The sequence below is a fragment of the Thamnophis elegans genome, chromosome 4 (genome assembly GCF_009769535.1).
Source record: "Thamnophis elegans isolate rThaEle1 chromosome 4, rThaEle1.pri, whole genome shotgun sequence".
Lineage (NCBI taxonomy): Eukaryota > Metazoa > Chordata > Lepidosauria > Squamata > Colubridae > Thamnophis > Thamnophis elegans.
Genome location: NC_045544.1, coordinates 139,319,324 through 139,460,774, shown reverse-complemented (window position 1 = coordinate 139,460,774; position 141,451 = coordinate 139,319,324). Strand labels below are relative to the sequence as shown.

The following is a 141,451-nucleotide window of genomic DNA, read 5'->3' as shown; positions in this document are numbered from 1 at the left end:
CTGCAGTGCTGCATTTAACCACTGCACCACCTCGGCTCTTAATGCTGAAACGGGGTACAGGGAAGGGAGAGAAAGTCTTAAAATTGCATCAGATCTTCCATTTTTGTGATTGGTCTCAAGATGGAGATGTCACTCTCAAAATGATGGGCTCTAGGTCACCAAAAGCCTTGAGTAATCTAAAAAAAAAAAATCCCTTGGAAAGTTGCAAAAAAAAACTTTAGGGAATCCCTGGAAGGTTGGCATTCAAACACATCAGCCATCTACAGACACACAGAGATAAACCACATTTGCACACCATTTCAAAAGAGACAATCAAAGGCCATGAAGGAAACAAACAAAAGTCTGAAACAGATCCTTTCTAGCAACCCAGATAAGCGGGGATTAACCCCAGACAAATCATGAAGCAGAGAACAACAATCAAAGAAGTACCACGGAGAAGACCACTGGCTGCGTAAGCTACTACAGATTTTCTAGTCTTTTTGCTTCCTTCTTAGCTTTTTATTGTCTCTTTAGGATGACTGATAGTCTATTAGTATATTGACAAACTCCACCCCAGGATACCCTACTACAGATAGTCCTCGACTTACAACAGTTCGTTTAGTGACAATTCAAAGTTACAACAGCCCTGAAAAAAAGTGACATGACCATTTTTCACACTTACGACCATTGCAGCATCCTGACCGTCACTTGATTTACATTCAGATGATTGCCAACTGATTCATACTTATGACGGTCGCAGCGCCCCGGGGTCAGGTGATCCCCTTTTGCCACCTTCTGACAAGCAAGCTCAATGGGGAATCCAGATTCGCTTAACAACCACGTTCCCAGCTTCACAACTGCAGTGATTCACTTCACAAGTGTGGCCGGAAAGGTCGTAAAATGGGGCAAAACTCACTTAACCAATTTCTCACTGTGCAACATCAATCCTGGGTGGTCGCAAGTCATGGTCGTAAGTCAAGGATTAGCTGAAATACACTCATACATACATATATATATTCATAGATTTTCACGGGTACAGGTATGCAGGCTTTGGTGTATTCGGGTCTTTTCCCATGTAAGATTGAAGGTATCTTGGCGACGTTTCGACGAGGTCCCACTCGCCATCTTCAGGTGGTGTCTTCGGCTTCGTGCCTGTACGAGCAAAGCGTGATCGGAGCTGCCATCCCTCTATAAATACTAGTGGTGGTGTGTGGAGTGCTAGCGCTGTTGCTGCAAGCAGATTGGCTGTGTTGTAACATCTTGATTATGTTACAACACAGCCAACCAATCTGCTTCCAGCAACAGAGCCAACACTCCACACACACACACCAGTATTTATAGAGGGATGGCAGCTCCGATCACGCTTTGCTCGTTCAGGCACGAAGCCGAAGACACCACCTGAAGATGACGAGTGGGACCTTGTCGAAACATCGCCAAGATACTCTCAATCTTACATGGGAAAAGACCCGAATACACCATACACCAAAACCTGCATGTATGTATGTACGTATGTATGTATATATATGTATGTGTATATATATGTATGTATGTATGTATGTGTATATATATATGTATGTGTATATGTGTATATGTGTGTATATATATATGTGTGTGTGTGATACAACAATATATATATATGTATATATATATGTGTGTGTGTGTATATATATATTTATTTATTTAGTGTCACAACCGCTGGTATGCCCCAATTATGGGAGGAAGCTAACTGCTTCCATTATCTGTCAATCGGCTCATCACAAGAGTCCATCACGACTCTTGTGACGAGCCGATTGACAGATAATGGAAGCAGTTAGCTTCCTCCCATAATTGGGGCATACCAGGGGTTGTGACACTAAATATATACCTTCTTCCCTGGCTTCAGATGATAAGGAGGAGAGCCTGTGGCTTAATGGCTAAGACGTCTGCCTAAGATGTAATATAGCCCAGGAATCCCAGTAAGGGTATGGCTACCTGATGAGAGCTAAATAGCTTGAAATAGATCTATACTAGTCTCCCTTTATTTATTTATTAGCACAAATACCACATATATATATATATATGTATGTATGTATGTATGTATGTATGATATCCCACCCTCAGCATAAATATAACAAATGTAACAAAAAAGGCAACAGTAAAAAATATTGGGTTTCTGTCTGGATGGACTCTTGTGACGAGCCTAATGACAGAGAGTGGAAGTGTGACCTTCTTCCCATACTTGGGCATACCAGGGGTTGTGACTTTAAGTATATACCTCCCACCCTGGCTGGCTGATAAGGAGTCGTTCTCTGTAGCTCAAATGGTTAACTCCCTGCCTGGGAGGCAACAGAGCACAGGTTCGATTCCCAAACTTGGGTATGGCTAGCTGATGAGAGCTAAATAGCTTGAAATAGATCTATACTAGTCTCCCTTTATTTATTTATCAGCATAAATATAACAAATGTAACAAAAAAGGCAACAGTAAAAAATATTGGGTTTCTGTCTGGATGGACTCTTGTGACGAGCCTAATGACAGAGAGTGGAAGTGTGACCTTCTTCCCATACTTGGGCATACCAGGGGTTGTGACTTTAAGTATATACCTCCCACCCTGGCTGGCTGATAAGGAGTCGTTCTCTGTAGCTCAAATGGTTAACTCCCTGCCTGGGAGGCAACAGAGCACAGGTTCGATTCCCAAACTTGGGTATGGCTAGCTGATGAGAGCTAAATAGCTTGAAATAGATCTATACTAGTCTCCCTTTATTTATTTATCAGCATAAATATAACATATATATATATATATATATATATATATATATATATATATATATATATATATATATATATATATATATATATATATATATATGATAGACAGACAGACAGACAGACAGACAGACAGACATAGATAGATAGATAGACAGACAGACAGACAGACACACACACACTGTACACAGGCAGCAAACTTCCCACTCAACAGCCCTGATGATGTTACCTAGTTGGGTAATGAGACGTCTGCCAGAAAAATAACCAGGCTTACAAAGATTCCGCCTTTGCTAATTTTCCCGACTTTCCTTTTCTACGTGTAGGTCGAATCCCAAGAAAACTTTACCGGCAAGCACCATTGACGGGAATCAGGAGGCTGAGAACCAGAGTGAAGATTCTTCATCCCAGTTGGATCAGCTTTAGATGGTTGAGACCTAAAAGCTGTTTTGACTCTGGAACGACGTCATCCGTTGTTAAGAGAAACCACGGACCCCAGGAAGCTGCAGGAAGGGATTCGCTTAAGCTCTTAACAGCCTTCGTTTTTGGCATCCTGAGCCAAGGATATCTACACATGGCAGGATTTTTAACTTTTTGAAATCAAAACCAAACGCCAGGAAATTCTGCGTTAAGGACCGCAGCTGCGTGGCGGATATAAATCCTCTTTTATGTGGCTTCTGGATAACCTGACACCGCCATCCGTAGCCTATCAAATGTACGTCAAAAGCCAATTGAAGAGAGGACAGTTGTCCACGCTGAACTACTATCATTGTTCATCACGCAGTCGGCCAGATGTTCGGAATGGATTCGGCATTTTTGTCCACCCAACGAGTCCTTCCCAAGAATTGCGCGGTGACCCAGAGGTGGAGCTCTCGCCTCACAATCAGGAGGCTGCAGGTTCGATCCTAGGTGTAGCGGCTGATATTTCTCTCTCTCAGGGCACAATGGGGATATATCTGCCGAATAAAACTCCGCATTGGCTACAGGAAGGGCATCTGGCCAGTAAACACAGTTGCCCCGACTCCACCCTGCAAGAGATTAAGAAGTCATTAAATGACACCCCCCCCCAAAAAAAAACCCCAATCAAGTCCTTCCCAAGACCCCAGAAAAGGCAGATGTGGATATTTGATGGTGTTAAAAGTTCTCGTCACAGGATGTCGGCTATTTTGAGTAAATCCGCCTTTTGCAATTGACTGATGGCGAATTTGTCAATGCCAACAGCCTTCAAGCGGTGCTCCGGATGTTTTGGGATTTTCCCCAAGGCATCTATTACTATAGATACTACCTTTGCTTTCTTTTGCCACGGTCATTATTACAGGCAGTCCTCGACTTACAGCAGCTCATTGAGTGACCGTTCAGAGTTACGACGGCGCTGACAAAAACCGACTTAGGACCATTTTTCACACGTAGCGAGCTTTGTAGCAGCCCCGTGTGACCAAAATCAAAACTTGACTCATACTGATGACCCTTCCTGTGTCCCAAAGTCATGTGATCCCCCTTTGCGACCACCTGACCAGCAAAGTCAATGGGGAAGTCTGATTCACTTAACAACTGTGTTGTTAACTTATTAACTACAGTGATTCACTTAACAAATGTGGCAAGAAAGGTTGTAAAATGGGGGCAAAACTCACTTAAAAAATGTCTCGCCTAACAGCAGAAATCTCGGGGCTGAATTGTGGTCGTAAATCGAGGACTACCTATAATTACCAAATTTATTTGCCGTCCGTCTCGCACTTCAAAGCGGCTCTGAGAATAATCATATCCTGAGCATTGGCGTTTGAAAATATACGATAATTAAGACTTTTAATCATCCGCTTCCCATTCTGCTTTCCGTTTTGAATCTCTTCCTGCAAATTGCTGAGCCTGTGGGATTATTCAGGAATTCGAAATAAATTCTTGCAATGTGCGTAAACAATTCTCCAGCCTGTGGGATTATGCCGGAATGCTAAATAAATTCCTGCAACATGCATAAACATTTCCTCAGCATCCAACCAACTCATGAGACATAACTTCAACGTGAAAACGGGTTGGCCATTGGCATGTCCTCTACCTCCACTTCAGGGGGGGGGGGGGAAGAGACTGGATTTTATTTTTTTTCTGCCTATGGTATGAATTTAGAGAATTATAGAGCCGAGGTGGTGCAGTGGGTAGAGTGCAGTACTGCAGGCCACTTCAGCTGACTGCTAGTTCAGCGGTTCAAATCTCACCGGCTCAGGGTTGACTCAGCCTTCCATCCTTCCGAGGTGGGTAAAATGAGGACCCAGATTGTGGGGGCGATACGCTGACTCTATAAACCGCTTAGAGAGGGCTGAAAGCCCTAGGAAGCGGTATATAAGTCTAATTGCTATTGCTATTGCTATTGCTAATTTACACACAAACCCAAGTCTTATTTTATGACCGGTGCATAGAAATGGCCAGTCGCAGGAGTTAAATCAGAATATTATCTACGGAACCACAAGCCATATTCCTAATGGCTGCTTCACCGGGAATTTCTGTATGCTTAAAAAATAAATGGGTTGAACTGAAAAAGAAGTTTTGAAAAATGAATGTGATTTTGATGAAGAGAAGAAATAGACCATAGAGGTTTTTTTATATATATATAAAAAACAACAACCATAAAGTAAGAGATAATGTTGCATTTGTTATTTATAATTGCCGCAAAGAAAATTGGAAGCTATTCCTAATTTTTTTCAGGTCTTTTTTCCTCGTTTCCTTCCCTGCTTTTCCTTTATACGGTCACAGGGTTGTCGTGAGGAAAGTGGGAGGAAGCAGCATTAAGTATGTTCACCACACTGAGTTACTTAGAAAAATAATAAAGGACGAAAATTATATACATACCAGTATATGTATGTGTTGGCAGTTTGAATCCCTAGCGCCGCATAACGGAGTGAGCTCCCGTTACTTGTCCCAGCTTGAAAATTATATACATACCAGTATATGTATGTGTTGGCAGTTTGAATCCCTAGCGCCGCATAACGGAGTGAGCTCCCGTTACTTGTCCCAGCTTGAAAATTATATACATACCAGTATATGTATGTGTTGGCAGTTTGAATCCCTAGCGCCGCATAACGGAGTGAGCTCCCGTTCCTTGTCCCAGCTTCTGCCAACCTAGCAGTTTATAAGCAGGTAAAAAATGCAAGTAGAAAAATAGGAGCCACATTTGGTGGGAAGGCAACAGCGTTCCGTGCGCCTTCGGTGTTGAGTCATGCCGGCCACATGACCACGGAGGCGTCTTCGGACAGCACTGGCTCTTCGGCTTTGAAACAGAGATGAACACCTCCCCTTAGAGTCAGGAACGATTAGCACCTATGTGCGAGGGGAAGCTTTACCTTTAAATATATATATTTAAAGATTAAAGAGTAACAAGAACACATAGATGTGTATATGTTCTTGTTAGTTTTCAATTTTTAAAAGAGTGAGAATTATTTTAACATATCTATATAAATAAAAATGCAATGGTTGTTTGTTCAAAATCGCTAATCTCTGAAAGTTCTTCACCAATTGCTTTGAAATTTTGACACAACGTTGCATTCGAATATGCGAATGTTTTTATATACGTATATGATATAGATGTCACACCTGTGACAGGTAAAAACACGATTTTTTGAAAACCAGCGCCATCTGGTGGACATAAAAGCAACACCCGCTATACTAAATATTTCATGATTCTATTTCAATGTTTCCGATTGCATTGTTATATTGAATTTTCATAGATTTCGATTTATTTTCATTTTGATTTAATTATTTCATGTGACATTGCGTTGGAATTGAGCTGTGTCGTTTACCATAGCATTCATTTAGTAAGTATAGTATATTCGGAACAGTTCGGCCTCTCTCTAGCTTCGTCCCGACGGTCCCTTTATATGTGTGGCTGGGCTGCGGCCGCACCCTTTCCCCTTTCTGCCCCTCCTCTGACGAGCTTTGGCCATTTCCGCCAAGGGGAGCCGAAGCACTTCGGCCTCCCCCTCCCCTCTCTCCCCTCCCCTCCCGCCGGGCCTTTGCTGTCTGTGGCGGAGTGCTCCAGAGGAGGTGGAGGCGGAGTGTCTCCTCAGCCCGGCCGGTCGCATGCGCTCTCCACCCCCCCTCACAGCAAGCTAGCTATGGCCTTGCCAAGACGGCTCTGACGGGTCGTCGTCAACCTGAAGTGCAACGGGGCTGGGGCGGCCCCTGGACGTCTCGCTCTCCTGCGCCACCAACTTGGGGGAGCCCAAGCGCAGCTCCTCCGAGATGCTCAACAACTTCCGACAGCCCCGGCGCCGTCTCCCCCAATCAGCCTCGCCCAGCGCAGCAGCCCTGAGTCCTGATCAATGGCAGCTCCCACCCGCCACCCCACTATGCCCACGGGGGACACACCCAGCCTCCCTCCCACACTGGGGTTCCCCCTCCCATGTCCGGAAGGGCCCCATCCAGCCCATCGTTCCAGAAGCTGCCCAACACGGGGAGCTTGGAGGACGCCAGGCTGGGGCCTGGGGGAGCGTCCTCTGTGGTGGCTCTTGCAGGGGCCACTGTGGTTCACTTCCACGCGGGAGCTGCCTCTGCCGTGGGAGCTGTGGCCAGTGCAGCGAGTGGCAGGGCCCACTAGGTGGGCAAGATCCTCACGAACCTTGCCACTGCTGGCAACAGGATGACCCTGCCTGGAGGGAACCACCCTGGAAATGTTTCTTTCTTCGCTTGCTTTTAGTAAATGTGCCCGGTCCAAAATCTTTCCAGCAATTGAAAACTGTTTCTCACATGGACAATTGTACGTTGCGTGTTCTAGAGTCGGCAAACCAGACAATCTATATATCTACACAGACAATGGAACAACAAAAAAATATTGTATACCCACAAGCATTGTGAAATTAAACATATTAGAAACTTGCACTTTCTCTTTTCTTTTTTTTAAACTATTTAACCAGACTGGGCCACAGCAACGCATGGCCGGGTACAGCTAGTGTTTATAATATATTTAATTATATTAAACAAATCTTAATATATTAAAAATGAGTTTGGTTGACGAGAAGTTAATTTTACAACTTGCATTAGCAAGCTAGCTTTAAACCGTAAGCTGTTACAGGTGTACTTCTTGTACTTCTGCCAGTCCAGCCCGAAATCCCTGTTGCTAAGCGAGGCAGTTAAGGGAGCGGTGTAAAATTTTCGAGAGTTAAGCAAATCACTGCAGTTGTTAAGTGAACCATGTGGTCGTTAAGTGAATCTGGCTCCCCCCATTGACTTCATTTGTTAGAAGCAGGCTGGGAAGATTGCAAAAGAGGATCACGTCATCCCAGAACAATGTGACCGCCATAAATACGAACCAGTTGCCAAGTGACCGAATTTTAGTCACCTGTGGAGATGTTGGCACAGTTGTTAAGTGTGAGAACCGGTTGTAAGCAGAGGACCACCTATAATCCAGCAACTGCGTGCTTCCATCCCAAACGACAGACCTGCCACTCCTGTCAGTGCAAGTCCTCGACTTACAACCGTTAAGCAGCCTGCCCAATAGTTGTACGTTGTGATGGTTGTAAAGGGGGACATCACCTAATTTTATGATTTTTTTGGTGTTAAGCAGATAGCATCGTCGTTAAGTGAACCCATCGTGTATATATGGGTCGTTTTTGCCCAAAACTAGAAATAAACAGCAAGAATTTGGTCACCACAATGTAGAAAAGATGCGGAGACTCTGGAAAGAGTGCAGAGAAGAGCAAGGAAGAGGATTAGGGGACTGGAGGCTAAAACATATGAAGAACGGTTGCAGGAACTGGGTATGTTTAATTTAATAAAAAGAAGGACCAGGGGAGACATGATAGCATCTTCCAATATCTCAGGGGTTGCCACAAAGAAGAGGGAGTCAAGCTATTCTCCAAGGCACCTGAGGGCAGGACAAGAAGCAATGGGTGGAATGTAATCAAGGAGAGAAGCAACTTAGAACTTAGAGAAATTTCCTGACAGAACAATTAACCAGTGGAACAGTGAAGGAAGGAAGGAAGGAAGGAAGGAAGGAAGGAAGGAAGGAAGGAAAGCCAATGGGTGGAAACTAATCAAGGAGAGAAGCAACTTAGAATTAAGGAGAAATTTCCTGACAGTGAGAACAATGAATCAGTGGAACAGAAGTTGCCTCCAGAAGTTGTGAATGCCCCAACACGGGTGGTTTTAAAGATGTTGGATAGCCCTTTGTCTGAAGTGGCGTAGGGTTTCCTGCCTAGGCAGGGGGTTGGACTAGAAGACCTCCAAGGTCCCTTCCAACTCTGCTATTGTATTGTACTGTATCAAGAATGTCGTAAATCTTGGTCATATAAGCACAGGATACTGAAAACCGCCATAAATACGGGCCGGTTACTAAACAGCTAAAATGTAGCCTTTTCAAAATGGGGAGTGTGTGTGTCAGTTTACGTTTCACTGTGGAGGTGCATGAATACCGGTAGTCCTTGAGTTACAACAGTTCATTTAGTGATCGTTCAAAGTCACAGCGGCAGTGAAAAAAAAGAGACTTAGGACCATTTTCCACACTTACGACCCACCTCGGAAGGACAGAAGGCTGAGTCAACCTGGAGCCTGGTGGGATTTGAACTGCCAAATTGCATGCAGCCGGCAGTCGGCAGAAATAGCCTGCAGTACTGCACTCCAACCACTGCGCCACCATGGCTTAAATAAATTGTGTATCAGGGGAATAAGCCAGGTTTATAACAGAGGTGGGTTGCTCCTGGATCGGCCCGGATCGAGTGAGCAGGTCATAGCAGCGGCGGGAGACTCTGCCCGCCCACCCGGGCGCTTCTGCGCATCTCCGCGCCCGAACCAGTAGTAAAAAAAATGGCAACCCACCACTGGTTTCCAAGATTCTAGTTGTCATTAACAATGTCAAATCAAAGCAATAAAGGAGGGATGTCCAATGGCTAAAATATCTGCATATCTTAAGCATCATTCAAACGAGATATATAAACGAGACTGGGAAAAATGGATTGATTATATACAAAATAAATACGGGGCTAAGAAGTTCCAGATAGCTTATGATTAAGATATGTTAAGACAGGGAGGGGGGGAGCCTGGGCTGTCCGTCAGCCCCCAGATGGAGAGTCAAGAGCCCCCAGGTCTGGAGGTGGCTGATGAGGAAGAGGAGGAACAGTTGGGTCCAGTGCCTGATGCACAGAAGGCAGAGAGGAGAGGAGAGCAGTGGAAATCTATGGGCCGGTCCTCGGGACAGAAGAGCCACCGCTGCTAGCGAAGCTCCACCTGGAACAGCTTGTTTCCAGAAGTTGTGAATGCCCCAACACTGAAAGTCTTTAAGAAGATGTTACACCTACTAACTGCAGCAAGATTGTTGGTGGCGCAACACTGGAAGAAGGAAGACTTGCCTACAATTCAAGAATGGACATTGAAAGTCACAAATTTAGCCGAGATGGCTAAAATATCTGCATATCTTAAGGACTTACTCAAACGAGAGATATAAACGAGACTGGAAAAAATGGATTGATTATATACAAAATAAATACGGGGCTAAGAAGTTCCAGATAGCTTATGATTAAGATCAGGAATGATATAAATTGTTTAAAGTTAGCTTAGCAAGGAGGGGCTAAGTTCAATGTAAAGATGTTATCAATTTTCTACTCTTTTTTCCAATATATTTTAGACTGTTTTTGTTAAAGATTTATACCGTGTATGGGTTCTGGGAAGTTGGGGGTGGGAAGGCTGGGGGGGGGGTTGGGGGAGGGAGGGATATATATTAGGTTTGACGAGAGGTGTTAGATTTTAATGTAATTTGATCCCACATGTATACTGTCTTCTCTTATTTTTTTCTTTAAAACTAGGATATGTTAAGTATATTGATATGGAAGCGGAAATACACCAAGGAGAGGAAGAGTGGGAAACAGAAGGGAGAAGAAAGATGGGAAGAGAGGGATAGGAGAGAGGAAGAGTGGGAAACAGAGGAGAGAAGATGGGAAGAGAGGGATAGGAGAGAGGAAGAGTGGGAAACAGAGGAGAGAAGAAAGATGGGAAGAGAGGGATAGGAGAGAGGAAGAGTGGGAAACAGAGAAGAGAGATGAGAAGAGAGGGATAGGAGAGAGGGTAAGGGGGGAAGGTGAGGAGGATAAGGAGGAGTGGAATGAAGAGAGAGGAGAAGGAGAAAGGAAGGGGAAGTAGAGTAGGAAAGGATGATGGAGGGAAGAAAGGAGGTAGGAGAGAGGCAGAAGAAAGAGGTGTATGGAGAGCAGAAGAGCTATAATGGGTTTTTATCTTTTTGGGCGTTGATGACAAGAGGAACTGATGTAATTACTATTTAATACTATAGGATACTGGCTATGTATAGCATACATGTGATGGTATGTTATGAACATGGAAAATAAAAAAGTTAATAAAAAATAAATAAATAAAAAATCTCGGCCACTTTTAAGACCGGTGGACTTTAACACCCAGATGGCTGGCTGGGGAATTCTGGGAGTTGAAGTCCACCGGTCTTAAAAGTGGCCAAGGTTGGACACCTCTTAATATAAGGCCAAAATTTGCAGTTTCTTTGTCAGGACACAGAAGCAACAAACGCAAAGGGGAGATTGTTAAACAAAAAAAAAAAAAATGCATTTGCGGGGAACGCGCGTTTCCCCCTGAATTTTTATTTCACTGAAGTACCAGTGAGGAAGCATTGAGGTGTTCAGAAAAGGAGGATCTTTTGATTCTTTTCAAGATCATACTCTCTCCCATGTCTCTTTGCAAAACTGTGTACGCACGAAAAAAAAAGTTACTTTGCTCTGTGTTTATGAAAGCTGGATTACGTGGCCTTTCAAGAATGTAAAGAAGAAAAGGAAGTGGGCGAAAAGTTTGCAGCCGTTTTTGTGTCCCTTCAACGTTTCTTTAAAGAAGGAACCAGAACTGGCAAAAAAAAAAAAAAAATCCATTTTAACGGCTTGTTTCTCATCCCTGCCAGACAGGATCCTGCGTTAAACCTAGATTAAGAATACAACATCTCGGTCTGTTGTTTACTGGAGAAATAAGCCTATTTCATGCCTCTGGAGCCGCATGTGGCTCTTTCATCCCTCTGCTGCGGCTCCGTCGCCGGTCAGCTTCACAATTGATAGGGCTTTCGGTTACGACAGGTAGAGGAAAAAGGATGCTGTGCTAGGAGGAGACTCTATGGTGGTGGGGAATTGGACTTCCGATCAGGAGGGGGAAAAGGACGCTGCGCTAGGAGACTCTATGGTGGGGGGAAACACACTTCTGGTTGGCTTCGGAATTAAATCTCTGTGGCTCTTTGAGTGTTTAAGGTTGCCAGCCCCTGCATTAGACAAATAAGAACATTTTAACCAAGTTTGAGTTCTTGTATTAAGAGTGAAGATGTAGGATGATTGCAAAGCAATAAGAAACAGAACTTATAGACAGAAGAGAAGAGTTGGAGTGTTGGGTCCTTGATAGTCTCCAAGCTTGGTGGTTTTCTTGCAGACATTTCATCAGTGTATCTGATGGTGGGATGTGCTGCCTATTTATATATAGTAGCTTGCCCTGAGGTTGGATTTGTCAAGAGACAAATAGACTTATCAGCTATCAATAGACACGTAGAGATAAATCACATTTACACACCATTTAATTAAAAGCTAAGCTGGAAACAGAAACGACCAAAATATATTCTCTCTCGCCATCCGACACCCAGTTAAAAAGGGATTAACACCAAACAAGCAGAGAACAAAATCCTAATCAAGGTGTCAAACACGCACACACACAGAGAGTACTGGCAGGGCGTGTTACTATATATTAATGGGGAGCAATTCCCACACTTGCTACCACTGATGACGTTACCTAGTTGGGTAATGAAATGTCTGCAAGAAACTACCAAGCTCAGAGAGCACCTCACACTCCTCCTCCCTGCACACACACCGCTCCCTTCTAGCACTGATGATGTTACCTAGTTGGATAATGAAACGTCTGCAAGAAAACCACCAAGCTCAGAGAGCACGAAGGACCTCACGGAAGTGACATCATCCTTCTGGCCTCATTGCGGCCTTATGTCTTCTTGATTTAACCCAGCACCTTGTACCTAACAGCATTTGAGAAGATCAAAAATAAAGTTAGCAAAGCAACTGTCCACTCCCAACCCCTATTTAACATTCCAAAATGATGGTTTGATATTTATAGTTTTCTGGGACTTATCAAGACCCAGCGACTGGAAAGGCAATTCGATTGTCGTTTAAGAATTGAGATACTCAAGAGCTGTAACTTTAGAACTACTGCGGCACAAAAGTTAAAAGGATGGGGAGTCATACATTATCTGATTATTTCATTCTTGAATCCACCAAAGCTGTAATCCGCTACCTCATGGCTCTCCGAATTTGGCAACTTGAAGACGTGTGGACTTCAACTCCCAAAATTCTTCAGCTTTGCCTGGCTGAGGAATTCTGGGAGTTGTATATAGAGTTAACAGAGTTGGAAGGGACCTTGGAGGTCTTCTAATCCAACCCCCTGCCTAGGCAGGAAACCCTACACCACTTCAGACAAATGGCTATCCAACATCTTCTTAAAAACCTCCAGTGTTGGGAGTATTCACAACTTCTGTTCCACTGATTAATTGTTCTCTGTCAGGAAATTCCTCCTTAGTTCTAAGTTGCTTCTCTCCTTGATTAGTTTCCACCCATTGCTTCTTGTCCTGCCCTCAGGTGCCTTGGAGAATAGCTTGACTCCCTCTTCTTTGGGGCAACCCCTGAGATATTGGAAGACTGCTATCATCTCTCCCCTAGTCCTTCTTTTCATTAAACTAGACATACCCAGTTCCCGCAACCGTTCTTCATATGTTTTAGCCTCCAGTTGAAGTCCACACGTCTTCAAGTTTGGAGACCCCTGTAGTACCTTGAGTAGGTATGAGAAAACTGGGTCTCTACTGAATTTGAGGTGACACATAACATCCAGCATCCCCCATCTTTGGCCACGCTGGCTGGGTTGTGATCATGGAGGCGGCTATAAATCTCACCCCCTATTTCAAAATAAAACTCCTACTGAACTTGTTGCAAATGTTTACTTGGAAGTGAAAGCAGCTTCAGGCCAAACGTCCCTCAACCCACCCACCTCCCCCTTTACAACCTGCCTGTAGTTAAGGCTGTGAAAACCGTGTTTTTCTTCTGAAGTCTTTCAATCAAGGTGCATACAAAAACCGATCAAGCATGGAATATCGATATAGATTTCTCTCTCTCTCTCTCTCTCTCCAAAATAGTAGATCTGGTTACACACAGCGAGGAAAAGTCTCGGAAGGGAAGGTGGGGCTAAAGAGGGTTAGGACAGAATTCTAGCAGCCTTGCGGGCAGAGGGATAAACCGAGAAGAACGGGACGCCCTCTGGAGTGGAGGATGGGTTATTTACACGTCATTTTTAAAGGCCAAGGAAAGAGGGAGGGGGGTGTTTCACATTCTGTTTCGTTAGCAGGGTTCTAGAGGCTTTCTGATGTATTTTAGGGAGCGCATGAAGAGTGCAAGTAATGGGCCAGGATCCCCACTTCTAGGGCATCCGAAAGGAAGTAGCGAGCTGTCTCCCCTCACAACCGTCCTGGCTATATACCGTCGTCTTCTTCTTCTTCCTCCTCCTCCTAGTAAACGTGCACCATGCCATAGAGGAAAGTCCAGAAGAGAATATATGTGAATAAACCCCCGATCAGTCCCCCGGTGAAGAGAGGCCTTCGGGATTTAAAATATTTGTTCCATCGCCGTCCGGCTTTTAGCACCAGAAGCACTGAGAGTAAGACGGAGGCCAGGAAGTAGAAGATGAAGCCGTAGAGGCCGTTGAGGCCAAGGATGCCGGCGGTGGCTCCCGAGAGCGCGGAGACGGACGTCCTGCAATAATCCAGGATGGCTGCGTTTCCCCGGACGGCGGCTTCGCTGATGAATTGGGGGCCTTCGCGCTTGGCCACCACGGCGGCCATGGCTTCGGCAGGGAGTGGTGGGGCAGCTCTCCTACCGGATGGTGCTTTCTGCGAGGAAAAATGGAAACCATTGATATATGCAGATCTGTTTCTTGGAAGCTCAAAGACTGTCCTTCCACAGAGCCAGGTGACAAATGAGAAACAGATTTTATTGACTAATCTTTATTAAAGAGCTCAAGGTGGAAAACGTATCCCACACATCGTTTTCCTATTTTCTCCACAACCACCACCCTGTGAGATATCGTATTTTTCAGAGTATAAGACGCACCTTTCCTTCCCTTAAAAGAGGGTGAAAATTTTGGTGCGTCTTATACGCTGAATGTAGCCACCCAGCTGGCTTTCATGCCTAAGGCAAGACTAGAACTCACCATCTCCTGGTGATCAGCCCCAAGTCATCCAGCCGGCTTTCATGCCTAAGGTGAGACTAGAATTCATCATCTCCCACTTTTTTAGCTTGGTGTTTTTAAGCACTGGACCAAAGTAGCTCTCAAATTAATATTAAACACAGCCCTGCGATGATTAGCAAGCCACTTAAAGCAAGAACTTACCCGTAAAAATAGCATGTGCATTTGTTTTTGAAGTAAAAAAAATGACTACGTTTGAAAGTAGAAGACACAATTATAAATAAAACAGGGGGAAGAAGCAAGAAACACTGGAGCTGCTTCAAGCTCAGCGAAGGACAAATTATATTATTTATTCAATTTTTATCCCCACCCATCTCAGCCAAGTGACTCTGGGAGGCTTACGATTCTAAAACTACAAAACAGTTAAAACGATGAAAACCATCCAAAGAATACAACCAATAGCCAAATATTTAATAAAAAGATTTAAACCTTGATTTAAGGATTCTACTCCTTGCAGACAGCTGGTCATTTGCATCCTTTTAGAGGGTCGTTGAGGCCACTTGGAGGTTTCTCTGTGTCCTCAGGGTCACCTGAGTGGTGCAAGAGGTTCCTGTAGTCTGCAATTTTTTTTCTCTGGAAATCCATTCCTACCTCTAAAAAAATGGCAAATGACCAGCTGTCTGCAAGGAGCATCAATCCTTCCATTCCCCACCATCCAGTCAGAGCTGAAGAAGCGTCTTGGATGAAAAACGAAACATATTTAAAGATGCAGCTACCGCTGCAATTTGAAAGGATTGGTTCAATCAGTGTCCTACTATTATGGTTCCTGTTTGTTTTAATTTAGGAGAGGCTTCGGTACCACCGAACTACTACAGTAGAGAACAGGTGATGCAATCAATTCCTTTAAGTCACACATGTGGTGCAATAAATAGGTAGTCCTTGGCTTACAGCCATTCATTTAGTTCAAAGTTGCAACACCATTGAAAAAAGTGGCTTATGACTTATGGCTTTTCACACTTACAACTGTTGCAGCATCCCTGTGGATCCTGTGATCAAAATTCAGATGCTTGGCAATTAGCATATATTTATGACAGTATCCTGGAGTCTTGCGATCCCGTTTTGGGACCTTGTGACAAACAAAGCCAGATGAAGCCAGTTGTTAAGTGAAACAACTATGTTACTAACTTAACTGCACTGATTTACTTAACAGCGGTAGCAAGAATAGTATAGAATAACAGAGTTGGAAGGGACGACTTTAGAGGTCTTCTAGTCCAACCTTGGCCTTCTTGGCCAAGCAAGAAACCAAAGAAAGGTTAAAAATTTTACTCAACTGTCTTGTTTAGCAATAGAAATTTTCGGCTCAAATTTTGGTTGAGGACTACCTGTAATGGGGCTTAAAATCCAGTGGATAGGTGAACTTCTGTTTCGCTGTAATTTTTTGAGGTGGTCGCCTTCGTTTTTTGACTTCGCTTCTAAGTGGCCATTACTTTCAGTAACAAATAAAATGAAGAGATCAATCAATACAGGCAACCCTAGACTTTCAACCATTGTGGTTTGCTTATAAGAGCCTAATCTTTCATTTTTTTGAGGCCTTTGAACTCTGGTGCTGGAGAAGGACTCCTGCATTGAGACCCTTGGACTGCAAGACAATCCGACGGGTCAGTCCTAGAGGAGATCTACCCTGACTGCTCTTGAGAAGGCCAGATCCTGAAGAGGGAACTCAAAGGCTTTGGCCACCTAAGGAGAAGGAAGGAGGACTCCCTGGAGAAGAGCCTCATGCTGGGAACGATGGAAGGCAAAAGAAGAAGGGGATGGCAGAGAAGGAGGTGGCTGGATGGAGTCATGGAAGCAGCAGGCGTGAGCTTCAATGGACTCCAGAGGATGGGAGAGGACAGGAAGGCCTGGAGGAACATTGTCCATGGGGTTGCGATGGGTCGGACACGACTTCGCAACTAACAACAACAATCTTTCCTTATGGTCCAGACACTTTCTCTAGTTTTCTGTGGTCATACAACACATAAACTGCTAGGGGATGCTGACAAATTTATTCATGTATTTATCTGACAGATCACAACAGTGCTGCTAACAGGCAGAAGTTCAACAGGATTGCTTCATGCCAACTCAATGCAAACTCTGAGGTTTTCCTTATACGGGTAGTCCACGACTTACAGTTCACTTAGTGACCGTTCAAAGTTACAAGGGCACTGAAAAAAGTGACTTATGACCATATGCTGCACCCCCATAGTCACGTGATTTACATTCAGCCGCTTGGCAACTGACTCGTACTTATGACGGTTGCAGAGTCCTGGGGTCCGGTGATCTCCTTTTGTGACCTTCTGCCAAAAAGAAAAGCCAACGGGGGAAGTCACTTAACAACCATGTGACTCACCAACTGCAGTGATTCACTTAACAACCGTGACAACGGTCGTAAAGTGGAGCAAAACTCACTTAAACAACCGTCTCACTTAGCAACAGAAATTCTGGGCTCCATTGTGGTCGTAGGTTGAGGACCACCCGTCCAGTAGCAGAAAATGCAATTAAATGTCTTATTTAAAGGCACAGGCCCAAGCCAGACCCCCTCTAAGGGCCCCGTAGTGACGTCACACGGGTGAGAAAGTTCTCAGGAACGACCTCAAAACCGACCTTCTTCATGGAGGTTTTAAAAACCAGGCAAGTTTCTACGTCTCTTTTTTTCCCTACCTCCTTAAACCCCCAAATCCCTCTTACCTCGCCGTGTATTTCCTCAGCTCTCGCCCAACCACTTTCACCTCCTCCGACCTCACCGCGAAAAGGCCGCCGCCGCCATCTTGGAACGAAGAGGCTTCTGGGAGCGCCGGCGTCCCACGCTGTGACGTCACGTGGCCTTTCCTCCTCCTCCTCCTCTTTCCCCGCGCGTCTTCCATAGAGCCCGGCGGACGCCATAGAGATGAAGAGGCCTAGAGAGCCTCCTCCTCCTCCTCCTCCGCACGGCCGGATTTCCTCCCCTGGCGAAACGTGGACGACATCCCGAAAGGAAGGCCCCGCCCACTCCGTCAACCCCTCCCCTTCTCCGAGGAAGACGAGGAGGAATCAGGAGAAGGGGGCGTGGCCTGACAGGGCGGTGGGCGTGGTCGCGAGGAGTGGGGGGCGGAGCCTCGGCGCCCGCTCTCTCCGCTTTTGTTCCGCCGGAGGCGAAGCGACCGAAGCGGCTTTAGCGACTCCCCGGGAGCCTCCTTTCATCCGGAGCCATGTCCTACATCCCGGGCCAGCCCGTCACGGCCGTGGTGGTAAGCCCTCCTTCCTCGCCGCCCGAAACGCCCCCCCCCTCGGACTACAAAGCCCATCCTCCGCGGGGCCCCCCCCCACGGGCAGGGGATGATGGGCACGGGAGTCCCCAAAGGTTTGGGACGGGTGGGGAGGAGAGGAGGGGGGGAATCTCTCTGTCCCAATCCTCCCCTCCTTCCCGGGTAGTCCGTTCCCACGACCCCGCAGACACGTGTCAGGGCGCTTTCCTGGCGCGCGGGCGTGGTCGACGCTGGGCAAGTTTTAAGACGGCGCGGCAGGTTTTGTTCTCCGGTGGCCTCCGGTCTCCCCCGCCTTTGGTGGGGTTGGAAGTCCAGTTGGAAGTCTGGAAAGGGCTGAGAAAGTCCCTTCTCTCTTTCTTTCTTTCTTTCTTTCTTTCTTTCTTTCTTTCTTTCTTTCTTTCTTTCTTTCTTTCCTCCCGTTCCCCTTCCTTTTTCCTTTTCCCTTTTCCCCTCCTCTTCCTTCCGTTCTTCCTTTCTCCCGCTCTTCCTTTTCTTCTTCCTTCTCCTTTTACTCCCTCCTTTTCTCCTTCCTTTTCTCTTCTCATTCTTCCCTCCCTTCCATTCTCCTTCCTTTCTGCTGTTCTTCCTTGCTCCCTTCCTCTCTCCCTCCCCCTCCCTTTCTCTTTCCTTCCCCTTTTACTCCCTCCTTTTCGTCTTCCTTTCCTCCTGTTCTCCTCCCTCCCTTCTCATTCCTTTCTCCTCCCTCCATTCCATTCTCCTGTTCTTCCTTCCTCCCTTTCTCAATCCTCCCTCCTTTTCTCATTCATTCCTCCTCCTCCCTCTCTCCCTTCCATTCTCCCGTTCTTCCTCCCTTTCTCCCTCCCTCCCTTTCTCATTCCTCCCTTCTTTTCCCATTCTTTTCTCTTCCCTTCCATTCTCCCTCCTTTCTCCTGTTATTCCTCCCTCCCTTCCTCCTCCCCTCCCTTCCTTTCTCATTCCTCACTCCTTTTCTCCTTCCTTTCTCCCCCCTCCCTCTCTCCTTTGCTCATTCCTTTCTCCTCCCTCCATTCCATTCTCCTGTTCTTCCTTCCTCCCTTTCTCATTCCTCCCTCCTTTTCTCATTCATTCCTCCCCCTCTCCCTTCCATTCTCCTGTTCTTCCTCCCTTTCTCCCTCCCTCTCTAATTCCTCCCTTCTTTTCCCATTCCTTTCTCTTCCCTTTCTTTCTCCTGTTCTTCCTCCCTCCCTTCCTCCCCCCCTTCCTTTCTCATTCCTCACTCCTTTTCTCCTTCCTTTCTCCCCCTCCCTCTCTCCTTGGCTCATTCCTTCCTTGCTTTCTCCTCCCTCCCTCTTTCCCTTCCATTATCCTCCCTTTCTCCTGTTGTCTTTCCTCCCTTTTTCATTCCTCCCTCCCTCCCTTTTGGCTTTCTCCTCCCTCCCTCCCTGGTTCCTCCCTCCCTTTCTTGCCTCCTCTTTCCCCCCACAGCCACCCTATCAGCTGGGGTTGGGCTGTGATAAAGCAACTGACCCAAAGTCACCCATCCGGCTTCCCTGCCTAAGGGCAGGGCTAGAACTCCCGTCGCCTGGTTTCTTCACCCGAAGCCCTCTCAATCCCTCCCTTCCATCCTCTCTTCTCTTCTCCCCACTGAATCCCCTCCAGCCTCTCGGGCCAAAGGTCCTTTTTTTTCCTTCAAGAGACAAATGGACTTTCTGTTTTTTTTCTTTCTTTGAAGACATTTCAGTTCCACCACAAAACCGCGTTCGACTAAAGCGCGCTCGACGAAACCGCGTACCTGACGACATCACAGCGCGACGAAAAAAGCACGCTGTGAGCGCTAAAGCTAAAATTAACCCCGAAACCTAACCCTAAACCTAACCCTTAACCTAACGCTAAACCTAATCCAAATCCTTAACCTAACTCTAACCCTAACCCTTAACCTAACCCTAACTCTAACCCTAACCCTTAACCTAACCCTAACTCTAACCCTAAACCTAACCCTTAACCTAACCCTAACTCTAACCCTAACCCTTAACCTAACCCTAACTCTAAACCTAACCCTAACCCTTAACCTAACCCTAACTCTAACCCTAACCCTTAACCTAACCCTAACTCTAACCCTAAACCTAACCCTTAACCTAACCCTAACTCTAAACCTAACCCTAACCCTTAACCTAACCCTAACCCTAACTCTAGCCCTAAACCTAACCCTTAACCTAACCCTAACTCTAAACCTAACCCTAACCCTTAACCTAACCCTAACTCTAACCCTTAACCTAACCCTAACTCTAACCCTAACCCTTAACCTAACCCTAACTCTAACCCTAAACCTAACCCTTAACCTAACCCTAACTCTAAACCTAACCCTAACCCTTAACCTAACCCTAACTCTAACCCTAAACCTAACCCTTAACCTAACCCTAACTCTAAACCTAACCCTTAACCTAACCCTAACTCTAACCCTAACCCTTAACCTAACCCTAACTCTAACCCTAACCCTTAACCTAACCCTAACTCTAACCCTAAACCTAACCCTTAACCTAACCCTAACTCTAAACCTAACCCTAACTCTAACCCTAAACCTAACCCTTAACCCAACCCTAACTCTAAACCTAACCCTTAACCTAACCCTAACCCTAACTCTAACCCTAAACCTAACCCTTAACCTAACCCTAACTCTAAACCTAACCCTAACCCTTAACCTAACCCTAACTCTAACTCTAACCCTAACCCTTAACCTAACCTTAACTCTAACCCTAACCCTTAACCTAACCCTAACCCTAACCCTTAACCTAACCCTAACTCTAAACCTAACCCTAACCCTTAACCTAACCCTAACTCTAACCCTAAACCTAACCCTTAACCTAACCCTAACTCTAACCCTAACCCTTAACCTAACCCTAACTCTAACCCTAACCCTTAACCTAACCCTAACTCTAACCCTAAACCTAACCCTTAACCTAACCCTAACTCTAAACCTAACCCTAACCCTTAACCTAACCCTAACTCTAACCCTAAACCTAACCCTTAACCTAACCCTAACTCTAACCCTAAATCTAACCCTTACCTTAACTTGAATCGGCTTGCTTTCAAATGCGCTTTTTAAAGCGCCCTTTTTTCTCCGCGGTCGCTGTTGTTCGCGCTGCTGATGACGTCAGCGACGCGCTTTAATCGGGCGCGCTTTAGTGGACCGCGGTTTTGTCGTGCCACGGACATTTCGCTTCTCATCCAAGAAGCTTCTTCAGCTTTGCTGACTGGATGGTGGAGGGGAATGGAAGCATTTATTATAAATGGCCAGCTGTCTGCAAGGAGTATAAATCCTTCCATTCCCCGCCATCCACTCAGAGCTGAAGAAGCTTCTTGGATGAGAAGCGAAACGTCTTCGAAGAAAAACCAGGAGGTCCAGTTGCCTCCAGAATAAGCCCCTCCGGGACAACCATGACCTGGATGATGATGGAGAACCTCTATGGAGCTTCAGCCTCTTCTCTGAAGACCCCGCCTCATCTTAGCCGCTCCCCTGCCTTGAGGTGCTTTGCACTGGCGTCTTACACGTCTTAAATTCCCAGTACGATGGGGTTAAAGGTAACTGGGAATCAGAAATGTCAGAAATGGTGTGGGGTTTCCTGCTTGGGCAGGGGGTTGGGCTAGATGACCTCCAAAGTCCCTTCCACTCTGTTATTCTGCTAGCGGTCTTTGCTACCTGCCCTTCCCCCCACTGGAGGCTTTCAAGAAGAGACTGGACTGCCATCTTGTCGGAAATGGTGTAGTAGGGTCTCCAGCTTGGGTGGTGGGGTTGGGCTAGATCACCTTCAAAGTCCCTTCCACTCTGTTATTCTGCTGTCCTTCCTTCCCTCCCTCCCACTGGAGGTTTTCAAGAAGAGACTGGACTGCCATCTGTCGGAAATGGTGTAGTAGGGTCTCCTGCTTGGGTGGTGGGGTTAGACTAGATGACCTTCAAAGTCCCTTCCACTCTGTTATTCTGCTGTCCTTCCTTCCCTCCCTCCCACTGGAGGTTTTCAAGAAGAGACTGGACTGCCATCTGTCGGAAATGGTGTAGTAGGGTCTCCTGCTTGGGTGGTGGGGTTAGACTAGATGACCTTCAAAGTCCCTTCCACTCTGTTATTCTGCTGTCCTTCCTTCCCTCCCTCCCACTGGAGGTTTTCAAGAAGAGACTGGACTGCCATCTTGTCGGGAATGGTGTAGTAGGGTTTCCTGCTTGGGTGGTGGGGTTGGGCTAGATGACCCTCAAAGTCCCTTCCACTCTGTTATTCTGCTATCCTTCCTTCCCTCCCTCCCACTGGAGGTTTTCAAGAAGAGACTGGACTGCCATCTGTCAGAAATGGTGTAGTAGGGTCTCCAGCTTGGGTGGTGGGGTTGGGCTAGATGACCCTCAAAGTCCCTTCCACTCTGTTATTCTGCTATCCTTCCTTCCCTCCCTCCCACTGGAGGTTTTCAAGAAGAGACTGGACTGCCATCTTGTCGGAAATGGTGTTGGGGGATCTCCAGCTTGGGTGGTGAGGTTGGGCTAGATGACCTCCACGATCCCTTCCCACTCTGTTAATCTAATCTAATCCTCCAGAGGCGTCTGACCAGCTATTCTTAAAAACCTCCCGACTCCTGCAATCTCGCCGTTCCCAAGTTGCAATCGCTTGGAAAGAAACCCCTTCTTGCGAAACCTCCGGGGAGATTCTCCCTCCTCCAGATCAAATGCGCTTTTCGAAAGACAAATGCACTTTTTTTTCCTTTGAAAATGTTTCGCTTTTCAACTCCCGAAGCTTCTTCGGTTCTTTTTGAAAAGCCCCTTTCTGGGAACCTTCTCCAAAAGCGAAGGCTAGAAGGAAAAGAGGGGGGGGGGTCATATACAGCTAATCCTCGATTCACGACGGTTTAATGATCGGTCAACAGCACTGAAAAATGGGAGTTTGGACTGGTTTTTCCACCGTGGCGACTGTCTTCTGTTCGGGCGGGGGGCTGGACTAGATGACCTGGAAGGTCCCTTCCAAACTCTGTTAATCTGTTAATCCTTATGGTTGCGTGATCAACATTCAGAGGCTTGGCAACTGGTTCCTATTTACGACGGTCGCGGTGGCCCCCGGGCCGGTTCACACGATCCCCTTTTGTGACTTTCCGACAAGCAAAGTTGATGGGGAATCTGGATTCACTTAATGTCCGTGTTGCTAATGTTATGACCAGCCAGCAGTCCTAGCTGCAGAGTCGGACAGTGAGGAGGTTGGGGAGGAACCTGGACCAGTCCTGGAGTCTGGGGGAGGCTCGGACGAGGGCTCCGTGTGGGAGGCAGAGAGGGGGCCAGGGCCGTCCGACAGTTATCAGCTGCCTTCGGAGTCAGACATCAGTGGGGCAGAAGAACAGCTGGAGCCTGTTCCCAGTGTGCGCATGTGCAGAGTGGCCAGAGGAAGGGAACAGCTAAAGAACTGGGGTCGACTTGGGAGTAAGGACACAGGTGGACGATGAATGGCCCCTCCCAGAGGAAATAAAGGAGGGGAGAAAGGGGAGTGGAGTTTGCAGGACAATCAGTTCGCTTAATTGGTTTGTGACTCTCCGAGACTCCTTGCCAAGTTCTGCAGATTTCGGCCTGGCAGCTCTCCAAGCCAGATAAGGTCTGTGACTGTAAATCCTCCCTGGAAAGACTTTGCTGGATGTGAAGGAGCAGAATTCACAGTCAATTCATAAAAAGGATTTTTGTCAGGACCAGGAATTTGCTTCAGGCTCTCGGGAAACCTCGGTCAGAACAGCTAACGTATCGACTGCAGTGATTCCCTTAAGAACGGTGGCAAGCAAGGTCGTAAAATGGGGCAAAACTCACTTAGCAACTCTCTTAGCAATGGAAATTTTGTCCTGATAAGTAAAGTATTTCTTCCTTAGGGGTGTTTTTTTTTTTTTTTGAGGTGGGGGGGGTTAGGACGTACTTCCTCTCCCTGAAATCTACCCTGTTTCCCCAAAAATAAGACCTCCCCGGATAATAAGCCCAATCGGGCTTTTGAGCTCATCCTCTAAAATAAGCCCTCCCCGAAAATATTGCAACACCGCAGCAGCCATGAGGGGACCACGTTCACCGCCTCCTGCACCTCAAATATAATAAGGCGCCCCCGAAAATAAGGCCAGGCACTTATTTCAGGGGTCAAAAGAAAATAAGACCCTGCCTTATTTTCGGGGAAACATGTTATCCATCCATCCACCTATCTATATTTTACCTACCTTATCTATCTATCTATCTATCTATCTATCTATCTATCTTTTACTTACCTACCTACCTAATCATCCATCCATCCATCCATCTATCTATCATTTGCTTACCTACCTACCTAATCATCTTATCATCTATCTATCTATCTATCTATCTATCTATCATTTATTTATCTAACTACCTAACCATCCATCCATCCATCCATCCACCTATCTATATTTTACCTACCTTATCTATCTATCTATCTATCTATCATTTACTTACCTACCTACCTAATCATCCATCCATCCATCCATCCATCCATCTATCATTTACTTACCTACCTATCTAATCATCCACCTATCTATCTATCTATCTATCTATCTATCTATCTATCTATCTATCATTTATTTATCTAACTACCTAACCATCCATCCATCCATCTACCTATCTATCATTTACCTACCTACCTACCTAATCATCCATCTGTCTGTCTGTCTGTCTATCTATCTATCTATCTATCTATCTATCTATCTATCTATCTATCTATCTATCATTTATTTATCTAACTACCTAACCATCCACCCACCCACCCACCCATCTATCTAGCTATCTAGCTATCTATCTTTACTTACCTAACTACCTAATCATCCATCTATCTATCATTTATTTATCTACCTAACCATCCATCCATCCATCTACCTTTTACCTACCTACCTGGCCTCCATGAAAATATTGCAACACAGCAGCAGCCATGAGGGGACCACGCTCACCACCTCCTGCACCTCAAAAATAATAAGGCCTCCCCGAAAATAAGGCCAAGCGCTTATTTTGGGGGTCAAAAGAAAATAAGACCCTGCCTTATTTTGGGGAAAACACGGTACTAGTACTACTCCATATCCCCCATTGGTTTCACTTGAGTTTCTTTTAAAATCCTGTATTTTAACCTGGAGTTTGCCTGCCCCGCAATCCAAATCTTAGCTTCCTTCTCGTCATCGAGAATTAGATCACTTTGAACCCGATTCCTCTTTCAAATCTCCTCCGGGGACGTCTGGTTTTGCTTTGCGCAATAGCTGGGAGGCGTGGAACGTGTCACAATCATGGGATGGAGGGACTTTTATCACGTATGAGTTATGCGTAGCCCAGACAAAGTTCATTGAGGTTTGTTTTTCTGCAGACAGCATCCTATTAACAAATGTTTTCTTCCAAGAAGGGAGTGAATCATGCTTTTGGGGGCTTAGCTCACCGGTCTAATGTTGCCACTCGCGCCAAAACCTTGCCCGGGCACGAGCATTGATTTCTTACCACCGGGATTAAAACTTTCGAAAATGATTTGCTAGTTGTAACGGAGAGGATTGGCATTTAAAAGGGGTGGGGGGAAATCCAGCTTGTAAAAACCAGCTCGGCTGGCAAATTCCGGGAAGAGGTCTTAGGGGCTGTGCCCAAATTGGTTATTTTGGGGTGGTTTTTATTAATTTATTTATTAAGAACAATTAAGGACAGAATCAGCCCAAAGTGGTTATCTTGATATATGGGTGGTTTTATTTATTTACTAGTTGATAATCCGGGTGTTGCCTGAGTATTTATTTATCCTAATTCTGTATCAAACAGGAAAAAACCCCACTGTTGTTGAAAATATCCGGAGCAAATGTAATTTTTAATGTTGGATTTCACTTCTTATCTGAGCGAGCCCCTTTGTGGAGTACTGTGAAGCCATTACCATGGCGACTCCACTGTGCTGTACAGTAGAAGCCATTTTAAGGCACTATGGTAAAGCCATTTTAAGGCACAACAGGCTGTATCTTAACAGAACACATACTCCAAAGAGCATTAGGGGCATAGATAGATAGATAGATAGATAGATAGATAGATAGATAGATAGATAGATAGATAGATAGATAGATAGATAGATAGATAGATAGATACTGAGAGATACTGAGAGATACTGAGAGATACTGAGAGATACTGAGAGATAGATATAGATACAGACACAGAGAACTAGAGATAGATGGATGGATGGATGGATGGATGAATAGATGAATAGATAGATGATACACAGAGAGCAATAGATAGATAGAGAGATAGAGAGATAGATAGATGATAGATACTGAGAGATAGATATAGATACAGACACAGAGAACTAGAGATAAATAGATAGATAGATAGATAGATAGATAGATAGATAGATAGATAGATAGATAGATAGATAGATAGATCAGGTGGATGGATGGATGGATGAATAGATAGATGATACACAAGCAATAGATATATAAGATAGATAGATAGATAGATAGATAGATAGATAGATAGATAGATAGATAGATATAGATTGATTGATAGATTGATTTATTGAATAAGAGTTGTTAAGGAGAGGCTCAACTCAAATTCATTAGTTTGGTAAATGGGTGGTTTTATTAATTTATTAAAAACTATTAGAGTCAGACTAAATTGGTTATTTTGCTAGAGGGAATGTTGAAGTCTTAACAGACCAGAATAGAATTCAATTCAGTTCTTTATTGGCTAAGTGTGATTGGACACACAAGGAATTTGTCTTTGTGCATAAGCTCTCAGTGTGCATAAAAAGTCAAGACACATTCGTCATAAGACTTAAGAATCATAAGGTACAACACTTAATGATAGTCACAGGGTACAAATTTAACGTTTAATAAATACACACAGAGTACAAAGAGAGGAAAAAAACCCCTTTGCCAGCTGCTCGAAACTGTAAAAATCAGCACCCATTAAAAAAAAAAGTCAGAAAAACTCCCGTTCCCTGCAGGGAATTGAAACTTCTAAAATGATCCGGTTAAACATTTCCTCGGCGATTACATTTATAATCTCTTTTTCAGTTGAGTTTGCCAGCGCCCTCTCTCTTACAAATTTGAGGAGGAAATAAATACAACTTTGCACCTGCAGATTTTCGAGATGTATGGGTACTTTTACTCCTAAGAGTGTTGTGGCTCGTCAGTGGAGCTGGTGGCAGACAGTGAGGAGGGTTGGGGAGGAAGATGGGCCAGTCCTGGAGTCTGGGGGAGGCTCTGATGAGGGCTCTGTGTCAGAGGCAGAGAGGGGGCCAGGGCCGACCGACAGTTATCAGCTGCCTTCGGAGTCAGACATCAGTGAGGCAGAAGAACAGCTGGAGCCTGTTCCCAGTGTGTACATGCACAGAAGTGCCAGAGGAAGGGAACAGCTAAAGAACAGGGGCCGACGTGGGAGTAAGGCCACAGATGGACCATGAATGGCGTAAAATATCCAGGTCTGGTTTAGATCAAGTGCCCCCCCCCCCCCCCCCGGCAAGCATTCTTGGCCAAGTAGAGGTTTAAATCTCACCATTTGTGGTCCAAGGCCAAGAATTTCAATGTGACATTGTCCCTTATCTCCTCACTGAAGAAGGAGAAGCAGAGAGAAGGTTGGATCCTGGCCACAAAATAGGACTATTGCAGAAGAGTATTAAAGATATGAGAGCAATGTTTTTCAAACTTGGCAACTTTTAAGATGGGAGGACTTCAATTCCCAGAATTGAAGTGTGCTGGCTGGGGAATTCTGGGAGTGGAAGTGCATCCCTCTTAAAGGATGCTGGCTGGGGGATTCTGGGAGTGGAAGCCCACCCCTCTTAAAGCAGGCTGGCTGGGGAATTCTGGTAAGTGAAGCCCACCCCTCTTAAAGCATGCTGGCTGGGGGATTCTGGGAGTGGAAGTCCATCCCTCTTAAAGCATGCTGGCTGGGGGATTCTGGGAGTGGAAGTCCATCCCTCTTAAAGCAGGCTGGCTGGGGGATTCTGGGAGTGGAAATTACCAATCTTAAAGCATGCTGACTGGGGAATTCTGGGAGTGGAAGTCCACCCCTCTTAAAGCAGGCTGGCTGGGGAATTCTGGGAGTGGAAATTACCAATCTTAAAGCATGCTGACTGTGGAATTCTGGGAGTGGAAATTACCAATCTTAAAGCATGCTGGCTGGGGAATTCTGGGAGTGGAAGCCCACCCCTCTTAAAGCAGGCTGGCTGGGGAATTCTGGGAGTGGAAGCCCACCCCACGTAAAGCATGCTGGCTGGGGAATTCTGGGAAGTGAAGCCCACCCCTCTTAAAGCATGCTGGCTGGGGGATTCTGGGAGTGGAAGCCCACCCCTCTTAAAGCATGCTGGCTGGGGGATTCTGGGAGTGGAAGCCCACCCCTCTTAAAGCATGCTGGCTGGGGGATTCTGGGAGTGGAAGTCCATCCCTCTTAAAGCATGCTGGCTGGGGGATTCTGGGAGTGGAAGTCCATCCCTCTTAAAGCAGGCTGGCTGGGGGATTCTGGGAGTGGAAATTACCAATCTTAAAGCATGCTGACTGGGGAATTCTGGGAGTGGAAGTCCACCCCTCTTAAAGCAGGCTGGCTGGGGAATTCTGGGAGTGGAAATTACCAATCTTAAAGCATGCTGACTGTGGAATTCTGGGAGTGGAAATTACCAATCTTAAAGCATGCTGGCTGGGGAATTCTGGGAGTGGAAGCCCACCCCTCTTAAAGCAGGCTGGCTGGGGAATTCTGGGAGTGGAAGCCCACCCCACGTAAAGCATGCTGGCTGGGGAATTCTGGGAAGTGAAGCCCACCCCTCTTAAAGCATGCTGGCTGGGGGATTCTGGGAGTGGAAGCCCACCCCTCTTAAAGCATGCTGGCTGGGGGATTCTGGGAGTGGAAGCCCACCCCTCTTAAAGCATGCTGGCTGGGGGATTCTGGGAGTGGAAGCCCACCCCTCTTAAAGCATGCTGGCTGGGGGATTCTGGGAGTGGAAGTCCATCCCTCTTAAAGCATTCTGGCTGGGGGATTCTGGGAGTGGAAGTCTACCCCTCTTAAAGGATGCTGACTGGGGGATTCTGGGAGTGGAAGTCCATCCCTCTTAAAGCATTCTGGCTGGGGGATTCTGGGAGTGGAAGTCTACCCCTCTTAAAGGATGCTGACTGGGGGATTATGGGAGTGGAAGTCCATCCCTCTTAAAGCATTCTGGCTGGGGGATTCTGGGAGTGGAAGTCTACCCACCTTAAAGTTGTCAAGTTTGAAAAACTGCAATATAGTCAAAGGGCAAAAGCTGGGTCTCACCCTCTAAACTTGTTTGTTAAATTTAACCTTTTGCAGCCTCCAACTTCTTGATAAGGTCGCTAAAGATAGAAAGGACTTGACTTATCTTACAGGGTGAGCCACTAAAGTTCTAAAGAGATCATCACTGCCCAGACTTTTTAAAAGAGAGTATTTCTCCCACAACCCTGGAGAAAAAGTTCCTCGTGCATCTAAGCACACTTGGCCAAATAAAACTGTTTTGCCCGGTTCTGTTCTATTCTACAGGTAGTCCTCAACTTTACGACCGCAACTGAGCCCAAAGTTTATGTTGCTAAGTGAAACATTTGTTAAGTGAGAGTTTTGCCCTGTTTTATGACCTTTCCTGCCCTAGCTGTTAAGGGAATCACTTTAGTTGTTAATAACATGATTGTTAAGTGAATCTGGCTTCCCCATTGACTTTGCTTGTCAGAAGGTCGCAGAAGAAAATCGTGTGTCCGTGGGACACAGCAACTTATAAATATCAACCAGTTGCCAAGCGTTTGAATTTGGATCACGCGGCTAAGGGAACATTGCAACCGTCATGAGTATGACAAACGGTCATAAGTCACTTTTTTCAGGGATGCCGTAACTTTGAACAGTCATTAAATGAACTGTAAGTGAAGGATTTACCTTCTATCCTATCCTATTCGAAATCTATTCCATTTAATTCCATTCCTGTTCCTGTTCTATCCTATCCTATCCTATCCTCTCCAGTATTCTATTCTATTCTGTGCTAATTTTAATTCTTTATAATTCTTATTTTATTCTAATTCTGTTCGATTCCAATTCTATTCTATTTTATTCTTATTCTTATTCTATTCTTATTCATATTCTATTCTCTATTCTAATGCTAATGCCAATTTGAATTCTGTTTAATTCTTATTTTATTCTAATTCTGTTTGATTCCAATTCTATTGTATTTTATTCTTATTCTTATTCTATTCTTATTCATATTCTATTCTCTATTCTAATGCTAATGCCAATTTGAATTCTGTTTCTTATTTTATTCTAATTCTGTTTGATTCCATTTCTATTTATTTTATTATTATTATTCTTATTCTATTCTTATTCATATTCTATTCTCTAATCTATTCTAATGCTAATGCCAATTTGAATTCTGTTTAATTCTTATTTTATTCTACTTGTTTGATTCCAATTCTATTCTTTCATTCTTATTATTCTTATTCTATTCTTATTCATATTCTATTCTCTATTCTATTCTAATGCTAATGCAAATTTGAATTCTGTTTAATTCTTATTTTATTCTAATTCTGTTCGATTCCAATTCTATTCTATTTTATTCTTATTATTCTTATTCTATTCTTATTCAAATTCTATTCTCTAATCTATTCTAATGCTAATGCCAATTTGAATTCTGTTTAATTCTTATTTTATTCTACTTGTTCAATTCCAATGCTATTCTTTCATTCTTATTATTCTTATTCTATTCTTATTCATATTCTATTCTCTATTCTATTCTAATGCTAATGCCAATTTGAATTCTGTTTAATTCTTATTTTATTCTAATTCTGTTCGATTCCAATTCTATTCTATTCTTATTCTATTCTTATTCATATTCTATTCTCTATTCTATTCTAATGCTAATGCCAATTTGAATTCTGTTTAATTCTTATTTTATTCTAATTCTGTTCGATTCCAATTCTATTCTATTTTATTCTTATTATTCTTATTCTATTCTTATTCATATTCTATTCTCTATTCTAATGCCAATTTGAATTCTGTTTAATTCTTATTTTATTCTAATTCTGTTCGTTTCTATTCTATTTTATTTTTATTCTGTTCGATTCTAATTCTTTTCTGTTCTACTCTAATTCTATTCTACTCTTTAGTCTATTCTTCTCTTATTTCTATTCTATTAATTCTAATTTCTGTTCTATTATTTCTGTTCTACTCTAGTTATTTCTATTCTATTCTCCAGTCTAATCTAGTCTACATTCTACCCCATATTCTAGTCAATTCTATCACGAATCTTAAGTCTTGTACTTCAAGACGAGCAATTTTGCAGGGTTCTGGACACCCCGAAACTTCAGAACTTCCCCCACAGCCTTGGAGTTCCAAGAGAAACCCCTTCCAGCTTTTTTCATTCTCCGGAAAAAAAAAGAAAAAAGAAAGCACACGTACTTCAAAACGAGAGGAAAACTGGCATGGTGGAAGGCGTGCGTTGCCAGGCCCCTTCTGGCTGCCATCTGTCGGCAAAATCCCGCAGGATTCCTGGTTGGTTCTTGTTTTCAGAGGCTTCCAATTTTGCCAGCCGGCGGTCTCCGCTGGCAGGACCCCCGGTCCTCTTTCTTGCTTTTGTCTGCTTTTTATCGTTCTTTTTAATGAGATCATCATCTGTTTTGAGCCTCTGGGGAGGAAACACAACAATGGGTCCTTGTTTCTTCTTAATGGACGCTGGTGCCTTCGCGGGAGGGGGGCGGAGGGAGAAAACCATCTTCTGAAAAGAGAAGAGGGGGAAAATAAAGCAAAAAACCCTGCATTGTTAGAATTCCACACAGTGTCCCAGTGTTGTGTGCCTGTTGGCTGCCGGTCCCCCCACCACCCAAATCAGAGGAGGAGGACGAGGCGTGGGAGTCAGGGACAGCATCGAGGCAACCCGGGAGGTCCGAGCGGGAGGAGGGAATGGAGCTGGCAGAGAGAGAGACAGACAGACAGACAGACGGGGGGGGAGCCTGGGCTGTCCGTCAGCCCCCAGATGGAGAGTCAACAGCCCCCAGGTCTGGAGGTGGCTGATGAGGAAGAGGAGGAACAGTTGGCTCCAGTGCCTGACAGAAGGCAGAGAGGAGAGGAGAGCAGTGGAAATCTATGGGCCGGTCCTCGGGACAGAAGAGCCACCGCTGCTAGCGAAGCTCCACCTGGAACAGCTTGTTTCCAGAAGTTGTGAATGCCCCAATGCTGGAAGTCTTTAAGAAGATGTTACACCTAATAACTGCAGCAAGATTGTTGGTGGCGCAACACTGGAAGAAGGAAGACTTGCCTATAATTCAAGAATGGACATTGAAAGTCATAAATTTAGCCGAGATGGCTAAAATATCTGCATATCTTAAGGACTTACTCAAACGAGAGATATAAACGAGACTGGAAAAAAATGGATTGATTATATACAAAATAAATACGGGGCTAAGAAATTCCAGATAGCTTATGATTAAGATCAGGAATGATTTAAACTGTTAAAAGTTAGCTTTGCAAGGAGGAGCTAAGTTCAATGTAAAGATGTTATCAATTTTTTTTATTCTTTTTTTCCAACATATTTTAGACTTTTTGTTAAAAATCTATACCGTGTATGGGTCCTGGGAAGTCGGGGGAGGGAAGGCTGGGGGGGTTGGGGGGGAGGGTGGGAGGGAGGGATATATATCAGGTTTGACGAGACGTGTTAGATTTTAATATAATTTGACTCCACATGTATACTGTCTTCTCTTATATTTTCATTACTATTATTATTATTATTATTATTTCTTTAAAACTAGGATATGTTAAGTATATTGATATAAAGCGGAAATACACCAATGAGAGGAGGAGTGGGAAACAGAAGGGAGAAGAAAGGTGGGAAGAGAGGGATAGGAGAGAGGGTAAGGTGGGAAGATGAGGAGGATAGGGAGGAGTGGAATGAAGAGAGAGGAGAAGGAGAAAGGAAGGGGAAGTAGAGTAGGAAAGGATGATAGAGGGAAGATAGGAAGTTGGAGAGAGGCAGAAGAAAGAGGTGAATGGAGAGCAGAAGAGCTATAATGGGTTTTTATTTTTCTGGGCATTGTTGACAAGAGGATCTGATGTAATTATTATTTAATACTATATGATACTGGTTATATATAGTATACACGTGATTGTATGTTATGAAAATGGAAATAAAAAAATATTTCAAAAGAAAAAAAGAAGATGCTGGATAGCCATTTGTCTGAAGTGGTGTAGGGTTTCCTGCCTAGGCAGGGGGTTGGACTAGAAGACCTCCAAGGTCCCTTCCAACTCTGCTATTGTATTGTATCGAATTGTATTGTATTGTAAGAGCCGTCCACCTTCGGACCAGGTCCCAAGCATCTCCCAATCTGAAGCTAAACCGGCATTCAAAGCCGCGTTAAAATTATAAAAAACCCAGCTTATTATAAACATAAAAACCTTGGCACCAAGTCAACCTTCTGATGTGTAGCATCTAATCATGTTCTCGCAGCGCTCGGAGGAAGAGCTGAGACTTCAAAGCTTCACCAAAAAGCTAGAAGGGTTGAAGCAAAATCTTTTTTGTTTTAGATTATCAGAGTTGGAAGGGACCTTGTAGGTCATCTAGTCCAACACCCCCCCCCAAGCAGGAGACCCCACACCATTTCTGGCAGATGGCAGTCCAGTCTCTTCTTGAAAGCTTCCAAGGACGAAGCTCCCACAACTTCCGAAGGCAACTTCTGTGTCCATGGGTTGATTGTTTCTCACTGTCAGGAAATTCCTCCTTATTTCTAGGTTGAATCTCTCCTTGGTCAGTTTCCATCCATTATTCCTTGTCCGGCCTTCGGGTACCTTGGAGAATAACTTGGACCCCCTTCCTCCTCTATGGCAGCCCCTCAAATATTGGAAGACTGCTATCCTGTCTCCCCTGGTCCTTCTCTTCCCTAGACCAGCCATGCCCAGTTCCTACAACCGTTCGTTGTGTGTTTGAGCCTCCAGGCCTTTGATCATCTTTTTTTGCTCCTCTTTGCACTTTTCCCAAAGTCTCTTTATTCAGATTAACAGAGTTGGAAGGGACCTTGTAGGTCATCTAGTCCAACCCCCACCAAAGCAGGAGACCTTACACCATTTCTGACCGATGGCCGTCCAGTCTCTTCTTGAAAGCCTCCAGTGATGAAGCTCCCACAACTTCCGAAGGCAACTTCTGTGTCCATGGGTTGATGGTTCTCACTGTCAGAAGATTTTTCCTTATTTCTAGGAGTTGAATCTCTCTTTGGTCAGTTTCCATCCATTCTTCCTTGTCTGGCCTTCGGGTTCTTTGGAAAATAGGTGGAAGATGCTCTCCTGTCTCCCCTGGTCCTTCTCTTCCCTAGATTAGCCAGGCCCAGTTCCTGCAACCGTTCATCGTATGTTCATATGTCCAGTCCCCTCATCATCCTGGTTGCTCTTCTCTGCAATCTTTCTAGAGTCTCCACATCTTTTTTTACATTGTGGTGACCAAAACTGCAAGCAGAATTCCAAGTATGATCTTACCACTCTACTCTCTCAACTGCCTTTTTTCTCTTTCCTCCTCCAATAGATTCTCTCCGATTTGGAAGGTTACAAATTAATAAATTCCGGTTGCTCCTCTCCTTGTTCAGTTTCCATCCATTATTCCTTGACTGGCCTTCGGGTGTTTTGGAGAATAGCTTGACCCCTCACTCCTCTCTGTGGCAGCCCCTCAAATATTGGAAGATGCTCTCCTGTCTCCACTGGTCCTTCTCTTCCCTAGACTAGCCAGGCCCAGTTCCTGCAACCGTTCATCGTATGTTTTAGCCTCCAGTCCCCTCATCATCCTGGTTGCTCTTCTCTGCACTCTTTCCAGAGTCTTCAACAACTTTTTTATAGTCCGGTGACCAAAACTGGATGCAGTACTCTAGGTGTAGTCTTACTAAGGCTTACAAAATCGTGGTTGCTGGCCAGACTGACAAGGTTTCACCGGGTGGTTTGACACACACACACCCCACAGCCAGATTCAAATTCCCCAGCTGCCTGAGGAATTCTGGGAGTTGAAGTCCACAAGTCGTAAAGTTGCGCATTGTTGCAAACTCCCTCCCCCCCCCCCATCTAAGGCCATACTGCTTTGAGTTTTGAGCTGTGATGGAGCCTGACGTGAGTGATCCAATTGGATTCTTCTTCTTTTTTCCGTAGCAAAGGGTTGAAATCCACAAACTGCGCCAAGGCGAGAACCTCATCCTGGGCTTCAGCATCGGAGGGGGCATCGACCAGGACCCGGCTCAGAATCCCTTCTCGGAGGACAAGACAGACAAGGTTAGCATTGAATCCTCTTTTACTGACGTATTTCTTCGATAGGTTGTCTATCCCAAGTTCCAAAGTGTTGTTATCAATATTTTAGCTCAAGAGTTGAAATATGGGAGCCTTGGTGCTCTCTCTGAGCTTGGTGGTTTTCTTGCGGACATTACCCCACCACGTAACGTCATCAGTGCTGAAGTATTGAATTTTTTTTCTCATAGTTCCCTGTGATTATCCCTAATAAGAGCCGAGGTGGCGCAGTGGTTAGGGTGCTGTACTGCAGCCACTTTAGCTGACTGTTAGCTGCCGTTCAGTGGTTCAAATCTCACCGGCTCAAAGGTTGACTCAGCCTTCCATCCTTCCGAGGTGGGTAAAATGAGGACCCGGATTGTTGTTGGGGGCGATATGCTGACTCTGTAAACCGCTTAGAGAGGGCTGAAAGCCCTATGAAGCGGTATATAAGTCTAATTGCTATTGCTATAAAAATAATTCTGCTTTTAGCTCTGTTGATTAGTTAGTTATCTCTTCCAGCAAGTTTTTTTTTATTCTCCTCCAATATTTTTTTGCTGCTGGTTTGTTCTCATTTTATATGCAATTCTTAGAAGCCAATCACCAGGGGATGGTGAGTTCTAGTCCCACGTTAGGCATGAAAGCCAGTTGGGGTGACAGTGGGCCAATCACCAGGAAACAGTGAATTCTAGTCCTGCCCTAGGCATAAAGGCTGGCTGGGGGACTTTAGGCCAGTCAGCAGGTGATGGTGAGTTCTAGTCCCACCTTAGGCATGAAAGCCAGCTGGGTGACTGAAGGCCAATCACCAGGAAACAGTGAACTCTAGTCCTGCCCTAGGCATGAAAGCCAGCTGGGTGACTTGGGTCAATCACTAGGAGACAGTGAATTCTAGTTTCACCCTAGGCATGAAAGCTGGCTGGGTGACTGGGCCAATCACCAGGTGATGGTGAGTTCTAGTCCCGCTTTAGGCATGAAAGCCAGCTGGGTGACTATGGGCCAATCACCAGGTGATGGTGAGTTCTAGTTTCCCGCTTTAGGCATGAAAGCTGGCTGGGTGACTGGGCCAATCACCAGGTGATGGTGAGTTCTAGTCCCGCTTTAGGCATGAAAGCCAGCTGGGTGACTATGGGCCAATCACCAGGTGATGGTGAGTTCTAGTCCCACCTTAGGCATGAAATCCAGCTGGGTGACTATGGGCCAATCACCAGGTGATAGTGAGTTCTAGTTTCCCACTTTAGGCATGAAAGCTGGCTGGGGGACTGGGCCAATCACCAGGTGATGGTGAGTTCTAGTTCCACCTTAGGCATGAAAGCCAGCTGGGTGACTATGGGCCAATCACCAGGTGATGGTGAGTTCTAGTCCCGCTTTAGGCATGAAAGCCGGCTGGGTGACTGGGCCAATCACCAGGTGATGGTGAGTTCTAGTCCCACCTTAGGCATGAAAGCCAGCTGGGTGACTATGGGCCAATCACCTGGTGATGGTGAGTTCTAGTTTCCCGCTTTAGGCATGAAAGCTGGCTGGGGGACTGGGCCAATCACCAGGTGATGATGAGTTCTAGTCCCACCTTAGGCATGAAATCCAGCTGGGTGACTATGGGCCAATCACCAGGAGACGGTGAGTTCTAGTCCCACCTTGTGCACGAAAGCTGACTAGGTGACTTAGGGCCAGTAATACTCTCCCAGCCCCCCAACCCGCCTCACAAGGTTGGTTGTGGTGGGGGAAATAGGAGGAGGAAGGCGCCATCTCGAGCTACTTATTATAAATAATAACAACCAGGTAAAAAATAAAATGAATAAAGCAGAACCTCCTGCAACGTAGTCCTATTTACATGGCTAACAATGGCCGGAGAGAAAGGTCAGCGGGGGGTGGGGGTGGGGTTCATGAGAGCTCATCCAGGCAGTGACAGCCCTCCACCCCCCCTAACCTCTTGTTTTTTCCCCCCCTCTCCAGGGCATTTATGTCACTCGCGTGACCGAAGGTGGACCGGCAGAAATGGCTGGACTTCAAGTCGGAGATAAAATCATGCAGGTAAAGTCCTGGTTTAAGCAACAGCTGGACACTTGGCCTCCGTTCTTGGTGTCTTTGAAGCCAAATGGATGGGAGATTTATTATTATTATTCCAGAGCCCCAAAGGTGCTTTGTTTTTCCAGGAGGCCACTGGACTTTCTTGTTTTCTCTTTTGAAGACGTTTTGCTTCTCATCCCAGAAGCTTCTTCGGCTCTGACTGGATGGTGGGGAAGGGAAGGATTTCTCCTCCTTGCAGACAGCTGGTCGTTTGCATCCTTTTAGAGGGCCGTTGAGGCCACTTGGAGGTTTGTCTGCATCCTCAGGGTCACCTGAGTGGTGCAAATAATTCCTGCAGTCTGCAATTCCCCCCCCCCTCTGGAAATCTATTCTTCGTCCTATTCCCAAATTCCTACTCCTTCCTACTCCATGGTTCTTCGTCCCAAATTGTATGGCTAAAAGTCTATGGAGATTCTCCATCATCCAGCCCATGATTGTCCTAACGGGGCTTTTTTCCTAGAGGCAACTGGTTCTTCTTTGAAGGCGTTTTGCTTCTCATCCAAGAAACTTCTTCAGCTCTGACTGGATGGTGGGGAAGGGAAGGATTGATACTCCTTGCAGACAGCTGGCCATTTGCATCTTTTTAGAGGGTCCTCGAGGCCACTTGGAAGTTTCTCTGTGTCTTCAGGATCACCTGAGTGGTGCAAATGGTTCCTGTAGTCTGCAATTTTTTCCCCTCTGGAAATCCATTCCTACTCCCACAACCATCCCAAGGGTCTTCATCCCAAATCGTGTTGCTAAAAGTCTACATAGATTCTCCATCATCCAGGTCCTGGTTATCCCAAGGTGCTTTTTCCAGGACTTTCTTGTTTTTTCTTTTGAAGATGTTTCGCTTCACATCCAAGAAGCTTCTTCAGCTCTGACTGAATAACAGGGAATGGAAGGGATTTCTACTCCTTGCAGACAGCTGGTCATTTGCATCCTTTTAGAGGGTCGTTGAGGCCACTTGGAGGTTTCTCTGTGTCTTCAGGGTCACCTGAGTGGTGCAAATAGTTCCTGTAGTCTGCAATTTTTTCCCCTCTGGAAATCCATTCCTACTCCCACAACCATCCCAAGGGTCTTCATCCCAAATTGCGTAGCTAAAAGTCTGTAGAGATTCTCCGTTATCCAAGCCACAGTTGTCCCAAAGGGGCTTTTTTTTCTGACCAGATGGTGGGGAATGGAAGGATTTCTACTCCTTGCAGACAGCTGGTCATTTGCATCCTTTTAGAGGGTCCTTGAGGCCACTTGGAGGTTGGTCTGAGTCCTCGGGGTCGTTGTAGTGCAAATAGGTATGGAAGGACCCATTTATCTGAGGACAAAGAGAAGCTTCCAAGTGGCCTCAAGGACCCTCTAAAAGGATGCAAATGACCAGCTGTCTACAAGGAATATAAATCCTTCCATTCCCCACCATCCAGTCAGAGCTGAAGAAGCTTCTTGGATGACAAGCGAAATGCCTTCAAAGATAAACCAGTTGCTTCTAGAAAAAAGCACCTTTAGGACAACCATGACCTGGATGGTGGAGAATCTTTCGTGGCACGACAAAACCGCGCTCGACTAAAGCGCGCCCGATGAAACCGCATCGCTGATGTCATCAACAGGGCGACAACAGCGAGCGCGGAGAAAGAAGGGCGCTTTAAATAGCGCTTTTAAAGCAAGCCAATTCAAGTTAAGGTAAGGGTTAGGTTTAGGGTTAGGTTAAGGGTTAGGGTTAGGTTTAGGGTTAGGTTAAGGGTTAGGGTTAGGTTTAGGGTTAGGTTAAGGGTTAGGGTTAGGTTTAGGGTTAGGTTAAGGGTTAGGTTTAGGATTAGGTTTAGGATTAGTTAGGGGGTTAGGTTTAGGTTTAGGGGTTAATTTTAGGTTTAGCATTCACAGCGTGCTTTTTTCTCCGCATTGTTGTCGCGCTGTGATGACGTCAGCTATGCAGTTTCGTCGAGCGCCCTTTAGTCGAACGCGGTTTTGTGGTGGAACCGAATCTTTTAGCCATACAATTTGGGATGAAGACCCATGGAGTAGGAGGGAGCAGGAATTTGGGAATAGGACGGAGAATGGATTTCCGGAGAAAAGAAATTGCAGACTACAGGAACCTTTTGCACCACTCAGGTGACCTTGGAGGACACAGAGAAACCTCCAAGTGGCCTCAACGGCCCTTTAAAACGATGCAAATGACCAGCTGTCTGCAAGGAATAGAAATCCCTTCCATTCCCCACCATCCAGTCAGAGCTGAAGAAGCTTCTTGCATGAGAAGCAAAACATCTGGACTTTCTGGTTTTTTAAGAAGTTTCGCTTGTCATCAGTTCTGGCCAGGTGGTGAGGAGTGGAAGGATTTCTACTCCTTGCAGACAGCTGGTCATTTGCATCCTTTTAGAGGGTCGTTGAGGCCACTTGGAGGTTTCTCTGTGTCCTCCAGGGTCACCTGAGTGGTGCAAATGGGGGTGGAACTGCTGAAAGGACTCTGTCGTGCAGCTCTCCACAACCATTTGTAGAACTCGGGTGACCCTGAGGACGAAGAGGAACCTCCAAGTGGCCTCAACAACTCTCTAAAAAGCATGCAGCTGCCTGCAAGGAGTATCAATCCTTCCCTTCCCCACCATCCAGTCAGAGCCGAAGAAGCTTCTAGGATGAGAAGTGTTGGAAGAAATGTCCTTCTGGGTTCGGCTCCAAGTGGGGAAAAAAGACACTGGAGACATGGAGGCTGCTTGGAAAGATGGTTTTAATGGTGGACAGGACCACATGGCTTGAGTCCTGAACAGAAAAGGGGATCACATGCTTCAATGTTGGTGGAGAAAAAGAGAAGGGAAAAAAGGAAGGAAGAGATGCCAAGTCCATGGTTTTATGCCCTCTCTCGCCTTTGATCTTGTATTCTGATTGGTTGTCAGACTCCCATGGGCCCATGCAGGGGCAACTCTCTAGGCTGCGTTTTGAATCCAGGTTTGGTTGAGTTCTCAGATGCCATGTGGCGAGTTGGATAAAAAGGGCCAGTATTATCATGCCTTAATCCCATCACTCTGGAGCTGAAGGGGAGAAGTCTTTATTATGCAAAGTGGACTAGCTCAGGCTTTAATGGCTCATCGACAAAGGGGGATGGGCAGGAAGCTGCAGGCAGCTATTCTGTCTTTTAAAACACGTTTCTTCCTTTTTTCACATCCAGAGAAATATTCTGCCTTTTCAATATTTCCTAGGATATTTCATTTTTTCTGGGAAAGGGCTGGATGAGAACTTCCTACAGAAGCAAAATGTGTCCAAAGAAAAACCAGAAAGTCCACTTGCCTCTTGGGGGAAAAAAGCACCATAAAACTCAATGGGGTAAAGACACAGAGCAGAGAAGAAAAACAGTCATCCGAAAAAGAAATTAGCCAAAAATAAGGAGAGAAATAAAGGGAAATGGGAAAGAGAAACTTGGGGGAGAGATACTCAAAAAATCGATATAAAGAAAAGATATAAGACACATAAAAAGAAGAAAAAGAAAATTTAGAAATAGGGAGAATAGTAGACTGATATGGTCCAGTAGAAAGAGAGATTGTTAGCAAGGTAAAAAATATGTTTTCATTAGAATGTGTGGGAATTATTTTAAGAACCTTAAAGCTGATAAATAATTATGTTACGTTGATTATATAAAACTTGGAAGTTTGAAACTTGAAGGTTCATATTGTTAATGGAAAATGGATGGAAATGATAAATTGTTTATTTTTAAAGAGGAAGAAAAAACTACGGACATGTTAAAAACTAGAAATTGGAGGATAGAAAAGTAATACCGCTAAAATTGGAAATATAATGTAAAACGAATTATGTTTTTTTTGGTGGGAATGTTAAAGGGGGGAATTCAGACAACGCTCTGTTCACAAAAGAATTTTTATTGTGTAACAAAAATAAATATTTTTTTTTTAAAAAGCACCATTGGGATTTCAAAATAAAAGCAATTTGTGCGGGTTGGAAAGAGCCAGATGTGTGACCGTTAAAATACCCAAGTTTGATCTTGACACTTCCCGTAAAATCGCTCTGAATTTTCTTGGCAGGTGAATGGCTGGGATATGACGATGGTGACTCACGACCAAGCCCGCAAACGGTTGACCAAGCGGAACGAGGAAGTTGTCCGGCTTCTGGTGACCAGACACTCACTTCAGAAAGCTGTCCAGCAGTCCATGCTGTCCCAGCCCTGCCACTGAGCGGGGACGAATGGCGGTCTTCGGGAGACAGCGGAGAGATGTTGGACCACAGCTCTATCACCCGTTGACCTGAGAAACTTTAAAAGAAAAAGAAGACAAGACATCTCCTGACACACCTATGCAAAAATGACTCTGTCCCAGCGGGGATCTTCACGGAGAGGGCACCTGGGGGAGGGAGGGGGGGCAGTTTGATGCCCACTGGATCGAAGACGGTGGGCACCAAACCGCAAATGAGGGAATCGCTTTTTTTCTGATCCACTGGGGGTCGCCCAAGAGCTTTTCTCCCACAAATTCTCCAGTGGATGAATCCGTTCTTAAATTTCCGTTTTTTTTTTGTGAGGCAGCCATCTTGAGGGACAAGATGGCCTCCTAATGAGCTTCTTGCAGTCCTCTTATCCAGACCAAAGTTTTTTTTTTTTACTGCCGATATGTAGAATCCCGCACGGGGTTGTGTTAAGAGGCATCCAACCGTTGGCTGGTCTCTTCAGTAACGCCGAGAAGCCATGATAGACGGGCCTTTGAAAATGGTTTCCCTCAGTGGCCTTAACCCTTCGTTTTCACGGCCTTCCCGCTCGTCCAGAATTCCTGTTAACCACGATCGGTTGGAAACGGGCCGACGTTAGCGACTCCCGTTGTGTCGGAAGGCTGTGGTTTGCACCCTCGAGCGGGTCTCTCTCGACTTTTCCAAAGTTAACTTCCAATTTCCAAGAAATTGTGCCAAATTTTTTCCCCCCGAAGGCCTTTTTTCTACGTCTTGTAAATAACCTCCCTTCCAGCATTTGTATCACTAATTTATTTTAGTATATTACTGCCCTTTTGACTCATGAGTGGCGTGGCGGCCTAGAGGTGGGCCTCTCGCCTCACAATCAGGAGGCTGTGAGTTCGATCCTAGGTAGAGTCAGGTATTTCTCTCTGGGCACAATGAGAATGTATCTGCTGAACAAAACTCGGCACTGGCGTCAGGAAAGGCATCTGGCCAGTAAGCACTCTGATAGCTCCATTCGGTTGCCCAGACTCCACTCCGCAGGGGATTATGGGGTCATTAAAAGAAGATGATGGGTGATGACTGCTATTTTGACTTGTTTTAATTTCCAGGCCCTTAATCTCGGCCTGTCTTGTAAGGAAAATGTGTCACAACCCTTCGACCTGTTTCTTATACCTGTGGTTTGCTGTTTCGTAGCAGAAATGGCGAAGATGGTTGTTGGGTTTTTTGGGACAAAGCCTTGCGGAGTTTTTTTTTGTATTGCCGGATCGCATCGATTTAGTTCGGAGGCTAAAGCTACCAACGGGCTGCTGTAGATCGTTTTACACATAATAAAACCAAGCTGGACTTCTGATCTCAAAAGTCTCTTCCGTTGTTTTTTTTAAGAAAAGAAATTAAATTAGAAGCGTGGAGTCAATTTAAAAAAAAATTGCATATATGCCCAAGAAAATGAATGAGAAACGAGGAGAAATTCTGTTGAAATGTTGTACAGGTACAAATAGTCCTTAACTTACAACCGTTCATTTTGTGACTGTCCGAAGTTACCACAGCACTGAAAAAAGTGACCCATGGCTGTTTTTCACACTTAACGACCACTGCAGCATCCCCGTGACCACGTCATCAAAATTCGGATGCCGGGCAATTGTCTTCAATATTTATCTTAGAGTCACGGGATCCTCTTTTGCGACCGTCTGACAGGGCAGCTGGATTCACTGAACAACCGTGTGATTCACTTAACACCTGTGGAAAGAAAGGTCGTAAAACGGAGCAAAACTCACTTAACAACTCTCTTAATTAGCAACAGAAATTTGGGGCTCCGTGGTGGTTGTATGTTCGGGGTGGTGTGGGGGCATAGAGGCGGAGCTGTCACCTCGCAATCAGATGGATGTGAGTTCAATCCTAGGTAGAGGCAGATATTTCTCTGGGCACAATGACTGTATATCTGCTGAACAAAGCTCAGCATTGGCAACAGGAAAGGCATCCGGCCAATCAACACTCAACCCCCTTCAGTTGCCCAGGTTCCACCCAACAAGGGATTATGGGGTCATTAAAAGGTGATGATTAAAGCCACAATATAGAATCAAGACTTTCTGTTGCTACGCCAGGTGGTCGTTAAGTGAATTGCGACTGATTTTATGACCCTTTTTTTTGCCACAGTTGCAGTCATTAAGTGAACTGTGCAGTCATTAAGCAAATGCAGCTTCCCCAGTGGTTTTGCTTGCCAGAAGATGGCTGGGAAATGGCAATCATGAGCCAGGCACTGGAGCCATCATAAAATCCATGGTTAATTACTCTTTGAAGTTACAACAGTGTTGTGGCCCAGCAGGAGCCGTTGGAGCTGCCACCAGACTCCGACAGCGAGGGGCCCTCTGAGTCAGCTCTGGAGGATGTGGAGGACCCTGGACAGGGTTCCGACTCCGAGCAGGGCGCAGAGAGGCTGGTTGGCCACGAGGAGGCGCCTGAGCCTTGGACCAGTGGGGAGGAGACAAGGGAGTGTGATCCTGACGTCATGCATTGGAGCAGTGGCGAGGAGACAAGGGAATTGGTCCTGGATGCCCGGCAACAGAGAGCTAATCGGCGTAAGGAACAGTTACGCAGTTACAGGAGATAATTGCACTCAGCTGGTAGTAATTAGGCTAGTTGGGTCATGAAACATCCGCAAGAAAACAAAGCTTAGAGAGAACCAAAGATACCCCATCCATTCAACATTTATATATCTATATTGCTTATAATTCTTCCAGTACTTAGTCACTGGTGTTATCTGGTTGGGTTATGAAATGTGCACAAGCATAACCACGTTCAGAGCGCACTGAGATCTCCAGTCCTTCCTCTTTCTCCTCCTGTTCCCACTTCTCCTCCACTCCACAAACCCCATTCCGTACTAACATTGATGATGTTACCTGTTCTGACCCCCCTCGTCCCACACCAACACACTCCAAGCCAAAGATAAGTTATGGCATTTAATTAACAGACAGACAGGTCCTTGGCAGCAAACCGGCACAGACAAGCTTGGGCAAAAAACCGGCACAGATAAGCCGTGGCAGCAATCCAGCCTACCAAGCTCACAATAATGTTCTCCGACAGTAATTCCTGCGTTGACGTCTGCAAAAGGGGCGTGTGCACAAGCAGTCCTTTTATAGTCTGGAGAGGAGCCTAATTACCACCAGCTGAGTGCAATTACCTCCTGTACTTGCGCAACTGTTCCTGACGCCTATTAGCTCTTCAGTGCCAGGCATCCCGGAACAACTCACTGCTAACGTCAGGATCACACTCCCTTGTCTCCTCCCCACTGGTCCAAGGCTCAGGCGCTTCCTGGTTGCCAACCAGCCTCTCTGCACCCTGATCAGAGTTGGAACCCTTTGCAGGGTCCTCCACATCCTCCAGAGCTGACTCATAGGCCCCTCGTTGTCAGAGTCTGGTGGCAGCTCCAACGGCTCCTGCTGGGCCGCAACAGTTACCTAACCAAGAAAACAACTAAGCTTAGAGAGCATCAAGGACTCTACATCATCCATCCATCCATCCATCCATCCATCCATCCATCCATCCATCCATCCATCCATCCATCCATCCAAATCTAATCAAAAGAACCACCAGAAACACACACACCAACACTGACAAACCCCTCTCCCTTCTAGCTCTGATGATGTTACCTAGTTGGGTAATGAAACATCTGCAAGAAAACAATCAAACTCAAGAGGACCTCACAGTCGTCCACCTCCTCTCCACAACCTCCACTCCCTTCCAACACCGATCTTGTTACTTAGACAGGTAAAGAAACGTCTGCAAGAAAACAACCCAGCTCTGAGAGCACCAAGAACCCCATAAATTGCAGCACCCTCCCCCTGAAAGTAGCCCCCTCAGTTCAATTTAAATGGGGAAGGGACGGACCCATGTCTTCAATCCTGGTCAGATAGCTGTCATGGTTGCAGGCGGGGGCTCTGCGATCCTGTTCTGACTGAGGCTTCCCCAAAAACTACGAAGCAGAGTCCTGGTCCCGACAAAACCCCTTTTATTCAACGAATGTGAATTCCTCTCGTTCACATTCAGCAAACAGTCTTTCTAAGGAATATTCATGACCACAGACCTTATCCAGCTTGGAAAGCTGCCATGTACATATTTTCCCAATGAGGTGCTGTGCAAGGAAAGGCTGGGCACAGAGTCTCTGAGATTCACGGACAGGTCTTCACACTCGGGAAACGAATCTAACAACCGACTGAACTAATAGTCTCCTGCAAACTCCACTCCCCTTTCGCTCCTCTTGTATTTCCTCTAGGTCGGGCCATTCATCATCTACCTATGGCTTTACTCCCAAGTCGACCCTTGTTCCTTAGCTGTTCCCTTTGTCTGGCAACTCTGCACAGGCGCACACTGGGAACTGGCTCCAGCTGTTGGTCTGCCTCACTGATATCTGATTCTGAAGGCAGCTGGTAACTGTGGGATGGCTCTGACCCCCTTTCTGCCTCTGACACAGATCCCTAGTCCGAGCCTTCCCCAGCCTCCAGGATTGGCCCATGTTCCTCCCCAACCGCCTGACTATCCGATTCTGCTGCCAGCTCCGCTGGCCGCTGGCGGGCCTCAACAGCTCCCTTCCAGAGGGATCCACAATCTTGCTCGGGTGTCCTGAACACCTTCAAATCTTTGGCAACCCAACAGGCGTGGCACGACAAAACCGCGCTCGACTAAAGCGCGCCCGACGAAACCGCGTCGCTGACGTCATCAACAGGGCGACAACAGCGAGCGCGGAGAAAGAAGGGTGCTTTAAATAGCGCTTTGAAAGCAAGCCGATTCAAGTTAAGGTAAGGGTTAGGTTTAGGTTTAGGGTTAGGTTAAGGGTTAGGATTAGGTTAAGGGTTAGGATTAGGTTTAGCGTTAGGTTAAGGGTTAGGTTTAGGGTTAGGTTTAGGGTTAGGTTAAGGGTTAGGTTTGGGGTTAGGTTTAGGATTAGGTTTAGGGGGGTTAGGTTTGGGGTTAGGTTTAGGATTAGGTTTAGGGGGTTAGGTTTAGGTTTAGGGGTTAATTTTAGGTTTAGCGTTTACATCGTGCTTTTTTCTCCGCGTTGTTGTCGCGCTGTGATGACGTCAGCTACGCGGTTTCATCGAGCGCCCTTTAGTCGAACGCGGTTTTGTGGTGGAACCCCCAACAGGGTCTTTGAAAGGAGCCTTTGTCAAGCAACCACAAGGAAGTCATCATCGACAACCTGTTAGAAAAACTTTAATAATAACGATCCCTGTATTCAGCCGTTTCACACAAAAGTTCTTACAAGAGATTTTTCAATGCTTCTTGACGCCAACATAAAGCTTTTCGAGGTAGTCCAACATCCTCCAGCCATTTCTCCCTGTGCGCAAGAAAAAAGAGGACACCCAGAGTCCCAAGGTCACACGAGCAGTCCTTCAGGTTTAACCGATTTAAAGCTCCTTCCGATGACAACCACTTTTTCCCTTACTCGTAACCAACCAAACTCCTAAAGCAGGTTCTTCCTGGCCAAGAGGCCTTCCATGTAGGGTTCCCGTAAGAAATTGGAGGGCAAAACACGAGCATCCTCTTCTCTTGCAAAGGACGACTTCTTTGGAAGCTTTTGAGGACTCCACATCCAAGAAAGTCAGGGGAGGATGACTTTGGCAAGGCCGCACTGGTAGATTGTGAGACACGAAGGCACAAGAGGGCAGAGTAGGTTTGCTGCAATTAAGGTGGAATGGAAACTCAAGTTGTAGTCATTTTGCCAGTCCTGGTTTCTTTGGAGTAAGGCTTCGCAGTGCCACGGACACATTCGGATAGGCTTTACTCCATCTCATCATAAATTTGGTTGCGATACAAGCAGTAATGTTGGATCATAAAGACAATGTCGAAGACGATGGAGAAGAGGCCGAGGCCAAATTTGGTGGGGTCTCCAAAAACCAGCTTCCATTCATCTGAAAAATAAGAAGAAAGAGACAATTATGGCTTGCAAGAACCAGTAGGGTTGACCGACGGAGACTAACAAATACTTGGAAAAGCATAAATAGATTTTCCACTTTTATCATTCACAATGGAATGAAAAGATTTTGGCATTTTACTGAAGAGTCTATACAATTTTGACAAGGAATTGCACAGCTGGTGTCTAAATGGAATTAGAGACGCTGACATGAGCTTGTAGTTTTATACAAATACATGTATTTTACATCTTTGTATACAGATTGTTGGGCAAACAGGAGCATCGTGAGGTAAATCAACACAGCAGGAGCATCATGAGGTAAATCACAGCAGGACAATCATGAGGTAATCGACACAGCAGGAGCATCCTGAGGTAAAAATCTACACAGCAGGAGCATCCTGAGATAAAAATCTACATAGCAGGAACATCCTGAGGTAAATCCATGCAGCAGGAGTATCCTGAGGTAAATCCATGCAGCAGGAGTATCCTGAGGTAAATCCACGCAGCAGGAGCATCCTGAGGTAAATCCACACAGTGGGAACATCATGAGGTAAATCACAGAGCAAACGGCACACAGAAGAAAAAGGCGGGGAAAAAGGGAAACACTCCCTCCAAACCAAAGCAACCAACCACAGCGCAAATTGTGTCACGCAGAAGCCAGCACTTTCCAAATGGTCAACCACAACTATGTGTCTGACTCACTGAACAACCTCATTGCTCTGGCTACTAAATTTAAATATCTTAAATTTCTACTGCTTCCCTGTGGAATTTACAAACTTCATTACTCCATCACCAAATAGTATAGATTGCCCTCAACTTGCAAGTGTAATTGAGAACAGAACTTCCATTGTTAAGCAAGGCGATTGTTCAGTGAGTCGGTTAAAGAAGAAGATTGTTAAGTTACAACGGCACTGAAAAAAATGACCTACAACCGTTGCTGCCTTCCCACAGACATGTGATCAAAATTTGGGACTTTGGCCACTGACATTTATTTCTGATGGTTGCAGTGCCACGTGATTCCCCTTTTGCGACCTTCTGAGAAGCAAAGTCCAAGGGGGAAGCCAGATTCACTTAACAACCATGTGACTTAACTTAACAACTGTAGTGATTCACTGAACAACTGTGGCAAAAAAAGTTGGTAACAACCGAAATTTTGGGCTCAGTTGCAAAGTACAGGTAGTCCTCAACTTAAACCATTCGTTTAGTGGCCATTCAAAGTTACAACTGCCCTGAAAAAAGTCACTTATGAGCAGTTTTCTCACTTCTGACCATCGCAGCATGGTCACATGATCAAAATTCAGACAACTGGCAACTGGCTCGTATTATTTATGACGGTTGCAATGTCCCAGGGTCATATGATCCCATTTTGCGACCTCCTGACAAGCCAAGGCAATGGAGGAAGCCAGATTCACTGAACAACTGCGTTGCTAGCTTAACAACCGCACTGATTCACTTTAAAAGGTGAAAAAAGTAAGAAAGGTTGTAAAACAGGGAAAAACAAACTTAACTGTCTCTTAACAACAGAATATTGGGCTCAATAGTATATACCGTGTTTCCCCGAAAATACGATCTGTCCTGAAACTAACGCCTTGCCACATTTTCCGCATGGGCAAAAATATAAGCCCACCCCCGAAAATAAGACTCTCTGTCTGGCAGCCGGCCCACAACCATAGAGCGCACTCCTAGAGCGGCCGCTGCTGGAAGACTCGGTGGCTGAGTTCTGGAGTTTGGAAGTTGGAGAAGAAGTTATGCTTGGATCGCGGCGGCAGCGGCGGCCTGCAGGGAGAGCTAGGCCAGGGCATGGTGAGGCTGGGAGGCATGCTTGCTGGGGGCGGAACAGGCGTTCTCACAACCCCCCTCTCCAGCCGGGCAGAGCTCCGTGCACTGACCCTAATGTGCCAAGCCGCGGGAGCTGGAGGGCGGGCGGAGCACCTCATGGCTTGGCGCCTTAGAGATACCCTCTAGGTCAGTGAATGGCGCTCTGTCCGGCTGGAGAAGAGATTGGCCGGGCGACTGCTCGTGAGCGTGGTCACCTCATGGCTGCTTCGCCCCTGAGGCAGTGTCCGGCTCTTCGGGAGCCCGCTCGCAAGGGAGCAGCTGCCCGGCAACCCCAAAACAATAAGCCCTCCCCTATAATAAGCCCAAGGCCATATTTCATGGGGCAAAAGAAAACAACACCCTGTCTTATTTTGGGGGAAACACGGTAGCAACAGAGTTGAAAGGGACCTTGGAGGTCTTCTAGTCCAATCTCTTGCCTAGACAGGAAATCCTATACGCATGATGGCGAACCTATGGCATGCGTGCCGCAGGTGGCACACGGAGCCATTTGTTAGGGCACGCGAGACGCTGCCTTGTCAGCTGGTCAGTGCACATGTATGGGCTGACCAGCTGACCGCCCTCTGGAGGCTTCCTTGAAGTGACTTCCGGTTTGTCCGTAGGTCCGTTTTTCTCCCTCTAGAGCCTTCTGGGAAGCTCCTGAGGCCTCTGGAGGGCATCCGGGGGTAGGTGGGGAGGGAGACTGTTTTCGCCCTCCCCAGGCTCCTAGAAAGCCTCTGGAAGGACAAAACAACTGTGCCAAAAGCGAGGGAGGGGGTGTTTGTCGCTGGTCGGGCATGCATGCGTGTGGGGGGGGGGGGTAGCAAGCATACCATTATGGGTATGGCAGACCCATGTACAACACACACACACCCGCGCTCCCCCACTTTTGGCACGGGAGCCAAAAAAAGTTAATCACCACTACCCTATACCATTTCAGACAAATGGCTATCCAACATCTTCTTAAAGACTTCCAGTGTTGGGGCATTCACAACTTCTGGAGGCAACTTCTGTTCCACTGATTAATTGTTCTAACTGTCAGGAAATTTCTCCTCAGTTCTAAGTTGCTTCTCTCCTTGATTAGTTTCCACCCATTGCTCCTTGTTCTGCCCTCAGGTGCCTTGGAGAATAGTTTGACTCCCTCTTCTTTGTGGCAACCCCTGAGATATTGGAAGGCTGCTATCATGTCTCCCCTGGTCCTTCTTTTCATTAAACTAGACATCCCCAGTTTCTGCAACCGTTCTTCATATGTTTTAGCCTTCCAGTCCCCTAATCATCTTTGTTGCTCTTCTCTGCACTCTTTCTTTTACAATACAATGGCAAAGTTGGAAGGGACCTTGGAGGTCTTCTAGTCCAATCCCCTGCCTAGGTAGGAAACCCTATACTGTTCCAGACAAATGGCTGTCCAGCATCTTCTTGAAGACTTCCAGCATTGGGGCATTCACAACTTCTGGAGGCAACTTCTGTTCCACTATTTTATTCTATTTTGTTATTGTTATTCTATTTTCTGTCTTCTATTCCATATTTATTCTATGCTACTATTCTATTCTTATTCTATTTAATTATTCTATTCTATTTTCTATTCTATTCTATACAATAGCAGAGTTGGAAGGGATCTTGGAGGTCTTCTAGTCCAACCCCCTGCCTAGGCAGGAAACCCTATACCGTTTCAGACAAATGGCTATCCAGCATCTTCTTAAAGACTTCCAGTATTGGAGCATTCACAACTTCTGGAGGCAACTTCTGTTCCACTGATTCATTGTTCTGACTGTCAGGAAATTTCTCCTCAGTTCTAAGTTGCTTCTCTCCTTGATTAGTTTCCACCCATCGCTTCTTGTTCTGCCCTCAGGTGCCTTGGAGAATAGCTTGACTCCCTCTTCTTTGTGGCAACCCCTGAGATATTGGAAGACTGCTATCATGTCTCCCCTGGTCCTTCTTTTCATTAAACTAGACATGCCCAGTTCCTGCAACCGTTCTTCATATGTTTTAGTCCCCAGTCCCCTAATTCTCTTGCTTGCTCTTCTCTGCACTCTTTCCAGAGTCTCCACATCTTTTCTACATCGTGGAGACCAAAACTGAATGCAAATATTTCAAGTGTGGCCTCACCAAGGCCTTGTAAAGTGGTATCAACCCTTCACCTGATCTTGATTCTCTCCCTCTGTTGATGCAGCCTAGAACTGTGTTGGCTTTTTTGGCAGCTGCTGCCCACGGCTGGCTCCTATTTAAATGCTTGTCCACTAGGACTCCCAAGATCCCTCTTGGAGTGATGGACATAAATCGAGGACTAGCTGTATGTCACCTCCCACTTGTCTGACCCAGCGGGCCGCTCTTACCGTTGTTGTAGGATTGAAGGAACATCTGGATGAGACTGAAGGCCCCGCCGGTGAAGTCCAGCAGGACGTTGCCAATGCTCCAGCCGCTGGTGCTCTTCCGGCGGAAGTTCAAGTAGGCCTTAAAAAAAAAAAGACCAGGATGTCAGATAAGTTAAGGTGTAGGGTCTCCTGCCTAGGCAGGGGGTTGGACTAGAAGACCTCCAAGGTCCCTTCCAACTCTGCTATTGCATAGAATAGAATAGAAAATAGAATATAATAATTAAATAGAATAAGAATAGAATAGAATAGTAGCATAGAATAAATATGGAATAGAAGATGGAAAATATAATAACAATAACAAAATAGAATAAAATAGAATAAAATAGTGGAACAGAAGTTGCCTCCAGAAGTTGTGAATGCCCCAACACTGGAAGTCTTTAAGAAGATGCTGGATAGCCATTGGTCTGGAACGGTATAGGGTTTCCTGCCTAGGGGTTGGACTAGAAGACCACCAAGGTCCCTTCCAACTCTGCTATTGTATGTGTATATAAGTAGGAAAAGGAGCGCTCTTCCACAACCAAGACTTCAAACAAGTCAGCATCTTGTCCTCTGCAATGTCCCACAATGCGTCAGAAGCAAGAGAGTTTTTCTTGTTATGATATAGAGCAGTGGTTCCCAAACTTGGCAACTTTAAGACTTTAAGCAAAGCTGGCTGGAGAATTCTGGGAGTTGAAGTCCACAAGTCTTAAAGTTGCCAAGTTTGGGAACCACTGATATAGAGCAAGGACAATAATGAATCCAATGTATAAGAGTGGGATGATTTGAACATTTTGGTATAATTGTAGGTAGTGACCATTTTATATTAGAAAGATCTCTCTATATTAATTAAATGGACCAATGATGATGTAATGAACAATTGATACATATATGAATTGAAATACTTAACCACTATGTGGATTAATAATTAATAATGGAAAATTATTCTTGGAGCTGTGGATGATTGGTGACATTATGGCCAATTGAAATATAAATGTATATTGTAAATTAATGGGAATTTTTTGTTCCAATCTCTGCTTTTTCTCTCTAGAGATAGGTGATATTATAATACTTTCAAGATTTATTGTTATTTGATAGATAAGGTGCTGGTCGTTACCTATAAAGCCCTACATGGCATCGGACCTGGGTACCTGAGAGACCGCCTCCTGCCGATTACCTCCCTTAGACCGATTAGATCTCACAGGTTAGGTCTCCTCCGGATTCCATCTGCCAGCCAATGTCGGCTGGCGACTCCCCAGGGGAGAGCCTTCTCTGTTGCAGCTCCAGCCCTCTGGAACGACCTCCCCGTGGAGATCCGGACCCTTACTACCCTCCCGGCCTTCCGCAAAGCCACCAAGTCCTGGCTGCTCCAGCAGGCCGGGGGGCAGGGGGCTGTGAAACATCCAGCCCCACGGAAATTGTGAATGTCGCGGTTTTTGTTTTTAAAGTGTTGTCTTTGTCTAGTTTTTCCCCCTTCCCTTGTCTATTGTGAGCCGCCCAGAGTCCTTCGGGAGTGGGCGGCATACAAGACAAATAAATACAAATACAAATAATTATGAATTCAAGGAAATAAGGATTGTTACAAATGAAAGAGTATTAATGGTAATTTGAACACACAATGCTCAACGACAGTGAAATATTCAGTTATGTTTAATGCAAAACCAGTGATGTTATTTTTAATGTTAAGAATTGATGCACAAAAACGTGTAACCAAATGACATGCTTGATGAAATGGAGGAAAGTTGTTTTTTCTTCTTGCTTTTGTTTTGTATGTGTTTTTTTTTTAATAAAAAGAATATATATAAAATATGTAGCTCTCTTGCTTCTTCAATATATATATAATGAAGAAGCAAGAGAGCTACATCCTCCACTTCTGACCACAATTGAACCCAAAATTTTCATTGTTAAGCGAGACAGTTTCTGAGTGAGTTCGGCCTCATTTTACCATATTTCTTGCCACCATTGTTAAGTGAATGACTACAGTTGTTAGGTTAGTAGTAATAGCCCTTCCTTCCTTCCTTCCTTCCTTCCTTCCTTCCTCCTTCCTTCCTTCCTTCCTTCTTCCCCGCTTCCTTTCTCTTCCCTAGCAATTGCATTTACATACCACTTCATAGTGCTTTACAGCTCTAAGTGGTTTACAGAGTCAGCCTCTTGCCCCCAATAATCCGGGTCCTCATTTTACCAATCTTGGAAGGATGGAAGGCTGAGTCAACCTTGACCCAGTCAGGATCGAACTTCCTGGCAGTGGGCAGAAGGAAGCAATAGCAATAGCAGTTAGACTTATATACCGCTTCATAGGGCTTTCAGCCCTCTCTAAGCGGTTTACAGAGTCAGCATATCGCCCCCAACAACAATCCGGGTCCTCATTTCACCCACCTCGGAAGGATGGAAGGCTGAGTCAACCTTGAGCCGGTGAGATTTGAACAGCCGAACTGCAGACAGCTGAAGTAGCCTGCAGTGCTGCACTCTTACCACTGCGCCACCTTGGCTCAAGGAAGGAAGGAAGGAAGGAAGGAAGGAGGGAGGGAGGGAGGGAGGGAGGGAGGGAGGGAGGGAGGGAGGAAGGAGGGAAGGAAGGAAGAAATAGTACTTAGTCTTATATCCCGCTTTACAGCCCTCTCTAAGCGGTTTACAGAGTCAGCCTCTTGCCTCCAACAATCTGGGTCCTCAGTTTACTGACCTCGGAAGGCTGAGTCAACCTTGAGCCAGTCAGGATCGAACTTCCTGGCTGTGGGCAGAATTTGCCTGCAATACTGCATTCTAACCACTCAGTCACCAGGGCTTCCTTCCTTCCTTCTCATCTTCCTTCCTTCCTTCCTTCTTGTTTTCCTTCCTTCCTTCCTTCCTTTTCTCCCTCCCTCCCTAATGAAGCAATAGCACTTAGACTTATATACTGCTTCACAGTGCTTTTATAACCCTAAGTGGTTTACAAAGTCAGCCTCTTGCCCGCAACAATCTGGGTCCTCATTTTACCAACCTCGGAAGGACCGCAGGCTGAGTCAACCTCGAGCTGAGTCACAATCGAACTTCCTGGCTGGGGGCAGAGTTTAGCCTGCAATAGTGTATTCTAACCACTGCGCCATCACGGTTAGCAATAAAGTTGGTTAGGTGAGCCTGGATTCCCCGTTGATATTGCTTTGCCAAAAAGTCGCAAAGGAGTATCACATGACCCCGGCATACGGCGATTGTTATAAATATGAACCAGTTACCAAGTGTCCAAATTTTGATCATGTGTTCGTGGGGATGCTGCCAGTCCTATGAAAAACGGTGATAAATGTTATTTTTCGGTGCTGTTGTAACTTTGAAGGGTCACTAAATAGATGTCAACTCGTAATGGCATCCTTGGCCTGCTCTTGAGTTGCCATAGGCAGGATCTCAAGTTACCAGGGCCAGCCTGAGAGGCGTGTTTTCTACAGCCTGGGAAAGTGCTTCTTTGGAGAATGTGATTTATGACACACCCCGGGAGGTAGGAGAAAACAGGGTCATATTGAGCCGTACATTATGTGGGGTCAGTGCTGGCTTCCTTAGGTTACATGCGGACAAGTTGCTCCTAATAAATAAACTGGATTTCGTTTGAAACTTGACTCGAGGCTCATGAGTTAATTAGGGCCTCTGTCGGAACCCTGACAATAGATTGTTGTACGTCAAGGACTACCAGCGTCTTCATGGTCTCATGATCAAAATTTGGACATCTGACAACTGACTCGTAGTTACAACATGGTTGCAGTCACTTAACAACCGTGTTGCTAATTTAACAACTGCAGTGATTCGCTTAACAACAATGGCAAGGGAGGTCGTAAAATGGGGCAAAACTCACAACAAATGTCTCGCTTAACAAACAGAAAATTTGGGGCTCCATTGTGGTCATAGGTCGAGGACTCCCCTGTCTCTGAAAAAAAAAACGATCCGTCCTTTGCTCACCTGGGGGAAGTATTTGATGAGAGTGATCCCCAGCTTGATGTAGGAGAAATAAAACAAGAATTGCAACCAGGTGATCTGTTGGGCGACCGTCACGGCCAAAGTAGTGAAGACGAACAGCCACGACGCAACCAGGAACCCAATGGCGACTAGAGAAACCTTCTGAGTCCCTCTCTGCGGGGGAAATAAAGAGAGAGAGAGAGAAAGAGAGAATCAACATTTTCCAGCGGCAATTTGGCCACGCAAATCGGATTGCGGCGGGCATCAAGGCAAGGAATTGATGGGTCAACTCAAGGGCGGCCAAGGAATTTGAGGCGGGGCAGTTTGCGGGCAGAGGAATGCTCTGGGTCTGCCAAACAGCCCTGCTGAATTTGAGCAAAATCCTGCACAATCCCCAAACCCTCAATTTCCTTCTGAAAAATCTCTAAGCTGTTTATAAGTACAAGTATTCTTCGGAGTATAAGACGCACCAGGATTTTGAAGAGGTAATTTTTTTTTAAAAAAAGGTTTTTGCACTCCCAAACCCTCTGCATGCCTCATTTTTTTCTGGAAAAAAAAGCCTGTTCCCAGTGTTTGCGCATGCGCAGACCTGCCAGAAGACAAGAACAACTAAGGAAGCAGGGACGACTTAGGGGTAAAGCCACACCTTGGAGGTGATTGGCCCCTCCCATAGGAAACAGAAGAGGAGCGAATGGGGAGGGGGCTTTTTGCAGGAAACAATTCGTCCTTTCGGTCGTTTCAAGAGTGGAAAGTTCTTCCTTTTTATTTTATTTTTTTTTATTTTTTATTTTATTCAAAAAAGTTTTATTTCTTTTAAGACAAACATTTCATCATTCCTCAATCAGTAAAACATCGAAGTACAATTTTTTGTATGTCAAAATAATTCTAGTTTACCACCAAATTCTTGTCTAGCCTAATGCATACCCCTCCCTCCCTCCCCCCCAACCCCCCTCCTCCTTCCCCCCCCCCCGACTTCCCAGAACCCGTACACGGTATGGATTTTTAACAGTCTAAAATCTATTGAGAAAAAAAGAAATAAAGAAAATAATAACATTCTACATTGACCTTAGCTTCTTCTTGCTGAACTAACTTTAAACAATTTAAATCATTTCTGATCTTAAGCATAGGCTAACTGGAATTTCTTGGTCCCGTATTTATTTTGTATATAGTCAATCCATTTTTTCCAGTCTCGTTTATATCTCTCATTTGAGTGATCTTTAAGATATGCCGATATTTTAGCCATCTCGGCTAAGTTTGTAACTTTCAATGTCCATTCTTGAGTTGTAGGCAAGTCTTCCTTCTTCCAGTATTGCGCCACCAACAGTCTTGCTGCCGTTATTAGGTGCAGAATCAAGTTAGTCTCTAGCACTGTAAAGTCAGTACATATACCTAGTAAGAATAACTGAGGAGTAAACTTTATCCTTCTTTTAAAAAGAGTGGAAAGTTCTGTTTGCGACTTTAAGAGACTCCTTGCCCTGCGTTTGGAAATTAGTTATCTGGCAGCTCTCCAAGCGAGATAAGGTGCGTGTGGATAAACATTCCTCAAAAAGACTCTTTGCTAAGCCTGGCGGGCTGTGAACGAAAGGAATTCACAGTCGTGTAAATAAAAGGGGTTTTTCCGGGACCCAGACTCTGCTTCTTGCTTTTGAAGGAAGCCTGGGTCAGAACAGTTAAGGGCTACCTTCCCAGTTCCCAGAACTTCCCGTAGGTCTTGAATCACAGAGAAGAAAACCAGACGGGCGTGGCTGTGATTCACAATGAGTAAAACTGAATAAATAAAATGACGAGGTGATTCAATTTTTATGTCAAGCTTGAAGAATGAGAGGTGTGTTAAGCTACAGTTACAACCAAGTGTCTGCTTAACAGCCACTTCAAAAAAAAAAAAAAAAGCTTGTGAAGTTAAGTGTTTTGTGGATTGTCACAACTTACGATGGCCAGGCTCCATCCAGGAGTGCCTGTTTAAAACTTGGCTGCCCAGCCTCATTGTAAAAGGTGGCAACAAGCTAATGGCCCCGAACCCCGAGTCCAACTTTACAGTCTCAAAATCTAACCGTGAAAAAGGCTTAAAACTCAAATGGAGCTACTTCGTGGCGAGTCCTTGGTGCTCTCTGAGCTTGGCCGTTTTCTTGCAGACATTTCATTACCAAACTCGGCGACATCATCAATGCTATTTGGGAGTGGGGTTTGTGGAGTGGAGGAGAAGGAGAAGGGGGGGGGGGAAGAGGTGAAGCAAGAGGAGGAGAACTGTGGGCTCCTTGGTGCTCTCTGAGCTTGATGTAAGCTTGGGTAGGAAGGTGGATGAATGGATGGATGGATGCCAGATTAGATATATCTAGGTAGGTAGGTAGGTAGGTAGGTAGGTAGGTAGGTAGGTAGGTAGGTAGGTAGGCAGGCAGGCAGGCAGGCAGGCAGGCAGGCAGATAGATGGATGGAATGACATAGATGATAGATTAGATATAGATAGATCGGTAGGTAGATAGATAGATGGATTGATGGATGGATCGATGAATAGAGATAGATAGATAGATAGATGAAGATAGATAGATAAGATAGAAAAATAGAAATAGAGATAGATGGATGGATGGATGGATAGATGATAGATAGATAGATAGATAGATAGATAGATAGATAGATAGATAGATAGATAGATGATAGATAGATGATAGATAGATAGATAGATAGATAGATAGATAGATAGATAGATAGATAGATATAGAGGATAGAAGATAGATAGATAGATAGATAGATAGATAGATAGATAGATAGATAGATAGATAGATGATAGATAGATAGATATAGATAGATAGATAGATATAGGGGATAGATAGATAGATACCGTATATACTCGAGTATAAGCTGACCGGAATATAAGCCGAGGCACCTAATTTTACCCCAAAAAGCTGGAAAAGTTATTGACTCGAGTATAAGCCTAGGGTGGGAAATGCAGCAGCTACGGTAAATTTCAAAAATAAAAAATCAGTGTTATTTGAAACTCAAAGTTATGTTTATTCAAGGGACCCGCTTAATTAAAGTGTTCTATAATATCAGTATGACTTATAATACTGCAAGTCTGCAATATTAAAATACTTGTATAGGGGATCCCCGGGATCCCCCGAAGAGATCAAATCACAACCAGTATGCCACCTTCTTGGTATATTGTTTTTATTTTCACTGAGTTTTTAAAAATGAGCATTATTTCATCCTTTTTTTCTTTATGTTTGATTGGTATCTGCAATTTGTGTTAATTCTGTTCATACATATAATATAAATGAAAAACCCAGCTCTCTTAAAAAATATTTTAAGTTCTTTCTGGTGCTCCCTTTTAGAATTGGCCAACTAATATTTCTGTTCGCCCAACTAATGTCAGGCAGAGTTAACTGAAAAAGTAATTTTTCATGAAAGGACATTTTCCTAGGATTTTAATTGTTCTTACTGTCAGATTTCTCGTTATTTCCAGCTTGAGTCTCCTTCTGACAAGTTTCCATTGCTTCTTGTCCTGTCCTCAGGTGCTATTGCTGCCTCCTCCTCCTCCAACAGCACCAGCACATTTGCTGCCCAGCGCTGCGGCTGAGGTGAAGCCGCCAAAGCTCCCGCTGGCGCCCCCGCAGCGTTGGGCGGATATCCGGCAGTGCTGTTGGAGGAGGAGGAGGCGAACCAGCCTGCCATCGCCTGCCACCGCCAGCCCCGCCGCTCTTCCCGACCCCTTCCAAGCCCCACAGTCCAGCGGACGGAGCAGAAGCAGCTCCGGGGCTTCGCTGCTCCATCCGCTGGACTGTGGGGCTTGGAAGGGGGTGGGAAGAGCGGCGGGGCTAGCGGTGGCTGGCGATGGCAGGCTGGAATCCCCTCTCCAAGGGATCCCCGTGCAGAAAATGCGGGGAGCAGCAGCGAAGCCCCGGAGCTGCTTCTGCTCCGTCCGCTGGACTGTGGGGCTTGGAAGGGGTCGGGAAGAGCGGCGGGGCTAGCGGTGGCCGGCGATGGCAGGCTGGTTCGCCTCCTCCTCCTCCAACAGGCAACAGCACTGCCGGATCCAGTTGTAGACTCGAGTATAAGCCGAGGCGGCTTTTTTCAGCCCAAAAAGTGGGCTGAAAAACTCGGCTTATACTCGAGTATATACGGTAGATAGATAGATAGTAGATAGATAGATGATAGATAGATAGATAGATAGATAGATAGACAGACAGACAGACAGATATAGAGGATAGATAAATATATGATAGATAAATAGATAGATAGATAGATAGATAGATAGATAGATAGATAGATAGATAGATAGATGATAGATAGATGATAGATAGATAGACAGACAGACAGACAGATATAGAGGATAGATAGATATATGATAGATAGATAGATAGAGAGAGAGAGAGAGAGAGAGAGAGAGAGAGATAGAAAGAAGATACTGGTAGATGATAGATACTGAGAGAAAGATATAGATACAGACAGAGAGCTAGAGCTAGATAGCTAGATAGCTAGATAGATAAGGTAGACAGACAGACAGACAGATACTGTGTTTCCCCCAAAATAAGGACCCTATGTCTGGGTCTTATTTTCTTTTGACCCCCAAAATAAGCGCTTGGCCTTATTTTCGGGGAGGTCTTATTATTTTTGAGGTCCAGGAGGTGGCAAGCGGTGTCCCCTCATGGCTGCTGCTGTGTTGCAATATTTTTGGGGAGGGCTTATTTTCCGGGGAACGGAGTAGGTAAGATAGGTAGATGAATATAGACAGGTAGTAGACAGACAGACATAGTACGGTCGTTGGTGCTGTCTGAATTTGGTTGTGTTCTTGCAGACATTTTACGACCCAACTAGGTAACACCATCAGGGCACCTACCTCATAGATTAAGCACTGGAAGATGGTGAACAAAGTGAGGGCCAACGCGTGGAGGCTGAAAAAGACATCGTTGCTGTCTACGGGATTCACGCCGTTGGGGTACTGGTGCAGGAACTGCTCCTGTGGGGGAAGGCAAAGCTGTTACAGTAGAAGCGATGGCCCAAGAGGGCAGGTGGCACCCAGCCAGAGAAGACGGGCCCTGGATACCTTTATGGGGTTAATCCAGAAGAGTCCGATGTTGAAGACGCTGTAGGCAATGAAGCCGGTCAGGTTCAAAGCGATGAAATCGAAACTGAGTCCCACAACACTGGCAAAAGGAACAGGTAAATGTTCAGAAGAACATGAGATTTTGAGAACTTCACGAGTCCACGAAACACATAATTTTGTGATCATAATTGTCAGTTAGCTTATTAATACGATTTAAATACGATTAATGCGATTTAGCTGGAAAAACCCAGCTTCTAGGCCACTGTTTTCCAAATTTGGCAATTTTAAAATAAGCAGACTTGAACTCCCAGAATCCCCCAGTCAGCATGCTTTAAGAGGGGTGGATTTCCACTCCCACAATCCCCCAGCCAGCATGCTTTACGAGGGGTGGACTTCCACTCCCAGAATCCCCCAGCCAGCATCCTTTAAGAGGGGTGGGCTTCCACTCCCAGAATCCCCCAGCCAGCATGCTTTAAGAGGGGTGGACTTCAACTCCCGGAATCCCCCAGCCAGCATGCTTTAAGAGGGGTGGACTTCCACTCCCGGAATCCCCCAGCCAGCATGCTTTAAGAGGGGTGGGCTTCCATTCCCAGAATCCCTCAGCCAGCCTGCTTTAAGAGGGGAGGACTTCCACTCCCAGAATCCCCCAGCCAGCATCCTTTAAGAGGGGTGGACTTCCACTCCCAGAATCCCCCAGCCAGCCTGCTTTAAGAGGGGTGGACTTCCACTCCCAGAATCCCCTAGCCAGCATGCTTTAAGAGAGGTGGACTTCCACTCCCAGAATCCCCCAGCCAGCATCCTTTAAGAGGGGTGGACTTCCACTCCCAGAATCCCCCAGCCAGCATGCTTTAAGAGGGGTGGACTTCCACTCCCATAATCCCCCAGTCAGCATCCTTTAAGAGGGGTGGGCTTCCACTCCCAGAATCCCCCAGCCAGCATGCTTTAAGAGGGGAAGACTTCCACTCCCAGAATCCCCCAGCCAGCATGCTTTAAGAGGGGTGGACTTCCACTCCCATAATCCCCCAGTCAGCATCCTTTAAGAGGGGTGGACTTCCCATCCCATAATCCCCCAGCCAGCATGCTTTAAGAGGGGTGGACTTCCACTCCCAGAATTCCCCAGTCAGCATCCTTTAAGAGGGGTGGACTTCCACTCCCAGAATTCCCCAGTCTGCATCCTTTAAGAGGGGTGGACTTCCACTCCCATAATCCCCCAGTCAGCATCCTTTAAGAGGGGTGGACTTCCACTCCCATAATCCCCCAGCCAGTATGCTTTAAGAGGGGTGGACTTCCACTCCCAGAATCCCCCAGCCAGCATGCTTTAAGAGGGGTGGACTTCCACTCCCAGAATTCCCCAGTCTGCATGCTTTAAGAGGGGAGGACTTCCACTCCCAGAATCCCCCAGCCAGCATGCTTTAAGAGGGGTGGGCTTCCACTCCCATAATCCCCCAGCCAGAAGGCTTTAAGAGGGGTGGGCTTCCGCTCCCATAATCCCCCAGCCACAATGCTTTAAAAGGGGAGGACTTCCACTCCCATAATCCCCCCAGCCACAATGCTTTAAAAGGGGTGGACTTCCACTCCCATAATCCCCCAGTCAGCATGCTTTAAGAGGGGAGGACTTCCACTCCCAGAATCCCCCAGCCAGCATGCTTTAAGAGGGGTGGACTTCCACTCCCAGAATCCCCCAGCCAGCAGGCTTTAAGAGGGGTGGACTTCCACTCCCATAATCCCCCAGTCAGCATCCTTTAAGAGGGGTGGACTTCCACTCCCAGAATCCCCCAGCCAGGATGCTTTAAGAGGGGTGGACTTCCACTCCCAGAATCCCCCAGCCAGCAGGCTTTAAGAGGGGTGGACTTCCACTCCCAGAATTCCCCAGCCAGCATGCTTTAAGAGGGGTGGACTTCCACTCCCATAATCCCCCAGTCAGCATCCTTTAAGAGGGGTGGACTTCCACTCCTATAATCCCCCAGCCAGCATGCTTTAAGAGGGGTGGACTTCCACTCCCATAATCCCCCAGTCAGCATCCTTTAAGAGGGGTGGACTTCCACTCCTATAATCCCCCAGCCAGCATCCTTTAAGAGGGGTGGACTTCCACTCCTATAATCCCCCAGCCAGCATGCTTTAACTCCTGACCATAATTTTGTTCCAGAAGAATACGGCAAAAGCCACCCACAGGATAAACTGGGTTGTTTTAATGACCGCATGTTCGCCTAACAGTTATTTGATTTGCTTAATGACTGTTTTGGTGACTCATTTTACCAACATCATAAAAAGGGTGATAAAACTGAGTCTGATTCCCTGATGCCTCAATGTAGACCACAATGACGACCCAAATTCTGAGCTCCCTTATGATGATATATGTTGGGGACCACCTGTTTATTTTGAGGGGGCAACAAAGGAGCAGCATGGTCCAGTGGAGGGGAAACCTACTCGGCTTCAGGACAAATTCTTGGAATAATAAAAAACTTGTGGAATCAGGTTCGCCTGGTGCGCCAATTGCGACCCTACCTGGACCGGGAGGCCCTTCGGATAGTCACTCACGCCCTCGTCACCTCAAGACTGGATTACTGTAACGCGCTCTACATGGGGCTGCCCCTGAAGAGTGTTCCAAGACTTCAGCTAGTCCAGAATGCCGTGACCCGTCAAAACCGCGCTCGACTAAGCCGCGCCTGATTAAACCGTGTCGCTGATGTCATCAACAGGGCGACAACAGCCAGCGCAGAGAAAGAAGGGCGCTTTAAATAGCGCTTTGAAAGCAAGCCGATTCAACTTAAGGTAAGGGTTAGGTTTAGGGTTAGGGTTAGGTTTAGGGTTAGGTTTAGGGTTACGTTAAGGGTTAGGATTAGGTTTAGGGTTTGGTTAAGGGTTAGGTTTAGGGTTAGGTTTAGGTTTAGGGTTACGTTAAGGATTAGGATTAGGTTTAGGGTTCGGTTTAGGGTTCGGTTAAGGGTTAGGTTTAGGTTTAGGGTTAGGTTTAGGATTAGGTTTAGGGGGGTTAGGGTTAGGGGTTAATTTTAGGTTTAGGGTTTACAGCGTGCTTCTCTCTCCGCGCTGTTGTCGCCCTGTTGATGACGTCAGCTACGTGGTTTAGTCGGACGCGGTTTAGTCGAGCGCGGATTTGTGGTGGAATCCCAGAATGCAGCCGCACAGATTGTGGGTGCACCTAGGTACACCCACGTCACACCTATCCTCCGCGAGCTGCACTGGCTGCCCATTGGTCTCCGGACGTGCTTCAAGGTGCTAGTCGTTACTTTTAAAGCCCTACATGGTATCGGACCTGGTTACTTGAGAGACTGCCTCCTGCCAGTTACCTCCCAGAGACCTATTAGAGCTCACATACTAGGCCTCCTCCGGATTCCATCTGCCGGCCAATGTCGGCTGGCGACCGCCCCGGGGGAGAGCCTTCTCTGTGGCTGCTCCGGCCCTCTGGAACGATTTCCCCGTTGAGATCCGGACCCTTACTACTCTCCCGGCCTTCCGCAAAGCGACCAAGACCTGGCTGTTCCGGCAGGCCTGGGGCTGTTGAATCATCCAGCCCCATCCTAAGTTATGAATGTTTGAATGTTTGTTTGAATGTTTGAATGTTTATTTCATTTATATGCTGCGCTTTTCCCCCGAAGGGGGACTCAGGGCGGCTCACAACTCAAACCAGGGAAGGGGGGATACAGACAAATTAACAACAACACAAAAACAATACATGATTTAAAAACACACAACAATCATACCATTCGAGGCGGGGGCAACGGTTCTTTAGCCCCAGGCCTGTCGGAACAGCCAGGTTTTAAGGGCTTTGCGGAAGGCCTGGAGGGTGGTGAGGGTTCGAATCTCCACGGGGAGTTCGTTCCAGAGGGTCGGAGCAGCCACAGAGAAGGCCCTCCTCCGGGTAGTCGCCAGTCAACACTGGCCGGCGGATGGAATTCAGAGGAGGCCTAGTCTGTGGGATCTAATCGGTCTGGTGGAGGTAATTGGCATGTTGTTGAATTTTTAAATTGTTGTCTTTTATTTTTTATATCCCCCCCCCCCTTTCCCTTTCCCCAAGGTGGCGCAGTGGTTAAATGCAGCACTGCAGGCTACTGCTAGATCAGCAGGTCAGCGGTTCAAATCTCACCGGCTCAGGGTTGACTCAGCCTTCCATCCTTCCGAGGTGGGTAAAATGAGGACCCAGATTGTTGGGGGCAATATGCTGACTCTCTGTAAACCGCTTAGAGAGGCCTGAAAGGCCTATGAAGCGGTATATAAGTCTACTGCTATTGCTATATTGCTATTTTTATCTGTAAGCCACCCTGAGTCTTCCGAGAGTGGGCGGCATACAAGTTAATTAAATGAATTGGAGCGCCTTCTCAATGCCATCTGGTAGGTTAACACTGGCAGTTTCCAGAGGACGCTAACTGAGGATCGTCGTGTCTTTTTACCTTTTGCGTCTCCAATTCTCAAACACCTGAGGGTAGAAGGAAACCGACCAGGCTAGGAAATAGATCCAACCGATCACTTGGTCCACAATCCTTACGGCCTTGCTGTGGATCACAAGGAACCGGATTCTGGGCCTGCAAAAGAACGAGGGAGAGGTTTGGTCTGTGGGAACGTAACGATTCTAGGCTGATGACTTGCTTGACGCCGCCCTCCGGCCTCCTCCTCTCCTCCTCCTACAATTCCAGCACGGGTGCCCACAGACGCAACACAGCTTCAGTTGGAGGCGGACGGCTAGAATGGACACCTAATGTCAAAAACGTCATCCAAAAAGCACAACGAAGAATGTTCTTCCTGCGCCAAACTCAGGAAGCTCAAACTTCCCAAAGAGCTGCTGATCCAGTTCTACAGAGGGATGAGCCAAGGTGGCGCAGTGGTTAAATGCAGCACTGCAGGCTACTGCTAGATCAGCAGGTCAGCGGTTCAAATCTCACCGGCTCAGGGTTGACTCAGCCTTCCATCCTTCCGAGGTGGGTAAAATGAGGACCCGGATTGTTGTTGGGGGCAATATGCTGACTCTCTGTAAACCGCTTAGAGAGGCCTGAAAGGCCTATGAAGCGGTATATAAGTCTACTGCTATACTCTACTGCTATTGTCCTCTGGACCTCCATAACTGTCTGGTTTGGCTCTGCAACCCAACAAGGCAGACGGAGACTTCAGAGGATAATCAGAAGTGCAGAAAAAAAAATAATTACGGCCAACCTGCCTTCCTATTGAGGACCTGGACACTGCAGGAGTCAAAAAGAGGGCCGTGAAAATATCTACAGACCCCTCGCATCCTGGACATAAATTGTTTCAACTTCTACCCTCAAAACGATGCTATAGGGAACTGCACACCAAGACAACTGGACACAAGGACAGTTTCTTCCCGAATGGCATCACTCGGCTAAACAAATAATTCACTGTCAAACTATTCACTAAGGCTGCATTGCTATTACTATTAGTCTTCCCATCGTTCCTATCCCCCATCTCCTCCCACTTATGACTGCAGGATTGTAACTTGTTGCTTGTATCCTTATGATTTGTATTTCTATTGATTGTTTCCTGATTGCTTATTTGTATCCCATGACTATCATTAAGTGCTGTACCTTATGATACTTAACTAATGTTATCTTTTCGTTTATGTGCACTGAGAGCATCTGCACCAAAGACAAATTCCTTGTGTGTCCAATCACACTTGGCCAATAAAGGATTCTATTCTATTTCCATTCCATTCCATTCTGTATTCTATTCTATTCCATTCCATTCCATTCTCTATTCTATTCTCTATTCTGTGTTCTATTCTATTCCATTCCATTCTCTATTCTATTCTCTATTCTGTGTTCTATTCTATTCTATTCCATTCCATTCTCTATTCTATTCTCTTCTCTATTCTGTGTTCTATTCTATTTCTATTTCTATTTTCTATTTCACTTTATTTGTATGCCGCCCTTTTCCCTGGGGGGACTCAGGGCGGCTCACAGTTCAAAAGGGGTGGGGGAAGGACAAACAATTTACAACATAAAAACATTACATCATTTAAGAACTCAACAGTCATACAATTCGAGTAGGGGTTAGAGTCTTTAACCACAGGCCAGCCAGGATAGCCAGATTTTAAGGGCGGCGCGGAAGATCTGGAGGGTGGTGAGGGTCCGGATCTCCACAGGGAGTTCGTTCCAGAGGGTTGGAGCAGCCACCGAGAAGGCTCTCCTCCTTCTATTCTATTCCATTCCATTCTCTATTCTATTCTATTCTATACTATTCTATGTTCTATTCTATTCTATGTTCTATTCTATTCCATTCCATTTTCTATTTTTCTATTCTATTCTATTCCATTCTCTATTCTATTCTATTCTGTGTTCTATTCTGTTCCATTCTCTTTTCTATTTTGTTCTATTCTATTCTATTCCATTCTCTATTCTATTCTATTCTATGTTCTTTTCTATTCTATTCCATTTCATTCTCTATTCTATGTTCTTTTCTATTCTATTCCATTCCATTCTCTATTCTATTCTGTTCTATTCCATTCCATTTTCTATTTTTTCTATTCTATTCTATTCTATTCTATTCTATTCCATTCCATTCTCTATTCTATTCCATTCTGTGTTCTATTCTGTTCCATTTCCTTTTCTATTTTTTCTATTCTATTCCATTCTCTATTCTATTCTGTGTTCTATTCTATTTCATTCCATTCTCTATTCTATTCTATTCTATTCTATTCTGTGTTCTTTTCTATTCTATTCCATTCCATTCTCTATTCTATTCTCCATTCTATTCTATTCTCTATTTTACCTTATTCTATTCTATGTTCCATTCCATTCTCTATTCTATCCTTTTCTATTCTATTCTATTCTGAATAGAGAAATTGGAAAAATGGCCATTTAAGTGATATTACATCTGGATGGCTAGAATTACCGGCTGAACATGGCTTGGGACAGATGCTTACCCTGTGTTGTGGGATGCGTTCACCTGTAGATATACCGTCACCTGCCCGACCTCTTTAGCTTTCACAAGGAAATGTGCTTCCTTTTGGCCTGCTGCAATTATGACCTGTCAGGGATGGAGACATTAAGTATATGAACTGTCAATGAGAGTCACAGGATAGGGCAGGGGGCCACATGGATGTCAATCCAGCTGTCCTGACCGAGGCTTCCCAAGAGCCTGAAGCAGACTCCTGGTCCCGACAAAAAACCCCTTTTATTCATTGACTGTGGATTCTGCTCATTCACATCCAGCTAAAGTCTTTCAAGGGAGGATTTACGGTCACAGACCTCATCTGTCTTGGAGAGCTGCCAGGCCAAGATCTGCAAAACTTGGCAAGGAGCCTCGGAGAGTCACAAACCAATGAAGCGAACTAATGGTGTCCTGCAAACTCCACTCCCCTTTCGCTCCTCTTTTATTTCATCTGGGAGGAGCCATTCATCATCCACCTGTGGCCTTACTCCCAAGTCGACCCCTGTTCTTTAGCTGTTCCCTTCATCTGGCAACTCTGTGCATGCGCACACTGGGAACAGGCTCCAGCTGTTCTTCTGCCACACTGACGTCTGACTCCGAAGGCAGCTGATAACTGTCAGACGGCCCTGGCTCCCTCTCTGCCTCCGACACAGAGCCCTCCTCAGACCCTTCTCCAGACTCCAGGACTGGCCCATCTTCCTCCCCAACCTCCTCACTGTCCGAATCTGCTGCCAGCTCTGCTGGCGGGGCCACAACACTGGCCATTCTTTTAGGCCGATCCAGATGGATCATTACTGCACCTTGTCTTACGGCTTTTTTCAAATTTAAAAGTGGGCGGACTTCAACTCCCAGAATTCCCTAGCTAGCCTTGCTTAAAGCTGGGGAATTCTTGGAGTTGAAGTCTGCATGCCTTAAAAGCATGCTGGCTGAAGTGAAGTCCACCCCTCTTAAAGCCTTCTGGCTGGGGGATTCTGGGAGTGGAAGTCCACCCCTCTTAAAGCCTTCTGGCTGGGGAATTCTGGGAATGGAAGTCCATCCCCCTTAAAACATGCTGGCTGGGGGATTCTGGGAGTGGAAGTCCACCCCTCTTAAAGCAGGCTGGCTGGGGGATTCTGGGAGTGGAAGTCCATCCCTCTTAAAGCATTCTGGCTAGGGGATTCTGGGAGTGGAAGTCCTCCCCTCTTAAAGCATGCTGGCTGGGGGATTCTGGGAGTGGAAGTCCACCCCTCTTAAAGCATTGTGGCTGGGGGATTATGGACTTCCACCCATCTTAAAGCATGCTGGCTGGGGGATTATGGAGTGGAAGTCCACCCCTCTTAAAGCAGGCTGGCTGGGTTGAAATTTCAATGGTTGCTAAGCAATCAGTCATAGGTCGAGGACTATAGAGGGACCTTGACTTACGACCACAATGGAGCCCCCCATTTCTGTTGCTATGCAAGACAGGGGTTAAGTGAGTTTTGCCCCACTTTACGACCTTTCTCAACACTAATGTTAATGTGTTTCCCCCATTGTTAAGTTAGAAACACGGTTGTTAAGCGAATCCGTCTTCCCCATCGGCTTTACTTGTCAGAAGGTCGCAAAAGCAGATCATATGACCCTGGGATGCTGCAACTGTCACAAGTACATGCCAGTTGCCAAGCATCCTAATTTTGATCACATGACCATGGAGGTGATACAACAGTCATAAGTATGAAAAAGGGTCTGAAATCTCATTTCTCAGTACCGTTATAACTTCAGCAGGTCACTAAGTGAATGGGGGGAGGTGGGGGAGTCAAGGACTACCTATACCTAAATTGCAAAATGTTAAAAGACTGAATTGACTGGCCGAATCCAATTGAAGCAAGCTAAAATCTACGTCTAACAAGCAATACGGCATTCAGTTTTGGTCGCCACGATGTAAAAAAAGATGCAGAGACTCTAGAAAGAATGCAGAGAAGAGCAACAAAGAGGATTAGGGGACTGGAGACTAAAACATATAAAGAACGGTTGCAGGAACTGGGCATGTCTAGTTTAGTAGAAAGAAGGATTAGGGGAGAATGATAGCCGTCTTCCAATATCTCAGGGGTTGCCACAAAGAAGAGGGAGTCAAACTATTCTCCAAGGCACCTGAGGGCAGGACAAGAAGCAATGGGTGGAAACTAATCAAGGAGAGAAGCAACTTAGAACTGAGGAGAAATTTCCTGACAGTCAGAACAATTAACCAGTAGAACAGAAGTTGCCTCCAGAAGTTGTGAATGCCCCAACACTGGAAGTCTTTAAGAAGATGCTGGATAGCCATTTGTCTGGAACGGTATAGGGTATCCTGCCTAGGCAGGGGGTTGGACTAGAAGACCCCCAAGGTTCCTTCCAACTCAGCCGAGGTGGCGCAGTGGTTAGAGTGCAGTACTGCAGACCACTTCAATTGACTGTTATCTGCAGTTCAGCGGTTCTAATCTCACTGGCGCAAGGTTGACTCAGCCTTCCATCCTTCCGAGGTGGGTGAAATGAGGACCCAGACTGTGGGGGCGATATGCTGACTCTGTACACCGCTTAGAGAGGGCTGAAAGTCCTATGAAGCGGTATATAAGTCTAACTGCTATTGCTATTGCTATTATTCTACTTACCTGGTCGGGCAACTCAACAATGGTGACATTCTCCTTGGACGTATAAGTCATGTTGAACCTTACCACCAAAGTGTCATTGGGTGGAGCACTGCAGGGACATCAGAAAAGGAAAACGCCACAGATGGGCTGTGAACATATAGCTGGCAGAATTTGCGCCCTCAGCCTTCCCTGGTGCTATCTAGCCCTGCTGATGAGTCCAGCCCTGCTATCACCCAGCCAGGGTGACATGAAAATTAGGACTGACTGCATGGATAGCATCATCCTGCAAGTCACACACAGTCGGAAAGTCCGAACGGAACAAAGAAAATCGAATTTGTATCATCGGGAGTAACTCCATCCCGAATGACTTGCCTGATTACTGTGTTTCCCTGAAAATAAGACAAAATAAGTGCTTGGCCTTATTTTTGGGGAGGCCTTATTATTTTTGAGGTGCAGGAGGCGGTGAGCGTGGTCACCTCATGACTGCTGCGGTGTTGCAATATTTTCGGGGATGACTTATTTTAGCGCATGAGCTCAAAAGCCCAATTGGGCTTATTATCCGGGGAGGTCTTATTTTCAGGAAAACAGGGTAGACAGATATGGATGGATGGATGGATGATTAGGTAGGTAGGTAGGTAAAAGATAGTTAGATAGATAGATAGATAGATAGATAGATAGATAGATAGATAGATAGATAGATATAGATAGATAGATGAAAGATAGATAGATAGATAGATAGATAGATAGATAGATAGATAGATAGATAGATAGATAGATAGATAGATGAATGATAGATAGATGAAAGATAGATAGATAGAGAGAGAGATAGATAGATAGATGAATGATAGATAGATAGATAGATAGATAGATAGATAGATGATAGATGATAGATAGATAGATAGATAGATAGATAGATAGATAGATAGATAGATAGATAGATAGATAGATAGATACATACATACATACATACATACATGATTAGGTAGGTAGGTAGGTAGGTAGGTAGGTAGGTAGGTGGTAAAAGATAGATGGATGGATGGATGGATAGATAGAAACCATGTTTCTCCAAAAATAAGACAGGGTTTTATTTTCTTTTGACCCCCCCCCCCCGGCTTGGCCTTATTTTCGGGGAGGTCTTATTATTTTTGAAGTGCAGGAGGCAGGAGGCAGTGAGCGTGGTCACCTCATGGCTGCTGCTGTGTTGCAATATTTTCGGGAAGGGTTTATTTTCAAGGAAACAGGCTAGCACTTCTTGGCTTTTCCCCCAGGTGTGTTTACCTTGAGGGGGAAGGTGCAAAATATCAGCTTACCTGAAGGAGAGTTTGATTTTTTTCACGCTGTGGTTTTCCAGGGAAACAGCTTCAGGAGCAGAGAAAGCAGGGGGTACATCTTCAACTGGGAAGAAGAAAAAAACACCATCAGGAATGTTTGGAGTCCCTTTCCATCCCATGTTTCCGGTTTTGATTGAGAATATTTTGATTTGACAGAAATGGATGGATAGCCCACATCAAAGGTAAAAGTTCCCCTCGTACATACGTGCTTGTCATTCCTGACTCTAGGGGGTGGTGCTCATCTCCATTTCAAAGCCGACGAACCAGAGCTGTCTGAAGACATCTCCGTGGTCATGTGGCTGGCATGACTCAACGACAAAGGCGCACGGAACGCTGTTTCCTTCCCACCAAAGGTTGTTCCTATTTTTCTACTTACATCTCTACGAGCCGAGGTGGTGCAGTGGTTAAATGCAGCCCTGCAGGCTACTTCAGCTGACTGCAGTTCTGCAGTTCGGCTGTTCAAATCTCACCGGCTCAAGGTTGACTCAGCCTTTCATCCTTCCGAGGTGGGTAAAATGAGGACCCAGATTGTTGTTGGGGGCGATATGCTGACTCTGTAAACCGCTTAGAGAGGGCTGAAAGTCCTATGAAGCGGTATATAAGTCTAACTGCTATTGCTATGTTTTACCTGCTTTCGAACTGCTAGGTTGGCAGAAGCTGGGACAGGTAACGGGAGCTCCCTCCATTACGCGATGCTAGGGATTTGAACCGTCGAACTGCTGACCTTTCTGATCAACAAGCTCAGTGTCTTAGCCCCTGAGCCACCGCATCCCTGGAACCCACATAATCCAGTCCATTTAAGAGACTGGCACGTGAGCTTCCCTGGATCTAAGATCAAGGCCTGGAAGAGATTTGCCTTTTGGGTATAACACCTCCATTTTTCCATGTCATCCTTCTTTGACTATAGCCTAGGGGTGTCCAACCTTGACAACGTTAAGATCGGGAGACTTCGACTCACAGAATTCCTCCTGGCTGGTTGAGGAATTCTGGGAGTTGAAGTCCACAAGTCTTAAAGTTGCCAAGGTTGGAGATTCCTGATTCTAACCAGTGGTTTTCAATGTTGGCAGCTTTAAGATGTGTGGATTTCAACTTCAAATCAAGATGGATGGATCGAAGGAGAGGAAGGAAGGAAGGAAGGAAGGAAGGAGAAAAAGGGAGAAAGGAGAGGAAGGAAGAGAGAGGAAGGAGAGAAAGGAAGGAAGGAAGGAGAGGAAGGAAGAGAGAGGAAGGAAGGAAGGAAAGAAGGAAGGAAGGAGAAGAAGGGAGAGGAAGGAGAGAAAGGAAGGAAGGAAGGAAAGAAGGAAGGAAGGAGAAGAAGGGAGAGGAAGGAGAGAAAGGAAGGAAGGAAGAAAGGAGAGGAAGGAAGAGAGAGGAAGGAGAGAAAGGAAGGAAGGAGAGGAACAAAGAGAGAGGAAGGAAAGAAGGAAGGAAAGAAGGAAGGAGAAGATCGAAGAGAGAGAGGAAGGAGAGAAAGGAAGGAAGGAGAGGAAGGAAGAGAGAGGGAGAGAGAGGAAGGAAGGAAGGAGAGGAAGGAAGAGAGAGGAAGGAGAGAAAGGAAGGAAAGAAGGAAAGAAGGAAGGAAGGAGAGGAAGGAAGAGAAAGGAAGGAGAGAAAAGAAGGAAGGAAGGAGAAGAAGGAAAAGAGGGGAAGGAAGGAAGGAAAGAAGGAGAGGAAGGAAGAAAGGAGAGGAAGGAAGAGAGAGGAAGGAAGGAAGGAGAAGAAGGGAGAAAGGAGAGGAAGGAAGAGGGAGGAAGGAAGGAAGGAAGGAAAGAAGGAAGGAAAGAAGGAAGGAGAAGAAGGAAGAAAGGATAGGAAGGAAGAGAGAGGAAGGAGAGAAAGGGAGGAAGAGAGAGGAAGGAGAGAAAGGAAGGAAGGAGAGGAAGGAAGAGAGGAAGGAAGGAAGGAAAGAAGGAAGGAAGGAGAAGAAGGGAGAGGAAGGAGAGAAAGGAAGGGAGGAAGGAAGGAGAAGAAGGAAGGAAGGAGAGGAAGGAAGAGAGAGGAAAGAGAGAGAGAAAGGAAGGAAGGAGAGGAAGGAAGAGAGAGGAAGTAGAGAAAGGAAGGAAGGAGAGGAAGGAAGAGAGAGGAAGGAAGGAAGGAAGGAAGGAAGGAAGGAAGGAAAGGAAGGAAGGAGAGGAAGGAAGAGAGAGGAAGTAGAGAAAGGAAGGAAGGAGAGGAAAGAAGAGAGAGGAAGGAAGGAAGGAAGGAAGGAAGGAAGGAAGGAAGGAAGGAAGGAAGGAAGGAAGGAAGGAAGGAAGGAAGGTGTCAATCCTGAAGCTGGCCTGGCTGAAGTTATCTTGGAGCTTTAGTGCTGCCACACTGGGGCTAAGGGATAGGAAAGGGGGGGTAGAGACAGCAGTGGTTGGGTAGTCAAAATAAAATACTTTCTCTTGGGAACCAAGGACATTCTCACACCTGGTCGGAGGAAGGAGGAGTGATATCACCGGACCATCAGACAGCCCCTTGATTGGACCATGTAACTGATTGTTTGGGGTTGAGAGAAAAACCTTTAAGTAGGTGAAAAAACGTGGGACTTTTCAGAGTCAGTTTTCACCAGGTATGTGCCAACATGATGTTTCCAATAAAGCTATTCTTTCAGGAATCTACTTGCCTTGGATTGTTGCTTGAAATGGATTTATTACTTGGAACCATGGCAGAAGGAAGGAGTGGAAGGAAGGGGAAGGAGGGAGACGATGAGAAAGAAGGAAACAGGGTGGACAGAAGGAAGGGAGAAGGAACCTGCCTCTAGATTTAGGGGCATAGTTTAAAAATATCTCATTTGCATCCATGCATGCATAAATAGGGGCAGGTACTGGAAAGGGAAGAAGAGATGAACCTAACCAGCTGGTTTATCTACAGCCGTGTTTTTCCAATATGGCAACTTTAACCTGGGGGGATGCCAACTCCCAGAATTCCACAGCCAGCATGCTTTAAGATGGGTAACTTCCATTATCGGAATTTCCCATCAGCCTGCTTTAAGATGGGTGAACTTCAACTCCCAGAATCCCCCAGCCAGAATGCTTTAAGAGGGGTGGACTTCCACTCCCAGAATTCCCCATCCAGCCTGCTTTAAGAGGGGTGGACTTCCACTCCCAGAATCCCCCAGCCAGAATGCTTTAAGAGGGGTGGACTTCCACTCCCAGAATCCCCCAGCCAGAATGCTTTAAGAGGGGTGGACTTCCACTCCCAGAATTCCCCATCCAGCCTGCTTTAAGAGGGGAGGACTTCCACTCCCAGAATCCCCCAGCCAGCATGCTTTAAGAGGGATGGATTTCCACTCTCAGAATCCCCCATCCAGCATCCTTTAAGAGGGGTGGACTTCCACTCCCATAATCCCCCAGCCAACATGCTTTAAGATGGGTGGACTTCCACTCCCATAATCCCCCAGCCAGCATGCTTTAAGAGGGAAGGACTTCCACTCCCAGAATTCCTTAGCCAGCATGCTTTAAGAGGGATGGACTTCCACTCCCAGAATCCCCCAGCCAGCATCCTTTAAGAGGGGTGGACTTCCACTCCCATAATCCCCCAGCCAACATGCTTTAAGATGGGTGGACTTCAAATCCCAGAATTCCCCAGCAGGCATGCTTTAAGAAGGATGGAATTCTGCTGGCTGAGGAATTCTGGGGGTTGAAGTCCACGCAGCTGAAAGCGGTTAAGTTTGAAAAACTCTAAAGCAGCTGTGAAAAAACAGGAAGCAGGTGTTGAAAAGGTTGAAAAAGGAAACCGGAAAGTCCTTCCTTTCGCAAGCCAAAGTCACTTACCGGAGGCAGCGAACGAGGCAAAGGATAACAACAGCAGCGCGAAAAGGCCGAGTCTATTCGCCATCATGCCGAAACAGCCGACAGCTGCAAAGGAGAAGGCGAAAGAGGAAATTCTCAGTTTTTCTAAGAAAAACACCAGCATTTAAAAAAAAAAAGTTACAAAATGCCAAACTCCCATAAAAAAAAATACAATTATCACCAAACCAAATCCTGACTCTTAACGGACAATCACATGATAAACCTATCTGCATTTGTGGTTTTACAATGGAAAAAAATTTGTCCTCGTGACGCCTCCCGAATCAGTGGGGAAGTTTTTCAACTCTGTGAAGACACTCGAACCTCATCTGAAGATGAGCGAACCCCCCAAAAATGGGATTGCAAAAAGGACCACTCAAATTGCTCAAAACTCAAAGCCAAAACAATTTCAGGTCGTCCTCGACTTAACCCCTTACGCCCCTCAGACAGGGTCCGCAACTTGGGAGTCCTCCTGGACCCACAGCTGACTTTTGAACACCACTTGTCAGCTGTGACCAGGGAGGCATTTGCCCAGGTTCGCCTGGTTCACTAGTTGCATCCCTACCTGAACCGGGAGGCTCTCACAACAGTCACTCGCGCCCTTGTGACCTCTAGACTGGACTACTGCAACGTGCTCTACATGGGGCTGCCCTTGAAGAGCATTCGGAGACTTCAGCTTGTCCAGAATGCAGCCGCGCAAGCGATTGTGGGTGCACCTCGGTTCACCCACGTAACACCTATCCTCCGCGAGCTGCACTGGCTGCCTATTGGTCTCCGGATACGCTTCAAGGTGCTAGTCGTCACTTATAAAGCCCTTCATGGTATTGGACCTGGGTACTTGAGAGACCGCCTGCTGCCAATTACCTCCAATAGACCGATCAGATCCCACAGATTAGGCCTCCTCCGAATCCCATCCACCGGCCAGTGTCGACTGGCGACTACCCGGAGGAGAGCCTTCTCTGTGGCTGCTCCGACCCTCTGGAACGAGCTCCCCGTGGAGATTCGGACCCTCACCACCCTCCAGGCCTTCCGCAAAGCCCTTAAAACCTGGCTGTTCCGACAGGCCTGGGGCTAAAGATTCGCTGCCCCTATCTCGAATGGTATGACTGTCGTGTGTTTTAAATTATGTATTGTTTTGTGTTGTTGTCAAATTGTCTGTATCCCCCTTCCCTTGTTTTGAGTTGTGAGCCGCCCTGAGTCCCCTTGGGGAAAAGGGCGGCATACAAATGAAATAAACAAACAAATAAACAAATAAACCATCATTCAGCCTCATTTTTCGTTGCTCAGACATCAGTTAATTCAACATCAGTTAATTGAATTTTGATTTAACATCAGTTCATTGAATTTTGCCCCGTTTTAAGACTTTTAAACAATTAACTGACTTAACATCAGTTAATAGAATTTTGCCTCATTTTAAGACTTTTCTTGCCATGGTTGTTAAGTGAATCATTGCAGCTGTTCAAACGTTTAAGTGAATCTGTCCTCGTGATGCCTCCCGAATCAGTGGGGAAATTTTTCAACTCTCCGAAGACAATCGGACCTTATCTGAAGATGAGGGACCCCCCCACCAAAAATGGGACACTCAAACTGCTCAAAACTCAAAACCAAAACAATTTCGGGTACTCCTCGACTTACGACCGTAATTCAGCCCCAAATTTACGTTGCTCAGTCAGTGAGTCATCGGTTGATTTGAGTTTTGCCCCATTTTACGACTTCCCTTGCCATGGTTGTTAAGTGAATCATTGCAGCTCTTCAACCGGTGAAGTGAATCTGCCTTCTTGTACAAACCCCATGGACGTCGCTTGCCGGAAGGTCGCAAAAGCAGGTCATGTGACCTCGGGGACACTGCAACCGTCGTAAATATGAATCCGCCGCCGGGCGTCCGAACCGTGACCAATGAAATGCTTCAGCGGTCGTAAGTGTGAATAGCGGTCCCAAGTCATTTTTTCCCAGTGCCGTTGTAACTTAGAATGGTCACTAAATGAACTGTCGTAAGTCGAAGACTACCTGTCAATGGTTTTGCCCATCGGTCTATTCAACAATATATGTTAAATGCTCATCAATAGCAATAGCAATAGCAGTTAGACTTATATACCGCTTCATAGGGCTTTCAGCCCTCTCTAAGCAGTTTACAGAGTCAGTATATTGCCCCCCAGTCTGGGTCCTCATTTTACCCACCTCGGAAGGATGGAAGGCTGAGTCAACCCTGAGCCGGTGAGATTTGAACAGCCGAAGTGCAGTCAGCTGAAGTAGCCTGCAGTGCTGCATTTAATCACTGAGCCATCTTGGCTCCCATCAACGCAAAGGCATCTGTGTCACACAAATAAGCTTTGCGGACAATCATTATCTATGAGTCATTCTGCCTTCTCTCCCTCCCTGTGTCACTGCCCCCACCCAGCTGCCTTTTGGACGTACACAACAATGCTCTCTCTCCCCCCACCCCCCGGATTATATACAGGTAGTCCTCAATTTATGACAACTGAGACCCAGAATGTCCACTGCTATATTGTTAAGTGAGTCCCACGTGATTTTATGACCCTTCTCTGCCCTGGCTACCGTATTTTTCAGAGTATAAGCAGATTTTGAAGTGGCAAATTAAAAAAAAACGTTTTTGCACTCTGCAAACCTTCCAAAAACAGCCCGTTTTTTTGCAAAAACAGGCCCGTTTTTGGTTAAAAAAAGGGGGGGGCATGCATAGCCTTTAGGAGGCTTATAGAGTGCTTCTGGGGGCTGGGGGGATGTTTTTCACTCATTTCTGCCCTCCCCAGCTCCCAGGAACATTCTATAAGCCTCCTAAAGGGTGTGCATGGCCATTTTTGCAAAGGGGGCAGGGTTTCAGGAGGCCAAAAATGCTGTATTCAGTGTATAAGATGCACCCAGATTTTCACCCTCTTTTTTGAGGGGAAAAGGTGAGTCTTATACTCCCCAAAATACGGTAAGTAAAACCACTGGGAATCACTTTGTCGTAAAGCAAATCACATAGTCATAAAGCGAATTGTCAACTCCCCATGTTGTCATGGGGGACAAGGAGGGGGGGGTGCATTCCACGCATACTGTCGGCTAGAGTTGGATCTCAAGATTACTGCAGCCGGCTTGGGAGGGATGCAACTCATAGGGGAATGTGATTTACGACACAGACTGAGGGGAGGGATGGAACAGGGGTAAAGTTCAGCTATAAGTCAAACAAAGCATAGGCTTGACTGCGAACAGATCTTGCCTAATGGGGCTCCTAATCAAGGACTGGCTTTCGTATTGAACCTTAACTCGAGGCTCATGAACCAATTAGGAAATCTCACGCGAATCTGACTCCACCCACTGCTTGTTGGAGGCAGGCTGGGAAGGTCGCAAATTGGTGGTCACATGACCCCAGGATGCCGCGACCGTCGTAAATACATCCCGATTGCGAAGCATCTGTATTTTGAAGATTTGAGTGTGGGGATGATATGAGAGTTATCGTTTGACTCCCTCTTCTTTGTGGCAACCCCTGAGATATTGGAAGACTGCTATCATGTCTCCCCTAGTCCTTCTTTTCATTAAACTAGACCTACCCAGTTCCTACCCAGTTTTGGTCGCCACGATGTAGAAAAGATGTGGAGACTCTAGAAAGAGTGCAGAGAAGAGCAACAGAGGATTAGGGGACTGGAGGCTAAAACATATGAAGAACGGTTGCAGGAACTGGGGATGTCTAGTTTAATGAAAAGAAGGACCAGGGGAGACAGGATAGCAGCCTTCCAATATCTCAGGGGTTGCCCCAAAGAAGAGGGAGTCAAACTATTCTCCAAGGCACCTGAGGGCAGAACAAGAAGCAATGGGCGGAAACTAATCAAGGAGAGAAGCAACTTAGAACTAAGGAGGAATTTCCTGACAGTGAGAACAATCAATCAGTGGAACAGAAGTTGCCTCCAGAAGTTGTGAATGCCCCAACACTGGGAGTCTTTAAGAAGATGTTGGATAGCCATTTGTCTGAAACGGTATAGGGTTTCCTGCCTAAGCAGGGGGTTGGACTAGAAGACCTCCAAGGTCCCTTCCAACTCTGCTATTGTATTGAATAGAATACAATAGCAATAGAATAGAAAATAGAATAGAATAATTAAATAGAATAAGAATAGAATAGAATAGTAGCATAGAATAAATATGGAATAGAAGATAGAAAATATAATAACAATATAGAATAAAATAGAATAAAATAGTGGAACAGAAGTTGCCTCCAGAAGTTTTGAATGCCCCAACACTGGAAGTCTTTAAGAAGATGCTGGATAGCCATTTGTCTGGAACGGTATAGGGTTTCCTGCCTAGGCAGGGGGTTGGACTAGAAGACCTCTAAGGTCCCTTCCAACTCTGCTATTGTATTGTATTGATAATTTAAGAGCCAACAGTCACCTCACAATAGGACTGTTTATCCATAAAGCTCTATGATAGTGGGGGCAAACCTTTTACTCACCGTGTGCCAAGTGCCAAAGAGGCACATCCGTGCTATCCACACTGCCAACTCTAGTCCAAAAGCATATGGGTCGCCTTTGGGCTCCATTTCCCACCCCAAACACCCCCAGGAATCTCGGTATCCAAGAAGCCATGAACTCTGCACATGCTCAGGGGCACCACCGCTCAAGAAGGGCAGGTATTCTATAGGGGAGGGGGCTTCCTAACCAGAACGGGCACAAAATGTCTACGATTAATGGGGTGGGGTGTCATCATTTTTCGCCCCTATCCTCCAGGGGCTCCGGACTACAACTCCCATCGTACAGGAGGGCGCCCAGTTGGAGAAGGGTCTGCTAGAGTCCAGTGTTTCCCAACCTTGGCAACTTGAAGATGTCCGGACTTCAACTCCCAGAATTCCCCAGCCAGCATTCGCTGGCTGGGGAATTCTGGGAGTTGAAGTCCGGACATCTTCAAGTTGCCAAGGTTGAAAAACACTGTGCTAGACAGACCGAGGGGTATATGGGGGGGGGTCCTTACTCTTCCCAAAACCACAATCCCCGTCATGCATCGCGGTCGCTAACCGTCGAAGCTCGCGATGAGGCTTCGCGGGGCACACTGGGAGCGGTAGTCCTCCTCACTCCCACTCCGACCGGTCGCTCCGTCCCGCTCACTTTAAGCCCCGGGGCTTCGTCTCCGTTCCCCGCCGCCTCTCGAGGGACCGTCCACTTACCCGGAGGAGCAGCGCCGCTGCTCCATCCCGCGAACATGACTCTCCGCCCCGTCCCCATCACTCCGTTCTTGCCGTTGCTCACGAGATCGGCGCTATATAATGACGGGACGGGCATCCCCTTTCCCTCTCGCTTGCCGTAGCGCCCATCTTGGGTGGGTAAACGGCTGGCCGCTTCCGTGGCAACCAGTCCCGCTGCGCGTGCGCATGAAGGCTCCCTGCGCTTTCCCAGTTTAACTATGTTAAAAGTGCAAGAGCGTTAAGACACGCCCAACATGGCGACGGGAGTCTTAGTCCGCCATACTGGATGTGGCGAAGCCGTTTATGCAGCACAGATACGATGGTGACCTCTTCAAGGTGGCTGCCGCGCCGCGATGCACCCCATATTGAGTGTGGCAGGCTTCTTTTTTGCTCCAAAGTTCATTTTAAAGCCGATTTTTCTGCCTTTCGCAGCTGTTTTTCCAGCCTACACCGCAGACCGCTCAACTTTACCTGTTTGAAGGTGAAAGATATGCTTGGAAAATGAGGCTTCGAAGCTATTCTGCATTGCTCCAGCTGCCTGCTCCCTTTTCATTGCATTTCCGGTCATTATGATTTGATTACTTTATTGCAGGTGCATTTACTGCAGCTGCATTGCGGGGGAGAGATTAAAGGCTGTGGAATCTCCTTTTTATGGCTTATATTTGAGGTTGCATTTCTCTTTCCTAGCCTCTTGGGGTCCTTTCCTCTCTAGATATCTGGGACTCCAATACCCATCATGCAGCATAACCTGGGATGATGGGAATCTGTCACATCTGAATCTTAGCAAAGTCTGCGTGAATTTATGATTACAATTGAGACAGGAATTCTTTGTTAAGTGAGTTATATGTCCAATTTTAATGACCGGTACATATTTTGCTGCGGTCATTAAATGAATCACTGTGGTTGGTAAATGAATTTCCTCACTGATTTTGCTTGTTGGAAGGTTTTTTTAATAAGCCGCCCAGAGTCACTGAGATTGGGGTTGGCCCGATAAATTATGATCACAATCAACCCCAGCATTTCTGTTGTTGAGGTATTTGTTGAGTGAGTTTTGCCTCATTTTACGACCTTTCCTGCCACAGTCGTTAAGTGAATCACTGAAGTTGGTAAGTTAGGAACCCGGCTGTTAAGTGAATCAGGCTTCCCCGGTGACTTTGCTTGTGAGAAGCACACAAAAGGGACTTTAGGACACTGCAACGGTCATAGCCATAGCATTTAGACTTATATGCTGCTTCACAGTGCTTTCACAGCGCTCTCTAAGCGGTTTACAGAGTCAGCCTCTCTTGCCCCCAACAATCTGGGTCCTCCTTTTACTGACTTCGGAAGGACGGAAGACTGAGTCAATCTTGAGCCGGTCAGGATCAAACTCTTGGCAGTGGGCAGAGTAATCCTGCAATAGCACATAGACTTATATACCGCTTTATGGTGCCTTACAGCTTTCTCTAAGCAGTGTACAGAGTCAGCCTCTGGCCCCCAACAATCTGGGTCCTCGTTTTACCCACCTCGGAAGGACGGAAGGCTGAGTCAACCTTCAGCCGGTCAGGATCAAACTTCCTTCGGTAGGTGCAAAGTTCCCACGTCTTTTAAACTTTGATTGATTCCAGTGTGTTACTTTTAAGGAAAAAAAATGTATTTTATGAAAGAGTTTCTCTGACTTCAGATCAGACATCTGTTAAAAATAGGAAAGGGGGGGGGCAGATCAGAGGCTTTTAAACTTCTAACAAATCAATACAGGTAGTCCTCTACTTACAACAGTTTGTTTAGTGGCCGAAGTTACAACACACTGCAAAAAGCGATTTATGACTATTTTTTCACACGTATAATCATTATAGCATCCCCATGGCCACATGATTTACATCCAGATGCTTGAGAAGTGACTCACATTTGTGACAGTTGCACTGTCCTGGAGTCCCCCTTTTGCGACCTTCTCACAAGCAAAGATTCACTTAACAACCAAGTTACTATGGTAATTTAACTACTGCAGTGATTCATTTAACCAATGTGACAAGGCATTCCCTCCCTCCCTTTACTCTCTCCTTCCTCCCTCCCTCTCTCCCTCCCTCCCTTCCTTCCTTCCTTCTCTCCATCCCTTTTTTCTCTCCTTCCTCCCTTCCTTCCTTCTCTCCATCCCTTTTTTCTCTCCTTCCTCCTTCTCTCCCTTCCGTCCCTTTTCTCCTTCCTTCCTTCTCTCCCTCCCTTTTCTGCCTCCTTCCTTCTTCTCTCCCTTCCATCCCTTTTCTCCTTCCTTCCTTCTCTCCCTCCCTTTTCTCCTTCCTTCCTTCCTCCCTGCCTTTTCTCCTCCTCTCTCCCTCCCTCCCCATCCCCCCTCCTTCCTTCCTTTTCTCCCTCCCTTTTCTCCTTCCTCGTTCTCTCCCTTCCGTCCCTTTTCTCCTTCCTTCCTTCCCTCCCTCCCTTCTTTGCTCCTTCCTTCTTCTCTCCCTTCCATCGCTTTTCTCCTTCCTTCCTTCCTTCTCTCCCTTTTCTCCTTCCTTCCTTCCTTCCTTCCTTCCTCCCTGCCTTTTCTCCTCCTCTCTCCCTCCCCCCTCCCTCCCTCCTTCCCTCCTTCCTGTCATCGTGGCACAGTGGTTAGACTGCAACACTGCAGGTTGAGTCTGCCTACTGCCAGCAGTTCGAATCTCACCAGGCTCAAGGTTGACTCAGCCTTCCATCCTTCTGAGGTCGGTCAAATGAGGACCAGGCTTGTTGGGGGCAAGAGGCTGACTCGCTAAACCGTTAAGAGAGGACTGTAAAATACCGCGAAGCGGCATATAAGTCTTAAGTGCTATTCGATTTCTAGAGCCACGATTTCGATCCATGGCTCTGAACAGCTTACAGTTCAAATCCCACACGGCATTTAAAACCACAAGAGCATTTTAAAAACAGTGATTGAAAAGCATCCAAAATTTGCCGCGCCCGTTGAGCAGATGTAGGGCTAAAGCTGGTTTCATTTTTTTCACGTTCCGGGACTCCAGGCTTAAAGGCGCGGGGATTTCGGATGGCACAGGAGAGACAGCAACCCATCGGGCTGCCCGCCCCATGCATCCTTGGCATCGATCTGGGTACCACATCCGTCAAGGTGGCCCTGGTGGAAAAAACGAACAGAGGCCCGTCCCTGGTCGCCAGCTGCAGCGAGCCCGTGCAGGCCGATGTGCCCATCGGAGATGCTCAGTTGAGGGTAAGGTTGAAGAGCGAATAGAGTTGGAAGGGACCTCGGAGGTCATCTAGACCAACCCCCACCCACCCAAGCAGGAGACCCTACACCATTTCTGACAGACGGCAGTCGAGTCTCTTCTTGAAAGCCTCCAGGGATGAAGCTCCCACAACTTCTGAAGGCAACTTCTGTGTCCATGGGTTGATGGTTCTCACTGTCAGAAAATTCCTCCTTATTTCTAGGTTGAATCTCTCATTATTATTATTATTATTATTTATTTGTCTTGTATGCCGCCCACTCCCGAAGGACTCCGGGCGGCTCACAATAGACAAGGGAAGGGGGATAAATAGACAAAGACAACACTTTAAAAAACACAACATTCACAGTTTCCGTGGGGCTGGATGTTTCACAAGCCCCCCAGCCTGCTGGAACAGCCAGGACTTGGTGGCTTTGCGGAAGGCCGGGAGGGTAGTAAGGGTCCGGATCTCCACGGGGAGGTCATTCCAGAGGGCTGGAGCTGCGACGGAGAAGGCTCTCCCCCGGGGGAGTCGCCAGCCGACATTGGCTGGCATATGGAATCCGGAGGAGACCTAACCTGTGAGATCTAATCGGTCTATGGGAGGTAATCGGCAGGAGGCGGTCTCTCAGGTACCCAGGTCCAATGCCATGTAGGGCTTTATAAGTAGCGACCAGCACCTTGAAGCGGATTCGGAGACTAATAGGTAGCCAGTGCAGCTCGCAGAGGATAGGTGTAACGTGGGTGTACCTTGGTGCACCCACAATCGCTTGCGCGGCTGCATTCTGGACTAATTGGAGTCTTCGAACACTCTTCAAGGGCAGCCCCATGTAGAGCGCATTACAATAATCCAGTCTTGAGGTCACAAGGGCGTGAGTGACTATCCGAAGGGCCTCCTGATTCTGTGATCTCAGTGACCTTTGGTCTCATCATGACCTGCCCTACTTCTCCCTAGTTCTAAAATATGTGTCTACACGTTTTAATTTTTCAATTAAAAAATTCCCTGAAACTTCTAATAACTGACGGTTGCCTTTCTCTTTGTAAAGCATTCATTCTCTTTTCTCATAAATTTTTCCCCGATGTATTCTTTCTCCCCCAAGAGTCTCTTTAGATAGCAGCTAAATTTAACAAATCCTTCCTTCTTTTCTTCCTTCTTGTTTCCCTTCCTTTTCTTTTTCCTTCCTTTCCTTCTCATTTTCTCATCTTCCTTCCTTTTCACTTTCTCATCTTCCTTTCTTTTTATCTTCCTTTCTTCTCACTTTCTCTCCTCTCTCCCTCCCTCCCTCCCTCCCTCCCTCCCTCCCCACTTTCTCATTTTCCTTCCTTCCCACTTTCACATCTTCCTTTCTTTTCATCTTCCTTTCTTTTCACTTTTCTCACTTTCTCTCCTTCCTTCCTCCCTCCCTTCCCACTTTCTCATCTTCCTTTCTTCTCACTTTTTCTCCTTCCTTCCTTCCCACTTTCTCATCTTCCTTCCTGCCTTCTTTCATTCCTTCCACCCTCCCTGCCTGCCTCTTTTCTTTCTTTCTTTCTTTCTTTCTTTCTTTCTTTCTTTCTCTCTCTCTCTCTCTCTCTTTCTTTCTTTTTTTCTTTCTTTCTTTCACAGGAGAATGAGCAGGATGTCCATGGAATCATCGAAGCCTTGAACTGTTGTCTGGTGTCTCTTTCTCCGGATTTTACACAAAGAGTTTGCTGCATTGGCGTTTCTGGACAAATGCACGGGGTGATGTTTTGGGAAGCTGGAAAAGGTGAGATTTACAACATAAAATAACACGGTTAGGAGGCACCCTAGAGGTCTTCTAGTCCAACCCCGCTCAGGCAGGAAACCCTATACTGTTTCAGACAAATGGCTGTCCAGTCTTTTTTTGAAACCCTCCAGTGATGAAGCACCCACAACTTCTGGTGGCAAGCTGTTCCATGGGTTAATTGTCCCCAATGTTAGGAAGTTTCTCCTCAGTTCCAGGTTGCTCCTCTCCTTCATTAGTTTCCATCCATTGCTTCTTGTCCTGCCCTCGGGTGCTTTGGAGAACAGGTTGACACGGTTGTTAAGTGAATCCGTCTTCCCCATTGATTTGTCAGAAGGTCGCAAATGGGGATCGTGTGACCCCAGGACAGCGCGACCGTCATAAATACGAACCAGTTGGCCAAGCCTCTGAATTTTGATTACAGGAGGCTGCCACGGTCATAAGAGTGGAAAAACGATCCTTTTGTCAGTTCTTTTTTCTCTTCAGACGGTCACTAAGAGAACGGTCGGAAGTCGAGGACTTCCTCTTTTTAAATAACATGCATCCCAGTACCCTTCGTGCCTTAAGGACAGCCAACACAGCGGAAAGGTTCACTGACAAATGCGTGCCCGACAAATGCGCGCCGACAAACCGCGCCATCAACAAACAACCTAGTGGGACGCGAAAACAACGTTATAACCCTAACCCTAATCACGCTTTTGTGGGCATGGTTTTGTCGGTGCGGTTTTGTGGACGCGCTTTTGATGTCGCGGTTTTGTCGGCGCGCATTTGTTGGGTCATGCAACGGAAAAGCAGGGTTGTGATCCGCCTGGTCTCTGGTGCTCGCCCACCTGAGCCGTCACCTGCCTCTTCCAGGTGGCACCTGGACGGAAAGTGGAGGCCGGTGGACTTTTCGGCCGGATAAAGTCAGTCACCTCATCACCTGGCAAGATGGCCGCTGCAGCCCCCACTTCCTCTCTTCCCTCCCGGCACCTCGATCGCACCTCAGCGTGGCTTCCGGCTACGGCTGCGCCACCGTCTTCTGGCTCTTGAAGAACAGGTACATGCAGATTATAAACCAGAAATGTTCTTTTTATTTTTATTTTTTGGAAACAAAGTTTTTTTAAAAGAAAATTTGTCACATATTTTAATTTCTTTTAAAAACAAAGTGTTGCCACCTTTACGTCTTCTCTATGCATAGTTCATTTTACATCGTATTTCCATTTCAAATTTCAGCCGTCTTATTTCCTTTCCATATTTTCCAATTTCAATTTCAATTTCTGCTCAATATATAAACAATATCACCATTTGCCCCTCCAAATTAATCAGATTTAACATTTCCTTTCCATCTATTATTAAATTTCTAATTTAAATTTAATTTCTTCTTAATATATAAACAATATCATTATTTGCCTCTCCAAGTTAATCAAATTTAACATTTCATTTCCAACTTTTATTACATTTAAATTTAAATTTCTGTTCAGTATATAAACAATCACTATTTGCCCCTCCAAATTAATCAGATTTAACATTTCCTTTCCATCTATTATTAAATTTCCAATTTTAATTTAATTTCTTCTTAATATATAAACAATATCATTATTTGCCGCTCCAAGTTAATCAAATTTAACATTTCATTTCCAACTATTATTACATTTAAATTTAATTTCTTCTTAATATATAAACAATATCACTATTTACCCCTCCAAGTTAATCAAATTTAACATTTCCTTTCCATCTATTATTAAATTTCCAATTTTAATTTAATTTCTTCTTAATACATAAGCAATATCATTATTCTCTTCTCCGTTAATCAAATTTAACATTTCATTTCCAACTATTATTACATTTAAATTTAATTTCTTCTTAATATGGAAACAATATCATTATTCGCCCCTCCAAGTTAATCAAATATAACATTTCATTTCCATTATTAAATTTAAATTTAATTTCTTCTTAATAAACAATATCATTATTCTCCTCTCCAAGTTAATCAAATTTAACATTTCATTTCCAACTATTATTACATTTAAATTTAATTTCTTCTTAATATGGAAACAATATCATTATTCGCCCCTCCAAGTTAATCAAATTTAACATTTCATTTCCATTATTAAAGAGACCGCCTTCTGCCAATTACCTCCCACAGACCCATTAGATCTCACAGGGTTGGCCTCCTCCGGGTTTCGTCTACTAGCCAATGCCATCTGGCTACTACCAGGGGGAGGGCCTTCTCTGTGGCAGCTCCGGCCCTCTGGAACGAACTCCCCGCAGGGATTCGGACCCTCACCTCTCTCCAGGCCTTCCGAAAAGCCGTCAAAACCTGGCTTTGCCGGCAGGCCTGGGGGTGATGAGTTCCCCTCCACTCTCGACTTGTATGGTTGCGTGATTCTTGCTTATTTTAATTATCTGTATTCTGTTCTATGTTCCCCTTTTCCCCTTTTTGAACTGTTCGCCGCCCTGAGTCCCTCCCGGAGAAGGGCGGCATACAAATAATAAAATTCAATTCAATTCAATTCAAATTTAAATTTAATTTCTTCTTATTAAGCAATATCATTATTCGGCCCTCCAAGTTAATCGAATTTAACATTTCATTTCCATCTATTCTTCTGTTTTAATATCGATAATATCGATAATATATACATCCTCAAATTTAATTTTGTATAGTAAACATTTCACTTAATTAATTATCCACAATTAGTAATATTAATCTGTTTCCCTCACATCGTATTAGCTATATCCCATTGACAATATTAACATTTCATAGAATATTTCATTCTATTCTACTAGTAGATCCTTTTCCTTCTTTCCTCCTTTCAACCATTTTCTCTTAGTCTCTCGGGAACTCCTCTTATATTCTTTTCGTTCCACCCATTCCTAGCTTTCTCTTTTTTTCAGAAATATTCTTGTTAGGGATACCAGAAAAATATAATAAAGGGAATTTGTATTTAGCCTTGACAGCAGCAAGAATTCTATTTGTACAATACTAGAAAAATGAGGAAATCCCGAGACAAGAAGACGTAATTCAAAAGTTTTCTCAGATGAATACAGATGTTGGTTCTGTGAGATTTGCCCCATTTTATGACATTCCTTTGCCACCGTTGTTAGATGAATCCCTGCGGTTGATAAGTGGTTAATTTGCTTGTGAAGTGAAACGGGCTTCCCCACTGTTTTGCTTGACAGAAGGTCGCAAAAGGGGATCGCATGACCTCCGGGACAATGCAACCGTCATAAGTATGAGTCAGTTGTCAAGCATCTGTATTTGACGAGATGATCGTGAAGATGCTGGAAAGGTTGTAGGTGAAAAACGGTTATACGTTTTCCAGTGCCATTGTAACTTTGGATGGTCACTAAATGAACTGTTGTAAAGCGAGGACTAGAGAGAGCGGGAGACAGACAGAGACAGATGGAGATGTGGTAGCCTAGAGGTGGCGCTCTTGCCTCGCAATCAGGAGGCCGTGAGTTCGATCCTAGGTAGAGGCAGTTGTTTCTCTCTCCAGGCACAATGAGAATGTGTCTGCTGAACAAGACTCCGCATTGGTGACACGAAAGGCATCCGGCCAGGAAACACTCAGCTCCATTCAGCCGCTCAGACTCCACCACCCTGCAAGTGATTATGAAGTCATTAAATGAAGATGATGATGATATGTGTGTGTGTGTGTGTGTGCATATGCATAATATTTTCATGCCGCTCAGTTTTTCCAATAGATGTACATTTGTTCATTTATTCATTCATTCATTCATTCATTAAATTCATTCAGTCTCTGTCTATCTATCTGTCTGCCTGAACTGCTTATCTTTCCTCACTGCCCAGGCCAGATTTCTTGGCCCCCTACACAGCTGCTGGGACCATCCAGGACTACGTCGTGGCCATGCTGTGCAGCCGAGAGAAGCCACAGATGTCTGTGCAAAACGCCGCCGCCTGGGGATACTTCAGCACCCTAGAAAAATCCTGGAACACTAAACTGTAAGTCTGCAGGTGGCCTCAAAGGGACAAACATACACTGTTCACACGACACTCTGTGGGTAGGCACTGGGGCTTCATTCAAGGCATCTCAAACCTGGCAACCTGAATTTGGCTGGAATCCCAGAATCCCCCATCCAGCCTGCTTTAAGAGGGGAGGACTTCCACTCCCAGAATCCCCCAGCCAGCCTGCTTTAAGAGGGGAGGACTTCCACTCCCAGAATCCCCCAGCCAGCCTGCTTTAAGAGGGGAGGACTTCCACTCCCAGAATCCCCCAGCCAGAATGCTTTAAGAGGGATGGAATTCCACTCCCAGAATCCCCCAGCCAGCAGGCTTTAAGAGGGGAGGACTTCCACTCCCAGAATTCCCCAGCCAGCCTGCTTTAAGAGGGGAGGACTTCCACTCCCAGAATCCCCCAGCCAGAATGCTTTAAGAGGGATGGAATTCCACTCCCAGAATCCCCCAGCCAGCCTGCTTTAAGAGGGGAGGACTTCCACTCCCAGAATCCCCCAGCCAGCCTGCTTTAAGAGGGGAGGACTTCCACTCCCAGAATCCCCCAGCCAGAATGCTTTAAGAGGGATGGAATTCCACTCCCAGAATCCCCCAGCCAGCATGCTTTAAGAGGGGAGGACTTCCACTCCCAGAATCCCCCAGCCAGCCTGCTTTAAGAGGGGAGGACTTCCACTCCCAGAATCCCCCAGCCAGAATGCTTTAAGAGGGATGGAATTCCACTCCCAGAATCCCCCAGCCAGCAGGCTTTAAGAGGGGAGGACTTCCACTCCCAGAATTCCCCAGCCAGCCTGCTTTAAGAGGGGAGGACTTCCACTCCCAGAATCCCCCAGCCAGAATGCTTTAAGAGGGATGGAATTCCACTCCCAGAATCCCCCAGCCAGCAGGCTTTAAGAGGGGAGGACTTCCACTCCCAGAATTCCCCAGTCTGCATGTTTTAAGAGAAGAGGATTTCCACTCCCAGAATCCCCCAGCCAGCAATGCTTTAAGAGAGGAGGACTTTCACTCCCAGAATCCCAGTTTCAGTTCAGTTTCAGTTTATTAAATTTATATGCTGCCATTTTCCCCCGAAGGGGACTCAGGGCGGCTCACAAGTCGAACCAGGGAGGGGGATACAGACAAAAGATTTAAAAACAACAACATAACAATATATAATTTAAAACTCACAACAGTCATACCATTCGAGACGGGGGCAACAGCTCATTAGCCCCAGGCCTGTCGGAACAACCAGGTTTTGAGGGCTTTGCGGAAGGCCTGGAGGGTGGTGAGGGTTCGAATCTCCACAGGGAGTTCCCCCAGCCAGCATGCTTTAAGAGGGGTGGGCTTCCACTCCCAGAATTCCCCATCCAGCATGCTTTAAGAGAGGAGGACTTCCACTCCCAGAATCCCCCAGCCAGCATGTTTTAAGATGGGTGGACTTCCACTCCCAGAATTCCCCATCCAGGATGCTTTAAGAGAGGAGGACTTCCACTCCCAGAATCCCCCAGCCAGCATCCTTTAAGATGGGTGGACTTCCACTCCCAGAATTCCCTAGTCAGCATGCTTTAAGAGAGGAGGACTTCCACTCCCAGAATCCCCCAGCCAGCATCCTTTAAGATGGGTGGACTTCCACTCCCAGAATTCCCTAGTCAGCATGCTTTAAGAGAGGAGGACTTCCACTCCCAGAATTCCCCATCCAGCATGCCTTAAGAGGGGTGGGCTTCGACTCCCAGAATTCCCCATCCAGCATGCTTTAAGAGGGGAGGACTTCCACTCCCAGAATCCCCCAGCCAGCAATGCTTTAAGAGGGGAGGACTTCCACTCCCAAAATTCCCCATCCAGCATGCTTTAAGAGAGGAGGACTTCCACTCCCAGAATCCCCCAGCCAGCAATGCTTTACGATGGGTGGACTTCCACTCCCAAAATTCCCCAGTCATCATGCTTTAAGAGAGGAGGACTTCCACTCCCAGAATCCCCTAGCCAGCCTGCTTTAAGATGGGTGGGCTTCCACTCCCACAATCCCCCAGGCAACATGACTGAAGTCCATCTGTCTTAAAGCACATTCTTTAACATTTGTTTAAGTTAAGTTTTAAAATGTTGTTATTTTAAATGCATTCATTGTGTTGGGTGGCCGTAGAAATAGAATAAATATAGAAATTGAAACTAATGCAGCAATCAAACAATATAGAAATGGACTAAAGAAGAGATGGAATAAAGGTAGTCCTCAACTTACAACCATTCATTTACCGACCATTTGAAGTTATAATGCCACTGAAAAGAATGACTTATCACCATGTTTCACACTTTAAGACCATTGCAGCATCCCTGTGGTCACATGATCAAAAGGGGGACGCTTGGCAATCGACTCGTGTTTATGACGGTCGCAGCATCTACGAGTCGATTGCCAAGCGTCCCCCTTTTGCAAACGTGACCCCCTTTTGCAAACTTCTGACCAGCAATGAGGAAGCCAGATTCACTTAACGACCATGTGACTCATTTAAAAGCTGCAGTGATTCACTTAACAATGGTGGCCATAAAAGTCAAAACGTAACAACTGTCTCGCTTAGCAACGAAAATGTGGGGCTCCATTGTGGTCGTAAGTCGAGGGCTACCCATGTTATTCAGCATCTGCGACCGTCATAAACACGAGTCGATTGCCAAGCGTCCCCCTTTTGCAAACTTCTGACCAGCAATGAGGAAGCCAGATTCACTTAATAACCATGTGACTCTAACAGCTGCAGTGATTCACTTAACAACGGTGGCCATAAAAGTCAAAACGTAACAACTGTCTCGCTTAGCAACAAAAATGTGAGGCTCCATTGTGGTCGTAAGTCGAGGGCTACCCATGTTATTCGGTCCCCGCAGACCCCCCCACCCCCGTTGATTCCTGCTTCTGTTTTTTTTAGTTTGGAAAACGCTGGATTTCCCATCCACCTGCTTCCCGAAGTGGTCGATTCCGGAGATCTCGCGGGGGAAACCTGCCAAGCGTGGCACCGGATCCCAACCGGGACCAAGGTCGGGGTAGCCTTGGGAGATTTCCAGTGCTCAGTTTACTCCTGCATGTCTGAAAGCAGCGATGCAGGTAGGTGTCGCTGGAGCCACGAACAGAACAGGTTGAACTCGAGCGAAGGAAGGAAGGCGGTTTCTGCTTTGCAGGAAAATGGAACTTTGGGCTCGTAGAGAAATTGGGCTCTGTGGGGTCCCTGGTGCTCTCTGAGCTGGGTGGTTTCCTTGCAGACGTTTCATGACCCAACTAGGGAACAACGTCAGTGCCAAAGGAGAGGGGAATTGTGGAGAGGAGGAGGAGGAAGAGCAGGAGGAGGAGGAGGAGGAGGAGGAAAACTGAGGGGTCCCTTGGTGCTCTCTGAGCTTGGTGGTTTCCTTGCAGACATTCATGATCAAACTAGGTAACATCATCAGTGCTAGAAGGGAGTGGGGCTTGCAGGGAGGAGGAGGAGGAGGAGGAGGAGAAGGACTGTGGGGTCCTTGGTGCTCTCTGAGCTTGGTGGTTTCCTTGCAGACGTTTCATGACCCAACTAGGGAACAATATCAGTGCCAAAGGAGAGGGGAATTGTGGAGAGGAGGAGGAGGAGGAGGAGAAGGACTGTGGGGTCCTGGGTGTTCTCTGAACTTGGTGGTTTCCTTGCAGATGTTTCATGACCCAACTAGGGAACATCATCAGTGCAAGAAGGGAGTGGGGAATATGGAGGAGGAGGAAGAGGAAGAAGAGGAGGGGGAAGAAAGGGGAGGAGGAAAAGGAAGAGGAGGAGGGGGGATTGTGGGGTCCTTGGTGCTCTCTGAGCTTGGCTGCTTTCTTTCAGACATTTCATGAGCCAACTAGGGAACATCATCAATGCTAGGAGGGAGTTGGGAATGTAAAATGAGGAGAAGTGTGGCAGAAAATATCATGAAAGGGGGCAAAACTCCCTTCTCAACTCTCTCGCTTAGCAACATAAATGTCCATTGTGGTCGTAAGTGAAGGACGGTTCGTAAACCTAAATGAAGGAAATACTTTTGCACTTCACTGAGTTGCCACCAGAAGTTGTGGGAGCTCCATCCCTGGAGGCCAGTCAAGAAGAGACTGGCAGGCCACCTGTCTGAAATGGTACAGAGTCTCCTGCTTCAGCAGGGGGCTGGACTAGAAGACCTCTAAGGTCCCTTCCAGCTCTGTTATTCTTCCTTCTTTCCTTCCTTCCTTCCTTTCCCTGGAGGCTTTCAAGAAGAGACTGGCAGGCCACTTGTCTGAACTGATATAGGATCCCCTGCTTGAGCAGGGGGCTGGACTAGAAGACCTCCAAGGTCCCTTCCAACTCCGTTATTCTGCCTTCCTTTCTTCCTTCCTTCCTTCCTTCCTTCCTTCCCTTCCCCCCTCCCTCCCTCCCTCCTTCCTCCCTCCCTCCCTCCCTCCCTCCCTTCCTCCTCTGGAGGCTTTCAAGAAGAGATTGGACAGCCAGTTATCTGATATGGAACAGGGTCTCTTCTTTGAGTAGGTGGCTGGATTAGATCAGTGATGCCAAAACCTTTTTGGCACGAGTGTCCCAAATTGGAATGCACGTGCATAGGCTTGCCCCGGATTGCCGGAAACCCGAAGGTCGGCTGGCCTGCGCGCACATGCCTGTTTTTGGGCTGTTTTGGGCTGTTTTTCGAGTCGTTTTCAGCCATTTCCGGGCCATTTTCAGGTCATTTTACAATGCAATACAATAGCAGAGTTGGAAGGGACCTTGGAGGTCTTCTAGCCCAACCCCCAACAGCCTACACTGTTTCAGACAAATGGCTATCCAGCATCTTCTTAAAGATTTGCAATGTTGGGCATTGACAACTTCTGGAGGCAACTTCTGTTCCACTGATTAATTGTTCTCACTGTCAGGAAATTCCTCCTCAGTTCTAAGTTGCTTCTCTCCTTGATTAGTTTACACCCATTGCTTCTTGTTCTACCTCAGGTGCCTTGGAGAATAGCTTGACTGCCTCTTCTTTGGGGCAACCCCTGAGATATTGGAGGACTGCTATCCTGTCTCCCCTGGTCCTTCTTTTCATTAAACTAGACATCTCCAGTTCCTGCAACCGTTCTTCATATGTTTATTCTCCAGTCCCCTAATCCTCTTCTTGCTCTTCTCTGCACTCTTCCCAGAGTCTCCACATCTTTTCTACATCGTGGCGACCAAAACTGAATGCCGGATTCCAAGTGTGGCCTTCCCAAGGCCTTATAAAGTTTTATGGGCCCTTTTCAGGCTGTTTTTTTGTTTTTCACCTAAAACGGCCTGAAAAGCGGCAAAAAGGCCTGAAAATATCCCATAAAATGACCCAAAAAACTGGCCAGTTTTTGAGGTGTTTTTGACTGTTTTCAGGCCGTTTCCCGGTGTTTTGGCGGCTGGTGCACATGTGCCCCACAGGTGGGTTCCTACCAGTTTAGACCAGTTCGGCTGAATAGAGTGTAACCTGGAAGCGGTAGTGTCCCAGGCCTGCCATGCTCCCAAACCGGTCCACCATCTTGTTTTACGATTCTGCGCATGCATGGAACAATTTTCATGGGGGAAAATGTGTTTATTTTTTCATTTTTTTAAGGTTTGGCACAGACCTTTTTATTTGCAAATGCGCGCCGAACCGGCAGTAATTCCGGCAGCCTCCCACCCCTGATGTGCATGCTGGAAGCCAGATGTGCAGCTGGCGACGGCACGCATGCCCACAGAGAAGGGCTCTGGGGGGCCACATCGGGCGCCCGTGGCACAGGTTCTGTCAGCACCTCTTCATTGAGTAATTAGGAAAGAAGACCACGAGACTCCATTGATAGAAATCAAGTGTACTTTTACTAATTATAAATGATTAGAAGCGTAGCAAAGCGAAGACTGATTATTTAGGCGCGAAAGCGAGTGGTATATAAAATAACCCATTCCCCACCCCTTGGCATCCCAGTTGCAGTCCAATCATAATTCTCCCAATTGTCAGGTGCGAGATAACTTCGAAAGGCATCACCAAGATGGAATGTCGGTGCCGTTGGCCTTGGCGGGAACCTCCTCCGCATGCGTAGTCCGACAGGCAGCAGAACTCCAGAATCTTCCTCCAGCACAATTAGTACCCCCCCGCATACCATGCCCCCCCTCCCCGTTTCAATGGCAGCCGAAGCAGCAGCAAAGCAGAGGCTGACAGGTTCGCCATCACGGGACTAGATGATCTCCCAAGGTCCCTTCCAAGTCTGTTCTGATTAATTGTTTTTTTTAATATATACATTTTTATTTTTATTACACAGACAATACATACAGACAATAAAAAAAGAACCAAAAACACACACACACACACACAAAAGCACCAATCACATACAGTATGTCGTTTGGTTACAGGTGTTTTAACATCCATATTCTCGAATAATATTTACCATCTCAGATTTTTCATCCAGTATAACTAAATACCTCACTTTCATTGTACAGTATACGTTCAATTACAATTAGTATTATTTTTTTCCCAATAAATCATAGTTCCCTTACATTCTTTTTTTTTAATATTTAAAAAGGTTTTATTTCTTTTAAAAAACACAAATATTTATATATATAGCAGCAGTAGACTTATATACCGCTTCATAGGCCTTTCAGGCCTCTCTAAGCGGTTTACAGAGAGTCAGCATATTGCCCCCAACAATCTGGGTCCTCATTTTACCCACCTCGGAAGGATGGAAGGCTGAGTCAACCCTGAGCCGGTGAGATTTGAACCGCTGACCTGCTGATCTAGCAGTAGCCTGCAGTGCTGCATTTAACCACTGCGCCACCTTGGCTCATTTCATCATTCGTCAATCATTAAAACATTGAAGTACAATTTTTTTTTGTGTGCCCCTCCCTCCCTCCACCCCCCAACCCCCCTCCTCCTTCCCCCCCCCCCCGACTTCCCAGAACCCGTACACGGTATGGATTTTTAACTAACACAGTCTAAAATCTATTGAGAAAAAGAAATAAAGAAATTAATGACATTCTGCATTGACCTTAGCTTCTTCTTACTGAACTAACTTTAAACAGTTAAATCATTTCTGATCTTAAGCATAGGCTAACTGGAGTTTCTTGGTCCCGTATTTATTTTGTATATAGTCAATCCATTTTTTTCCAGTCTCGTTTATATCTCTCATTTGAAGTGGTCTTTAAGATATGCAGATATTTTCGCCATCTCGGCTAAGTTTGTGACTTTCAATGTCCATTCTTGGATTGTAGGCAAGTCTTCCTTCTTCCAGTATTGCGCCACCAACAGTCTTGCTGCCGTTATTAGGTGCAGAATCAAGTTAGTCTCTACCACTGTAAAGTCAGTAACTTATACCTAGTAAAATAACTGAGGAGTAAACTTTATCCTACATTCTTGATTATCTATTGATAACAGTAGACCTTTATATAATCCCCATGTGAAAGAAAAGATTTTTCTTTTACCAACCATTTATATTTATATATCACTATTTTCCATTATACATAATTCCACCCATCAACTATCAGGTTAATTGTTAATGGAGTGGAGCAACAAGAGAAGGAAGCAGCTGGGGAAAATGTCTCGTTTTTAAAAGGTTTTTTTTTAAAATTTATTTATGAATTCTTCTCTCTCTCCTCCCTCCTTTCCGTCCGTTCCAGTTCTCAACCTGGGTACGTCTGCCCAGCTGGCGGTCCCCATGCCCCCTGGATTTCGGCCTGCGGAGTCTCCCGATCCGAATTCCCCCGTGCAATATTTCCCGTATTTCGACAACCGCTACCTGGCAGTGGCCGCTTCGCTCAACGGCGGAAACGTGATGGCGACGTTCGTGAAGATGCTGGTCGGATGGATGGCGGAGCTAGGTAGACATTTCAGGAGGGGGTGGGGGGCTTATCTGAGCTCTGGAGGGCAAGCGGGTGGGTTTTTTCCATCCTCAGACTTGCAAGCCATCCCTCTTTCTCTTCCTTTCTTTTCTCCTTCCTTCCTGCCCTCCTTTCTTCCATCTCTCCTTCCAATCTCACCTTCCTTCCTTCCATCTTTTCTCCTCCCTCTCACTCACTCCCTTCCTTCCTTCCTTCCTTACTTTCCTTCCATCTCTCCTTTCTTACTTTCTTTCCATCTCTCCTTCCATCTCACTTCTTTCCTTCCTTCCTCCTTCCTCCTCCCTCTCACTCCACTCACTCCCTCCCTTCCTTCCTTCCTCCCTTCCTTACTTTCCTTCCCTCTCTCCTTTCTTACTTTCTTTCCATCTCACCTTCCTTCCTTCCTTCCATCTCTTCCTCCTCCCTCTCACTCCACTCCCTTCCTTCTTTCCTTTCCTCTCTCCTCCTTCCTCCCTTCTCTCTTTCCCCTCCCTCCCTTCCTTTCTTCTCTCCTCCCTCCCTTCTTTCCTTTCATCCTTCCTTTCTCTCATTCCTTCCTCCCTTCTCTTCCTCCTCCCCCTCTCTCCCTCCCTTCCTTCTTCTCCTTCCTTCCTCTCTCCCTTCCCTTTCTTCCTCCCTTCCTTACTTTCCTTCCATCGCTCCTTCATTCTTTCCTTCCCTCTTTCCTTCTTCATTCTTTCCTTCCTCCTTTCCTTCCCTCTCTCTTTCCTCCCCCCTTTCTTCCTTCTTCCCTTCCTCTCTCCACCCACCCTCCCTTCTCTTCCTCCTCCCCCTCCCATTCTTTCTTTCCTTCCCTCTCCTCTCCCTTCCTCCCTTCCTTTCCTCCTCACCCTCCCTCCTTTCCTTTCTTCTTTTCTTCTCTTCTCCTTCCTTCTTTCCCATTCCTTCCCTCCTTCCTTTTCACTTTCTCATCTTCCTTCCTTCCATTTCCCCTCCCTCCCTCCTCTTCTTCTCCACCTTTAACGAATCTCCTGGTTAGCAACAGAAATGTTGGCCAGCCATTGCGGTGTAAGACGAGGTGTCTCTCCCCCTCCCCTGGTACACTTTTACATTCCCGGCTCCACCTCCTCCTCCTCTTTCGCAGGGATCGAAGCCTCCGAATCGGAACCTCTATCGGCGAGATCGAAGCCGGGCTGACCCAGTGCCGACAGCCTCTTCACATCTGCCCCACCGTCTTCGGGGAGAGGCACCGCGCCCACAAGCCTGGCTTCGGTGACGGCCATCGCGGCCTCCGAGATCTCTCTGGGGCAGGTGATCCGGGCCTTGTGACGAGGGGGTCGTCCGAAACCTCCACTCCATGCTCCCTTCCGAGAGCTTGAAGGGCGCCGGGGCGAAGCGGATCGTGGCCCCAGCGGAGCCGGACTTTGCCAGAACGAGGTGATGAGGCAGGAGGTGGAGAAGGCCTTCGCTCTCCAAGTGGTGTACGGCGACAGGCCGCCGACGCTGCCGTGGGTTGCCAGCTTACGTGATGCTGAAGAGGCAATGTGCGGTCGCCCCGAACAGAGCCAGAAGGGTCTTCGGAGGTCTTCTAGTCAACCCAGCTGCTCAAGCAGGAGGTCCCACGCCATTCCAGACCAAAGGATTGTCCCGATTTCTCACTATCTGGGAATTTCTCCTTAGTTCCAAGTTGCTTTTTTCCTTGATTCATTTCCCGTAAAAGGGATCCAACCTTACTTGGAGAGAAGAAAAAGAATGAAGGAAAACTTTTTTGCAAAGGAGAGAAAACAAATGCTGTCGCTTTAAATCGGAACTGAGTATGCCTGGTTGTGGAATTCTGGGAGTTGAAGTCCACAAGTCTAAAAAATTTGAACCCCTGTGTCAGTGCCTCACCAGCCATAAACGCTCACCGCGCGTCACTGACCTTAACCATGTTGATGTGATTGAATGCTGAGGTCAATCAAGAATCATGTAATCTTAGACTCAAAGGGCTGGAAGGGACCCTAGAGGTCATCAAGTCCAGCCCCTCTCTCAAGGCAGGAGACCCTACCCATTTCAGGACAAATGGTTGTCCAACATCTTCTTCAAAACCTCCAGTGATGAAGCACCCACAATTTCTAGTGGCAAGCAGTTCCATTGGTTAATTGTTCTCCCTGTCAGGGAATTTCTAGGTCGCTTCCCCTCTTGATCACAGGGAGTCCTCGACCTTGCAACAGTTCCTTTAGTGACCGAAGTTACAACGCCAGCAGAAAAAAAAAAGGGACTTAGGCCGTTTTTTTCACACTTACGCCCATTTCAGCCTCCCCCGTGGTCATGTGATCAAAATCGAGACGCTTGCCATTCATATTTACGACCGTTGCGTGTCCGGGGTGTGTATGTGTGTTCACGTGATTCCCCCTTTTGCGACCTTCTGACAGGCCAAGTCAGCGGGGAAGCTAGCCTTCACTAACGACCGTGGGACTAACAACCCCCTTGCTGTGATTCACTTATTCAACTTTATTCTCCAGTCCCCTAATCCTCTTTCTTGCTCTTCTCTGCACTCTTCCCAGAGTCTCCACATCTTTTCTACATCGTGGCGACCAAAACTGAATGCCGGATTCCAAGTGTGGCCTTCCCAAGGCCTTATAAAGGTTTTATGGGCCCTTTTCAGGCTGTTTTTTTGTTTTTCACCTAAACGGCCTGAAAAGCGGCAAAAAGGCCTGAAAATATCCCATAAAATGACCCAAAAAACTGGCCAGTTTTGAGGTGTTTTTTGACTGTTTTCAGGCCGTTTCCGGTGTTTTGGCGGCTGGTGCACATGTGCCCCACAGGTGGGTTCTACCAGTTTAGACCAGTTCGGCTGAATAGAGTGTAACCTGGAAGCGGGTAGTGTCCCAGGCCTGCCATGCTCCCAAACCGGTCCACCATCTTGTTTTACGATTCTGCGCATGCATGGAACAATTTTCATGGGGGAAAATGTGTTTTATTTTTTCATTTTTTTAAGGTTTGGCACAGACCTTTTATTTGCAAATGCGCGCCGAACCGGCAGTAATTCCGGCAGCCTCCACCCCTGATGTGCATGCTGGAAGCAGATGTGCAGCTGGCGACGGCACGCATGCCCACAGAGAAGGGCTCTGGGGGGCCACATCGGGCGCCCGTGGCACAGGTTCTGTCAGCACCTCTCATTGAGTAATAGGAAGAAGACCACGAGACTCCATTGATAGAAATCAAGTGTACTTTTACTAATATAAATGATTAGAAGCGTAGCAAAGCGAAGACTGATTATTAGGCGCGAAAGCGAGTGGTAATAAAATAACCCATTCCCCACCCCTTGGCATCCCAGTTGCAGTCCAATCATAATTCTCCCAATTGTCAGGTGCGAGATAACTTCGAAGGCATCACCAGATGGAATGTCGGTGCCGTTGGTCCTTGGCGGGGAACCTCCTCCGCATGCGTAGTCCGACAGGGCAGCGAACTCCAGAATCTTCCTCCAGCACAATTAGTAACCCCCCCGCAATACCATGCCCCCCCTCCCCGTTTCAATGGCAGCCGAAGCAGCAGCAAAGCAGAGGCTGACAGGTTCGCCATCACGGGACTAGATGATCTCCCAAGGTCCCTTCCAAGTCTGTTCTGATTAATTGTTTTTTTTTAATATATACATTTTTATTTTTATTACACAGACAATACATACAGACAATAAAAAAAGAACAAAAACACACACACACACACACAAAAAGCACCATCACATACAGTATGTCGTTTGGTTACAGGTGTTTTAACATCCATATTCTCGAATAATATTTACCATCTCAGATTTTTCATCCAGTATAACTAAATACCTCACTTTCATTGTACAGTATACGTTCAATACAATTAGTATTATTTTTTTCCCAATAAATCATAGTTCCCTTACATTCTTTTTTTTTTAATATTTAAAAAGGTTTTATTTCTTTTAAAAAACACAAATATTTATATATATAGCAGCAGTAGACTTATATACCGCTTCATAGGCCTTTCAGGCCTCTCTAAGCGGTTTACAGAGAGTCAGCATATTGCCCCCAACAATCTGGGTCCTCATTTTACCCACCTCGGAAGGATGGAAGGCTGAGTCAACCCTGAGCCGGTGAGATTTGAACCGCTGACCTGCTGATCTAGCAGTAGCCTGCAGTGCTGCATTTAACCACTGCGCCACCTTGGCTCATTTCATCATTCGTCAATCATTAAAACATTGAAGTACAATTTTTTTTTTGTGTGCCCCTCCCTCCCTCCACCCCCCAACCCCCCTCCTCCTTCCCCCCCCCCCCCGACTTCCCAGAACCCGTACACGGTATGGATTTTTAACTAACACAGTCTAAAATCTATTGAGAAAAAAGAAATAAAGAAATTAATGACATTCTGCATTGACCTTAGCTTCTTCTTACTGAACTAACTTTAAACAGTTTAAATCATTTCTGATCTTAAGCATAGGCTAACTGGAGTTTCTTGGTCCCGTATTTATTTTGTATATAGTCAATCCATTTTTTCCAGTCTCGTTTATATCTCTCATTTGAGTGGTCTTTAAGATATGCAGATATTTTCGCCCATCTCGGCTAAGTTTGTGACTTTCAATGTCCATTCTTGGATTGTAGGCAAGTCTTCCTTCTTCCAGTATTGCGCCACCAACAGTCTTGCTGCCGTTATTAGGTGCAGAATCAAGTTAGTCTCTACACTGTAAAGTCAGTACTTATACCTAGTACAAATAACTGAGGAGGTAAACTTTATCCTTACATTCTTGATTATCTATTTGATAACAGTAGACCTTTATATAATCCCCATGTGAAAGAAAAGATTTTCTCTTTTACCAACCATTTAATTTATATATCACTATTTTCCATTATACATAATTCCAACCCATCAACTATCAGGTTAATTGTTAATGGAGTGGAGCAACAAGAGAAGGAAGCAGCTGGGGAAAATGTCTCGTTTTTAAAAGGTTTTTTTTTAAAATTTATTTATGAATTCTTCTCTCCTCTCCTCCCCTCCTTTCCGTCCGTTCCAGTTCTCAACCTGGTACGTCTGCCCAGCTGGCGGTCCCCATGGCCCCCTGGATTCGGCCTGCGGAGTCTCCCCGATCCGAATTCCCCCGTGCAATATTTCCCGTATTTCGACAACCGCTACCTGGCAGTGGCCGCTTTCGCTCAACGGCGGAAACGTGATGGCGACGTTCGTGAAGATGCTGGCGGATGGATGGCGGAGCTAGGTAGACATTCAGGAGGGGGTGGGGGGCTTATCTGAGCTCTGGGAGGGCAAGCGGGTGGGTTTTTCCATCCTCAGACTTGCAAGCCCATCCCTCTTTCTCTTCCTTCTTTTCTCCTTCCTTCCTGCCCTCCTTTCTTCCATCTCTCCTTCCATCTCACCTTCCTTCCTTCCATCTTTTCCTCCTCCCTCTCACTCACTCCCTTCCTTCCTTCCTTCCTTACTTTCCTTCCATCTCTCCTTTCTTACTTTCTTTCCATCTCTCCTTCCATCTCACCTTCTTTCCTTCCTTCCATCTCTTCCTCCTCCCTCTCACTCACTCACTCCCTCCCTTCCTTCCTTCCTCCCTTCCTTACTTTCCTTCCATCTCTCCTTTCTTACTTTCTTTCCATCTCACCTTCCTTCCTTCCTTCCATCTCTTCCTCCTCCCTCTCACTCACTCCCTTCCTTCTTTCCTTTCCTCTCTCCTCCCTTCCTCCCTTCTCTTCTTTCCCCTCCCTCCCTTCCTTTCTTCTCTCCTCCCTCCCTTCTTTCCTTTCATCCTTCCTTCTCTCATTCCTTCCTCCCTTCTCTTCCTCCTCCCCCTCTCTCCCTCCCTTCCTTCTCTCCTTCCTTCCCTCTCTCCTTCCTTTCTTCCTCCCTTCCTTACTTTCCTTCCATCGCTCCTTCATTCTTTCCTTCCCTCTTTCCTTCCTTCCTTCTTTCCTTCCTCCTTTCCTTCCCTCTCTCTTTCCTCCCCCTTTCTTCCTTCTTTCCTTTCCTCTCTCCACCCACCCTCCCTTCTCTTCCTCCTCCCCCTCCCCATTCTTTCTTTCCTTCCCTCTCTCCTCCCTTCCTCCCTTCCTTTCCTCCTTCACCCTCCCTCCTTTCCTTTCTTCTTTTCTTCTCTCTCTCCTTCCTTTCTTTCCCATTCCTTCCCTCCTTCCTTTTCACTTTCTCATCTTCCTTCCTTCCATTTCCTCCCTCCCTCCTCTTCTTCTCCCCCTTTAACGAATCTCCTGGTTAGCAACAGAAATGTTGGCCGCCATTGCGGTTGTAAGCCGAGGTGTCTCTCCCCCTCCCCGGTACCACTTTTCCATCCCGGCTCCACCTCCTCCTCCTCTTTCGCAGGGATCGAAGCCTCCGAATCGGACCTCTATCGGCCGATGATCGAAGCCGGGCTGACCCAGGCCGACAGCCCTCTTCACATCTGCCCCACCGTCTTCGGGGAGAGGCACGCGCCCACCAGCCTGGCTTCGGTGACGGCCATCGCGGCCTCCGAGATCTCTCTGGGGCAGGTGATCCGGGCCTTGTGCCGAGGGGTCGTCCGAAACCTCCACTCCATGCTCCCTTCCGAGAGCTTGAAGGGCGCCGGGGCGAAGCGGATCGTGGCCAGCGGAAGCGGACTTTGCCAGAACGAGGTGATGAGGCAGGAGGTGGAGAAGGCCTTCGCTCTCCCCGTGGTGTACGGCGAAGGCGCCGACGCTGCCGTGGGTGCAGCTTACGTGATGCTGAAGAGGAATTGCGGCCGAACAGAGCCAGAAGGGTCTTCGGAGGTCTTCTAGTCCAACCCACTGCTCAAGCAGGAGGTCCCACGCCATTCCAGACCAAAGGATTGTCCCGATTTCTCACTATCTGGGAATTTCTCCTTAGTTCCAAGTTGCTTTTTTCCTTGATTCATTTCCCGTAAAAGGGATCCAACCTTACTTGGGAGAAGAAAAAGAATGAAGGAAAACTTTTTTGCAAAGGAGAAAAACAAATGCTGTCGCTTTAAATCGGAACTGAGTATGCCTGGTTGTGGAATTCTGGGAGTTGAAGTCCACAAGTCTAAAAAAATTTGAAACCCCTGTGTCAGTGCCTCACCAGCCATAAACGCTCACCGCGCGTCACTGACCTTAACCATGTGGATGTGATTGAATGCTGAGGTCAATCAAGAATCATGTAATCTTAGACTCAAAGGGCTGGAAGGGACCCTAGAGGTCATCAAGTCCAGCCCCTCTCTCAAGGCAGGAGACCCTACACCATTTCAGACAAATGGTTGTCCAACATCTTCTTCAAAACCTCCAGTGATGAAGCACCCACAATTTCTAGTGGCAAGCAGTTCCATTGGTTAATTGTTCTCCCTGTCAGGGAATTTCTAGGTCGCTTCCCCTCTTGATCACAGGGAGTCCTCGACTTGCAACAGTTCCTTTAGTGACCGAAGTTACAACGCCAGCAGAAAAAAAAAAGGGACTTAGGACCGTTTTTTCACACTTACGCCCATTTCAGCCTCCCCCGTGGTCATGTGATCAAAATCGAGACGCTTGCCATTCATATTTACGACCGTTGCAGTGTCCCGGGGTGTGTATGTGTGTCACGTGATTCCCCCTTTTGCGACCTTCTGACAGGCCAAGTCAGCGGGGAAGCTAGCTTCACTTAACGACCGTGGGACTAACAACCCCTGCTGTGATTCACTTAACGGTGGCAAGACAGGCTGTAAAATGGAAGAAAACTCACTGAACAAATATCTCAGCGTCAAAAATGTTTTTTTTGCATAAAGTTCCTTATTTTTTTTTATTAAAAGTTTTAATGAGTTTTACAATTATATACCTTCCACCTTCCCTCCCACATCCCCTCCCCCCCAACCCCCCCAACCTCCCAGAGCAAATACATTAAACATTTAGCAACCATATACTAAAATAATCTAACTAATTAGATTGTTAGCGCCATTGTAAAGCTAAATTTAGATAAGCTGTAACATTCCTTGTTCATTCATTCATAAGCTATCTGAAGTTTCTTAGTCCCATATTTATTTTGAATATAATCAGTCCATCTTCTCCATTCCAACTTGTATTTCTCATCTGAATAACCCTTGAGGTATGCTGATATTTTAGCCATCTCTGCTAAGTTTGTTATTTTTAACGTCCATTCTTGAATAGTAGGCAATTCTTCCTTCTTCCAGCACTGCGCCACCAACAGCCTTGCTGCCGTTGTTAAGTTCAGAATCAAATTAGTCTCTATCACTGTACAGTCTGTGATTATACCTAACAAGAATAACCGAGGAGTAAACTTTATCCTCTTTTTAAGAATATTTTGCATCATCCACCATATTTTTATCCAAAATGCTTTGACTTTTTTACAAGTCCACCATATATTTTTTAACGTATAAAAATTCATTTTGTAGGATTGTTTGAATTTGGGGTGGGGGGAATCAAACGCCTGGTTTGAACTTTCCGGGTGCTCAAAGTGTGTGAATGTTTGCAGGAAGTCAACGGATGAAATTCCTTCTGGAACTCAGCGTGGGATCAAATGGAGAAGGCAAGAAAGGAAGTGTCTGATTTGGTTTGCCTCGTCCGTTTTCCAGTAAATTTGGAGGACGCAAATTGCAGAGTCGTTGAACAGCTCTCAGCAATTATCCCCCGCCGTTAAAAGCAGCTCAATTTCTTTCTCAGACTTCATTGTAGGAAATCCTCTCACTGTTGTTTATTTACCAACAATAAAATCTGAAGCCATTCTCTATTTGATCAATTGCCTTTTTGCAGCCAATGGATGGATTGGAAGCGTTTTGCTGGGCCGTTTCTCAAAATGGCGGCCGTGGAGAACCTGAAGGGGGTCAAAAAAGTCAAAATGGTGGCTGCAACAACAGAATCAAAGCTGTGCCCTTCTTTAACCCTCCCCCCTCCCTCCCCAGGAGCCTTTTGGGTCAAAAAGCAGTAATTCTGTTAAAGGTGGCCAGCTCAAATGACCATTTGCTCAGAAGGCAAAACTGATCGGGTAGCCATCACAGTTTTTAAAAGTAAGGAATAGTATATAATACCTTGAAGGAGATTTATACACAGATAGCCCAGTGTTAGATTCTTTGATGATATTTTCAGGCCATTTTCCAAATACAGATAGTCCTTATGACAGTTCATTTAAGCGACTGAAGTTACGACGGCACTAAAAATGTGACTTAGAATATAGAAAAAAATAACGAGAGTTGGAAGGGACCTTGGAGGTCTTCTAGTCCAGCCCCCTGCTCAGGCAGGAAACCCTATACCATTTCAGACAAATGGCTGTCTCATCTCTTCTTGAAAGCCTCCAGAGATGGAGAATGAATGAAGGAAGGAAGGAAAGAAGGAAGGAAGGGGGGAGGGGGGAGGGAGGAGAAATGAAGGAAGGAAGGGAAGGGTGGAAGGAAGGAAGAAAGAAAGAAGAAGGAAGGAAGGAGGGAAGGAGGGAAGAAGGAAGGAAGGAAGGAAGGATAGTAGAATAACAGTTGGAAGGGACCTTGGAGGTCTTCTAGTCCAGCCCCCTGCTCAGGCAGGAAACCCTATACCATTTCAGACAAATGGCTGTCCCATCTCTTCTTGAAAGCCTCCGGAGATGGAGAAGGAAGGAAAGAAGGAAGGAAGGGGAGGGTGCGAGGGGGGGAGGAAGGAGAAATGATGGAAGGAAGGAAAGGGAAGGGAGGGAGGGGGGAAGGAAGAAGGAAAGAAAGAAAAAAGAGAAAGGGAGTGAGGGAGGGAAAGGAGGGAGGGACGAGAAATGATGGAAGGAAGGAAAAGGAAGGAAGGAAGAAGGAAAGAAAAAGAAAAGGGAGGAAGGAGAAATGATGGAAGGAAGGAAAGGAAGGGAGAGGGGAAGGAAGGAAGAAGGAAAGAAAAGAAAGAAAAAGGAAGGGAGGAAGGAAGGGGAGGGTGGAAGGAGAAATGATGGAAGGAAGGAAAGGAAAGGAGGGGGAAGGAAGGAAGAAGGAAAGAAAGAAAGAAAAGGGAAGGAAGGGAGGAAGGAGAAATGATGGAAGGAAGGAAAGGGAAGGAAGGGAGGGGGAAGGAAGAAAGAAAGAAAAAGGAAGGTAGGAAGGAAGGGGAGGGTGGGAGGGAGGAAGGAGAAATGATGGAAGGAAGGAAAGGGAAGGAAGGGAGGGGGGAAGGAAGGAAGAAGGAAAGAAAGGAAGGGAAGGATAGCAGAATAACAGCTGGAAGGGACTTTGGAGGTCTTCTAATCCATCCCTCTGCACAATCAGGAGACCTTATACCAGTGATGACTAACCCTTTCTGTCGTTCCGTGCCGAAAGCACACGCATGCACCCATAATGCATGTGTGACCCACACGTGCCCCGCCTCCACGCATGCATGCGCAGCCCCTCCATGCGCCCGTGAGCCCTGAACATGCAGCCCACGCCTGCATTGCAGAGACCCTAAAACCAGCTGGCTGGGGGGGGGGAGGAGGCGCATGCGCAGTGAAGCTGAGCTGGGCGGCGTCTCATGTGCCTGCAGAGCAGGCTCTGCCTGTTGGAGCATTCACAACTTCTGAAGACTTGTGACCATTTATCACACTTACGACCGTTTCCGCATCCCTGTGGTCAAGATCAAAATCCAGATGCTTGGCAACTGGCATGTACTCATGACGGTTGCAGCGATCCCGTTTTACGACCTCCTGGGCTGGCAAGCCAAATCAACGGGGAAGGCGGTTTCGCTTAACAACGCACCTCACCCCCTGCAGCGATTCCCTTAGCCACAGTGGCAAGAACGGTCGTAAAATGGGGCAAACCCCATTTGAACGGACGTCTCCCTTAGCAGCGGAAATTCGGGGCTCGATTTGCGATCGAAATTCGAGGACTCTGTAAAGAAATGAATGTGTAGGGACTTGGCTGCTTCCTCCTTAGCCCTAAACAGATATTCCAATTTCCGATCAAAACTCAGTGCCTAACATTGCGGCATTTCCACCTTGGGTTCTGTTTTCGAAACAAATCTGTTTGTATTGTGCTTAATTTGTGTGTCTGTGTGTGTTTAATTTCTTGGAGCGTTTTTATGGCCATGTTTTTTTTTTTTTTTAATTTCCCAGCAATCTTTGGCACTGAAATCTGGCGACAGTAAAAAGCTCTTTGATGATTTTTATAGCTTCCTTGGTAGGTTGTGTGAAATGGAAGTGAGATCACATCCAGAGTGACTCTGCTTTTTCCAGTTTAAACAAATAATAATAACCCAAACCTTAAAGCCAGTCAAGCTAAAACACAATTTTCTGGACATCTGCAAAAAGCAGGTGCTAGAAGCCAAATTAGCATTTTTTATTTTTTCCCCCCTCTTCCTGGAATTAAAAAAGTTTCAGGCTGCAAAGATGCAAACTTTGAACGTCCTATTTCCCGCGATTGTGCCATGTAACAGAATAACAGATGGAAAGGGACCTTGGAGGTCTTCTAGTCCAACCCCCTGCTCAAGCAGGAGTCTATGTCGTTTCAGACAAATGGTAGTCCGATCTCTTCTTTAAAACCTCCTGTGATGGAGCTCTGGAGGCAAGTAGTTCCACTGGTTAATAGTCCTCACTGTCAGGAAATTTGTCCTTAGTTCTAGGTTGCTTCTCTCCTTGATTAGTTTCCACCCATTGCTTCTTGTCCTGCCTTCAGGTGCCTTGGAGAATAGCTTGACTCCCTCTTCTTTGGGGCAACCCCTGAGATATTGGAAGGCTGCTATCATGTCTCCCCTGGTCCTTCTTTTCATTAAACTAGACCAGTGGTCCCCAAACTTGGCAACTTTAAGACTTGTGGACTTCAACTCCCAGAATTCTCCAGCCAGAAGAGCTAGCTGGAGAATTCTGGGAGTTGAAGTCCACAAGTCTTAAAGTTGCCAAGTTTGGGAACCACTGAACTAGACATACCCAGTTCCTGCAACCGTTCTTCATAGGTTTTAGCCTCCAGTCCCCTGAGAAAGTTTTAGTTTAGTTTAGTTTGACTTTACTTTAGTTTGGGTCTCCACAGTCCCCTGAGCAATCAACCAACAAGTGGAACAAGTGGAGTCCTTCGGGAATTGGGCGGCATATAAATTTTATAAATAAAATAAATAAATAAATAAACTACTTGCAAACCAGAAGTTGTGGGGGCTCACCATCACTGGAGGTTTTTCCATTGTTTAACTCAGTGTTTCTCAACCTTGGCAACTTGAAGATGTCCGGACTTCAACTCCCAGAATTCCCCAGCCAGCATTCGCTGGCTGGGGAATTCTGGGAGTTGAAGTCCGGACATCTTCAAGTTGCCAAGGTTGAGAAACACTGGTTTAACTCAGTGGTGAAATTCAAACTATTTTACTACCTGTTCTGTGGGCGTGGCTTGGTGGGCGTGGCTTGGTGGGCGTGGCAGGGGAAGGATAGTGCAAAATCCCCATTCCCACCACACTCTGGGGCCAGGTGGCATTTGCCAGTTCTCTGAATTACTCAAAATTTCCACTACCGGTTCTCCAGAACCTGTCAGAACCTGCTGAATTTCACCCCTGGTTGCAGGAACTGGGCATGGCTAGTTTAATGAAAAGAAGGACCAGGGGAGACAGGATAGCAGCCTTCCAATATCTCAGGGGTTGCCACAAAGAAGAGGCAGTCAAGCTATTCTCCAAGTCCCCTGAGGGCAGAACAAGAAGCAATGGGTGGAAACTAATCAAGGAGAGAAGCAACTTAGAACTGAGGAGGAATTTCCTGACAGTGAGAACAATTAATCAGTGGAACAGAAGTTGCCTCCAGAAGTTGTGGATGCCCCAACACTGGAAGTCTTTAAGAAGATCCTGGATGGCCATTTGTCTGAAACGGTATAGGGTTTCCTGCCCTAGGCAGGGGGTTGGACTAGAAGACCTCCAAGGTGGTCTGAAGATGCCCACCAAACGGACTGAAAACGCCCCCAAAATGGCCTGAAAATGCCCCCAAAATGGCCTGAAGATGCCCGCCAAACAGCCTGAAAATGGCCCCCAAGTGGTCTGAAAACTGGCCTGAAAACGGCCCCCAAGTGGCCTCAAAATGGCCTGAAAACGGCCCCCAAATTGCCTCAAAATGGCCTCAAAAAGCCCCCGAAATGGCCTCAAAACGGACTGAAAACAGCCCCAAAATGGCCTCAAAACAGCCTCAAAACAGCCCCAAAATGGCCTGAAAACACCCCCCAAAATGCCTCAAAACGGTCTGAAAACGGCCCCAAAATGGCCTCAAAATGGCCTCAAAACGGACTGAAAATGGGCCCCAAAAATGGCCTGAAGATGCCCACCAAACGGCCTGAAAATGGCCCCCAGGTGGTCTGAAAACAGCCTGAAAACGGCCCCCAAGTGGCCTCAAAATGGCCTGAAAACGGCCCCCAAGTGGCCTTAAATTAAAACAGCCTAAAACCGGCCCCCAAATGGCCTGAAAACGGCCCCCAAATTGCCTCAAAACGGCCTCAAAACAGCCCCAAAATGGCCTGAAAACGCCCCCGAAATGGCCTCAAAACGGACTGAAAACGGCCCCAAAATGGCCTCAAAAGAGCCCCAAAATGGCCTCAAAACGGTCTGAAAACGGCCCCAAAATGGCCTCAAAATGGACTGAAAATGGCCCCAAAACAGCTTGAATAAGTCTGAAAACGGCCCCAAAAATGCCCTGTTCTGGGGCTGTTTTTAGGCCGTTTCCCATTGCGCCAGAAACCAGAAGATCAGCTGGCGACGACACACCTGCCCACAGAGAGGGCTCTGCGTGCCACCTCTGTCATGCGTGCCATAGGTTCGCCATCATGGGTATATCGAGTTTCCTGCCTGAGCAGGGGGCTGGACTAGACGCCCTCCGAGGTCCCTTCCGACGCTGTTATTTCTGTTCTTTTGTTAAATGCGTTCTTGGTTTTTTTCTTCCCCCTTTGCAAAAAGCTTTACAGGCCTCCTGGGAGCAGCCATCATGCAGTGAGAATTTGCTTTCTCCATTATCGTATTAGTCAAATCCAGGGTTTTCTTCGGCATTACCACTTGCCTATCAAATCTTCCTTTTGACATGGGCTACTCCACCAATAAATGATTCCAGAAGAGAAAAAAGCTGGTTTTTCCCACACACCCCGCAGCCAACGCCTAAAACAGGACGTCCCTAGCAGAAAATTATTAAAGACCATCCAGAATAAGGGGCTGCCGGCGGAAGAAAAACCTTGAATACCTCTGTAAGTCCTGGGTATATATATATATATATTTTAAAGCAAAGTTTTATTTGAAAAGTTCCATCTGGATTTAGCTACGGGATACTGGTGCTTTCCATCGCTCCCTTATCGGAGGGATGCCGTTGGATTTAATCACGCTGACCTAGGGGCATAAAGCTAAAAGAATTTTAAAACTCAAAAATGCAAAGGGAAAACGTTTTGTCTGAATCCAATGCGGAGGGCTAATATTATTTTTAAGCCATTAAATCAGAAGAGGTTTGCAACCGACTGCTGCTTGGGAGTAAGTCGGAGAGGCATGGTGGCATTAAGATTATCCAAAGTCATTCAATTGAAAATGAGGTTTAGTCCAATTTTTAAGAAAAGACGTTCTATTTGGGGTGGAATAAGGACTACTGCCTTGGGCAGGGGGTTGGACTAGAAGACCTCCAAGGTCCCCTAGGACTCTGTGATTCTATACGTTTGGAGATTGAGACAAAGATTCACCTATCTGGAACATGGTCCACTCTTCTGCAGATCTGTTCGTTTAATCTTTTGCAAGCAAATCGAAGAAAGAATAATAAAAAAAAACGATTGCATTATTTGTTTTTGTATTAAATGCAACTTAATTTTTAAATAAGTGGCATTATTTTCCCTCCTTTCGTGCATGAGCATTAAATGAGTATTCCATTTCAGAAGTTCTGATATTCTGTACTAGCTGAATATCCGTGCTCCGCGATGAAACTATGTGATCGGGCTTGATAAATCGACACTTACAACTTGAAAATAAATGAGTAGTTTCAATCGGCCTCTCCCCTTCTCTCCCTCAGTTTAACTCCTTAGCATTACAGCGTTTTTCAGGAGGGGAGAGGGAGTAGAATGACTAAATTCCCAGCTCGCAGGCCGGATGAGTCACATGCTGGCCACACCCATGCAAGTGGCAGTTGGAACAGAGTTCTTTTCAGGTGGGGAGGGGGAGTAGAACGTCTAAATCCTTAGCATCACAGTGTGTTAATAATACTTTAAGAAATACTAATGATCCGAGGGTCATTTCGAAAAATCCTTTCTTAGCGAGCATATAGAAGCCAAGAGGAACATATGTGCCAAATTTAAAGTTTGTAGGCTTTACAGTTCTGGAGATTTCATGATGATGCATGAGTGGTATTTCGCTTTTAGATATGTTTGAATGTTTATTTTATTTATATGCCACCCTTTTCCCCGAGGGGGACTCAGGGCGGCTCACAACTCAAACCAGGGAAGGGGGATATCAAACAAAAATTAAAAACGACACAAACAATACATAATTTAAAACACACAACAGTCATACCATTCGAGACGGGGGCAACAGTTCTTTAGCCCCAGGTATATAGATTGTACCAGTTCTACAGACGGGAGAATTGTCACTGAAAAGAAACAGTCAAACGAAACACGATCCAAACAGAAACATTTCATTAACGGCAAAAGTTCTTGATTTTATTTTCTGAGATGAAAAAGGGGACCTCAAACCACCTGAATTTGCGAGGTCCGTTCGTAAGCCATTTTTTCCCCCCAGGGTGGTAACTTCAAAGGGACACGAAATAAAATTCATTTAATGACCCCTGAAGAAAAGGTTGTAAGATACGGTTGGTCTGTGAACAACCTATTTTACGAACATCATGATATACAGGTGTAAATGGGCATTATGGTCGTATGTCAAGGACTAGCTGCACTATGGCATCTCCAGCAGAATTTTAAGTATTTCTAAAAAAAACCAAAAGCATTTCATAATACAATAATGCAGTAGCAGAGTTGGAAGGGACCTTGGAGGTCTTCTAGTCCAACCCCCTGCCTAGGCAGGAAACCCTATTCCGTTTCAGACAAATGGCTATCCAGCATCTTCTTAAAGACTCCCATTGTTGGAGCATTCACAACTTCTGGAGGCATGGAGTTCCACTGATTAATTGTTCTCACTGTCAGGAAATTTCTCCTCAGTTCTAAGTTGCTTCTCTCCTTGATTAGTTTCCATCCATTGCTTCTTGTTCTACACTCAGGTGCCTTGGAGAATAGCTTGACTCCCTCTTCTTTGTGGCAACCCCTGAGATATTGGAAGACTGTTATCATGTCTCCCCTAGTTCTTTTCATTAATACAATTACAGTACAATACAATACAAGAGCAGAGTTGGAAGGAACCTTGGAGGTCTTCTAGTCCAACCCCCTGCCTAGGCAGGAAACCCTATACCGTTTCAGACAAATGGCTATTCAGAATCTTCTTAAAGACTTCCAGTGTTGGGGCATTCACAACCTCTGGAGGCAACTTCTGTTCCATGGATTAATTGTTCTCACTGTCAGGAAATTCCTCCTCAGTTCTAAGTTGCTTCTCTCTGTGGTTAGTTTCCACCCATTGCTTCTTGTTGTACCCTCAGGTGCCTTGGAGAATAGTTTGACTCCCTCTTCTTTGTGGCATCCCCTGAGATATTGGAAGACTGCTATCATGTCTCCCCTAGTCCTTCTTTCTATTAAACTAGACATACCCAGTTGCTGCAACCGTTCTTCATATGTTTTGGCCTCCAGTCCCCTAATCCTCTTTCTTGCTCTTCTCTGCTCTCTTTCTAGAGTCTCTGCATCTTTTCTACATCGTGGGGCCAAAACTGAATGCAGGATTCCATTTCAGGGGGACACTGATAAAGTGTAGTTGAGGGTTGAACTGTGGGGTCCTTGATGCCCTGGTGGTTTTCCTTGCAGGCGTTTCATGACCCAGCTAGGTAATGTTATCAGTGCTGGAAGGGAGTGGGGTTTGTGGAGAGGGGGAGGAGGCAGAGGAGGAGGAGGAGGATGACTCTCTGAGCTGGGTGGTTTCCTTGGAGATGTTTCATGACCCAACTAGGTAATATCATCAGTTAAGAATATAAACCAGAATTATGATATAAATTGAGACAACCCCCCACTTCTTACTAGCTCTGATGATGTTACCTAGTTTGGTAATGAAAGGTCTGCAAGAAAACAGTCAAGCTCACGGAGCACCAAGGACCCCAGAGTCATCATTGTCCTCCTCCTCCTCCTCCTCCTCCTCCTCCTCCTCCTCTTCTCACCCTTCTTTTCCTCTTCCCCTTCTTTTCCTCCACTCCACAGACCCCACTCTCTACTAACTATGATGATATTACCCACCTGGGTCATGAAAACGTCTGCAAGAAAACAACCAGTCAGAGAGTACTAAGGACAACACAGTTATCGTCCTCCTCCTCCAACTCCTCGTCCTCCTCCTCCTCGTCCTCCTCCTCCTCCTCCTCCCACCCTTCTTCTCTTCTTCCCCTTCTTCTCCTCCTCCTTTTTCTCCTCTTTCTTCTCTTCCTCCTCTTCCTCCTCCTCTTCCTCCTCCTCCCACCCTTCTTCTCTTCCTCCTCTTCCTCTTCCTTCTCTTCCTCTTCCTCCCACCCTTCTTCTCTTCCTACTCCTCCTTCTCTTCCTCTTCCTCCTCCTCCCATCCTTCTTCTCTTCCTCCTCGTCCACTTTCTTCTCTTCCTCCTCTTTCTCTTCCTTCTTTTCCTCTTCCTCCCGCTTCTCTTCCTCCTCCTCCCATCCTTCTTCTCTTCCTCCTTGTCCTCTTTCTTCTCTTCTTCCTCCTCCCCCTCCTCCTCCTTCTGCTCCTCCTCCTCTTCCCACTCTTCTTCTCCTCTTCTCTATTCCACAAACCCCACTCTCTACTAACTGATGATGTTACCCAGCTGGGTCGTGAAACGTCTGCAAGAAAACAACCAGTCAGAGAGCACTAAGAAAGAGAATCTTCCTCCTCCTCCTCCTCCTCCTCCTCCTCCTCCTCCTCCTCCCCCTCCTCCTCCCCCTCCCCCTCCTCCTCCCCCCTTGCTCCTTCTCCATAATCCCCACTCTTTTCTAGCACCGATGATGTTGCCCCGCTGGGTCATGAAACGTCTTCAAGAAAGCAGCTCAGAGACCACCCAGGACTCTTCCTTTGCAAACTGTGTTTCCTTTGCAGCTTCCGGGTGGCGTCCATCCTTCTCCGTAGGCAGTCATGACGGGCATCCTGGGAAAGATGAGAAAGCTCGGTAGCTCGGATCTGGAGGAATCCGAGACCACAGACGATCACACGGATGGCGAAGACTCTGCCACGGGTACCCCCAACAGCTGCTACAAGGGGACCAAGCACGGCATCTTTGCCAGACGGGCACGATTTGGGATTGGCGACGGGGACAAGGACATGGCCCCCATGGATTCCTTCTACCATATGGAGCAGCTGGACTCCAACCCCATCATCAAGTTAAGCTTCAGGTTGGAAAGAGGGCGGTGTGGGAACCATTGTCCCAAGTAAGTGGCTACTATATAAACTTACAAGCTAATAGGGGTGCGGTGGCTCAGTGGCTAAGGCGCTGAGCTTGTCGATCAGAAAGGTCAGTAGGTCGGCGGCTCGAATCCCGAGCGTCGCGTAACGGAGGGAGCTCCCGTGACTTGTCCCAGCTTCTGCCAAACTAGCAGTTCGAAAGGAGGCAAAAAATGCAAGTAAAAAAATAGGAACCACCTTTGGTGGGAAGGGAACAGCGTTCCATGCGCCTTCGGCATTGAGTCATGCCGGCCACATGACCACGGAGACATCTTCGGACAGCGCCGGCTCTTCGGCTTTGAAACGGAGATGAGCACCGCACCCTAGAGTCGGGAACGACTAGCATGTATGTGCGAGGGGAACCTTTACCTTAAGCCCTCTTACGTCGCCATGTGCGAGTAGATGGCAAAATAAAATTTCTAAATAAATAAATCAGCAAAAGCAGTATGCTCCATCCCATAATTGGGTAGACCAGGTTACCTTGATAGACCGATCTCACAGAGGAAAAAACCCATTTAATCTCTCCCCTGGTATAGCCAACAAAACAAGGAGAACCTGTGGCTTAAAGGTTAATACATCTACCTAATATGCAAGCAGCCCAAGTTTGAATCCCAGAAGGATACGGCTAGCTGATGAGTGTTGTGGCCCGCCAGCGGCCAGCAAAGCTGGCAGCAGAGTTGGACAGTGAGGAGGTTGGGGGGAACATGGGCCAGTCTTGGAGTCTGGGAAGGCTCGGATGAGGGCTCTGTGTCGGAGGCAGAGAGGAGGCCAGGGCTATCCGACAGTTATCAGCTGCCTTCAGAGTCAGAGATCAGCGGGGCAGAAGAACAGCTGGAGCCTGTTCCCAGTGTGCGCATACGCAGTTGCCAGACAAAGGGAAGAGCTAAAGAACAGGGGTCGACTTGGGAGTAAGGCCACAGGTGGATGGTGAATGGCCCCTCCCAGAGGACATAAAAGAGGAGCGAAAGGGGAGTGGAGTTTGCAGGAGACAATTAGTTCCACTTGGGAAAAAGGCCACAGGTGGATGGTGAATGGCCCCTCCCAGAGGACATAAAAGAGGAGCGAAAGGGGAGTGGAGTTTGCAGGAGGCAATTAGTTCACTTCATTGGTTGGTGACTCTCTGAGACTCCTTGCCAAGTTCTGCAGAGATCGGCCTGGCAGCTCTCCAAGCCAGATAAGGTCTGTGACTGTAAATCCTCCCTTGAAAGACTTTGCTGGATGTGAAGGAGCAGAATTCAGAGTCAATTAATCAAAGGGTTTTTTGTCGGGACAAGGAGTTTGCTTCAGGCTCTTGGGAAGCCTCGCTCAGAACAATGAGAGCTAAATAGCTCGAAATGGATCTATACTAGCCCCCCTTTATTTCTTAGTAAATTCAACACCAAAAATAGTTTGTCGCGGAAGCGATTGCCTGCGAAGGCCCATGGATCGGGGTTGAAAACCGAAAGCAGAAGCAGTATACTCCCGTCCCGTAGTTGGATAGATCAGGTTGTCCTGCTAAACAAACACTTCAGCAAAAACACTTCAGCAAATCTCACCCCTTCTTCGTCCCTTTGACAGGCTACTGTCCACCGCATCCATCGGGGTCTGCGCCGCGAAAGCTTTCAAGATATACGACCGGAGGAGTCTCTTTGATGCTGTCGCACAAGGCGATCCCAGCCAGCTGGACGATTTGCTGATCTACCTGCTGGAATCGCTAAAAAACCTGACTGATGCAGAGTTTAAAGGTGAGTGAGAGAACCACAGGGGTGCACATATCAGAATAACAAGAGTTGGAAGGGACCTTGTGGATCATCTAGTCCAACCCCCCACCCAAACAGGAGACCCTGTTCCATTTCTGACAGTCTCTTCTTGAAAGCCTCCAGGGATGAAGCTCCCACAACTTCCGAAGGCAACTTCTGTGTCCATGGGTTGATTGTTCTCAATGTCTGAAAATCCCTCCTTATTTCCAGGTTGAATCTCTCCTTGGTCAGTTTCCATTCCATTATTCTTTGTCTGACCTTCAGGGGGCTTTGGAGAATAGCTTGGCCCCCTCCTCTCTGGGGCAGCCCCTCAAATATTGGAAGATGCTCTCCTGTCTCCCCTGGTCCTTCTCTTCCCTAGATTAGCCGTGCCCAGTTCCTGCAACCATCCATCGTATGTATTAGCCTCCAGTCCCCTGAAAATCTTTGTTGCTCTTTTCTGCAATGAACAAAGTGATATCTTGTGAAGACAACATTCCCCAGAAAGATCCAGGTTGGATTTAGCAATCACAAGTAGTCTTCGACTTACAACCGCAACTGAGCCCCAAAATTTCTGTTGCTAAGTGAGACCATTGTTAAGCGAGTTGGCCCAAATTTCTTGCCTTTGTTGTTAAGGGAATCGCTGCGGTTGTTAAGTTAGTCACATGGACGCTAAGTGAATCTGGCTTCCCCATGGACTTGGTTTGTCAGAAGATCGCAAAAGGGGATCCATTCCTACTCCCACAACCATTCCAAGGGTCTTCATCCCAAATTGCGTAGCTAAAAGTCTGTAGAGATTCTCCGTCATCCAAGCCACAGTTGTCCCAAAGGTGCTTTTTTCAGGAGTCAACTGGATTTTCTTAGTTATATTTCTTTGGAAGACGTTTCGCTTCTCACCCAAGAAGCTTCTTCAGTTCTGACTGGATGGTGGGGAAGGGAAGGATTGATGCTCCTTGCAGACACTCCTGATGTGTGTTAAAAAATAAAAAATAAACTTTTGGAAATAAAAAAAAATAAAAGGATGCAAATGATGGCAAAATAAAATTTCTAAATAAATAAATCAGCAAAAGCAGTATGCTCCATCCCATAATTGCGTAGACCAGGTTACCCTGATAGACCGATCTCACAGGGGAAAAAAAACCCATTTAATCTCTCCCCTGGTATAGCCAACAAAACAAGGAGAACCTGTGGCTTAAAGGTTAATACATCTACCTAATATGCAAGCAGCCCAGGTTTGAATCCCAGAAGGATACGGCTAGCTGATGAGTGTTGTGGCCCGCCAGCGGCCAGCAAAGATGGCAGCAGAGTTGGACAGTGAGGAGGTTGGGGGGAACATGGGCCAGTCCTGGAGTCTGGGGGAGGCTCGGATGAGGGCTCCGTGTGGGAGGCAGAGAGGGGGCCAGGACCGTCTGACAGTTATCAGCTGCCTTCAGAGTCGGAGATCAGTGGGGCAGAAGAACAGCTGGAGCCTGTTCCCAGTGTGCACATGCGCAGTTGCCAGACAAAGGGAAGAGCTAAAGAACAGGGGTCGACTTGGGAGAGAGGCCACAGGTGGATGGTGAATGGCCCCTCCCAGAGGGAATAAAAGAGGGAGCGCCAGGGGAGTGGAGTTTGCAGGAGACCATTAGTTCACTTCATTGGTTCGTGACTCTCCGAGGCTCCTTGCCAAGTTCTGCAGAGACCAGCCTGGCAGCTCTCCAAGCCAGATGAGGTCTGTGACTGTAAATCCTCCCTGGAAAGACTTTGCTGGATGTGAAGGAGCAGAATTCAGAGTCAATGAATCAAAGGGTTTTTTGTCAGGACGAGGGGTTTAATTCAGGCTCTTGGGGAGCCTCGGTCAGAACAATGAGAGCTAAATAGGAGGTTGGGGAGAAACCTGGGCCAGCTGTCTGGAAGGAGTATCAAGCCTTCCATTCCTCACCATCCAGTCAGAGCTGAAGAAGCTTCTTAGATGAGAAGAGAAACGTCTTCAAAAGAAAAAAAGCAAGGAAGTCCAGTTGCCTCCTGATATTTAAAAAAAAGCACTTTTGGGTCTGCGTTGTCTTGTCGGGTGTCACCATCTTGACTCAATTCCGTGTCTCGATTCGCAGAGCCCGACACGGGCAAGACGTGCCTGCTGAAGGCCATGCTCAATCTTCACAACGGCCGCAACGACACCATTCCTCTCCTGCTGGAGATCGCGGAGAAGACGGAGAACCTGAAGGAGTTTGTCAACGCCGGATACACAGACGGCTACTACAAGGGTAAAAAGGCGCAACCGAGGAGAGGCGTTCCTCCTCAGGGTTTTCGGGAGATGTAGCCTGGAAGGGTAGACGGTGACCTCAGAGGTCATCAAGTCCAACCCCCTAGATCAGTGCAGCAGAGCTAGCCTTCAAATCATCTTCATTTAATGAGCTCAAAATCCCTTGCGGGGTGGAGTCTGGGCGGCTGAATGGAGCTGAGGGTTTCCTGGCCGGATGCCTTTCGTGTCACCAATGCGGAGTTTTGTTCGGCAGATATATTCTCATCATGCCCAGAGAGAGAGAGAGAAATATCTGCCTCCACCTAGGATTGAACTCACAACTTCCTGATTGTGAGGCGAGAGCACCACCTCTAGGCCACCGCATCACTCAGAGATAGCCTTCAAAGGATACACATAATTACAATCATAAATCGTAATGGTCGTAACTCGGGCCGCCACTTGGCTGGTTTTTGTGGCAGCCATTAAACAAAAACCACAGGTTGTTATGCCAATCGGTTTGGATCCAATTAAAACAAGAAACTTCTAATTTTGGAAAAAATTAATCAATTGTAGTCACATAACCATGGGCTTCTATAAACCAGGCGCCGGCCATTGAAACTTTGAATCTGGATCGTAAATACCCCCAGGTAGATTCCCATTAAGTGATTGGTCGTAAACCGAGGACTACCTGGAATCTACTTCTGCAGCAGCCCTGACATCACCCAGCCTCTCTACCTGACACATTTCGGCCGTGTTTTGAAATCAGAAAGCAAGTTTTCCCCTTTTCTCTTTTTTTTTACAATTTTTTTTTTATTTTTATTAAACACACACAAAAAATAATCATCTTACATTACATCTTGTAGAAAGTGTGTCAATTGGTTACAATTAGCCTCTCTTCCACAGTCATTACTCACATTCATATCAAATGTCAAAGTTCTTGATGAGTCTTACTTTCAACATATCCTAGTTCTCATTTAACTGAAATTGTTTTAGGGTCCTTTTGCCTAGAATAATCCATAGTTAAAAAACACAACCACCTAATGGCATTTCATTAATTATTACACAGTCATCCAAGAGCCTTAAACTTTTATAACACATTCTAAACAAAACTTAGTTGACAAAATTTCTAAGCCCTTCCCCCCCCCCAATCAAATCACTGTTTACAATTTGTGTCCACATTCCTTTTGTTATGGTAGTACATATATGTATCATTAACTGTATCCCTTATCCTTATCATTCCATTGTTAGTTGTTATAATTAATATATTGGTTAACTGGCTGAGGAATTCTGGGACTTGAAATCCACCCATGCAGGCTGAGGAATTCTGGGACTTGAAGTCCACCCATGCTGGCTGAGGAATTCTGGGACTTGAAGTCCACTCATGCTGGCTGAGGGATTCTGGGACTTGAATTTAACCAATGCTGGCTGAGGAATTCTGGGACTTGAAGTCCACCCATGGAGGCTGAGGAATTCTGGGACTTGAATTTAACCAATGCTGGCTGAGGAATTCTGGGACTTGAAGTCCACCCATTCTGGCTGAGGAATTCTGGGACTTGAAGTCCACCCATTCTGGCTGGGGAATTCTGGGACTTGAAGTCCACCCATTTTCAAGCTAGCAACGCTGAGAAGTCCTGATCTAATGGGATTTGTCTGTGCAGGTCAGACGGCCCTTCACATCGCCATCGAGAGGCGCAACATGTACCTGGTCAACCTCTTGGTGAAGAACGGCGCAGATGTCCACGCGAGAGCCCACGGGGAATTCTTCCAGAAGATCAAGGGGAAGCCGGGGTTTTATTTCGGTAAAATCAGAAGCCAAGTTTCAAATGTTTTTATTTAGAATAACAGAGTTGGAAGGGTCCTTGGAGGTCCTCCAACCCCCCTGCTTAGGTAGGAAACCCTACACCACTTCCGACAAATGGTTATCCAGCATCTTCTTAAAGACTTCCAGTGTTGGGGCATTCACAACTTCTGGAGGCAACTTCTGTTCCACTGATTAATTGTTCTCACTGTCAGGAAATTTCTCCTCAGTTGCTTGTCCCAAAACATCTTAATTTGCCTTTTAAGAGGCTATGATTGATGCTTCTAGTCTCAATCAGCCTGAGCTGATGCAGTTGGGAGCGGTTGGGTTGGACTAGATGACCTCTGAGGTCCCTTCCAGCCCTATAATTATACTGTATGTTCTATGGAGACCCCCACACACACTGGAGAGGCACCCCCTCAACTTTCCACAAAGTTACTCTTCCCAATTCTCATTTTAACCCATCAAAATGGTTATAACTAGCAGCTGTCATCTGTTTAACCCCCTCGTAGAGGTAGTCCTCAACTTACAACCACAACTGAGCCAAAAAAAATTCCGTTGTTAAGCGAGAAACATTTGTTAATTTTGCCCCGTTTTATGACCTTTCTTTCCACTGTCGTTAAGGGAACCACCGCTATTGTTAAGTCAGTCACGTGGGCGTTAGGCGAATCCGGCTTCCCCATGGACTTTGCTTGTCAGAGGGTTGCAAAAGGGGAATCATGTGACCACCACCCCGGGGCAATGCAACCGGCATTAAGTACATGCCACTTGCCAAGTGTCCGAATTTTGATCACATGACCAGGGGTGAGTGTGCTGCAATGGTCGTAAGTGTGAAAAACAGTCATAAGTCACTTTTTCAGTGCCGTTTTAACGATGGATGGATGAATGGATAGATGGATGGATGGATGGATGGATGGATGGATGGATGGATGGATGGATGGATGGATAGATGAAATAAATCCAAGCTCCAGCATGGATATCAAACTTTGGACCTGTAATTTTTTGCATTGTTCTAACTTTGAATGAATGGATGGATGGATGGATAGATGATGATAGATAGATAGATAGATAGATAGATGATAGATAGATAGATAGATAGATAGATAGATAGATAGATAGATAGATAGATAGATAGATAGATAGATAAAATCCAAGCTCCAGCATGGATTTCAAACTTTGGACCTGTAATTTTTTGCATTGTTCTAACTTTGAATGAATGAATGAATGAATGAATGAATGAATGAATGAATGAATGAATGAATGAATGAATAAAATCCAAGCTCCAGCATGGATTTCAAACTTTGAACGTTGAACCTGTAGATTTTATCAGTTGCTATTGTAACTTCGAATGGTCAGTAAATGAACTGTTGTAAGTCGAGAACTACTTGTCGTCGGCTCCTCTTTGTTCGTTTTTTTGGGGGGGGAGGGGGGTCCTTAAAGTCGCCTTCAGCGACAGACGCATCCTATAAATGTTATAACTAAATAAAGAATAAATACAGGTAATCCTCGACTTCCAACAGTTCATTCAGTGACGGTTCAAAGCTACAGCGGCAAAAAGCGACTTATGACCATGTTTCACACTTGTGACCTTTGTAGCATGATTATATAATCAAAATTGAAACTCTTGGCAACTGGCTCACATTTACAACGGTCATGGGGTCACGCAATACCCTTCTGCAACCTTCCAAAAAGGCAAGTGAACGAGGGAAACCAAATTCATTTAACAACCAATTATCAATTGCATAGATTCACTTAACAACCGGGGCGAGAAAGGTCATAAAATAGGACGAGCCCCACTTAACCAATGTCCGACTCTTGACAACGTAAAATCTGGGGCTCTGTCGTGGTCGTATGTCGAGTAACTACCTGGGGATGTTCATTCTGTTCCAACCGAGCCGGAGGGCCTCCGTCGTTTCACGCGCCTCTCTCCCCGTTGGATTTCGGCCTGCAGGAGAGCTGCCCCTCTCTCTCGCCGCCTGCACCAACCAGCTGAACATCGTCAAGTTCCTGCTGGAGAATCCTTACCAGCCGGCCAACATCGCCGAGCAGGACTCGATGGGCAACACCGTCCTCCACGCCCTGGTGGAGATCGCCGACGACACCGACGACAACACCAAATTTGTCACCAAGATGTACAACGACGTGCTCATCCTGGGGGCGAGTATCAACCCCACCCTCCGTCTGGAGGAAGTTGCCAACCGCAGAGGGCTGACCCCGCTCACTCTGGCCGCCAAGACGGGGAAAATACAGGTAGTCTTCGACTTATGGCCTATTCACTTAGCGACCGTTTTGAAGTTGCCATGGCACTGAAAAAAGCGATGCCAGGATTCCAAATAGCATCCAAAATTAAATCTCCTACTGCCATGCTGGCAGTTTCACCCATCCAGTTCCGGTCAGGTGCAGAGGTGCAAAGACAAAGGATGACCTTGGCTTTCTAGAAAGAATGTTGTTATGGCTACCTATCATCTAACTCCATACAATCCCCACCTCCCATTTTCCCACCATAGAAAATGCAGAGTAGAATAATAGAAAGTGTGGCAGGCCAAAGACCCAAAAGAAAAGATGGCTGCAGGCCTGACAAGCGAATTACGGTCACTTACGACCGTTGCCGCGTTCCCCATGGTCGCGGGAACAAAATTCAGCCCCTTCCGACTCATGTTTACAACAGTCGCAGCGTCCTAGTGGGTCACGCGATCCCCTTTTGCGACCAAAGTCAATGGAGAAGCATGCTTCGCTTAACAACGGTGTTGCTAACTTAACAACCACACTGATTCACTTAACAACAACAGTGGTTAGAAGGGCCATCAAATGGGACAAAGCTCTCTTAGCAACAGAAATTCTGGGCTCAACTCTGGTTGTAAGTGCAGGTTGGAAGGGGTTGGGGAGATCATTTAGTCCAGCCCGCTACCGCGGCCTCAAATCCAAATAAAAGCATAAAATCCTAGAATGACAGGAAGGAGTTTGGGAGAACATCTAGTCCACCCCCGTGGTCAGTGCTGCGACCCGAACGAAAGCATAAAATCCTAGAAATGTTGCAATCCTCTTTTCTGAAATTGTCCTTAACTTACAACTGTAGTGAGAATTATTTGTGGGTTGTGGCAGTCATTCAGTGGGTCGTGGCGTGACTGTGCTTGATTTTATGAGGTTTTTTTGCCGCAGTCATTAAGCAAGTGCCAAAGACGGTAAACAAACGCTGGATTGTTGATCAAAAGAATGTGCTGGTTGTTAAACAAATCCATTTTATACAAGGGGTGTTTTTGCCCAGTAGAACTATCTATACAGGTGGTCTCGACTTATGACCACAATTTGCTTTTGGTTGCTAAGTGAGACATTTGTTAAGTTTCCCCTCCATTTTGCGACAGTTGTTAAGTAAAACACTGCAGTTGTTCAGTTACTAACACGGTTATTAAGTGAATCTGGCTTCCCCATGGATTTTGCTGGTCAGAAGTTTGCAGAAGGAGGTCATGTGACCCCAGGACACTGCAACTGTCATAAGTACATGCCAGTTGCCAAGCCTCTGAACTTTGATCACATGACCACGGGGAATGCCGCAATGGTCGTAAGTGTGGAAAAACAGCCATAGGTCACATTTTTTCAGTGCCGTTTGAACTTTGAACCTGTAGATTTAATAAATAAATAAATAAAATGCTCCAGCATCCTGCCCATCTTCCATTCGGCCCCAGGTCTTCGCTTACATCCTTCGGCGGGAGATGAAGGAGCCAGAATGCCGTCACCTCTCTCGGAAATTCACCGAGTGGGCCTACGGACCCGTCCACTCCTCGCTTTACGACCTCTCCAGCATCGACACCTGTGAGAAGAACTCCGTCTTGGAGATCATCGCTTACAGCAGTGAGACCCCGGTGGGTTGGAGAGGAGGGGGTTTCCTCCACTGCGCATTGCTCCCCAGGCGCTAGGACTGCGATTTAGAGATTTTAGATTGTGGATTTTAGATTGTAGATTGTAGATTTTAGATGATTTTAGATTAAAAAAAATTTTAAAATAATTTTAGATTTAGGTTTAGGTTTAGATTAAGATTGAGATGTTAGATGTTAGATTTAAAAATTTAAAAATTTAAAAATAATTTTAAATTTACTGGTAGGTTTAGATTGAGATTTGAGATTGAGATGTTAGATGTTAGATTTTAGATAGAGATTGATTTAGATTTAGATTTAGATTTGGGGTTAGGGTTAGGGTTAGATTGAGATTCGAGATTGAGATGTTAGATGTTAGATTTTAGATAGAGATTGATTTAGATTTAGATGTAGATGTAGATTTAGATTTAGATTTGGGGTTAGGGTTAGGGTTAGGGTTAGGGTTAGATTGAGATATGAGATTGAGATTGCGATGTTAGATGTTAGATTTTAGATAGAGATTGATTTAGATTTAGATTTAGATTTAGATTTGGGGTTAGGGTTAGGATTAAGGTTAGGGTTAGAGTTAGAGTTAGAGTTAGGGTTAGACTGAGATTTTAGATTGAGATTGAGATGTTAGATTTTAGATTTTAGGTGGAGATCGAGATTGATTTAGATTTAGGGTTAGGGTTAGATTGAGATTTTAGATTGAGATTGAGATGTTAGATTTTGAAATGTAAAATTTTTAAAATAATTTTAGGTTTAGGTTTACATTGAGATTTTAGATTGAGATTTTAGATTGAGATTGAGATGTTAGATTTTAGATTGAGATTTTAGATTGAGATGTTAGATTTTAGTTTTTAAAATATATTTTTTTAAAAATAATTTTAGTTTTAGGTTTAGATTGAGATGTTAGATGATGTTAGATTGAGATCTTAGATTGAGATTGAGGTGTTAGATTTTAGCTTTTAAAATATACATTTTTAAAATTTTAATTTTACGTTTAGGTTTAGATTGAGATGTTAGATGTTAGATTGAGATTGAAATTGATTTAGATGTAGGGTTAGGGTTAGACTGAGATTCTAGATTGAGATTGAGATGTCAGATGTTAGATTTTGAATTGACATTGAGATTGATTTAGATTAAGGGTTAGGATTAGGGTTAGATTGAGATTGATTTAGTCACTCACTCTCAGCCTAGCCTACCTCATAGGGTTGTTGTGATGGGGCAACAAGGAAGAGAAAAGTGTATGGGGTATGTTCACCTCCTTCAGTTATTTCTAAAAAGAGTAAAAGTGGGATGCAAATAAACAGATAAATAAATATAAAATAAACCCTCGGGGAGCGGGGGGTGTCTCCTCTTCCTAGAATCGCCACGAAATGCTCCTGGTGGAACCGCTCAACCAGCTCCTGCAGGATAAGTGGGACCGGTTTGTGAAACATCTCTTCTACTTCAACTTCTTCATCTACACGGTGCATATCCTCATCCTCACAGTCGCGGCCTACTACCGACCTACCAAGAAAGAAGGAACGGTGAGGCCACGCCTCCTTAAGCCTCCTGGGGTTTCTTCCCCCCCCTTACAGGTAGTCCTCAACCTACGACCACAATGGAGCCCAACCCTTCCATTGCCAAGCGAGACAGTTGTTAACTGAGTCGCCTCATTTCACGACCTTCCTTGTTGTTAAATGAATCGTTGCGGTTGTTAAGTTAGTCCCCTGGTTGTTAAGTGAATCTTGGTTCCCCTGTTGACTTTGCTTGTCATACTGCAGACGTCATAAATATGAACCAGTTTTGACTGAATTTCAACCACGTGACCACAGGCCATAAGTGTGAAACACAGTTTTACGACCTTTCCTGCCCCAGTTGTTCCATCATCCCAGGGACCTTCCCAGCCAAGTTCCTACAAGCAAATAAAATGGAGGAAGCTGGATTCGTTTAGCGACCATGTACAGCTAGTCCTCAACGTATGATCACAACTTAGCCAAAATTTCCATCTCTGAGAAAAATAGTTTTGCTCTGTTTTATTACCTTTCTTGCTACAGTTGCTAAGGGAATCACTGCAGTTATTAAGTTAGTTACACCATCATTAATTGAATCTGGCTTTCCCATGGTGATCACACCCCCACATCACTGCAACCGTCGTAAGTACGAGTCGGTTGCCAAGCCTTTGAATTTTGATTCCGTGACCATGGGGATTTGGCAATGGTCGTAAATGTAAAAAACGGTCGTAAGTTACTTTGTTCAGTGCCGTGGTAACTTTCGTCACTAAATGAATGGTCGTAAGTTGAGGGCTACCTGCTATTCACTTAACTGCAGTGATTCACTTAAGAACCAGGCATGGGTCAACTTTGAAACGGAGCTGGCGCGCTGCAGCCATCTTTACTTTTCTCAGATTCATTAGTGACAGCCTGATTCATTTAATAACGGTCTTCCTTAGCAGCAGAAATCCTGCTCCCAATTATGGTCGTAACTCAAGGCTTACCTGTACTTTTCTCTGGAAACATTGGTCCATTTGAAGGCCACAAACTTATTTGAATTTTTGTTCTTATTTTCAAAGAACAATAGTAATTCAACAGAGCTTATTTTGAGTTTAGCAGAATAACAGATTTGGGACTCGGGACGGACCTTGGAGGTCTTCTAGTCCAACCCCTTCCTCAAGCAGGAGACCCTCTACTGTTTCAGACAAACGGCTGTCCAGTCTCTTCTTAAAAACCTCCAGGGTTGGAGTGCTCACAGCTTCTAGTGGCAAGCTGTTCCAGTGATTAATTGTCCTCTCTGTTGGGAAGTTTCTCCTTAGTTCTAGGTTGCTTCTCTCCTTGATTAGTTTCCACCCATTCCTTCTTGTCCTGCCTTCAGGCACTTTGGAGTACAAGTTGACAACCCCGCCCTCCACAGTTCTTTGGGGCAGCCCCTCAAATACTGGAAGGCTAAATTTATAATAAAGAGAATGTATATTTAATCATTCATGTTTCAGCGTTCCAAGTATCACGTAGAATTAAATCAGAATCAAAGGCAAAACAATCCTTAAAATTCCAATTTAATAAAGCAGACATTTTAGCACATCTGTGTTAATCCCAATACTGGAAATGACATCAGAATCCCACCCAGTTAAAAGTTCATGATCTTGTCCCCACACCCACAATCCATCACATGGTCCAATCTTCTTCTTCCACGCTGGCATCCACACCCAGCTGCTTCCGGTCAGGTGTCAAAGTACGGAGACAAAAGATGACCTTGGCTTCTAGTAAAGAATGAAAACAATACATTCCACAATCCTACTCCTGTCTATTCCCCCCTCCCATCAACTATACTAAAGAAACAGCATAATGAAATAAGAGAAACTGTGGCAGGCCAAAATTCTAAAAGCAATATGATTGCAGTACTGACATCATGTATTAACCGCAGCTAGAGTTGTATTTGCACAACATTGGAAAAGTGTAGAGATTCCTATTGATGAGAAGGGAATAAGGAAAATATTAGAATGTGCAGAAATGAACAGATTAACATTAGCAATTAAGAAGAAAGAGCAAACTGAATATTATATGATTTGGGAAGTATTTTACCAATGGTTGGAGGGCGGAAAAAAGGAGCTTGGAAATGAAGAAAGCTAAAAAAATAAATAGACAATACACTTAGATAGAGATAGAAATAAGATGGAAACTGTTAGTGTGGTATGATGAGAAAAATGATGTTTAATGTTCCTTTGATATTATTACTAGAAGATATTAAGAAGAAAAATGGAGAGTTCCATAACGTTTAAATGCTCAATATATTATAATGCTAAACTTAGGGAAATAATGTTAATATGAATGTGAAAGATGTGGCAAAAAGAGGAATGATATTGCACCGAGATATTAGTATCCACACTGCAGAAGGAAAGATGGAATGTTTATTTTTGTAACTAAAAAATAATAAAACTCTCTTTAAAAAATACTGGAAGGCTGCTATCATGTTACCCACAAAATATTATGTTCTTCTCAATCTCTCCACCTGAGGGCAGGACAAGAAGCAATGGGTGGAAACTAATAAAGGAGAGAAGCAACCGAGAACTGAGGAGGAATCTCCTGACGGTGAGAACAATCAATCAGTGGAACAGAAGTTGCCTCCAGAAGTTGTGAATGCCCCAACACTGGAAGTCTTTAAGAAGATGTTGGATAGCCATTTGTCTGAAACGGTATAGGGTTTCCTGCCTAGGCAGGGGGTTGGACTAGAAGACCTCCAAGGTCCCTTCCAACTCTGCTATTGTATTGTATTGTATTGTATTGTAACCAGCGGAACTACTTGTCACCAGAATTTGTGAATACTCCAACACTGGAAGTTTTTAAGAAGAGGCTGGACAATCCTTTGTCTGAAATGGTATAGGGCCCTGATGGCGAACCTTTTCGGCATTGAGGGCTAAAAAGAGAGTGTACGCACACACATGCATGCCACCAAGTGCCGAAAAGGGAGTCCTTATCTCACACGCTTGTCTGGACCACAACCAGGAAGAGGAGCTGCACAGGGGACATGCGCGCACTGAAAAACGGACTTCTAGTTTCCAGCATGCGCATGCGTGCCAGCCAGCAAGTCTTCCGGTTACTGATGCGCATGCACAAGTGCCAATCAGTTGGCCAGCACACATGCTGACCCTGGAAAACAGAAGATCAGCTTTTCCGGTTTCCGGCACTGCCACAAGCAAAAAAGGACACCTGATCATCATGCGCACATGTGCGGCAGAAACGTGGAAGTGGAACAGGTGACTGTGCATGGGCCAGGTGACATGGCTCCATGTGCCACTTCAGGCATGCGTGCCATAGGTTTGCCATCATGGGTATAGGGTCTCCTGCTCAAGCAGAGGGTTGGACTAGTCTAGAAGACCTCCAAAGTCCCTTCCAGCTCTATTATTCTCTGTTTTATGTTGAAGCTCAGAGATCAGTGATTTTTCCGTTCGGTGATATGCCTGAATTTTCACACTGTGCCTCTGCTTGCTCTCCGTTCACAGCCTCCGTTCACTTTTCATCACACGAGCAATGAGTACTTCCGGGTCACCGGGGAAATCCTGAGCGTGTTGGGAGGCGCCTACTTCTTCTTCCGAGGGGTACGAGTTTGGACCACCCCCCCCCCAGTAGGCCCCTCTCCACCCTCATTCACCCATCCAGCTCCGGTCAGGTGCAGAGGTGCAAAGACAAAGGATGACCTTGGCTTTCTAGAAAGAATATTGTTATGGCTACCTATCATCTAACTCCATACAATCCCCACTTCCCATTTCTCCACAATAGAAAAGGCATAGTAGAATAATAGACAACGAGGGAGCAAAAAAGAGAGAATGGTGCACGAATTTCTAGGACTCATCCATTCGTGCCTAGGGGATCAAAAGCTCGCAAATATATGTAGTCCTCGACTTACGACGACAACTGAGCCCAACATTTCCATTGTTCAGCGAGATGGTTGTTAAGTGAGTTTGGTCCATTTTTGCAGCCTTTCCTGCCAACGTTGTTAAGCGAATCGCTGCAGTTCTGAAGTTAGTCACGCAGTTGTTAAGTGAATCTGGCTCATGAGACACGGCAACTGTCATAAGTACGAGTTGGATACTGCAAAATCCCCATTCCCTCCTCACTCCGTATCGGTACACTGTCAGCTGCTCCCGGCTCCTACTGGTATATCCATACTGGGCCGTACCGGCCAGAACCCACCACTGGTCTAGAACCAAGCATGGTACCCTCCTCCCCAATCTAGCAAGAGAGACCCCTCCTCGCGCACAACTTTGGAAAAGTTACTCATCCCATTTTCCTTCCCTCTTTCTCTTTTTTTCCCCTTGCAGATCAAGTATTTCCAACAAAGGCGCCCGTCTCTGAAAGCCATATGTACCGAATGCTACAGCGAGCTGCTTTTGTATGTCACTCAGAGACGTGCTTTGCTTTGGGATGGGGGGGGGGATGATGGGGGGTCTCTGAATTTAGCTAGCTTTTTTCCTTTCGGTTCTGTGGAGTCCTTGGTGCTCTCTTGGGGGAGCTTGGGGGGGGGGGTTTCCTTGCAGATGTTTCGTGAACTAGCCAGATAATTCATCCAAGAAGGGAGCGAAGTTTGTGGAGAGGAGGAGGAAGAGGAGAAGTAGGGGGTCCTTGGTGCTCTCTGAGCTTCGTCCTTTCTTGCTGACATCTCATGACCCAACTAGGTAACATCATCAGTGCTAGGAAGGAGTTGGGTTTGTAAGGAGGAGGAGGAGGAAGACGGGCGGGGGGAGAACTGTGAGGTCTTTGGTGCTCTCTAAGCTTGATGGTTTTCTTGCAGATGTTTCATGACCCAAGCAGATAACATCATCAGTGCTAGAAGGGAGGGGGTTGTGGTGTAAAAAAGCAGAAAGGGAGGAGGAGGAATAAGGGAAAGGAGAGGAGAGGAGGAGGAGGAGGAGGAGGGAGGAGGAGGACGACTGTGTGATCCTTGGGGCTTCCTGAGCATCGTTGTTTTCTTGCAGACGTTTCATGACCCAACTAGGGAACACCATCAATGTTAAAAGAGAGGTGGGTTTGTGCGGTGAAGGAGGAAGAGGAGGAGGAGGAGGACTGTGGGCTCCTTAGTGCTCTCTAAGCTTTGTTGTTTCCTTGCAGACGTTTCATTACCAAACTAGGGAACATCATCAGTGTTAGAAAGGAGTGAGGTTTGCGGGGAGGAGGATGAGGAGGACTGTGGGGTCCTTGGTGCCCTCTGACCTCGGTTGTTTTCATGCAGACTTTTCACTACCCAACTAGATAACACCATCAGTGCTAGAAGGGAAGGAGTTTTGTGGGAAGGAGGAGGGGGAGGGAGGGAGGGAGGGGGAGGAGGAGGAGGAGGAGAAGGAGGAGGAAGAGGACGAAGAGGAGGAGGAGGAGAGGAAGAAGAGGAAGAGAAGGAGGAGGAAGAGGACGAAAAGGAGGAGGAGGAGAGGAAGAAGAAGAGGAGGAGGAGGAAGATGAGGAGGAGGAGAAGGAGGAGGAAGAGGACGAAGAGGAGGAGGAGGAGAGGAAGAAGAAGAGGAAGAGAAGGAGGAGAAGGAGGAGGAAGAGGACGAAGAGGAGGAGGAGGAGGAGGAGGAGGAGGAGGAGGAGGAGGAGGAGAAAGACTGTGGGCTCCTTGGTGCTCTCTAAGCTTTGTTGTTTTCTTGCAGACGTTTCATTACCAAACTAGGGAACATCATCAGTGTTAGAAAGGAGTGAGGTTTGCGGGGAGGAGGATGAGGAGGACTGTGGGGTCCTTGGTGCCCTCTGACCTCGGTTGTTTTCATGCAGACTTTTCACTACCCAACTAGATAACACCATCAGTGCTAGAAGGGAAGGAGTTTTGTGGGAAGGAGGAGGGGGAGGGAGGGAGGGAGGGGGAGGAGGAGGAGGAGGAGAAGGAGGAGGAAGAGGACGAAGAGGAGGAGGAGGAGAGGAAGAAGAGGAAGAGAAGGAGGAGGAAGAGGACGAAAAGGAGGAGGAGGAGGAGAGGAAGAAGAAGAGGAGGAGGAGGAAGATGAGGAGGAGGAGAAGGAGGAGGAAGAGGACGAAGAGGAGGAGGAGGAGAGGAAGAAGAAGAGGAAGAGAAGGAGGAGAAGGAGGAGGAAGAGGACGAAGAGGAGGAGGAGGAGGAGGAGGAGGAGGAGGAGGAGGAGGAGGAGGAGGAGGAGGAGGAGGAGGAGAAAGACTGTGGGCTCCTTGGTGCTCTCTAAGCTTTGTTGTTTTCTTGCAGACGTTTCATTACCAAACTAGGGAACATCATCAGTGTTAGAAAGGAGTGAGGTTTGCGGGGAGGAGGATGAGGAGGACTGTGGGGTCCTTGGTGCCCTCTGACCTCGGTTGTTTTCATGCAGACTTTTCACTACCCAACTAGATAACACCATCAGTGCTAGAAGGGAAGGAGTTTTGTGGGAAGGAGGAGGGGGAGGGAGGGAGGGAGGGGGAGGAGGAGGAGGAGGAGAAGGAGGAGGAAGAGGACGAAGAGGAGGAGGAGGAGAGGAAGAAGAGGAAGAGAAGGAGGAGGAAGAGGACGAAAAGGAGGAGGAGGAGGAGAGGAAGAAGAAGAGGAGGAGGAGGAAGATGAGGAGGAGGAGAAGGAGGAGGAAGAGGACGAAGAGGAGGAGGAGGAGAGGAAGAAGAAGAGGAAGAGAAGGAGGAGAAGGAGGAGGAAGAGGACGAAGAGGAGGAGGAGGAGGAGGAGGAGGAGGAGGAGGAGGAGGAGGAGGAGGAGGAGGAGGAGAAAGACTGTGGGCTCCTTGGTGCTCTCTAAGCTTTGTTGTTTTCTTGCAGACGTTTCATTACCAAACTAGGGAACATCATCAGTGTTAGAAAGGAGTGAGGTTTGCGGGGAGGAGGATGAGGAGGACTGTGGGGTCCTTGGTGCCCTCTGACCTCGGTTGTTTTCATGCAGACTTTTCACTACCCAACTAGATAACACCATCAGTGCTAGAAGGGAAGGGGTTTTGTGGGAAGGAGGAGGGGGAGGGAGGGAGGGAGGGAGGGAGGGAGGAGGAGGAGGAGGAGGAGGAAGAGGAGGAGGAGGAGGAAGACTGTGGGGTCCTTGGTGCTCTCTGAGCTGGGTGGTTTTCTTGCAGACGTTTCATGACCCAGCTAGGGAACATCATCAGTGCTAGTGAATATGGGAATTGCAACTAACAATCATTAGGTCTCCAACTGCAAGCAATAGAGACGAGAGTTTCCACCTGTTGCCCCCAATTAGCCTGAATCTGAAGGAGATGCCCGCCTGCCCCTCCCCTCCTTTCTTCCTCCCCTTCTGCTCCCTCCAGCTTCGTCCACTCGGTCCTCCTGCTGGGCTCGGCCGTCCTTTACTTCAGCAAGCAGGAAACCTACGTGGTGCTGATGGTGTTTGCCCTGGCACTGGGCTGGTCCAACCTGATCTATTACACCCGGGGCTTCCAGCAAATGGGCATCTATTCCGTGATGCTGGAGAAGGTTGGTCTGGAAGGGAGGAAGGGGCTGGGCATGGGCGGCTGCTTCGGACTAGGAGGTGTTCAGATTAGGAGGGCATCTTCAGATTAGGGGGGCAGAAATGGGGCATGGGATTAGGAGGGCAAAAGGGGGCATGGGATTACAAGGGCATCTTCAGATTAGGAGGGCAGAAAATGGGCAAGGGGTTAGAAGGGTTTCAGATTAGGAGGGCATTTTCGGATTAGGAGGGCAGAAATGGGGCATGGGATTAGGAGGGCAAAAGGGGGGCATGGGATTACAAGGGCATCTTCAGATTAGGAGGGCAGAAAATGGGCAAGGGGTTAGAAGGGTTTCAGATTAGGAGGGCATTTTCGGATTAGGAGGGCAGAAATGGGGCATGGGATTACAAGGGCAGCTTCAGATTAGGAGGGCAGAAAATGGGCAAGGGATTAGAAGGGTTTCAGATTAGGAGGGCATCTTCAGATTAGGAGGGCAGAAATGGGGCATGAGATTAGGAGGGCAAAAGGGGGGCATGGGATTACAAGGGCATCTTCAGATTAGGAGGGCAGAAATGGGGCATGGGATTAGCAGGGCAAAAAGGGACATGGGATTAGGAGGGCACCACTGGAGGGCTTCAAATTAAGAGGGCACCTTCAGATTAGGAAAGGGGAATGGACACAGAAGCCCCCCCCCCTGTGCCCCTTTCTGCTTCCCTAATCTGCCACACTTGGAAGGGACCCATTGCCATTTTCTCCTCTCCTTGCAGATGATGCTACGAGATCTGGGACGTTTTATCATGGTTTATCTACTCTTCCACCTGGGATTTTCGACAGGTGAGGGAGGGTCCGCCTGAAGTGGGGAGCGGGCGGGGGGGGGGCAGCAAGGAGGAAGAGGCAAGAGCAGGGATGGGACTCAAAAATTTTAGCAACCGGTTTCCTGCCTGGTTGCTGGGTGGGCGTGGCCATGGTGGGCGTGGCCTACTCGGCCTCCAGCACCGCGGGAAGGAGCATTTTCGCCCTCCCCAGGCTCCGAAGGTTTTCTTCAAGCCCCCAGGAGGGGGAAAAAGCCCTCCCCCAGACTCCAGAGACCCTCCGAAGGCTGGAAACCGGCCCGCTTCTAGAACCTCTCGGGGGCCCATTTTTTGCTCTCCCAGAGCCTCTGTGCTAGTCCTGCACTTACCTGGCATCCAAAACGGGCCATGTGGAGACGCCGGGGAGGGGAGGGGTGGGCGGGGCCAGCCAGTCCTTGAAACTACAGGTTCGGAGAACCAGATGTAAAATTAGCATCCGGTTCGCTTGAACTGGTCCGAACTGGATGAATCCCACCCCTCGGCAAGAGCCACACCAGGTCAGTGCAGTCACTCTACATGACCTCTGAGATGCCTTCCGATGCTCACCCGCCACCGTGATATGTTCCCCTTTGTGACAGCGGTGGTGACCCTTATTGAGGAAGACGATGGGCGTCCAGAGACCTCTCCGCCGCCGGATGTCTGCCCGTGTCCCATGAAGGCCCGCCCATCCTACAACAATCTCTACACCACCTGCCTGGAGCTCTTCAAGTTCACCATCGGGATGGGCGACCTGGAGTTCACCGAGAACTACCGCTTCAAGTCCGTCTTCATCATCCTCTTGCTCTTCTACGTGGTCCTCACCTACATCCTTCTCCTGAACATGCTGATCGCCCTCATGGGAGAAACCGTCAACAGGATCGCGCAGGAGAGCAAAAGTATTTGGAAGCTGCAGGTGGGTTGTTCTTCCCTCCATCCCACCCCACTCCAGGGTTCGGTTCCGGGGTTTGGGGAAGAGGGTCACACAAAAGATTTTTGAGGGAGGAGAAGGAAGGCTTAAGGGTGCTGTGGTTGTGTATTGGTTTGGAGCTGGTCGGGCACATATTTCCCATCTCTGGCGGTTTCCAGAAAGGATGGGGAGTTTGTTTATTTTATTTTATTATATTATTTATTTCATTTATTATTTTATTATTTATTTTATTTATTTTATTTATTTTATTTATTTTATTTATTTTATTTATTTATTTATTTTATTTATTTTATTTATTTTATTTATTTTATTTATTTTATTTATTTTATTTATTATTTTAGTTTATTTAGTTTATTTAGTTTATTTATTTTTTATTTAGTTTATTTATTTAGTTTATTTAGTTTATTTAGTTTATTATTTAGTTTATTTAGTTTATTATTTAGTTTATTTAGTTTATTATTTAGTTTATTTAGTTTATTTAGTTTATTTAGTTTATTTAGTTTATTTAGTTTATTTAGTTTATTATTTAGTTTATTTAGTTTATTTAGTTTATTTAGTTTATTTAGTTTATTTAGTTTATTTAGTTTATTTAGTTTATTTAGTTTATTATTTAGTTTATTTAGTTTATTATTTAGTTTATTTATTTTATTTATTATTTTAGTTTATTTAGTTTATTTAGTTTATTTATTTTTTATTTAGTTTATTTATTTTTTATTTAGTTTATTTATTTAGTTTATTTAGTTTATTTAGTTTATTTAGTTTATTTAGTTTATTTAGTTTATTTGGTTTATTTGGTTTATTTGGTTTATTTAGTTTATTTAGTTTATTTAGCTTATTTATTTTTTATTTAGTGTATTTATTTTATTTATTTTATTTATTTATTATTTATTTTATTTATTATATTAGTTTATTTTATTATTTTAGTTTATTATATCATTTTATCATCATTTTATCATCATTTTATCATCATTTTATCATCATTTTATCATCATTTTATCATCATTTTATCATTTTATCATTTTATCATTTTATCATTTTATCATTTTATCATTTTATCATTTTATCATTATTTTATTATACTTTTACAATTTTTGCACCCAGTTTTATGATTTGTTTGCCCCGGTTGTTAAGCAAATCCCTTGCAGTTGCTAACTAAATCATATGGTTCAGTGGTGGGTTGCTCTTACCGTCGCTACCGGTACGCTGCTTGTGCTCTGTTCGTTCATGCCCCGGATGTGCGTTGTGCACACATGCGCACTGCACTTCCCTGTGACACCCAGCTGCTCATCCGAGGTCGTGCAGGCGCCGCACGCTGTGCATGCATGCATAATTGGCCCAGTTGTTTCAAAAACAGGTATGGAACGAGAACCGATGGGTGGGCCATACCGGTACGGTGGCCACTGCTTCCAACTACTACTGGTATGGCCGTACCGGGCCATACCGGCTGGAACCCACCACTGAGGCACTCGCGACAGTCACTCACGCCCTCGTGACCTCAAGACTGGACTACTGCAATGCGCTCTACATGGGGCAGCCTTTGAAGAGTATTCAGAGACTACAACTCGTCCAGAATGCAGCCGCGCGAGCGATTGTGGGTGCACCTTGGTACACCCACGTTACACCTATCCTCCACGAGCTGCACTGGCTTCCGATCGGTCTCCGGATACGCTTCAAAGTGCTAGTCGTAACTTATAAAGCCCTTCATGGTATTGGACCTGGGTACTTGAGAGACCGCCTGCTGCCAATTACCTCCCATAGACCCGTTAGATCGCACAGGGTCAGCCTCCTCCGGGTTCCGTCTACCAGCCAATGCCATCTGGCTACCACCCGGGGGAGGGCCTTCTCTGTAGCAGCTCCGGCCCTTTGGAATGAACTCCCCGCGGAGATTCGGACCCTCACCTCTCTCCAGGCCTTCCGGGAAAGCCGTCAAAACCTGGCTGTGCCGGCAGGCCTGGGATTGATGAGTTCCCCTCCCCTCTCCACTTGTATGGCTGTATGACTCTTGTGTATTTTAATTACGTGTATTGTGTTTGTATCCCCTTTTCCCCTTTTGAGTTGTTCGCCGCCCTGAGTCCCTCCCGGAGAAGGGCGGCATACAAATAAATTGAATCTTAAATCTTAAATCTGATATGGTTGTTGGGTAAATCCAGCTTCCCTATTGACGTTGTTTGCCAAAAGCCAGCAAGGAAGGTTGCAAATGGTGATCACACGATCTAGGACAGTGATGGTGAACCTTTTTGGGCTCCCGTGCCAAAAGCGGAGAGAGCGCGGGAGGGGGGGGTGACGTGCATGGATGTTCCATAGCCATAATGATATGTGTGCAACATCGCCACCCCCGCTTTTGGCATGGTTTTTTTGCCCTCCCCAGGCTCCAGAGGCTTTCTAGGAGCCTGGGGAGGGAGAAAACAGCCCTCCCCCACTGGACGCCCTCAGATATCCTGTGATTGTGGGGAATGCTGCAATGATCATAAGTGGAAAGACCCCGCCGTAAGTCCATTTTCCTGTACCGTTGTAGCTTCGAACAGTCGCTAAATGAATGCTCATAAGTCGAGGGCTACCTGTATTAACTTTAGAATTATAACAATAAACCTGCATGACTTTGGTTTACAAATTGGGGTCTACCTCGCAGGGCCGATTTTTCTCTCTCTTGTTTTTTGCACACAGCGAACTATCACAATTCTAAACATCGAGAACAGCTACTGGAACTGCATCATTAACTCTTTCCGGTCCGGGAAACGAGTTTTGGTGGGGACCACCCCAGACGGCAAGGAAGATTATCGCTGGTGCTTTCGGTAATTGCTGTTCTAATTATTGGAGGTTGGCATCTTTCCAACTGGCACCACGATTGTACCATCAAAACACCGCACAGCAGGCCTGTTGAAGGTGGTCAGTCTTACGAGGTAGACCAGACTGTAAAACAAGACTGATGAGCTAATTCAGGGGTATCAAACTAAAGGCCCACAGGGTGTTTAAATCTGGCCCATGGGGCTGGCCTAGAAAATTCTATTCTGTTCTGTTTTGTTCTGTTCTGCTCTAATTCTGTTCTGGTTCTATTCTATTCTATTCTATTCTATTCTATTCTACTCTACTCTACTCTACTCTACTCTAATTCTGTTCAGTTTTTTTCTGGTTCGATCCTGTCCTGTCCTGTCCCACCCTGCCCTACCCTACCCTACCCTACTCTAATTCTGTTCTGTTCTATTCTGGTTCGGTCCTGTCCTGTCCTGTCCTGTCCCGTCCCATCCCATCCCATCCCACCCTACCCTACCCTACCCTACCCTACCCTACTCTAACTCTGTTCTGTTCTATTCTGGTTTGGTCCTATCCTATCCTATCCTATCCTATCCTACCCTACCCTATTCTACTCAGCTCTAATTCTGTTCTATTCTGATTCGATTCTATCCTACCTACCCTACCCTACTCAACCCTACTCTACTCTACCTACCCTACTCTAATTCTGTTCTGTTCTATTCTGGTTCAGTCCTACCCTACCCTACTCTACTTTATTCTATTCTGCTCTGCTCTATTCTATTCTGTTCCCAGATAATAATCCAATAAGAGACAGCAGAGGCTACAACTGCATAATAGGCAGAAAAAGAAACTCAAAAAGGATCCTTTCTAAGTGCTCAGGCCATAAAAGAGGTAGCAGCTGTTTCGTACTTTCAGACCTGTAAGATTCTGTTCATGCAGCCTTAAAATAAAATGAAATTATCTCACCTGGTCTGTTTCCTCTGTTCCTCTACCTGGCAAGGCGGACTTATCATTAAAAATACAAAAGGGAGAGAGAGAGACAGACAGACAGACAGACAGACAGACAGACAGAGACACAGAGAGAGACACAGAGACAGAAAGAGACAGAGAGAGAGTGACAGAGAGAGAGAGACACACACACAGAGAGAGACTGAGAAAGAGACAGAAGCAGAGAAAGACACAGAGAGAGACACAGAAAGACAGAGAGGCAGATAAAGAGACAGACAGAGACTGACAGAAAGAGAGAGACAGAGACAGACAGAGACAGAGAGAAAGACAGAGAGAGATAGACACAGAGACAGACACACAAAGAGAGACAGAGACAAAGAAAGACAAAGTGAGACAGAGAGAGACAGACACAGAGACAGAGAGAGAGAGAGAGACAGACAGAGACAGAGAGAGAGAGCCAAAGAGAGACACACACACACAAAGAGAGAGACAAAGATAGACACAGAGAGAGAGAGAGACAAAGAGAGAGAGAGACACAGAGAAAGAGAGACAGACAGACAGAGAGACAGAGACAGAGACACACACAGAGAGAGAGAGAGAGACAAAGAGAGAGAGAGACAAAGAGAGGGACACACACAGAGAAAGAGAGAGAGAGACAGAGAGAGAGAGAGAGACAGAGAGAGAGACACACACAGAGAAAGAGAGACAGAGACACAGAGAGAGAGAGAGACAAAGACACACACACACACATACAGAAAAAGAGAGACAGAGACAGACAGATACACACACACACACAGAGGTGCAATTACATGACAGCTGCCATCTTGACTTTTTTGCCCTTACACTTTCTGGAGGCCCTTTGAGAAGCTAGAATCAGACACACACACACACACACACACACACACACACACACACACACCTAAGTTTGGAGGTCCCGTCTGTCCAATCATAAAATGGCAGAGCAATATTTGTGGGAATTGTCATAAATTCTGGAAGTAACGTTTGAGAGATAAGAAAGTTGCCGGCCGGTGAAATTAAATTAAAATGGTTAATGTTTCCCTTGCTGCTTGAGCAGAGTGGACGAGGTGAATTGGTCCACGTGGAATACCAACCTCAGCATCATCAACGAAGACCCCGGCGGACACACGGAAGAGCTGAAACGCAACCTCAGTTTCTCTTTCAAATCCGGTCGAGGTGAGGAAGCTGTTAAAGGGGCTAGTCCTCATTTGTTGTTCTGCCAGCTAACAGGGAGGATTGCAGTCTGAGTGGTGGGGGTGGCAGGGTGTGAAGTACGCAAAGTGCAGATAGGAATTGAATTATATAGGTAGTCCTCAACTTACGAACACAATTGGGCCCAGAGTTTCTGCTGCTCAGCAAGACGGTTACTAAGTGAGTCGTGCCAATACCCCCCCCCCAAAAAATCACCTCAAAAAGGAGATCACCTCTCGCCGATGGTTTCAGGCACTTTCCTGCATACCAGAGAGGGTTGGATTAGATGACCTTTGGGGAGACCCTTCCAACCAAATCATTCCGCGATTTTCCTTGTTGATGTGATAATTAGGAAGGATTTTGTGGCGATCCCCCACAGGGGATAAAAGGTTGACGGAATTAGCAGAGGTGGCTAAATTAACTCATTTAATTTTTAAAGGGAAAAAAAATACAAATACTTTTATTTCTACTTGGAAACCATTGCTGGACTTTGTTCTTTTTTTAAAAAAATATACTTTTTTTATTTTCCACTTTCATAACATACAATCACATGTATACTATACATAACCAGTATCCTATAGTATTAAATTACATCAGTTCCTCTTGCCATCAACGCCCAAAAAGATAAAAACCCATTATTAGCTCTTCTGCTCTCCATACACCTCTTTCTTCTGCCTCTCTCCTACCTCCTTTCATCCCTCCATCATCATTTTCTACTCTACTTCCCCTTCCTTTCTCCTTCTCCTCTCTCTTCATTCCACTCCTCCTTATCCTCCTCATCTTCCCCGCTTACCGTCTCTCCTATCCCTCTCTTCCTATCTTTCCTCTCTCCTCTGTTTCCCACTCTTCCTCTCTCCTATCCCTCTCTTCCTATCTTTCTTCTCTCCTCTGTTTCCCACTCTTCCTCTCTCCTATCCCTCTCTTCCTATCTTTCTTCTCTCCTCTGTTTCCCACTCTTCCTCTCTCCTATCCCTCTCTTCCTATCTTTCTTCTCTCCTCTGT

General features: G+C 46.1%; 6 protein-coding genes across 8 annotated transcripts in view; 4 read left to right on the top strand and 2 right to left on the bottom strand.

The window, feature by feature from the left end:
• The window catches only part of LOC116507807 (P2X purinoceptor 5-like), a 9,661-nt gene extending 6,439 nt beyond the window's left edge, over positions 1-3,222 (top strand). Inside the window, exon 5 of the mRNA XM_032216139.1 lies at positions 3,046-3,222. Within this exon, the coding sequence (XP_032072030.1) occupies positions 3,046-3,145 (100 nt within the window). The 3' untranslated portion in view covers positions 3,146-3,222. The remainder of the gene's footprint in view (positions 1-3,045) is intronic.
• A 10,447-nt stretch (positions 3,223-13,669) lies between these two features.
• EMC6 (ER membrane protein complex subunit 6) lies at positions 13,670-17,797 on the bottom strand. Its single transcript, XM_032216491.1, has 2 exons — positions 17,657-17,797; positions 13,670-14,633 (listed from the first exon to the last, which is right to left on the bottom strand). Exon 2 carries the CDS (start codon positions 14,583-14,585, stop codon positions 14,253-14,255), a length of 333 nt encoding a protein of 110 aa, XP_032072382.1. The 5' UTR covers positions 14,586-14,633; positions 17,657-17,797; the 3' UTR covers positions 13,670-14,252.
• Positions 17,798-18,040: 243 nt separating this feature from the next.
• TAX1BP3 (Tax1 binding protein 3) lies at positions 18,041-42,923 on the top strand. Its single transcript, XM_032216492.1, has 4 exons — positions 18,041-18,195; positions 35,267-35,386; positions 37,328-37,405; positions 41,437-42,923. Exons 1-4 carry the CDS (start codon positions 18,157-18,159, stop codon positions 41,584-41,586), a joined length of 387 nt encoding a protein of 128 aa, XP_032072383.1. The 5' UTR covers positions 18,041-18,156; the 3' UTR covers positions 41,587-42,923.
• A 3,829-nt stretch (positions 42,924-46,752) lies between these two features.
• CTNS (cystinosin, lysosomal cystine transporter) lies at positions 46,753-80,512 on the bottom strand. The gene is made up of 11 exons (XM_032216488.1): positions 80,332-80,512; positions 75,168-75,251; positions 71,389-71,473; positions 70,100-70,187; positions 67,489-67,592; positions 65,009-65,140; positions 60,600-60,699; positions 60,393-60,512; positions 55,565-55,735; positions 51,629-51,746; positions 46,753-47,478 (listed from the first exon to the last, which is right to left on the bottom strand). Exons 1-11 carry the CDS (start codon positions 80,444-80,446, stop codon positions 47,348-47,350), a joined length of 1,248 nt encoding a protein of 415 aa, XP_032072379.1. The 5' UTR covers positions 80,447-80,512; the 3' UTR covers positions 46,753-47,347.
• A 165-nt stretch (positions 80,513-80,677) lies between these two features.
• On the top strand, positions 80,678-103,924 carry SHPK (sedoheptulokinase). Of its 3 annotated transcripts, none has more exons than XM_032216485.1 (8): positions 80,678-80,830; positions 83,322-83,524; positions 85,123-85,264; positions 86,117-86,300; positions 89,055-89,207; positions 92,099-92,274; positions 96,788-96,988; positions 103,271-103,924. In XM_032216485.1, exons 2-8 carry the CDS (start codon positions 83,345-83,347, stop codon positions 103,702-103,704), a joined length of 1,470 nt encoding a protein of 489 aa, XP_032072376.1. In that variant the 5' UTR covers positions 80,678-80,830; positions 83,322-83,344; the 3' UTR covers positions 103,705-103,924. The 3 variants fall into 3 exon arrangements, with proteins under 3 accessions (XP_032072376.1, XP_032072377.1, XP_032072378.1); XM_032216486.1 differs by having other exon boundaries at positions 80,678-80,912; XM_032216487.1 differs by lacking the exon at positions 80,678-80,830 and adding an exon at positions 81,874-81,908.
• Positions 103,925-115,026: 11,102 nt separating this feature from the next.
• The window catches only part of TRPV1 (transient receptor potential cation channel subfamily V member 1), a 28,461-nt gene continuing 2,036 nt past the window's right edge, over positions 115,027-141,451 (top strand). Inside the window, exons 1-14 of the mRNA XM_032216138.1 lie at positions 115,027-115,298; positions 116,869-117,035; positions 119,120-119,272; positions 120,909-121,049; positions 123,000-123,298; positions 124,732-124,908; positions 126,267-126,431; positions 129,881-129,976; positions 130,700-130,770; positions 133,643-133,808; positions 134,551-134,617; positions 135,213-135,526; positions 138,206-138,333; positions 140,316-140,434. Of these exons, the coding sequence (XP_032072029.1) occupies positions 115,027-115,298; positions 116,869-117,035; positions 119,120-119,272; positions 120,909-121,049; positions 123,000-123,298; positions 124,732-124,908; positions 126,267-126,431; positions 129,881-129,976; positions 130,700-130,770; positions 133,643-133,808; positions 134,551-134,617; positions 135,213-135,526; positions 138,206-138,333; positions 140,316-140,434 (2,335 nt within the window). The remainder of the gene's footprint in view (positions 115,299-116,868; positions 117,036-119,119; positions 119,273-120,908; positions 121,050-122,999; positions 123,299-124,731; positions 124,909-126,266; positions 126,432-129,880; positions 129,977-130,699; positions 130,771-133,642; positions 133,809-134,550; positions 134,618-135,212; positions 135,527-138,205; positions 138,334-140,315; positions 140,435-141,451) is intronic.

Excerpts from the sequence above, each read along its gene's own strand:
- TAX1BP3 (XM_032216492.1), top strand. The coding sequence starts at position 18,157 with ATGTCCTACATCCCGGGCCAGCCCGTCACGGCCGTGGTG. Across the intron at positions 18,196-35,266 it reads AGCCCGTCACGGCCGTGGTG|CAAAGGGTTGAAATCCACAA; the intron begins GTAAGCCCTCCT and ends TTTTTTCCGTAG. Across the intron at positions 37,406-41,436 it reads TCGGAGATAAAATCATGCAG|GTGAATGGCTGGGATATGAC; the intron begins GTAAAGTCCTGG and ends TTTTCTTGGCAG.
- CTNS (XM_032216488.1), bottom strand. The coding sequence starts at position 80,446 with ATGCCCGTCCCGTCATTATATAGCGCCGATCTCGTGAGCAACGGCAAG. Across the intron at positions 67,593-70,099 it reads TTGTTGAGTTGCCCGACCAG|GTCATAATTGCAGCAGGCCA; the intron begins GTAAGTAGAATA and ends CATCCCTGACAG. Across the intron at positions 47,479-51,628 it reads CCTTCAATCCTACAACAACG|ATGAATGGAAGCTGGTTTTT; the intron begins GTAAGAGCGGCC and ends CTTATTTTTCAG.
- EMC6 (XM_032216491.1), bottom strand. The coding sequence starts at position 14,585 with ATGGCCGCCGTGGTGGCCAAGCGCGAAGGCCCCCAATTCATCAGCGAA.
- SHPK (XM_032216485.1), top strand. The coding sequence starts at position 83,345 with ATGGCACAGGAGAGACAGCAACCCATCGGGCTGCCCGCCCCATGCATC. Across the intron at positions 83,525-85,122 it reads TCGGAGATGCTCAGTTGAGG|GAGAATGAGCAGGATGTCCA; the intron begins GTAAGGTTGAAG and ends TTTCTTTCACAG. Across the intron at positions 92,275-96,787 it reads GTCTGAAAGCAGCGATGCAG|TTCTCAACCTGGGTACGTCT; the intron begins GTAGGTGTCGCT and ends CGTCCGTTCCAG.